The 115,445-nt window shown below is 34.9% G+C and overlaps 9 protein-coding genes across 14 annotated transcripts in view; 3 read left to right on the forward strand and 6 right to left on the reverse strand.

Moving 5' to 3' along the window:
- Positions 1-24,842, reverse strand: part of LOC110816861 (ARM repeat superfamily protein) — a 56,557-nt gene extending 31,715 nt beyond the window's left edge. For both annotated transcript variants that reach the window (XM_088219177.1, XM_088219178.1), the window contains exons 1-14: positions 24,529-24,842; positions 23,820-23,987; positions 23,638-23,727; positions 21,279-21,415; positions 21,108-21,198; positions 20,879-20,961; positions 20,646-20,752; positions 18,950-19,102; positions 18,195-18,259; positions 9,162-9,249; positions 8,987-9,065; positions 8,795-8,903; positions 4,252-4,311; positions 3,990-4,108 (exon numbers count right to left, since the gene is read on the reverse strand). In XM_088219177.1, the coding sequence (XP_088075303.1) occupies positions 3,990-4,108; positions 4,252-4,311; positions 8,795-8,903; positions 8,987-9,065; positions 9,162-9,249; positions 18,195-18,259; positions 18,950-19,102; positions 20,646-20,752; positions 20,879-20,961; positions 21,108-21,198; positions 21,279-21,415; positions 23,638-23,727; positions 23,820-23,987; positions 24,529-24,720 (1,541 nt within the window). In that variant the 5' untranslated portion in view covers positions 24,721-24,842. The remainder of the gene's footprint in view (positions 1-3,989; positions 4,109-4,251; positions 4,312-8,794; positions 8,904-8,986; positions 9,066-9,161; positions 9,250-18,194; positions 18,260-18,949; positions 19,103-20,645; positions 20,753-20,878; positions 20,962-21,107; positions 21,199-21,278; positions 21,416-23,637; positions 23,728-23,819; positions 23,988-24,528) is intronic.
- Positions 24,843-31,824: 6,982 nt separating this feature from the next.
- On the reverse strand, positions 31,825-35,326 carry ENODL18 (early nodulin-like protein 18). The gene is made up of 2 exons (XM_022055812.2): positions 34,966-35,326; positions 31,825-32,449 (listed from the first exon to the last, which is right to left on the reverse strand). Exons 1-2 carry the CDS (start codon positions 35,231-35,233, stop codon positions 31,950-31,952), a joined length of 768 nt encoding a protein of 255 aa, XP_021911504.1. The 5' UTR covers positions 35,234-35,326; the 3' UTR covers positions 31,825-31,949.
- A 5,121-nt stretch (positions 35,327-40,447) lies between these two features.
- On the reverse strand, positions 40,448-43,463 carry TUB6 (beta-6 tubulin). The gene is made up of 4 exons (XM_088219180.1): positions 43,323-43,463; positions 42,694-43,097; positions 42,073-42,342; positions 40,448-41,430 (listed from the first exon to the last, which is right to left on the reverse strand). The coding sequence occupies exons 2-4, from the start codon at positions 43,085-43,087 to the stop codon at positions 40,754-40,756; spliced, it is 1,341 nt and encodes a 446-aa protein (XP_088075306.1). The 5' UTR covers positions 43,088-43,097; positions 43,323-43,463; the 3' UTR covers positions 40,448-40,753.
- Positions 43,464-52,322: 8,859 nt separating this feature from the next.
- On the forward strand, positions 52,323-55,001 carry LOC110816903 (pentatricopeptide repeat-containing protein At5g27110-like). The gene has a single exon (XM_022045251.2). The coding sequence runs from the start codon at positions 52,447-52,449 to the stop codon at positions 54,970-54,972; it is 2,526 nt and encodes an 841-aa protein (XP_021900943.2). The 5' UTR covers positions 52,323-52,446; the 3' UTR covers positions 54,973-55,001.
- Positions 55,002-55,108: 107 nt separating this feature from the next.
- On the reverse strand, positions 55,109-58,693 carry LOC110817016 (transferring glycosyl group transferase). 3 transcript variants are annotated; one of them, XR_015818894.1, is made up of 4 exons: positions 57,970-58,693; positions 56,978-57,141; positions 55,576-56,890; positions 55,109-55,492 (listed from the first exon to the last, which is right to left on the reverse strand). XR_015818894.1 is itself a non-coding variant. In XM_022045406.2 (3 exons), the coding sequence occupies exons 1-3, from the start codon at positions 58,592-58,594 to the stop codon at positions 55,811-55,813; spliced, it is 1,869 nt and encodes a 622-aa protein (XP_021901098.2). In that variant the 5' UTR covers positions 58,595-58,693; the 3' UTR covers positions 55,109-55,810. The 3 variants fall into 3 exon arrangements, 1 of the variants encoding a protein (XP_021901098.2); XR_015818893.1 differs by having other exon boundaries at positions 55,109-55,499; XM_022045406.2 differs by having other exon boundaries at positions 55,109-56,890.
- A 1,879-nt stretch (positions 58,694-60,572) lies between these two features.
- Positions 60,573-74,292, forward strand: SCAB1 (plectin-like protein). 3 transcript variants are annotated; one of them, XM_022045305.2, is made up of 14 exons: positions 60,575-60,832; positions 61,352-61,409; positions 61,558-61,855; positions 62,179-62,307; positions 65,883-65,975; positions 67,133-67,273; positions 67,681-67,749; positions 68,782-68,865; positions 69,615-69,795; positions 71,816-71,932; positions 72,087-72,145; positions 73,081-73,215; positions 73,624-73,773; positions 73,896-74,292. In XM_022045305.2, the coding sequence occupies exons 3-14, from the start codon at positions 61,574-61,576 to the stop codon at positions 73,938-73,940; spliced, it is 1,485 nt and encodes a 494-aa protein (XP_021900997.1). In that variant the 5' UTR covers positions 60,575-60,832; positions 61,352-61,409; positions 61,558-61,573; the 3' UTR covers positions 73,941-74,292. The 3 variants fall into 3 exon arrangements, with proteins under 3 accessions (XP_088075307.1, XP_021900997.1, XP_021900996.1); XM_022045304.2 differs by lacking the exon at positions 61,352-61,409; XM_088219181.1 differs by lacking the exons at positions 61,352-61,409; positions 73,896-74,292 and having other exon boundaries at positions 60,573-60,832; positions 73,524-73,649.
- Positions 74,043-89,026, reverse strand: LOC110816929 (Tryptophan/tyrosine permease). Its single transcript, XM_022045299.2, has 14 exons — positions 88,600-89,026; positions 88,461-88,501; positions 87,588-87,680; positions 87,119-87,193; positions 86,543-86,592; positions 85,883-85,972; positions 85,723-85,779; positions 84,611-84,680; positions 79,144-79,245; positions 79,018-79,070; positions 78,300-78,447; positions 78,121-78,205; positions 76,111-76,239; positions 74,043-75,974 (listed from the first exon to the last, which is right to left on the reverse strand). Exons 1-14 carry the CDS (start codon positions 88,847-88,849, stop codon positions 75,793-75,795), a joined length of 1,425 nt encoding a protein of 474 aa, XP_021900991.2. The 5' UTR covers positions 88,850-89,026; the 3' UTR covers positions 74,043-75,792.
- Positions 89,027-89,647: 621 nt separating this feature from the next.
- On the forward strand, positions 89,648-97,212 carry CDPMEK (4-(cytidine 5'-phospho)-2-C-methyl-D-erithritol kinase). Its single transcript, XM_088219182.1, has 11 exons — positions 89,648-90,032; positions 90,151-90,246; positions 90,338-90,406; positions 90,500-90,604; positions 90,675-90,731; positions 90,827-91,027; positions 91,749-91,838; positions 91,918-92,017; positions 92,466-92,565; positions 95,468-95,553; positions 96,890-97,212. Exons 1-11 carry the CDS (start codon positions 89,853-89,855, stop codon positions 96,988-96,990), a joined length of 1,185 nt encoding a protein of 394 aa, XP_088075308.1. The 5' UTR covers positions 89,648-89,852; the 3' UTR covers positions 96,991-97,212.
- Positions 97,213-100,997: 3,785 nt separating this feature from the next.
- Positions 100,998-104,740, reverse strand: LOC110807379 (Ubiquitin-associated/translation elongation factor EF1B protein). The gene is made up of 2 exons (XM_088219183.1): positions 104,578-104,740; positions 100,998-103,191 (listed from the first exon to the last, which is right to left on the reverse strand). Exon 2 carries the CDS (start codon positions 103,166-103,168, stop codon positions 101,144-101,146), a length of 2,025 nt encoding a protein of 674 aa, XP_088075309.1. The 5' UTR covers positions 103,169-103,191; positions 104,578-104,740; the 3' UTR covers positions 100,998-101,143.
- Positions 104,741-115,445: the final 10,705 nt, after the last annotated feature.

Below are 115,445 nucleotides of genomic sequence, written 5' to 3' on the forward strand. Positions count from 1 at the left end.
TCGCACACAATCCAGCATAGATTGTGTGTCCAGGTTCCTGCCTTTAGACAGCTGCGTGCATTCGACCGACCCACTGTTCTGCGCCCTCCACCGCGTCGTTCCCGCCGTTCGGTGCCTAGAGGCGACTCATATAGACCTCCCGCGCGCCACCCCACTCCGAACGCGCACTGAACTGCACTGCATTGTTGGACAGACGTCCTCCGCCATGCCATTCCGGCTTTCCACACACAGGGACATCCAATCTCGCCATTCCGCCCGTCGGGCCACCCTGATATGGTTCATCCGCACCTACGCCGAGCTGTCTACGTCTGAGCTGCTGCCTAACCGCGCCTATCTGAGCCGAGTCGAGTTCAATCTGTTTTTCAAGTCAAGTTTGAGCCGAGTTCGAGCTTTTTTTTAGCCGGCTTTGAACTGTTTTTTAGTCAAGTCCAAGCCCTTTTTTAGCCGAATCCGAGCTGTTTTGAGCTGAGTCCTGACCTTTTTGAGCCCAACTCGAGCCGTTTTTTAGCCGAACCCGAACCGAGCAACTACCTCACAGATCTGGTTCCAATTTACAGTACTTTTTCGGTATTATTTGTTACTTATTAGAAGGTCTATTGTTCATTACTGAGAATTATTTTTCGTTGTTTTTAGTACTATAAAATAACATAAGTAAAAAAAATGATGGTTTCTTATTCGGATAACCTCTTATTACAAACCAGTCCTGCAATATTTGATGAAACTAATTATCTTATTAGGTCAAAATCTTATTTATTATTTATCAAAGTTCGAAAATTGTAGGGATAAATTGCAGGTGATATGAAGAAACCAAATGTCGGTAATATGCAACATAATAGATGAGACTCTGAAAACTCTTTGGTAATATCTTGCCTCATCAATTCCATACAACCTCATATAGCACGACTATATATGTTGCTCGATACTGCAGCGAAAATATGGAAAGTAACATCTCTCACATACTCACAAGTGGGTAATGATACCCAAATTTGTGAATTCCGGAATAAGACTCATAGTACAAAATAAGGAGAGATGATTATTTCTCAATATTTTTCAGAATTAGGTTGATTATAGCAAAAACTAGACTACTATAAAGACTTTCAAGCAGATTGTCCTGAAAATACAGTCAAATTTCAAAAATTGATAGAAAATGAATAGATTTATGATCTCTTAATTGGTCTGAACACCGAATATAATCAAATATAGGCCCAGATGCTTGGTAAGGATCATTTTCCCTCGTTACAACAAGCTTATTGTTATGTTTAGTAAAAAAAAAAAAAGTAAAAGAAATGTCATACTTCACATAACACCAGTTGAGAAGTTGAATTAATTGCTCAATATGACCAGTCCAAAAATCTACGGAAATGTGACTATTGTGGCAAGTCAAAACACACTGAGAAAACTTTTAGGCAGATTGTCCTGAAGATGCAGTCAAATTCCATAGATTGATAAAAAATAAATAGATTTATGATTTCTTAATTGGTCCAAACACCGAATATGATCAAATACAGATTCAGGTGCTTGGTAAGGATCATATTCCCAAGTTACAACAAGTTTATTGTTATGTTTAGTAAAAATAAAGTAAAAGGAATGTCATGCTTCACATAATACTAATTGAAAAAATTGGATTAGTTGCTTAACATGACCAGTCCAAAAATCTACGGAAGTATGACTATTGTGACAAATCAAAACACACTAAAAACACTTCCAGGCATATTGTCCTAGAGATGCAATCAAATTTCAGAAATTGATAAAAAATGAATAGATTTATGATTTCTTAATTGGTCTGAACACAGAATATGATCAGATACAGGCTCAAGTGTTTGGTAAGGATCCTCTTCCCACGTTACAACAAGCTTATTGTTATATTTAGTAAAAAAAATGTCATGTTTCACATAACACCAGCTGAAAAAGTTAGATTAGTTGCTTCGTATGACCAATCCAAAGATCTACAAAAGTGTAACTATCGTAACAAGTTAAAACACACTAAGGAAACTTGGTGGGAATTACATGGAAAACCAACTAGAAGTTGTTAGAGAAGGAATGGTGGACCTAGTAGAGATTAAGAAAATTTGATTGAGTCAAGTCAAACACTTGACACACCAACAGTTGGAGTCTTTTCAAATGAGGAGATTCAAACCCTAAAACGTATTCTGTCTCAATTTAAGTCTTCATCAGCTATAAGTGCAACAAATCTAATAAAACCAGGATCTTCGAACAAAGAAGATGATTGACACTCGTAAACTGCAGGATATTTCTTCAGAACTTGGTCTACAAGTTCAGCATGTGGGATATCCCTGCACCAACTTGGGGAGGTGTTGAGTATCATATCTTATTTAGTTAAGTATTTTAATTTATTACTTAATTAATTTGTATTATATAATTAAGATTTTATGAGAATAATTAGAATAAAAATTTTTCAATCAGTAGAAAAGAAATTCTATAAATACTCCAACTCTAACAAATTAAATGGTGATAAATAAAATTATTATTTTTTCTTCAAAAATCAACAGTAACTTATGACACCAGGCAGCAGTAAGACCAAACGGATTCCTAATCCTCTGTTATTTAGTGTATACTCTCATTTTCCCTCAACAATATATATTTTTTCATAAAAATAAAAAATACATATTTAGCCAAAAGAATCAAATTTTTATAATAGAAGTTCTTAATATCAAGCTCCCCATCAATCTCATCTAAATAAGTGGTCCCTGTAGACTCACATGCTTACCAAAGGAAATTTCTCATCACTCTCTCAATTCTCTCAACAACATATCCCGAATTTTTTAACAAAGAGAGATAATAAGGGAGAATATTAGACAAGAACATCTAAATATGAGCAAACCTCCCACCATGGGAAAGAAAAGAGCAATACTCCAGCAATCAAAACTCTTAGAGACTCTACTCACAAAGAATTCCAAAAAGAAACAACCTGAGGCTTACCCCAAAGAAGGACACCTAAATAAGTGGAAGTCCATTGTAAGAGGTTACACCCAACCAAATTAGCCAGACCTCTAATTCTCTGCTCCTCAACATTAAAGCTTGCAAGACCACTCTTCCTAAGGCTAATTCACATACTCAAGGTACTCCAGAAAACATGCAGAATGGAGCACCCTTGTAAAACTTCATATAGTCTTAACAGAGGAAAAATATTGTATCATCAGATAATGGAAATAGGAAACTTCCATCCTATCATGATCAACCCTAAGGCTCTTAAACTAGGGATGGAAATGGGGTAGCGAACCCTGTTACCCACCCCACTTCACCCAATGAGGTAGATAATGGAGAAAATATGAATGATGAAGTGGGGATGGGTAAAAAAGTTTTACCAACTCATGTGGTGAGGCGGGTATACAGGAGATCAATTAGCTTTTTCTCTTCCCTATTGGCAAAAATTCATGGCAATTTTACAGATATTCCTATTTCTGTATCGAAATTGTTTAATTATTTTTGTTGTTCTGCTTTCTGGTTTAGGAGGCTTTTGAAAGATACCATATCCTCTGTTTTTTGTACTTTTTCTACTTTCTCTAGAAAAAATATTTATTCTTTTAATCAAAAGAAATCTTTCTATGGGAGAGGAAGATAACATTAAGAAAGAACGAAAATAAAAATAGAAGAGAATAAGATATCCTTAAAAAATAAAAGAAAAGAAAGGAACAGAGGGGAAAAAGGGAAAAAATTAAAGGCTGCTTAAGAATTTATTATTCATATACGAAACATATCCTAATGAATTCCACTTGACTTGTGACATGAACCATGTCATCTACTTAAGAAATTTTGTTGCAAATTAATTTCTCTACTCAAAATCAATATAACATTATCTCTCTCAAAAAAATTGTTATCTTTTAGAAGGAAATGAAGCTTCATATAAAAGGTACCAATGGTTGCCACCCCAATACAAGAGAAGACAAAGCTCTGTTGCAGAATTCACAACAAATGTACACATCATGTATTAACTCTTATATTTATTTAAAAAAATCCATGGTTCCTACCTTATATCCAACCTTGAATCTGCTGCCCCAAGCATGCAAATAAATCGACTTGGGCAATGTTGTGCATCAAACAAAGATGTTGCCCATCTCACAGCACAAAAACGGACTTCACTTTCCTCCTACCAAGAGATTGGATTTCATTAAGTATTGAAAAATATATAGAATCAACTAGGAAAAGTCTCTATCTTGTTGTAACAAAACAAAGATGTAAGCAATAACAAAAACACAGGGTAATAACTTATAGAAGTTGAACAATCGATACCGCTTGAGAATTATTTAGTAGAAGTGTCTCCAACTCCTTCAGTACTGTAGTTGGTGCTCCCTGATTTTCAAATGATTTTTTTAAGAAAAAAATATTATTAAAAAGATTAAGAAAAGTAGTATCACAATGAGGGATCAGAGATCCTCCAATTAAGTGAAGAAAAAGAAAACAAATAATAGATGAAGAAAAACAAAATCAATACAGAATCACAGTCCAATCTCTTGCAAAACAGTAAGGAGATATCTATGAAACATCCATGTGCCTTAGTGCTTATTGGGCCAGACTTCTATATTTTTTCCACAAAGCAAAAATTTGGCCAAACGTCAATAATAGAAGTGTTCTTAATAAAAAACAGATTTTTTTTCAATTAAAAAAATATATTTATGTATTTATTCACATGCACCAAAGGGGTGCAAACCCATATAGTAAGAGTATTTTACATATCAATCAAAGTGTAGCACCCCAAGGTCCTTAAAAGAACGAAGAGGATGACCCTTAATAAAAAAACCTAGGGTTTGAAACCAGCTACCTTTAACTTTATCAAAATTGACCTATATGTCCCTGAAAACTCTCATGTTTCTTTCCTTCCACACCATGCAAAAAGTGGCCAGGGAAATAAGGCTCACATGTCTCCTCTAGCCTCTGATCCTTTTCCGTGCTGAAATTTCCTCCCTCACCGAACCAACCATCACCCAATTAATACCCAAAAGGCCATAAGCAAGGATCCATAGATCCATAATCTATAGCAAAAGGGCACAATAAAAGTTGTTGATGACATGACTTTGCATCCCTTCTGCACATATAACAACCATTCACTAAAGTTCTGCGCCTCTTGATCAGCTTGTCCTAGGTGAAGATGCAACTTTTGTCAACCTCCTAAGCAAAAAAAAGAATTCGGGGTGATGCATTGACCTTCCAAATTTAGCTGTAACGGAAGTCTCTTCCAATAATCTCTCTGTTAGTCAAGTGTTGTAAAAAGACCGTACAAGCAAATACCCTTTTTTAAAAAATAAATACAGAGAAAGACTTTTTAGTATTAAGACTCCAAAGTGGATTGTCTCTACTCTCATTGATCCTAACCATAAAAAAGGCAAGGAGTAATATCTCATACTCCCTGACTTCCCAATCATCGAGGTTCCTCATGACCTCCAGATACCACTCCCCAAACCCCATAGTGTGATGTAGGCATCCTATATCAAGGCAACTTTATTGCGAGCAACAGTGTATATATGAGGATTTTTGTGAGGAGCCCCCCCCACCAATCCAATTGTCATACCATAGCCAGATCCTATTCCCTGAACCAATCCTCCATCTAATGCAACTGCTAAAATATCTTCTTCCCATGCATCTTTTTTTCCATAATCCATTACCCTGAGGTTTAGACGTCAACCTAGTGAACCAACCTCTTTCCTCAGTACCATGATTCTCCTCAATTACCCTCCACCAAAGAATACTATCTTCCTTCATACGAATCTCCATAGTCATTTCCCCTAAAGAGCCTATGAACCTCCATTATAGATCTCAAGCTAGCCACTAAGGTGAAAAGGATTCTCCTTAGAATTACCCCATAAAAATCTGAACTATATGGACTCTACTTTCTTAGCCACACTCACGGGAATTGTCATGAGAGAAACATAGTAAATTGCGACATTGGTATAATAAGCGTGACTCTCACTCTTAGATAGAAAGTTCAACTTCCAACCAGTCAAATGTCGTTCGAATCGAGCAATCACCGGATCTCAAGTAGAAACTTCCTTGTATTTAGCACCCAGAGGTAGTCCCAAACATTTAGTAGGCATATTAACACTCTCATATCCAAGTACATTAGTTACATTGTTAGCATCCCGCCCCTTCCTAGTCTCACCAACTCAGACTTGGCAAGATTAATGTTGAGGCACAATACTGCTTGGAAGCTTAACAAAATGCATCTAATATTTAGCAAGAATCTTTCATTCAGCTCATAGAAAAGCAATGTGTCATCCACAAAAAATAAATGAGTAATCTCCTCCACACGCTCCCCATCACCGACCTTTAATCCCACAAACATTCCAAGTTCACGGCCCTCAAAATCATTCTTTTGAGAGCCTCCATAACAATGATAAACAAAAATGAGGACAAGGGATCTTCTTGCCTAAGACCTATGATGGCCCTAAAGAAAGACAATAGCCCATTCACCATAACTGTAAAGGAGATCATAGAGATACAACATCTTATCCACTTTCACCATTTGTCCCAAAAACTCATCCTCATCAACATGTAATCCAGAAATTACTAATTCATATGGTCATAGGTTTTTTCCATGTCAAGTTTATAAAGACCCCCTCTAAACTCTCATGCTTCAGTTCATCCATAATCTCAGTCGCAATTAAGGTTGCATCTAACATCTACCTATCTCCCACGCATGTTGACACTCTCCAACCACTTTCTTCGTCACCTTAGTCATTCTTCTAGCTAAAACTTTAACAATAAGTTTATACATACTTCCCACAAAACTGATAGGTTTGAAATCCTTAATGCTTATTGTTCCTGCAATCTTTAGAATAAGAACCATAAAAGTAGAATTTAAACCTTTAATGAACTGTCCTGTTTTATGGAAATCATTAAAGAGTTCAACAATATCATCCTTTATAAAATGTCAAAACCTCTTAACTTGCCTTACCCTCCACATGTCATTCCACCAATCTCTAATTGTCTCTTGAATCCCCCACAACTTTAAGCCACTTATCCAAAAATCTAAAAGGAGAAGGCCCCCATTTTATCCCATCAGAATCCAGGCAGATTGTGAAATGATCAAAGATGGTGTTCTACAATAGTACAAATTTTATTTTTAACTTTTGATAAAGGTGAAAATAAAAGCTAAAAAAACAAACTAAAATATGGGTTGACCATAGTAGAAAATTAGTACTTTTAATAAGACATCACTAATTTATTAATTTGATATTTTTAAATAAAAATATAATATTTATTATTATCAATTCCATAGCTCTTATCGATTATTTGGTTTAAAAATTATCACTTAATAATACTAATCTGAAATTAGTAGTTATATTGAATAAAATAGATAATTAAATTAACATAGGTATTTTTAAATTAACTTATATTTTTAAAATATTTAAGAATAAATAGTTACTGTTATTGTTATGCAATTTTTATTATTTTAACATTTATTACTAATTTTATAATTTAATCAATCAAACAATATATCATATTTTAAATTGAAAATACCTTCTACAAAAAGCTTCAAATTTTTTTAAAGGAAAAAATCTTAATAAATATTATATTGATTTCACCTTCGGATGATTTTTGTTAAAAGTTATTTTCACAATACTTTGACCAACTTACAGCACAAGCATCAACTGGGCCAAACAAACCATTCCTATAAAGAGGTCAAAAAAGTAATCATGTCCCTAAGAAGCGTTTGGAGTAACAAACCAGTCTCTAAAGAGTCTAACATTTCTCCTCAACAATAACACTCAATATACAAGCAAAAATAGCTCCTGGCGGAGGACCGTTTTCTTCCTTCTTACAGAAACCATGAAGAAAAGAAGAGATAAAATCCTCAAGAGATGAGGAAGAGATCATTCTACAGAAGGGTCTATTTATTAACCTATAACCTACCTTTTTTTTACTAAATCGTGAAGACAAAGTAGTATATGTAGTCCACATGTCAGAACCTCAAAAGTGTTTTAGCATATCACTTATACAGAAGAGCGCATTAGTTGGCTAATGATGCATGAAGTAAAAGATGTTACAGGTGTTATGTTTGTCATCACGGTTGGTGGGCAATAACAACTGTGATAGTTTATTCACAAAGCTTTTGTTTACAAGAATGGAGTAAGCAAGAAATTAGATGGACATTTAATAAAACTAATATAAAGGTAATAACATCAGTTCAATCATGCTATGTTAGAAACATTGTGATGCAAAACAAGAAAATCCTAATTGGAACAATTTTAATATTAAGAAAAATCTATATGATCACTTTTTTACATAGAAAAAAAGAAGTAATTTTAGAAATAATGTGGAGAATAAGACATCTTCCTTAAAATGTCAAAGTGAGAAAACCGAAACAATCGAAAGAATAATGAGATGATGGAAACAGCTTATAGGATCAAAATAATCACATCCCAATTCCAATGAACATCTGAAATAGCTACATCAAAATAATTTTTTTCTGAAATAATAGCTAGATCAAAATAATTCCTGTGCGTTTTGGCCCATAAGATGCTCAAAAACATTAACCTTACCCACAGCTCATAAAATGATTACGAACAGTCACAAAAAATTCTTTAGTTCCTTACAAGCCATATAACACGATCCTCCAAATGGTGCCCCTTGCCTGAGAGTTTTCACTACCTTCCAAACCCCCTCCCCTGAATACATTGAGCCCAACAGACGTATCTTTTTAAAATTACACAAACAGCTAAATGTAAGTTAACACTCGAAGTGAACCATAAGCTTTATAAAAAAAATTGCATATAACAAAAAAACGTATATAAAAGAATTTAAGAAAGAGAATTTTAAATGGAGCAAATTAGCATACCTTATAGGCAGAAGCAAGTAAATTAGTTGCCTCTTGAATAACAAAACGAAGAGATTGCGTCTCTAATTTCAGTGCATTGAAAAGCCGAATAGCCATGTCAATCTTGTCTCTGAGATAACAAAAAATACCCCATTGATAAGGAGAGAAAATGAGCATGAAGACTAGCATGAGATACTAAAGTTAGATGAATACCTGAAAAGTTGAGGAAGACGCTGTGCAAGTAATCCAATTGCTTGGAAAGAAAAAGTTTTGGTCTCTCTCGCAATAATATCTGAGAAAATAAAGTAAACAAGATCAATCAGCTAGTATTTATCACCCTGATCAAATAGCAATGAAGAGAGGAACTTCAAGAATCTTATCCTAGGACCTGACTCTAAGTTTGAAAATCCATCAAGTAATTTCAGAACCCCATTAAGGATAACAGGTCCCATAAGCTTCAGTTGATCAATTGTTGCCTGCAAATAAAAAATAAAATACAGAACAAGTTAGATGATAGAAATATATAGATGTATTATTTCAATATAAATATATATAAATTCTTAAAATTTTCTTTGCCATGTATAATTTAAGAGAAAATTTGATTAAAAAAAAAAGATGACTATGAGATTCAGCTGTCTTGAAGCACATTGAACATACCCCCAGAGGAAAGAGCATTACTCAACCTGTGAGCTTGGAGCAAATCCTTAACACTTTTTTAGTAGAAAAAGAAGTATTATTAGGATGAGAAAGAAAGTATATACGTGGAGAATAAGAAATCCTCCTCCAAACTCCAACTAGAAGAATCGCAAAACCAAAAAGAAAACACAAACCACAAAAGACCAAGCAAAGGCGTAAAGACTCCAAATCCCAAGTCATTACAAGATATTATCACTTCCAAATTCCAAAACGACTTAGAACAAAATATTGTAGAAAATAAATATTAGATGGTTAGAATTGAAGGGTAGAATTGTATTTTTATTTTCTGAACAGGTGGAATTGTCCACCACCACCAGAATTTGTTATTTTTGTTGCTTCCGTTTTTCATTCTGTTTTGGGGACCACATCCTAAATTTTGGTGTGTCATCTTAGCTGTTGGGTGCTTATAAAAGGCACATCCCCGCCTCTGTGTAGAGGACGCAAGAAAGAAGAGAAGAATTTCTCATTTTCAATCTCACTTAAATTTGCTTCCATTAAATTCTTCATAGTATCAGAGCCAATCTGATCCAGAATTCTCCTTCCGTTTGCGTCAGACGATTCAATGGCCACGGATGACCAAATTCATCACCCAAAGCTATCTCGAGCATGTATCTTCCTAACTCCACCAACTCTGAAATGATGGAGCAGCACTCATCATTCATCATCAGCCATCGCATTAATGGTGATAATTACTTCCAATGGTCGACATCTGTTCGGCTATTCATCCGAGGGAAAGGGCGTGATGAATTTCTTACCAAGGAAAATCCAGAACCACATTCAGATGACCCACGAGCTCGTGCTTGAAAAATCAACAACAGCATGGTGATGTCCTGATTGCTAAGCTCCATGATTCCCGAAATCAACGAAAACTTTCTGTTGTACGAATCAAGCCACGAAGTCTGGGAAACTGCCAGTGAGCTATACTCCAGCCGCGAGAACACATCAGTAATTTTCGAAATCCAATCCACCATTCATGAGCTGCGGCAAGGTGAGCTCACTGTAACCCAGTTTTATAATTTGCTAACCCGCAACTGGCAGCAGCTCGATGTCTTCGAGGATCATCAATGGTGTTGCCCAGAAGCTGCAAAAAGGTACAGAGAGATTATAGAACAAAAGAGAATTTTCAGGTTCCTCATAGGGCTCAACAAAAGCCTGGATGAAGTGCGGGGCTGCATTTTGAGCACGAAACCACTTATGGGTATTCGTGAAGTCTTTTCTGAAGTTCGGCGAGAAGAGAGCAGAAAGAAGTTGATGCTAGGAGATCCTCAGTCGACTCAGCTGAGTGAAAATGCTTCAGCTCTCACTTCTCGCGTTGCCGATTCCCTTGGAAAGAAAGGGCACCCGTTCTGCGATTTTTGCAAAAAACCAAAACACTTCCATGAGAAATGCTGGAAGCTCCACGAAAAACCTAGAGAGAAGAAGTTCCCTGAAGAAGCTCACGGTAATTGGGCGACTTCGAAAGAGCCATCTGTGCAACCCAAGAGTGCTCCCTTCAGTCCATAGCAAATGGAGGCGTTGATGAAGTTGTTTTCGTCAAAAGTGGGCACTGCCTCTACTTCCGTGGCCCAAAAAGGTAATTACTCATTTGGTTTATCAGCATGGTATAATAAAAAACAAATTTGGATTGTGGATTCTGGAGCATCTGACCATATGACAGGAAATCAGCATTTGCTTGGTGATTACAACAAATGTAAGGAAGATTATTTGATTAAAATAGCTAATGGATCAAGCTCTAGAGTGGCAAGAATTGGCTCCTCAAAAATATCATCTTACTTGGCAGTCAAATTGGTGTTTTATGTGCCTAATTTGGATTGCAATTTACTGTCCATAAGTAAACTGTGTAAAGATATGAATTGCGTGGTGAAATTTGACAACCATACTTGTGTATTTCAAGACTTGGCTTCGAGGAAAACGATTAGCAATGCTATGATGGATTCAGGTCTCTACTATCTTGCGGTTGATTCATCTTCCTCAAGTGAACAAGCTTGTAATGTTGTATGTGTTAATTCAATTCCTATAATCGCTCAAACAATGATCAATTAGTTATGTTATGGCACTACCAATTACGCCACCCGAATTTTTTGTACTTAAAGCAAATGTTTCCTGTTTTATTCAAGAATAAAAATTTACTTTTGTTTCAATGTGAAGTATGTCAGTTTTTAAAACATACTCGCAATTCATTTCCTAGTAAACCATATAAACTCACACACTCGTTTGCACTAATCCACAATGATATTTGGGAATCTTCATGAATAAAAACTATTACTGGGAAAAAATGGTTTGTATCTTTCATTGATGATCACACTAGAATTACCTGGGTTTTCCTTATGAGAGAAAAGTTTAAAGTGAGCCAAATATTCCAGAGATTTAATACTATAATTCAAAATCAGTTTCACACTTCAATCCAAGTATTGAAAACCGATAATGCCTGTGACTACTTTGAATCCACCCTCAGGGAATACTTTAAAAAACAAGGTATCATCCACCAAAACTCTTGTGTTTATACCCCACAACAAAAATGGCATAGCCGAGAGGAAAAATAGGCACATTCTTGAAGTTGTCAAATCTCTTATGTTTACAGCCCATATTCTTAAATTTTTATGGGGTGAAGTCATCCTTACTGCTACCTATTTGATCAATCGAATGCCTTCTCGAGTACTAAAGTTGAAACTCCTTATAAAACCCTCCTTTAGAGATTTTCAGAATCTCATCTCTTAAACACTATCTCATTAAAATTATTTGACTGCACTGCCTATGTTCACATTCACACTCACTTCAAGGGAAAATTTAATCCAATGGCTCTTCAATGTGTATTTGTTGGTTATTTCTCAAGTCAAAAAGGATACAAATATTTTTTCCTAGGAACTCATCGTTTTTACAATACTATAGATGTAACATTATGTGAAAACCAACCATTTTATCCCACAACTAACATTCAGGGGGAGAATTTCACTCAAAAGTATCAGTTATGGGATATAAGTCCTCTACCATTCCATACCTTGATACCATCTCCTCAAAATACAAATATCCAGAAAACCACTGAAAAATCAGAATCCATCATAGATACTAATGACACATTACCTGCAAAAAGTAAGCTACGTGTCTACATAAGAAAAAACAAAACTCAAGATAGTAGAATTCCTAAATCAACTACGCAAAGTCATGAGTCAACTCCTGAACCAAGCACTCATAATACTACAGGTAATGAAATTACTGACCCGTTAGTTAATATTGAAATTAATGCTGAACTTCCTGTGACTTTGAGGAAGGGTGTTCGTTCTTGTACCTTGCATCCCATACAAGACTATTCGTCATATGGCAAATTATCTCCTACCTACAAAGCCCTTGTCAGTAAGCTTGATAACAACATGATCCCAAGAACTATTCATGAGGCACTTAAGTTTTCAGAATGGAAAGTCGCAACCCAAGAAGAGCTCGCAGCACTTGAGATGGGAAGTTTATGACCTACCTTCAGGGAAAAAGGCTGTAGGATGCAAATGGATCTTTACCACAAAATACAATCCTAATGGAATTATAAGCCGTCATAAAGCTCGCCTTGTTGCCAAGGGCTTCACTCAATCATATGGGATTAACTATCAGGAAACTTTTGCTCTAATTGCAAAACACAACACTATACGTGTCCTATTCTCCTTGGCCGCTAGCTTTGATTGGCCGTTTCATCAACTGGACGTAAAGAATGTCTTCCTTAATGGATATCTAGAAGAAGATATTTACATGAAAGTTCCCCCTGGGCTTAGCATCAGGCCTGGGAAAGTATGCAGATTAAAAAAGACTCTCTATGGTCTTAAGCAATCTCCAAGGATATGGTTTGAGAAATTCTCAAGGGCAGTGAAACAAATGGGATACACTCAGTGTCAGTCTGATCACACATTGTTTGCCAAAAATAAATAAACAGGGAAGAAATATAATCCTAATTGTATATGTTGATGACATTATCTTAACAGGTGATGATGACGAAAAAATCTTGGAACTTAAAAGATTTCTGGCAAAAGAATTCAAGATCAAAAGCCTTGAATTATTTCGATATTTTCTGGGAATGAAAGTAGCTCGATCTAAGAAAGGTATTTCTGTCTAACAACGCAAATATATCTTAGATCTTTTGAAAGAAACATGTATGTTTGGGTATAAACCTGCAGGAACACCAACGGAGTCCAATGTCAAACTCAGTCTCAAAAATGATAACAAACCTGTTGATTAAGAGAGGTACCAGAGACTTGTTGGAAAACTTATCTATCTTGCTCATACTAGACCTAACATCAGCTTTGCTGTAAGCACTGTAAGTCAATTTATGGCTGAACTAACTGAAAAACATATGAGTGTTGTTTACCGAATTCTAAGATACCTAAAGATAACTCTTGGTCAAGGATTATTCTTCTAGAAAACAATAAACCGGGACATTGAGATCTTCGCTGATGCAGATTGGGCAGAATCAGTGACAGATAGAAGATCAACAACTGGCTACTGTACATATGTGTGGGGCAACCTAGTCACTTGGCGAATTAAGAAACAGTTAGTTGTATCTAGGAGTAATGCTGAAGCTGAATTAAGGTCTCCTACTCATGGAATATGTGAAGGTATATGGCTGAAGAAGATTCTATCTGAACTAAGCTTTAACGTTCCTTATCCTATGAATGGTGTGATAATCAATCAACCATCAGTATGGCCAAAGACCCAGTGCATCATGACAGAACTAAACATGTGGAAATTGATCGTCACTTCATTAAAGAGAAGATAGAAGACAAGACCATTAATCTACAATATATTTCTACTGATCTTTAGACTCCAGACATCCTTACAAAAGCACTACCAACAGTAAAATTTGATAACTTTGTATCCAATTTAGCTTTACTTAATATACATGTACAACCTAGATTGAGGGGGAGTGTAGAAAATAAATATTAGATGGTTAGAATTAAAAGGTAGAATTGTATTTTCATTTTCTGGACAGGTGGAAAAGTCCACCACCACCAAAATTTGTTATTTTTGTTGCTTCCGTCTTTCATTCTATTTTGGGGACCACACCTTAAATTTTGATGTGTCATCTTGGTTGCTGGGTGCTTATAAAAGACACATCTCCGCCTCTGTATAGAGAAAGCAAGAAAGAAGAGAAGAATTTCTCATTCTCAATCTCACTCAAATTTGCTTCCAGTAAATTCTTTAAATATTAATATGAATATAACGTTTATGGGATAGGGACGTCAAAAGATTTGCACGTAAAAATTGATTGAAGAGTCCAAGAACCAGATTCTACGCTCAGGCCCAATCACCAAAATTGAGGAGCTGAATCAAAAAGCTTCATATCAACAGCTTTACAATCATTAAGATTTCAAAAGAAAAACATATTCCATAGATGATAACTATAGAGTAATCAGAAAATAGATGAAATAGGAATATTATGAGTACAGAAAAAATTACATATCCAAAGGACAAGTAGCCAAAGGGACATTTATCAATCTAATAACCCTCCTAGGAGGAAAAAAACAAAAAAAAAAGTAAAAAACGAAAAAAAAAACATCACCTACCATCAAAGCAAGAAGACGAAGAGAGGATGCAAAAACGCTAGAAATAGCTTTCCACGGAAAAGGTGCTCCTTTCCAACAATCAAAAGACTTAGAAATCCTATTTGCCACTAGGTCCCAAATAAGAAGCTTATTGAGGAGTACCCCCAAGAGGGACAACTAAATAAGTGATAAGCCCCTAAGAAATCACACTTGGCATCTCCCCTTTAACCATTTGACTCCCTATGTTAGTACCCATTAAACCACACTTTCTAAGGTTAATGCGGAAACCTGAAATACTCTGAAAAAATTGCAAAACAGTACGGAAATTGCAAAGTTTCTCATAACCACTTGAAAGGAAGAGGATCATATTCTTAGCAAAACAGAGGTAGGAAACCACCATCCTCATGCCCCACACGTGTGTTCTCCAGAAGAGCTATCTTTGTGCCACAAGACATGACTAAACACATTCACCACATTCGTGAAGAAAAGGTTGTTTGAATTCATGCAACCCATAAAACTAGGGATAGATTTTGTCAGGAGCCTGCCCTGATTTGAAGAAATAAAGGAAAAGGAGAGGAAAGAAAAGAACTGAAGAAACACCGCAAAGCTGCAAAGAAGAAATTCAATAATCATTCATATTCTTTCTTGATATAGAACCCATTTGAACACCACCTTTTTATAGCAAAAAAGTAACTAATTGAAACTAATCTCCAACTAAGTAAAACAACCTAACTAATTATTTGTAACAAATTCTAACCACTATTAGTTGGGGTCCGACAATACCCTCCCTATGAAAGTCCCCACAGATGTTCATCATCACACGAAAAAAGTCATTCTTTGATTGAAATTTTCATTATTCAATCATTCTTAAATTAAAATACTTAGGCTCTATTACTCTTGGAGAAGTAAAGCAATTGATTCCAGAGAAAACGACCATCCTCCACAACAAAAATTTTAATCTCAAGCTGATTTTCAGACCAATTTTTTTTTATGAACTTTTCACAAACACCTTATACGCAGCAACCTTAGTAAGTGGAATTTCAACCAGCCGACCTTTGCTCTCAACTTGTGTGTAGTCCACCACCACTTTTTTTCCTCCTTAGATCTCCAGCTATTCACCACTTTACCACAAGAATAACTAAATTCTTCTCCATCACTCCAATTTTTCTCAACTTTTTCATGATCCCAATCATCTCCATAATTTTTACCATGCAACTTGGGTGAAAAAACAAGTAGATTTAAATGGAGGTAGAAAAGGAACCTGAAGGGAAGCTTGATTAGATTTTGGTAAAACAGAAGGGGAAGATGGTTGTTGGTTTTCGTTTCTGAGAGTATACCCAGTCCAAAGAGAGATCGATTGCTCCTTGTGGTTTCCCTGACGTGGAGGAACTCCATCTATTTCTCTCGCTATACAGAACGTTAATAGAGTTGAATTTGACGGTAATCCAAAAGAATATGTACCATAACTCTCCATAGATGGTCTGTCCTAGCAAGGATGAAGAACAACCAACGGTCGCTGTCAGTGGATTCACGATCGGTGAAGCAGTAACAATTGAGCAATTTTGCTTCCCTTTTTTGCAAAAAGAAACCAGCTGCTCCCCGTCATAGTTCTCTTCAAAAGAAGAGATATAAGAACTCTTTATAGGTGAAGTTTTTCTAAGCGAGGTTGAATACAAACTAACGGTGGAGTATGTCGTCAGGGAACTCATGGTCAACCAAGCTGATGTCGCTGGAGGGGAAAAACAATAGCTCGCTCGCAACATCATTTTCATCTCCTCGATTTTGTGGTCCAGTCAACTTTTGATCTCTTGTAGAGCAGCTTCCTGCTCCAATCAAAACTCTATCCAGCTTCTGGAACCCACAAACAGCAAAGCTGATTCAGACGGAGGGAAAAAACTGCAGCTCCGTTTGTAACATCCTCTTCAGCTCCTCGATTTTGTGGTCCTGCCAATGTAGGCTCTCTTTCTGCTCCAACTGAAACTTTGTCCACGTATCACTTTGGGAGTTTGATTTTACGTTCATGACGACACTTTTTTTTGTCTTTTTTTTAATTTAAAAGGATTAGAGCAGTACGAAAAACAGAGGAAGGAGAAAAGAGAGAAGTAGTAGAAGTGAAGGAGAGTAGAAAGAATACTGAGAATCAATGGCTCAGATACCATTTGTCAGGAACCTGTCCTGATTTATGAAAAAATAAAGGATAAAGAAAAGTAGAAAGAAGAGAACAAAAAAGCTGCAGAGAGAAAAATTCAATATTCATTCATATTTTTCCGTGATACAAAATCCATTTGATTACCACCGTTTATAGCAGAAAAGTAACAAATTGAAACTAATCTCTAACTAATTAAAACAACCTAACTAATTATTTGTAACAACTTCTAACCACTATTAGTTGGGGCCTAAAAAATTTCAACCTGAAACCTGATCATATAGCCTCGTCCAGTACCACTTTGATACAGTTTTTTTTCAAATTCAAGTTCAGGTTGATTGGGTTTTTGAAGAGTGTAGGGTTGAGTCGAATACAGTTTGGGTGGTTTTAGATCGGGGGTTAATGATTATTAACATGATCATAAAGGTACGTTTTAAGAAGATATGGACAGCTAAAACATTAAACAAAGCGTTGTGTGGTTTTTGAATATTATGGAAGCTAAGACTTGGCAGTGCATTTGTGCAACTTGTCTAAAGCTTATAGCAAAGTCGGTGCTAACCACCTCCTGAGGGTGGCTGGATTTCTGGTGAAGGTCGACAAATTTGCTAGTGTTTTTTCTGAGTACTCTCCTACAACTTTTTTTCTATGTTTTCTATTACTTTTGAATTTTAGAGTTTTTTAGTTTAGGAATTTTATATCATAATGAAAAAATTTTGGGTCTAATAACAAATTAATGTCGCACAGTTGAATAGATTTTTAAAAAATAGAAAAAAGAAAACAAAAGATCCAATACATAATCATGGAGATTAGCAACAATCATAATCACAAGATTGCCACTACTATTGCAACAGGTTGTAGATGCTCTGTTAAAAAGAGAGTATCAGTGGGGTTTAATCACCTTAACAGAACAAACAATTATAACCACATAAAAATAACATGTCTGTCCTAGAATCTTCATGTTCTGCATCAACTTATCATCCTATTGTATATTTCAGCAATGTAAACTATGAAAAGAAAAATCCAAGACAGAAGAGCACAGAAGATGCAGAGTTCTCACATGTTTAAATACCCAGACAGTAAATTCCATGCCCAACTGCTTCAACCTTGAGGTGCTACCACTTCCTATCAGGTTCAAAAATTAAGAAAATAAGAAATTGAATAAAAAAAAAATGAAGCTAGAAAACAAATACATAGTTTTCAATAATATTCTTTAAAAGAACAGGAAGTCTATTGCTATGCCATTTAGATATAAGGATTGATAATTAAAAAACAGCATCACAATCCCACTGGACTATAAAGACAATCTACAAATCCACCCAGCAAATATCCTTCTCTTGTAAAAGAAGAAATGATATTAGAAGGGAGGAAACAGTTATAATGTAAAGGCTAATATGCTACCCTCCAGGAGGTGGAAAAACCCAAAAACAAAGTAGACTATTAGTACAAAATAACAACTGAATCCTTTTGTAATGCCGCTAAAGACTTCCCCCTGAAGAAACCTTGTGACTTTAACCCAAAGGGAAGCGGAAGAAGAAAAGGAATATTCCCCCAAATATTTATTTATTTTTACAGTCTTCAAACTTTGAAGCACCACCCAACTTACCAACAGAAGCTGACCACTCATTAAGGTCTAAGATTGTAAGTCTGCCTGGCAGGGACAACAAGTTTAGTAGAAATTATTTTTCAAATTTATCTAACTGATCACCCATTTGTTACATGTAACTAGTACAATTGAACAAGACTTATCCTGTCTCACAAAAAAAAAGGTTATTCAGAAGAAGAAAAAAATCATTAAAATAGTATGTTTTGTACCATATATGCAGCCAAAAATGCACTGCAGAGTTGATGGAAAACTATTTGCTGCAGTGATAGACCGACAGAAAACAGACATCAGTTTTGCTTTCAATGCATTATTCACGGGAGTAACTGTAGATTCTGGAGGAAGATTTTCAGCTGCAGAAGAACCTGCAAAATTTGTTACTTTGTTAACATGTCATTATAAGTTCATCAAGGAGACATGAGGAAACTTGAATCCATTAAGGAGAAATTGAAAGTTCAGAATAAGGAAGTCTCTGTTAATATTAGGATCAAATGTCAGATCTGCTTAATGAGCAGAGTCTTTTAGATAGATTTGATTACGAGTATGGTCTCTAAGAGTACCAAATTGAGAGAGTAAATTCGATATACAAACATTTTGAGGAGACTACGGTTAAGGAGAATATTAGTTGGATATAAAAATTTGTGGTTTAAGTGAGAGATGGCTTCAGATTTCTATTTTGGGAGGAGCAATTGATGGGGCGACCGTCCTTTAGCTAACCAATTTGTCCGACCGTTTAATGCCTTCTCATGCCATAATGCACCTATCACTCAGTTTTTATGCCAAATTGATGGAATTGTAACCTGAACTTTCCATTTTTCCCGTAACCTAAATGATAGAGAGACAGATGAGGTGCTCACTGAGATTGTTAGAAACTTTGCAAATTTCGCAACAACCGAATGGTAGGCTATGGACTTTAGAATCCCCAGGCACATAACTTGCAAATATTTCTTTGATCATATTACCCAATACACCAACTGTTATCATAAACCCTTTAACCGAGGCATACTTGCAACCTAAAGTTCCTTCTGAGGTGAAGGTGTTTACGGAGGCTGCAGTTCTAAATCACACAATATTAATTAGTTCTTGCAGATTCGTAGACTCTTACTCCTAAAAAAGACAGGTCCATTAAGGTGTCAGATTTTTGTCCTATTAGTCTCATGAGCAGTGTTTATAAAATTATTAATAATGTCCTGTCCTTGGGTTTCTGTGACACAGAAAAAATGAGAAGGTCTCGTTCTTGAGTTGGATTAGAAAAAGCAGAGAAGACTTTCTCATCCTTGGGTGAGGGGAGAAGACTTCAACATGGTTTTGGTTCAACCATGGGCAGTCAAACACCTGTTCTAGGGAATTCTTTTACTGGATAGCAGAGCCAAGTTGGATGATGTACCCATATTGTGTATTCAATGGACTCGACCTAACATAAGAGGGTGGGTGACATTCTCTAGTACCCAACAGATTTTTGGTCTCCTGCTTCCAGGAGATGTTCCCTAGTACAAATCAGAATCAATTGCCCAGGGTTATATTATGCTCCAAAACATTCAACACATACGAAAAACTCAGCTGAAAGTATCTCCAGTTAATGGACTACTTTATAATGTGGTGGTCATAAGAGGAACGAAGAATAAGTATTTATAGGTTCCTTTTTATGGGGCTTTAGATCCTTTCATCCAAACATTAAAAGTAATTTATTTGAAATCCATCCTCTCCATAACTTAGATGATTTTCAGGGGTATTTTGACCGACTCTTTCAGAAACTTTTATTGTACATGGGCAACATCCACGGTGCCTTATGAGGAACATTCTTTTTTTTTGTCCTTTGAACTAACATTTAATTTGAAATTAAACAAGTTCATCATAAAAGAAATTAATAAAAATATTCTAACATGATAAATAAAAAGATTCACATACCATTGAAGAGTAAAAACAATCTGTTTATCAACTTTGAACTATCTAAATTTGTAATAGAAGTCTTCTTCTTTACAAGCTCCTCCCCTCTCTTGGCAACAGGTTCTTGACTTCAATGAATCAAATGTCAAAAGCAAGATCAGAGTCCACATCTCAAATTGATGAATGATATACCAAACCAATATTATAATAATAACAGACTGATATTCAAATAGTACAAGGAAAATTATAGGTACCTATCAACAGAAGCAGCCAAGTATAGAGGATAAACGAGTTCAGGAACCAGGTCCATAGCTTCAATAACATTCAAGATTCCTAACTGCTTAAACAAGATTTTAGTGATGTGCTAGGATCTTAGCATAGAAGACGAGGAGTCACGTGCAAGTGTCGCATTTGTTAATCTAGAGTGCTTGATGACAGTATGAAAATCCATTGAATAATCTCTAACAGCATGAGTTAACCAACCTTTCTCGTTAAAAGCACGTCAATTTTTAATGGAAGCTTCCCTGTAACACAGTTGGTCTGCATAATTGAAAGACCAGGTGGACATCCTCCGCTGAAATGAAAGCACGTCTTCTATAAATTTTTCAAGAACAATATTCCAAGACCATAATTTTCCAGGGATAATTTTCAAACCATTGATGTGGCGGTTGATACAAAAGTGTATGAAGCCAAAACTCAAGAAGCAGTTCAGTTTCCTGAGAACCATTCACTAATCTATACTTCGCAGCAACGTCATCATCAACTTGACTGGCATGGCATTCACCAATAACCTGAAATAAGACAATTGATCAAGACAAAAAGGCATTTAATATTAAAGAAAGATAAGAAATAGATAAAGCATAAATAGATGTTAAAAATTGATGGTCAAGACCCAAGATTCATCCATTTGTAGATACCTTACAAATTTTTCCGTATAAAAGATAATATAGAGATGCTAAATGGAACATGCATGTTCACCAAAGAAGACGGAAGAAAGGAATACAAAGAGCTCCTTTGTTTCAACAGGCCCACTATTTCCCTGACTTAAAAGTCACAAAGCAGAGATGGATGAAGCACATCAGGATTCTTTTTCCGCATAGCTATTATGTCTCAGTTTTGCGATCATGTTAATGGTTGACTAAGGCTAAAATATTGAACAAACCGAGCTGCTTGTTTCACAGATTTCTTCTCTTGTGATCTAGATAAATTAGGATTTACAGCTCTTTGGAGAAAATCCTACGATCTCTTAGAGTAAGGTACTCTAGAACTTTTTTAGGGAAATTCTTGGCTGCTTTGTTGAAACTGAGAGTGAAAGTAGAGGAGACGAAGATGTGTTCTTATATTCTTATGGACCGAAGATGTACCTATTTGGGGTCTGAACTCAAAGGATCTTTTCTCAATTAAGTTTTTTTTTTTTTTTTTTGAAATAAAAGTGTGGAGTTATATTGATTTTTTCTCAATGAAGTCATATAATGAGCATCTAACTAAAAAGAAGGAGCGTCATGTAATAAATTCCTACTGAAAAAGATTTGGAAAGTGAAGGCGACTCCTAGAGTGACTTTCTTCACATAGGAAGCAGTGTGGGAACGTGCCTTTACCTTGGACAAGTATCAAGAGGGCAAAAATTCTCGTAAATAGAATTCCTTTTATAGGAAAAGAAGTTTTATTAAGATAAGGAAGAAAGCATAACAAAGAGAATAGCATCTAAGTTATTCAAATGAAACAAAAGGAAATCAAAGCAAAAAATAGAAAAACAAAAGGAAAGCACCAAACAGAAAAGAAATCATGTGACTATAGCATCCCAGCTCCTATGAGGACAGTGAGGGAGATGCCAGAATATTTTCCATGACCCTTGACTCAAAGGGAAGCCAGAAAGGTGATCTTCCCCCGGATGAGGTTGTCCTACAAAGAACGGTTTTCAAATATTCTTGTGAATGGATGTTACTTGTGCATAGTGGTGCAGAAACATGTAATCACATCCTCTTTTGGTGTCCATTTAGGTGTGGAAAGGTATCCGACGTGAGAATGTGGAACGGTTTTCAAAACCTGACTCTAGTCTTTGGCATATAACTTATTGGAGTTGAGCTGAGTTATCACAGGCACAATGACATAGGAGATTTAGGTGTCAAAAGGTATCCAAAGTGAGAATCGCTCCATCAGGCTAATCCCCTTGGCTACTTTTCGGACTATTTGGAAAGAGATGAACAATAGAACTTTTGATGGCAGAGAATCTAAATTTGATATTCATGGTTACAAATTCTAAGCTTTTTTTACAATGAATTTTGTATTAGGGCGATGATGATCTTGGGGGACCTTAAAGATATTTTGTTAGAATTGTAAATATTTTTGTATACAGATTGCACCCTCCAATGCTACCTTTGAATATATCGAGTTTTTTCTTCTCAAAAAAAAAAAACTAATAAAATGCGAACAAATAGAAGATATTTGAAAAGATAAATATAATAATTTCAAAATCATTTCTTATAAATTTGCTCTCAGATGCTCTGTGGTGAATGAGCTGTGGTGCATGATTTATAACTTATTGGGTATTCATTGGGTCTATACGGGATCGGTGCTGGCTGAAGTCTGGGCTTGGAGAGGGATCCATTCGACAAAGAATATTATAAAGATTATCCCATTGACTATTTTTGGGTCTTTGGAAAGAGAAGAATTTAAGAGCCTTTGAGGGAGTAGAGGTAGATAGATATAAACTTAGAAATAGGTAGTTTAAATATTTTGCATTTTTTATATCGGAGCATGACATCATTAGAGATGAAGATTTTGGGAATGTCATCGATACCTTTACTTCACTGTAAATTCTTGTGTATATAGGTGGTGCTCCCTTTGGTGTCATTCTAATTTATACTAAACAAATTTGCTCTCATATTACAAAAGAAATTCTAATTCTGGACCTAAATACGGAATCTCAGATTACATAAGATGCTATATGGTTGTAAGACCTACAATTAGACAAATTAACAACAATCTTCTAAATATATAACATGAAGCACACCTTAGTGGCAATTCTCAAGATAATCTCTTGGTGTTGTTGAGGAAGCTTCGAAATGGTTGCCAGCAACATGGGTGCCATATTTTCCTTTTCCTATAAAAGAAGAAAGGATTAATTAGTAAATAAGATATGCAATTTTTACAAGGACAGCATTCTAAATTTCTGACGGAGATTAATAGACTGACCTTTATATTTACCCGTTCAAAGGCCATCTCAATATACACAATGCAAAAATTCCTAACCATGGGGGAAGCATTAGAATCAGTATATAGTTTCCATAAGTCTAGCAACGGCAAACAAATGTCAGCCTGGTGTTTCACTCTCTTGTTCACATGACTCAAGATCTCAAGAACCTGCCATTACAGGGTCACGAAATGGTAGAATGAACTGGGAGTTCAAAATTTCACAGAATTATCATTACACGATTAATATGTAGATGTTGAGATTAATGCAAGGTATTCAGCAAAGACAGATAATTAGCAAAATGTAAACTCGGAGAACAGTGACCATTTCCATACATGGCCTTCATCCTCTGAATCCTCGATTTATATAAGATACCAACACGAACTTCACAGTTAAAACTTCCAAATTCACAGATAAGTTCAGATACTATACTTCAAAGCACAAAGCATGAAACTACAGGAAGTCATGAATTCACAATACGCTGGACGAAAGTAAAATTTCAAATTCACAAGTCTTTAGCACACCACTGGATTCAGAAAACAACAAGAAAGTATTTACAGTTTACACTGCATCCAAGCTTACCATTACTTCATGCTACAAATAAGAATCGTCCCCCTGATCGTTGACTATGCACACATATATACACATACACACTAGTAAACAAACATAACGAAAAAAACAGATAGATAGACATAGAGAAAGGAGTATTACCTTGTTGCGGACGGAGGAGGAATTAGAAGAAAGAGAAGAAATGGTGAGAGGAAGGAGCTTGGAAAGCAAGGGTTCCAACTTGGAGTCATCGCAGAGAGCAAGTCTAGTTAGCATTCGATCGAGCAGTTCTTCTATCTCTGCATCAGATTTCTCTGCTAGTAAAGAGGATGTCGAAGATGACGATTCTGCCATTTCCTTCGCTGTTCCTTTTCTCGACTTCTCCTCCTTCGCTCGCTTCTGTAGTTGTCTTGCCTGAGAGGAAAAGAACCGAAGGGGCAGAACTGCTTTTATCTTGGAGTTGGAGGGGAAGAAAATTGAGAAGAATTTGGGTATTGAAATAAGAAATGATATTTTTTTAATATTAAATAAATTAAATTGGAGGAAAATGTAAAATTATTTGCTGATATAAATTAATTATTTGCTGATATAAATTAATGAATTGCTTAAAAATATATCGACGTAATTTAATTTTTAAATTAAAAATAATTTTAAACATTCTAAATAAATAAATAATATCATTGTCAAAATCTAAAGCCTATTAGATGTTTATATGATGTCAAAAATTCACATTCTATATATAAAAATATTTCCATTATATCTGTGTGATATTGTATATTAAGAATAAATTGAATTATTTTAAATAAATGATATTTTAAATAATAAAATTAAAAATGTAACACCCCAAATTATTATTATTTTTATTAATATTATTTTATTCTATTTTAATTTTTTTTGTAATTTTTAGATGAATATAATAATTTATTATGTAATAATATATATTTTTAATTTAGTTTAATTTAATTAAATATAAATAAAAATAATAATAATAATAATAAGGGATAAAAAAAATTTGGATTTAATTGAAAATAATTTTGGAAAAAAATATGTGAAATTTTGGATTCTGATGGTGTTTTTGAAAAGAAAATCGAAAATCGGGAGGTCAAAACGTAATTTAAAAAACTTGCGCCACGTCAGCAGCCCGGTCAGTAGTCCCGGCCAACCAGGACACGCCGTGTGGCAGAGACGCTGACGCGAGAGGCACGCGGAAGCGAGCCAAGCAGGTGATCCGCGTGCGTACGATCGGACGGTTGAAATCCGTTCCCGCGCGCACGGATGGCCCAGATTACATCGCGATAAACGGCCCAAATTCATTTCTTATTTACTCACGATTGGACGGGTTAGATTAAATCGCGATGGACGGCTCAAATTAAAAGTAGAAGGTTATAAATAATCTCATTCGCACCCAAACCCTAACCCTACACGCCAAAGCCTTTGCTGGAGAAGACAGCCCAGCCACCAGAGGAACCAACTGCCGCTACCCGTCGCCGTGCCAAAGCACTTTTCGGCCGCTAAACGAGGTAAAAATTCTCCCCTTTGCTCGGAATTCGATGCTGAACCCACATGTGGCCAAATCGAAGCCAAACCACCGGCCAATTGACCGAAAAACGCGGCTGAAGCCCAGTGGCGCCACCGCGGGTTTTCTCAGTTTTTGCCTCCGATGAGGTCCTTTCCGATTCCCGTTCGATGTAATTTTTCTACCATTGTGACCACCGTTCCTTCCTCTACAGGTTGACCGAAGCAAAACACCAAATCGCGACTTGAGCTGGAGGAGCCGCCGCACCAGAGAGCCCTGCTGCCGATAAATTTGGGATGACCCTCAGTGGGCCAAAAAAATACAGAAAATCGAGACTTACCGGCGACGGAGCTCTAGGGTGCGGCGGCTCATCCGGCGCGAGTCGCGATTTGACGTTTTGCTCCGGTCAATTGGCCAGTAGTTTGGCTCCAATTTGGCCACATGAGGGTTCAGCATCGAAATTCGAGCCAATGGAAGAAATTTTACCTCTTTTGGCGACCGAAAAGTGCTCCGGCACAGCAGCGGGTGGCGGTGGTCGGTTCCTCCGGTGGCTGGGCTGTCTTCTCCGGCGAGAGCTCTAACGGCTAGGGTTTGGGGTTGGGTGTGGATGAGATTATTTATAATATTCTCCTTTTAATCTGAGCCGTCTATCATGATTTAATCTAAACCGTCCGATCGCGATTAAATTAAAAATAAATTTGGGTCGTCCATCATGATGCGATCTGGGCCGTCCGTGCGTTATTTAATCTGGGTCGTCCGTGTAAACAGCCCCGGAAATTCATAATGGAATGTATATTAAAAATATCAAATGCGGAAACGAAGTCAAAAATTCGATTAACATCCCTTACACCAAAACCAAAAACGTGCTCACAAAATATAAAAAATCAAACTATCAAAAGGAGAAACTTGAAAGTAAAAGCTACGAATATGACTATGGAGTCTTTAGGCGTCCCCTTCGTCGTCGTCCTGCGGAACCGGCTCGGGAACGATGTCCTCTTGATCTGAAATGATTAAATAAGGAATGAGCTACACTAGCCCAGTAAGGACATCACGATATCTCACCGTCACGGAGGTAAAGGTGGGTAGAAAACACAAAAAGACCAATGGAGCATAATTTACAACAAATCCTTTTATTAATAATAAAACCTTTACCATTCACTTACCTCGATAGAATCCATAAAACAGTGTACGAAAGCAATAACATCATCATCATCATGAAATCATATATAAACTGTATAACATAATACTGATCAAGCTTTTCGTAATTCAATCGTTACACAACATATTTTCCTCATTTACCAGCCCACTAGTATCCATGGGGATCCATAGGGGTCCCGCTACCCGTTAACCCTTAACACTTGAAATCATTTTTCCAGGGCCGTCCCCATACCCCGTCCGGTATGGGCGCCAAAACACATAAGATCTCCATACCCCGTCCGGTATGGGAGACCACAATCCCGGTAGGGTTCCCTACGGACCCGGTCCGTCCACCATCTCCCAGGATATCTAGTCAGGCTGACCACATTATACAATTACCCATTTACATAATCTATCATTCTCTTTTCCCTCAGTCAGCATCATCAATCCACATACAAACAAGCAAAACAGTAATTTATGCCGAACAGACAATATACAGCATCAATATCCCAGTCATTCAATCCATAATCAATAAAACAGTACAATATGCACACGAAACTATAAAATAAAAACATCAAAACCTCATACTGCATTTAAAACTGTAAAACAGGTCAAATAACAGTTAACCGACAAACACACTAGACTCAGGCTCCATTAGCGACCTTAAGCAATTTCACACATTCGTTGATTCATGAAATACCATTTTATCATTTATTGAACTTTAAAACCGTGATAGGAAATAGGGTGAGGGGTCCTTACTCGTTTCGGAGTCCGAACACGGCTTCACAGTGCGCTTGCAGGCTGTCCCTAATTTTCCCTGAATTTTTTCCGGAGAACTGAAACGCACTACTGGTACCTGCACGTGTTCCAAAAAAATCCCAAATTAGGCCCAGGGCCCCTTTCGGCCAATATCGTAACTCCGGCACGGCGGCTCCGCCGTGCTCCGACGACGGCGCCGCCGCTTGCAGCGGCGGTTCGCCTCGGGTTGGCCGTTTTCGGCCGTTTCTGGCCAAATTCGGCCACACTCGCATTGGTTCCTGCGATAAAACAACCCTACGGACCTCGGGGGGCCGAAAAATTACGGAAAACCGAAGCTTACCGGCGGCGGTGCTCTCGGGTGCGGCGGCTCTCCGGTGAAGTTCGTGTTTTGGTGATTCGGCTCTGACCAACCTGTAGAGAAAAGAATGGTGATCACGGTGATATAAAAATTGCATTAAACGGAGACCGGGAAGGGCCTCATCGAAGGCAAAAATCGAGGAGGGGCGCGGCGGCGCCGCTGGCTTTCGATCGTGTTTTCCGGCCGTTTGGCCGGGATTTTGGCTCCGATTTGGCCACTGGAGAAATCAGCGTGGAAAAACGAGTCGGGAGTATGAAATTTACCTCGATCGGCGGTCGGAAATCCCTCCGGTGCGGCAGCGGGCGGCGACGGCCGGCTTCTGGTTCGTCTTCTCCGGCGAGGGCGGGCGGCTAGGGTTTGGGGTCTGGTGTGGGGGTCTTATTTATACCCTTTTGCCTTCTGATTTTCTTTTCAAAAACACCCCCTAATTCTGAATTTTCACCTATTTTTTCCAAAATTATTTTCAATTAAACTTCAAAAATAATTTTACCCATTTTTATCATTATTATTATTTTTATTTTCATTAAATTAAATTAAACTAAATTAAAATAATTACATTATTACTAAAATAAATAAATAAAAGAAAAATTAAAATAAAATAAAATTATAATTGTAGCACCCGGAAAGGAGGAGAAAAAAAAAAGGAAGCCACGTCAGCAGCCACGTCAGCAGGCCCGGTCAGCAGTCCCGGCCAACCGGGGCCTGCCACGTGGCAAGACCACGTCACTCCGAAGGGTAGCCACGTTGGCGATCCGCGTGGGTGAAATCCGACGGCCCAGATCAATCGCGCGATCGGACGGCCCAGATTCAATCAAAAACGAACGGCCCAGATTAAAACAAAATGGACGGCTGAGATCAAAAGGCAAGGGGTTATAAATAGAACCCCCACACCAGACCACAAACCCTAGCCGCCTGCCGCTCGCCGGAGAAGACGAACAAGAGGCCGACCGCCGCCACCCTCCGCCGCACCGGGGAAATTTCTGATCGCCGATCGAGGTAAATTTCATACCCCCGACTCGTTTTTCCACGCTGATTCCTCCTATGGCCAAATCGAAGCCGAAATCCCGGCCAAACGGCCGGAATACGCGGCCGAAGACCAGCGGCGCCGCCGCGCCCCCTCTCGGTTTTTGCCTCCGACAAGGCCCTTCCTGGCCTCCGTTCGATGCAATTTTTATATCACCGTGATCACCATTCTTTTCTCTACAGGTTGACCGGAGCCGAATCACTAAAACACGAACCTCGCCGGAGAGCCGCCGCACCCGAGAGCGCCGCCGCCGGTAAGCTCCGTTTTTCCGTAATTTTTTGGCCCCCCGAGGGCCCTAGGGTTGTTTTCTCACAAGGACCGATGCGAGTGTGGCCGAATTCGGCCGAAAACAGCCAACCCGAGGCGACTCGCCGTCGCTGGAGCACGCCGGAGTTGCGATTTGGGCCGAAAGAGGCCATGGGCCTAATTTGGGTTTTTTTTGGAACACGTGCAGGTACTGTTAGTGTGTTTCAGTTCCCCGGAAAAAATTTAGGGAAAATTAGGGACGGCCTGCAGGCGCACTGTGAATCGTATTCGGATCCCGAAAATAAGTAAGGACCCCTCACCCTATTTCCTATCACGGTATTAAAGTTCAAAATGATAAAACGGTATTTCTTGAATTAACGAATGTGTGAAATTGCTTAAGGTGGCTAATGGAGCCCGAGTCTAGTGTGATTGGTGATTTACTGTTATTTGGCCTGTTTACAGCTTTAAATGCAAAATGAGGTTTGATGTGTTCATTTTACAGATTTGTGTGCATATACTACGTTTTTATTAATCATGGGTTAAATGACTGAAAAACTGATACTGTATGTTGTCTGTTTGGCATGAATTACTGTTTTGCTTGTTTGTATGTGAATTGATGATGCTGACTAAGGAAAAGGAAAATGAAAGATTGTGTAGACTGATAATTGTATTATGGGGGTCAGCCTGACTAGATATCCTGGGAGATGGTGGACGGACCGGGTCCGTAGGAAACCCTACCGGGATTGTGGTCTCACATGCCGGACGGGGTATGGAGATCTTATGGTTTTGGCGCCCATACCGGACGGGGTATGGGGACGGCCCGTTTCACCCTCATACCGGACGGGGTATTGAGGTTTATGGTTTTGGCGCCCATACCGGACGGGGTATGGGGACGGCCCGTTTCACCCTCATACCGGACGGGGTATTGAGGTTCATGATTTTGGCGCCCATACCGGACGGGGTATGGGAACGGCCCTAAAAACTGATTATGAATATTAAAGGTTAACGGGTAGCGGAACCCCAATGGACCCCCACGGATACTAGTAGGCTGGTAAATGAGAAAAAGATATGTTGTACAATGATTGAATTACAAGAGGCGTGATAAGTGTTATGTTTTACAGCTTATATTATTTCATGATTATGATAATGTTATTGTTTTTCTTATATTGTTTTCATAAATTCCACCGAGGTAAGTGGATGGTAAAGGTTTTCATGTTAATAAACGAGTTTGTTGTAAATTATGCTCCATTGGTCTTTTTATGTTTTTCTACCCACCTTTACCTCCGTGACGGTGAGATATCGTGATGTTCTTACTGGGCTAGTGTAGCTCACTCCTTATTTAACCATTTCAGATCAGGAAGACATGGTTCCCGAGCCCGTTCCGCAGGAGGACGACGAAGGGGATGCCTAGAGACTCTGTAGTCATACTCATAGTTTTATTTTCGAGTTTCTCTCTTAGTTAGTTTAATCTTTTATATTTTAAGTACGTTTTTGGTTTTTCGTGTAAGGGATGTTAACTGAAATTTTGATCTCGCTTCCGCATTCGATATATTTAAATACTCATTTCATTTTAATATTTCCGGGGCCGTTACAATAATAATTCTAATAATAATAAAATTAGGGTGTTACACGACGTGGAGCGAGGAGAACTATTCAATGATTTTTCGTTTAGGCTGATTGCATGGACAAATCTGGATCGTCCATCGCGATTAATCTAATCCGTCCAAGCACGCCTTAAGAGGAACTGTATATGGGTCGTCCGTGCGCGCGGGATGTAATCTGGATCGTTGGATCACTAAGTACACAGATCATCCGCATGGTCTCCTTCATGGTGACGATATCAACGTGTTTGTCATGCGACGTGCTCTGGTTTGCGATACCTGCTGACTGAACCGTCTCACGTAGCCAAACTTCCCATTTTTGTGATTTTACCACATGTTTTCAAATTTTCTTTCAAAAACAACTCTTTTATTCTTAATTTCACCAATTTTTTTTAAAATTACTTTCAATTTCATCACTAATTCATTTTTTTTCAAAAAATTAATAAAATTTAAATTAAAATAAATATTTTAATTTTTTATATATATTTTGTAAATGAAAAAAATTATCTCGGGGCAAATTATGAGTACAGGTATTACATATATATACATTGTATATATTTTTGCATTTTAATTAATAATTTTTATTTATTTTCTTCATATATTTATTTTTTACCTCATAAAAAAAGTACATGTATGTTTTGATTTCATTTATGTAATATAAGTTTAACTCTTACTTAGTACAAGAAAATACATATTATATTTTACTAATATATATATATATTTGTATGTATAAAAAACATAACATACATAGTAATTAGGGATTATTGTCTCTTGTATAAATCACATAAATGTGAGGTATTTAAATAAATCACTCAACTCAACAAGAAAAATAATAAATTATTATGATTAAACATACAAACAAATCATGAATCAGATACACCAATTTGATTTTTTTAAATAATATATATATATTTATCTATATATCTATATACCATAAGTTGGCTAAAACAACCAAACAAGTCCTACCAAAATCAACAAACAATGCACAGTTATTCTAGTAATATCCAAAACACGTAAAGAAATAGAAGCAGCAGAATCATCCTGAACGACGTCGCTTTCATCTCGAGGATGATCGAAGTTAGAAGGCACAATGGTATCAGGCGCAGATTCATCGTCGTCTCCAGCCTGAGGACTGTACGGAGCCGGCGATTCTTCCGCCGGAGACTTTAAACTCTGCGGTAGGCCTTGGCCGTGAGTCACGTTTATCTTGAAACGCTGTCCGTACTCGCATTGTTCGCCGTCGTAGTAGCCGGAGAAGAAATAGTTCATGCCTTCCTTAACGAGAGGTACTGCCACCGTCACCGGTTGCGGCGAGATTGCAGACGGATCCGCCGCTAACCAGTCGATTGTGTCGTTTCCTAGGGCGTCGTAGTCGTCGCAGAGTTTGTAGGTGGTGAAGTTGTAGGTTTGAACTACAGAGTGGTTGTTGTCTGTGTTGAAGACTGCAGAATATATAACACATGTAAATTACTATACATACTTTTTTCTTTATCTTTTATTTTTATTTTAATTTCATTTTTTATTTTAATTTCATTTTTATCAAAAAATTTAAAAAATATTGATCATATTTTTAACCCGTTATACATATTCTACTTAATAAACCTAATTTCACAATTTCACCTAAAAAAAATATAATAATATATTTACCCAAATTTAACACAACTAAATTATTATAACATCATTCACGCAATAATAAATTAAATCATTAGTTTCATTAAATCAAACATTATAAATGAATTACTAATAATTTATAATACACTCATAAAATAATAAATTATATATTTTATAAACAAAAATCACATATTCTATATTAATTTAAATTAATACTAGTTGTTAATATCGTCATTAAATTAAATATTATAAATTTATAAAATAATAAATTATATATTTTTAATAAAAAATTTTATATTTTACATTATTTCGATTTAGATTTAATTACTTATAAGGTCACCGAATCAAACATTATAAATCAGTCACTATTAATTCATAATACATTCATAAATTAATAAATTTTACGTATTCAATAAAAAATCACATATTCTATATTGGTTCGGTTCGGGCTTGATCAAATTTATCAAACTCATTTTAACTCGATACAAATTATTTATTACAAAAACTAATAATAGAAATCAAAATATTAATAAAATAAAAAAACAAGTGACTCTACATATTAATCGGGCTCTCCCCCATTCGCTTTGATAACTCAGGCCCGATCCCGACCCCGACCCCGACCCCGACCCATCTAATGCCGGGTGACCGGCCCTAAAGAATTAGTCTTTCTACCCGCCCGCCCGCAATATCACTCGGGTCGGGTCGGGTCGAAATTTATTCTGAGAGTTGTAATTTTAAAAATTAAAAAGTTGGGAAGAATATTATGAAATTGGCAGGATTAATGTACTTTACAGTGCAGGGAGAGAATGAGAATTTTGTTTGTGATTTAAAATATATATATTATATATATATATATACTGCCGACAAAACAATGATGTAGTGCCAGCCGGGTATGAAGGGGAAGCAGGTGAAGGTTTGATCGTTTCATGTTACTTCTTCTCGAATTTGAGAAGAAAGCAGCTGCAGGATTATTTACTTTTATCATAACAAACCACATGGAGGAAGGAAGGAATCTTCTTCTTCCGAATATTTGAAAAAGAAAGTATGAAATTCCATTAAAAAAAAATAATATAAAGTTTTTTTTAATATTTTATGAACTAAAATAAAGTATTCCTAAATACCATATTTATAATTTAATTTAACAAACCTTATAACATTTTATTTGGCATATTTATTTTAATCTATTAATACTTGAATCATGTGATTTTTTTTTTTTACAAATTATTGGATTTTTTATTATTTTCTTTCGGAAATATCTAATTTTTTAAATACCACTTAAAAATTTAAAATTATATACAATAAATTATAAACAAAAAAATATTTATCTAAATATTATTAATTAAATTAAATTAAAATATTAATTTTTTTAAATAGATAATATTTCAAAAATTGATAGTCGGTCATGTTATCTTTCTGAATAGAAAACCAAAAAAATAATGTTACCACGTGTCAAGTTACTATAGGTTGACATAAAGATCCATGCACCTGTTTTTAAAAGCTTTTTCTCTCGCATTCAATGTTTCTTCCCCTATCTATTCCCTATTTTTGGCTTAGTTATAAAATAAAATAAAATAAAATAAATTAAATTCTATTAATTCTTTTATAATAAAGTATATATTAAATTTTTTAATTTATTTTATTTGAATATATCACAATTTATTAAAATAAATTTTAATTTAGTGATTATATTCATATTAATATTTATTGTAATTATCTATAAAAAAAATATATAGAGAAATTCTAAATTCACTAATAAATTTTGTTGGTTTATTATTATAATTAGGAAATAATTTAAGATCTTCAATGTACTTTATGTGAGGTTGATATATAAATTTGACCATTTCCTAAAATTGAACCATTGTACCTGAGATTTACACGAACACCCAAAGAGGAAACTAACCTAAATAAATACTAATTGGATTTGGATAAGAGGTTATATAACTAGCTAAAAAGAAATGGAAACTTAAAGAGGAAACTTAGAAGAGATAGAAAATAAAAGAGGAAACTCTTTTGATTTTAGTTTAAATTTAATTAATTTCTCTACGATATTTCAGTATTATGTAATTTAATTTTTTTAACTTTATATAAATTATTATTTTTTAAATAATATTTATCCGAAATTTAAAGTAATGAATTATAAAGATTTATAAAATTATAAATTTATTTATATGTAAAATTCTATAAATTTATATTTTCTGTAATTTAAATTTAAATTTATTGCAAAAATATATAATCTATCCAAACCAGGGAAAACGAAGGTGTAAATTCCCTAATTAATTAAAATTAATTAGCTATTAATTTGGTAAATAAATTCAAACGGAGAGAAAATCAAGGAGTGTTTGCTTACTGAGAAAATCTCCTAAGCTGAAGTGCTTTCCGTCGGCCCATTCCTGGTAATCCACGCCGGGCTTCTCTAGCGAATCGAACCATCCCAGGGAGTCGCCAACGGTGTAGTTTTTATAAGCTTTCACCGGCGAAATTGATCCGCAGAAACAGACGACGATGATAAGAAGAATAAGACGATGATGAAGACGACGACGATGGAGACTGGAGAAGAAGAAGAAGAAGAAGAAGAAGAAGAAGGAAGAGAAGGAGGAGTAGGTTTTCTGTTCCATCAGTGTTGGGATCTGTGATATTTGTGGATTTGATTTTTCTGATCAGTTTGTTTTTCAGTTTTCACTGCAAATGTTATGAGGATTTTATTGGGTGTGGATTTTATACACATGTGGTGCCAAAAGCAACTCTCTCTCTCTCTCTCTCTCTCTCTCTCTCTCTCTCTATATATATATATATATATATATATTTATATATATTATATGTTGGATGTATTTGTACAACCTTGTATAAATTTACTATAATGGAGCTAATATATATGTATATGTATATGTTTGTTCCTTACAAAAATATACAAGATTTATCCAAACTCAATCCAATTTGACTAATAATATATTAATAAATTAAATTTTAAATAAAATATTATAGATATAAATTATTTATTTAAAAAAATATATAATAAATTTATCAAAATTTAATACATTTTTATTTAATATTATATTAATAAAATAAATTAAATATTATAAATTAATTATTAAACTCATAATACATATTCTTATTGTTATGGGTTGTTCTGTCTAGCTTGATTACTAATAATATATTAATAAATTAAATTATTAATTAAATATTATAAATTAATTATTATCAGTTCATAATATATTTATAAAATGATAATTCATATATTTTATATAAAATTCAAATATTTTAATTTTAAATAAAATATAAAAGTTTTAATGAATTATTTGTTGATAGTATTGAGATCTCTCTTTTATTACCTTTTTTTTTTAGTATATGTAATTATTAAAGTAATTTATTAAAGTTTTTTTTTTTAAAGAAAACATATACATATACATATACATATATATATGTGTGTGTGTATGCATTCATGTGGAAAAATAATAGAAAGCAGCTCACATATCTTGTCAAGGTGGACCACATATGGTTTGGTATTATCAAACAAATTAATTTCATGTACACAAATAATGCACAACAAGGACCTTACACATCAATCTTATAGACATACAACTAATTAGATTTGACTTTTTTACAAAATCATTTTTTTTATATCACATAAAAACTTAAATTATTTTTAACCCAATCACTATATTTTTATATCAAAAAATTAGTTTTTACTACTATTTTGTGTAAATTATTTATTTATTACATTGCATTAAAAAATAAAATTACACTTTAATATTTTTCTCTCATTTTTTGTATTGTAAAAATCTGAAATCTTAAAGAAAATGAATTTATAATTTTAATGCAGAAGTGAATAATAGAGTTTGTATTTACATTCATTACACAATAATTTAAAATGTCAAATAAAATTACGAGAATGTTCATTCTAAATGTCAAACAGTAATTAAAAAAATAAATAAATAAACAAGTATCCTATGATAACTTTTAATAGCACTTGAAGGGAGTTCGAGTGGTGAATTACTTACAACCATCTTGCTGATCGGGATAGATTCTAATATTCTTGATATAAAATGGTTAATGAAATGGTGAGCTACACTACTTTAGTAAAATTATCACACTAATTACGAATACGAAAAATTGAATATTGGTAAAAATTAAAAAAATAACTAATGAAACTTTTGCTTTAATTATATACATTTAACATAAAGACGTTTGTTTGATACATACCTTAACGAGTTTTCTAAAAACAACCTATGAAAACTCATATTCATATCACTTTTCATTCTCATACATAAGAGAACAAATGACGATAATTTTCATTTTTTACTTGCTTACTGGTACATTTGGCAGTCCATAGGGATGTCCCCCCTACTAATGAATCCAATATCCAATTTTAACAATTAACCAGTCGTCCCCATACCCCATTCGATAATGGGCGTCAATCATTCCATCGCCTTGATACCCCATTCGGTATGAGGATGTACCACATCTCTCAAACCTTTCCGATATGAGATTTTAAGGCCCCGTCCGACTGAGATGACGTTTACGTTAGGGTTTTTTATGTACCGAACCCGTCCGCCAATTCCTTAGGTACCTAGTAAGTCTTTCATATAAAGATTCTCATCAAGCAAAATAATCAACAAATGCATACCAATATCTCATATTATATTTACAAATTAATTATACTACATTTATGCAGATGATATAACTAATCATAATAGGAGATCGAGTAATCAGATAACCGAATAAACCAGATAACCGATAAGGCCGTCAAAATTATAAATTTAAAACATACACGATACGATAACAAGCAAGTATGACAGTACATAAAAATAAACAGAAAATCAGGATAATTATGAACTAATCGGTTTCGATTCTACTAGTGACTTGTAATTATTTTTAGAGTTTCTTAAATTTTTACAAAACATAAAATTATACATCGTTAAACCTCAATTTACCATAACGGAGTATAGGGTGAGGGATCTTTACTCGGATCGGTGTTTTGAGACATTGTGTTGTCTACTACGTCTCCTAACGGGTATCGAATTTTTTAAATTTTTTATATGAAATTCAAAACACTCGTCACGTACCTAAAAATATCTTTAAAATAAAAAATTTATGTACAAAACTCTTTTCGGCCAATTTTGGGTTCCAGCACAGCGCCGTCGCTGGCTACGCCGTCCACGGCGGCGGTTCACCTTGGCCTGGCCGATTTTGTATGGTTTTGACCGATTTTAAACATATCCTTATAGAAAAATACGTTAAGAAATTTTGGTTGGCCGAAAAATCACAAAACAATGAACCTATCGGTGGCGATAGGGGGCCTCCGGGTGCGGCAGCTCCGCCGGTCCTCCTATATAGAAAAAGATGGTGAACACAATGAGCCGCGCTGGCTCCACTAGGCTTTATCCGTAATTTTCGGCTCACCCGTCGTCACTCTTACTCCGATTTGGCCATAAAGATGCTCGAAATCGAATTCAGAGCGGATATAGAAACATTTTACCTTTTTTTACAGTTGGTGGTGGCTTCAGTGCGGTGACAGCTGGCGATCGGCCTCATTCTTCGACATCTGGTTCTTCTTCTCCAGCGGGGGCTAGCAGCTAAGGTTTGGGTTCTCCTGTGACGTGAGGTATTTATACCCATTCTACATTGATCTTGGTCATTCATTGCGATTGATCTCGTCCGTCTGATTGCACATAAGGAGTGAATGAATCTGAATCGTTCACGCGCACGGGATCAAACCTGGGCCGTCAGATCACTGGGCACGCAGATTGCCTGCGTGGTGCTGAAGTCAGCGTATTTAACACGTGGCGTTGTCTGATTCGTCGAGGTTGCTGACTGGATCATCTATGTGGCCGAATTTTTTTTTTTATACTTTGACCCCGTATTTTTAATTTTTCTTTCAAAAATATCTCCGGACACAAATTTTCACATATTTTTTTAAAAATTATTTTCAATCATATTCATAATTTATTTTTCCTCAAAATTTTAATTAAATAAAAATAAAATAATTTAATAAAAAAAAATTATCCAGAACTGGTTTTTCGGATCCAGTTATTACGTGTATAGTTAGTAACTTTTTTAAAAGTTTTTTTTGAATTTCTAGGATAAAAGAATAAACAAAATAATTTCAGAGGTTAAGAAAAAAAGAAAATACATATAATTTAGAAATTATTAAAAAATACTGGCAAAAATAAAATACAGCTTTTTTTTATGTTTTAAAATATTATTTATTAGATTTTAAATTTAATATATGAACTTAGATGTATAAATTAATTGAACCCAATTAAAAAGTAATATATCATAATTAAAAATAAAGATGACGTAATAATTTAAAATATTACATGCTAATTTAGAATATATATCACAGAATATACAAATTTTTTTGGTAAAGAATCAAATTACGCTTCCATTACAAATATAATTAATTTAATTTGATATGAGCATATTTATTATTTAAATTTCAGATCTGTTTTAAAATTCCTACACGATTTTTTGATAAATTATAAATTTATTGGCTCAAATTATTTAGTTAAAATCGTAATTAAAAATTGATACAATAATAAAAAAAAATATTTTTAAATATATTTTTAATTATTAGTTACTCTCCTTTTTTTATTTAGATTTTTTTTTTTTGTTAATTGAGAAAATGTGGAGGCACATGTCGCCTGTCGGTGTGGGATCTTCGGCAGGTGCGGCGCATTGGCATGTCACCTATTCAATTAGTAATTTAATAATGTTCTTTTAAAATTTTGTATTGAACTCAACCCATATATGTATATGTATATATATATATATATTATAAAATATAAATTCATCAAAGCTTCTAAAAGAATTCATAGTTATGGCAGTACAATAAATTGTAATTATATTTTTATAAATATAATATTAATTATAATAAATATTATATTTACTAAAATGTTAATCTTAAAATTTTTAAATTATTTTATTTACGTTCTTAAAAATTGAAGGATAACGTATAAAGTAAATATACTATACATAGAGCGTTGGGGATTATATGTTATTTTATAAAACTTTAGAGGGATATTTGTTATTCAACATAATTTTATATGTTATTTTGTAAAAAAGTAAAGATAATGTTGATACAATATAAATTACATATAGTTAAATTAGTAAATTTGTCTTTAAATTTTAAAATTTATTACAAAATTGATAATAATTTAATAAATTAATATATTATAACAACTGAATTAATGGACGATCTTAAATGATTACGATACAATATTATATCTTAGAAAATTCAAACAAAATCATCATGTTTCGGATGCGTAATATAGATTTTTTTTTTCATCTTGTCTCGTAGGTTAAAGTACGCGAAGACGGTAGAAATATTTTCGAACGAATTTTCGCGCTTTTTCTAGCTTTCTCTTATAGGCTCGGATTTTTGTATCCAAATGGCAAAACCTACTAAGTCTTTTTTTAAAAAAAATAATTTGATTGATGGTTTATGCTATTATATAGAAAAAAAAATTAAATTTGCAATTTCTCCATCCAAAACCTACTTCCCCTTCTGTGCCTTGGCAGATGATAAATGCATGTTCTTCTGGAATACCAATCAATATCAATTGGTAATCTCCATGGATAGCCAATTATAAAAGCTTAACACATGGTAATAAGATGGATATAGGGGATAAAAAGTGAAAAGCAAAATATGTTGAGGATCAATTCAGTTAGTAAGGATATATAATCCCTATCTCGATCACTTAGCTTCCAGTTAGCCCGGATATATGATCCCTATCTTGATCAGTGGTTCGATTGGTATAGGTAACATTTTTTTATGAGTAAACTGTAAGTAGACCAAATCGAAAGGATGAACTTTGAAAAAAGAAATCATATGCATCAAATTGAATATAGCTCCAAATACTTTTATTAGAGATACGAATAATATTGCACAGCTCGATTATAGACATCAACAGAATAAGCAAAAGCGAAAGATTAACAAATTCAGTTTAGACCTAACATACAAGTAATGAAATTGAAAGGGAAACTGGCTATTTCTCCAACTCACTATTAAAGGGACTCCACCAAATAGCTTGTCACCAACAAACCATATAGAACAAATTCAAAGCGCTTAATGGAACAGCGGATAGGAATCACCATATAATGAAGAAACACGAGGGTTACAATTCTCTCACCGTTCATCAAGATTCAGCAATACCTTCTTCCTCGTCCTCGTACTCAAGCTCATCATCAACCACAGCATCCTGGTACTGCTGATACTCGGAAACAAGGTCGTTCATGTTGCTTTCAGCCTCGGTGAATTCCATCTCGTCCATGCCTTCACCAGTATACCAGTGCAGGAAAGCCTTCCTCCTGAACATAGCAGTGAATTGCTCGCTGACACGCCTAAACATCTCCTGAATAGAAGTTGAGTTACCTATGAAGGTTGATGCCATTGAAAGGCCCTTAGGAGCCATGTCACAAACACTGGACTTAACGTTATTTGGAATCCACTCCACAAAGTAGGAGGAGTTCTTGTTTTGAACATTGATCATTTGTTCATCCACTTCTTTGGTGCTCATCTTGCCCCTAAACATAGCTGAGGCTGTAAGGTAGCGACCATGGCGTGGATCTGCAGCACACATCATATTTTTGGCATCCCACATCTGTTGGGTGAGTTCAGGAACAGTAAGTGCACGGTACTGCTGAGACCCACGAGAGGTGAGAGGCGCAAATCCAACCATAAAGAAATGCAGGCGAGGGAAGGGAATGAGGTTGACTGCAAGTTTCCGAAGATCAGAGTTAAGTTGACCAGGGAACCTCAGGCAGCATGTGACCCCACTCATGGTTGCAGAGATAAGGTGATTCAGATCACCAACTGTCAATAATGGTCACCAAGTGAAGCAAATCAGCAAACAGTCATAAAAAGGAAATTGCAAACTATGTTTGAAGACTCCATGGACTTCTGAGAAATGGAAACAATAACGTATAAACTGACCATTGCAAAAAGGTCAAGCTTAATAACATGAAATTTCTTTGGGACTTACTCAAAACAGAACAATCCAGACAACGAAATAAAATCAAGCACACAATTGGGATTGTAAGCAGAACTGGGATTTTAAATTCCGTAAAATATTGTTTGGCAGAACTGAAACTATGGTATGGAAACAAGTACAATTAAACAAAAATGTGTAACTCAACGTCAAATCTTGCTCACAGCACATAGCTTATGTCCAACCAAAACAGATATTAGAATTTAACCCTGAAAACCAGCAATAATTTAGAGAACCCATTTCCACATGTTTATAGTCATATTATGATTTATATCCCCCAAAAAATATACAGGCAATAGTTAGACATGCAAAGAACAAATAATATCTCCACAAATCTGATTTTGAACTTAAATACAGTCCAAAGTGTACACCAACTAGCATGCATGTGAGTAGTTTAAATTCACAGGAAGTATTAAAAAACTATGATAAAGAACTAGTGTCTCCGTAGAAGTAGATAGAAGACTTACAGCTTGGAGTAGTTAACTTAAGAGTCCTGAAACAAATATCATATAAGGCCTCATTATCAAGCACCATGCACTCATCAGCATTCTCAACAAGTTGGTGAACTGAAAGGGTGGCATTATATGGCTCAACAACTGTGTCGGAAACCTTTGGTGATGGGAAAACAGAGAAAGTGAGCATCATTCTGTCAGGATACTCCTCCCTGATCTTAGATATCAGCAAAGTTCCCATTCCAGAGCCAGTTCCTCCACCAAGTGAATGGCACACTTGAAATCCTACGGAACAAAGAAGTATAATAATCAATCTAAAGATAACTGGCAAAAATAGCTATCATTACTGCCAAAAGGGCATTTCTATTCTTTGGCCTAAGTTGATTTCAGAAAGAGATGTATGGAGAAAAGAAAGCACAAACAACATTTGGTATCCATAATAACTCAACCACATATACACCCATGATTCCATGAACAAAACATCTGATTCAAAAAATTCATGATCCCCTAAGTTCCAGTGAATGGTAACAGTATAATGTTCAAACAACGCTTTGATTAGTCAATTTTTTTCAATCACAATAAAATGATGAGAATTAAAGAAAAAAAAAAAGAAGAAAGGAATTGGGATTTGCATACCTTGAAGACAGTCACAGTTCTCAGCCTCCTTTCGCACAACATCAAGAACTGCATCGATGAGTTCTGCTCCCTCAGTATAATGCCCCTTGGCCCAGTTATTACCAGCACCAGATTGGCCAAAAACGAAGTTGTCAGGCCTGAAGATTTGGCCATAAGGGCCTGTCCTCACACTGTCCATAGTCCCAGGCTCGAGATCCATAAGCACAGCACGAGGCACAAACCGTCCACAAGAAGCCTCGTTATAATACACATTCACTCGCTCCAATTGCAGATCGGAGTTCCCAGTGTATCTTCCCGTAGGGTCAATTCCATGCTCATCGCAAACTACTTCCCAGAACTTAGATCCGATCTGGTTCCCACATTGTCCACCTTGAACGTGAAGGATTTCCCTCATTTTCGTTTATCTGGAAGTGAAACACAGTGATCATAACCCAAATCAAAGGGATAAACAAAGAATTGGATGATAAATATAGTAGTCAAGTAGATTTAGGCATAAAAAACCTCACAAAAACTACAATCGCAAAGCAAGAAGAACATCAACCACGAAACTTCTATAGGCAATTGATTGATTTTCCTATCGTTTCTCTTAAACCAAACAGAGTAGACTCAGATCTGATAATCAAACTTACCGATAACGTAAGAAATCCGAAGATCGGAGGTGAAACTTTAGAGATCAGCAACTCTGCCGGCGATCGAGCACGTGAATTGCTCGATTGGCGGATAGAATGACTGAGAGAGTAAGTGAGTGAGTGAGTGGGTGAAGAGTCTCCGCTTTAAGGACGGGGTTTATATAACGGTTAGAGAGAGAGAGAGAGAGAGAGAGAGAGAGAGAGAGGGGTTTTTGAGATCGAACGGCTGGAACAATTTCCCTCCGTTTTCAGTTAACGGCGTTTGATGGTGGAGGTTTGAACGGTGCTAACGGCGTTTTTGTTGTTTGGATATTTTAGCTTTCGAAATATCGGACCTAAAATGCCATATTTCTTCCAAGCCAAAAGAAGTCATATAAAAAAATCGCAAAGTGTTCTGTTAAAAATTTTGGTTTTTTTAATATTTATTTAAAAATTTTATATTACAAAAAAGTTTATTATATATATTTTTTAAAAAAATAATCAATGCATTATCACTTAAGAAATCAATACACCAACACGGAGATCACATGAAACTCGTACAATGTCGTGAGCTACCACATTACACTGTCTTCGAACCCAATTTATAATTCATTGATACGACTGACTAAAATCGATTTGCAATCGTTAATAACGAATTGAAACTCAGAGTAGTCTTTCTCGTTCACCGTCAAAGCCACTCTTCACCAACTGTACATCTACTTTCATAATGTCCGGTCTGAAAAGATGAGAGAGTATGTATTGCAATGCATTGCAGCAGCCTAACAACTTTGTTAGGTAGGGGGACTGACACCCATTTAATCTGTTGGAAAAAAGCGTCAGCACTCTACCTGTAGAATTTTGAACAAATGCACTAAATCCCTCCTCAGACCCTAGTCAAATATTGTATTGTTCATGTTGCATTTCTAGACACCAGGTAGTGGTGCAGTCCATGCAGAGTTTGACGAAATGTTATACCCTTGCACGCTTGCTCTATCACGAATTTTCTGAGGGTGTCTCCATTTATCAAAAGACCGCCTCATAATGTAAATAGTCGTCTCATTTGCAAACACTTTTATACAAGTACTTATTTTAAAAAAATTATAGATATAATCATAATTATACTAAAATTTTAAGAATTTTTATATAATTTAATATATTTTAGTAATAAATACGAATAATAGGTCTTTACTTTTTTAATTATTTAAGAATAATTAATTTGAAATTATGATATTATTTTTAATTTTAAAAAAAATCCAGAAGTTTTGGAAAAACAAAAAAATATATATATATATACAATAGTCAATGCTACATTTTCAATTTAGCATTTGTATCTTCCTTGTAAGGTTTGGATTGCATTGATGAGTAGTTTTTTTTTTTAATGGTTTAGTATTTAGATTAATATTTTTGTTTTAAAAATTAATTAATTGTTAATATTCCTTAATTATGGGATCCTATGTATTTTTTTTTTAAATAATCTTTCTATGGCATGTTAGTTCTTGTAGGTATACCCAATATCAACATACTTAATTATCTTCTAATTTATATAATAATTTAATGTGTTAAATATATAGGAATTAAAAATAAATTAAATCTGAAACTAAAACATACTCATATCAAGTCAAAGTAATTGACTCTAAAAATGAACGCAAGTCTGAATTCATAACGAAAAAAATTTGTGCATAAATCTTCCAAATCAATATGTAATCTTTTAGAATTCTTACGTTCTCTCTGTTTCTGGTGATGGATAACATAATAGAAAAAAAAAATTATACAAGTGATTTGAGAATCATAACAGTCTATTTATATAATTAAGTTTTCGTTATTTCTAATTTTATCCATTATAAAATAACAAAATTATGTTTATGATTTTCGCACATAAAATAAAACTCACACTTTAATTTAATACATTAAGGTTCAAAATAATTTTAAGTGTAGCATATCACTTTAAATTAGTCCGATTAAATTTGATAACTTTTTATGCACAATAACCCACGTATAAGCCCATATGATTTATTAACACATAACATAATTCAATTATATTGTACAATTAATTAACAGTAATATTTAAAATTATAACAAATAATTAAATTAAAATTCAAAATTCAAAAAATATAAATCCGATCAAATTAAATTCTATTGTCTTAATCAAAATTTTTATTTTCTGTTTTATAATTACAAAAACAGATCTTACAAACAAAATTGTGAAGTGAAAGATGGGGCCATGTGAAATTGTGAGACATAGCATGTGAATTTGAGCACAAAGAGTTGGAGTATTATTGGTAAGGGACCACCTTGATAGCTCCCTCTACTTGTTTGCAAGACATGAAAATCAAAATCTTCCTTTTTTTTTATAACATTTATTTGTTTGATTTAATTCAACATCATTACAAGTTTGTATGATTATCAATGTTATATATCATATAATTAATTAAATATATAAATTAATGTTTTAAAAAACAAGATGAATTTCATTTTGATCCCTTATATTTTATATTTTTTTTCCATAATTTGCTATAATTTAGTTCAAATATTAATTAAACTTATTATCTTATAATATCAGAAGAGTTAAAATTCAAAGTAATTTATTAAAAAATAAAAATAAAAACAATTTACTTTTAAAATATATTAATATATTAAATACGCCGTATGGGTAGGTAGCTAGCTTCCAAACTACATCATTATGATAAGGCTCAAATTTATATTCACTCTCAAACATTAACATGTATGAATGAACATAAAGATACAAGATGTTAAAGAATATTAATTCCCTAAAGTAAATTTTGTTTGGTATAATAATTTAAGAATATATATTCTTATATAGTTTTAATCCATTTAGAATTAGAACTTTGATAGGCTGTATGAAAATTGTTTATATTTGAGTGAAATTATAACTTGATGTATTATCTTAAATGTTAATTTACAAATTAATTTTGTTATATTTTTAAATTTATTTATAACTTAATCTCGTACAAAAATAGGTTTTGAAATATTTTCTCAAATTATATTCAGAACAAACTCAATTTTCGTACGAAATTTATCTCTAAATCCAAATATATTTTAACAAACAACATGAGTTATCTACATAAAATAATAAAAATTGAGTTTATAAAAAATCCTAAATGAAATTGAACCTATAAACTCCAAATTCAATCTATTTTAAAAATACGTTATTCTGATTTCACGTTAAATTTTATATATCCGATTTTTTGTTATCTTAATATTTTACGTGATTTTTTAAGTAATTCAAACATAAATTTGCAAAAAAAAAAAAGTACATCATTTATAAAATTGTTTTGAAATATGATCTTATATATATATATATAATTATATTATTTTGGGTAAGTTGGAAATTTGGTGGTGGAATTATTTGTATTTAGATGAATGATTGTTATCACTCACCATTGAAAGGTCCTTTTTACTTTACACTACATTGCTTGTCAATAATTGAATTGAAATGATGTAACAACATCAAGAAATTTATTAATGAAGAAATTTTGCTTAGAATATGAGCAAAATATGTGACACTATATCTATCTTGATGACTTTGGATGGCTTATTTATTATTACTTATTAGATGAAAGGAGTTGGTATGGACAAAAGTTGATATTTATTAGAATTTAATTAATAATAAATTTTTATTATAATTTAATTCATAATTTTTTTAAAAGTTCGAAACAATTAATTTTTTTTTTATAAAAAATTTCATAATAGAAAAAATTAAAATTATTATATTATGTTTGAATGTTTTAAAAAGTAATTCAAATAATAACATTAATTAATTAAATTAATAATTATAATAGATTAATTTTTTTAATTTATTAATTTAATTGAATAATTAAAATTATTTTTTGAGTTATTTTTTTATCACATTTAAACATAAATAGATTATTTTAATTTTTTGTATTAAAAATAAAATGAAATTGGATGTCTTAACCTAATATAAACCAAATATAAAGTATCAAGGATCAAATTATAATAAAAAAAATTAAAATTATATTGCAATAAGTGCAAAATTTTAGAAAATAATTTGGTAATTTGTCCGTAGATTTATTATTAAAATTTGTGAATTTATTCAAAAAATAATATAGGTGTGAATTTTAAGATGTTTTTAATAAAAAAAAACTGAATTTATTATAAATATAACTTACATGTAAATTTTTAAACAAAATATGTAAAAATTACAAGTTTATTATGTAATGCTTATTCCCGAAATTTGGCCTGATATTAATTTTTAACATTTTAAATATAAAAAAAATTTATTTTTAAATTAATTTACTTTAATTTTTGTAATTTATAAAAAAATAGGTTAAAGATAAAATTAAAAATAATTTAAAAAAAAATAAGTAAAAATTTGGGTTCGCTGGGTGTTTTTGAAAAAAAATAAAAAATTGAGGGTCAGAATGCAACTAAGAAAAATTTTGTCACATAGGACCGTTTCGTTAGTAACTCCGACGAACCGGAGCATGCCGCATGGCAAGGCACGCTGACGTCGGTGTTATGTAGGATGCCACGCGGGTGATCCGCGTATCTCGTGATCAAACAACCTAGGATCGATCTCGCATGCGTGGACGACCCAGATTTTCTCTCCATTTAAATGCGATCGGACGGTCGAGATTAAATCGTAATGAACGGTTCAAATTCATTTATTCATTAAACGCAATCGGACGGTCAAAATCAAATCGCTATGAACGACCTAAATTCGCTTCCTCCTCAGATGCGATCGAAAGGTTGAGATCTGTAACACCCTTTTTTTTTTTTCTTAACGGTATACGATAAAGCACTCATACAACACAATACCGAAATCCATATTATTCCAACCATGCACAAGAGAAACTTGTCCACCTTCCTTGTTCCAAATCAATTGTACATACATCTCTACCTCTACAACACATAGTAATACAATATCAAACATTCCTAGATATTCAATATCCAGACTAAACCATCCTTTCAAACTACTTTAAATCACAAACAAAACTTGTGCCCTATGGCACTACCGACGGGGCTCCGTTACCAGCCGCTCGGATCCCAATTCCGTTCTTACTCCACCTGTGAATGATGAGAAGTGAGTTCACATAACTCAATACGATAAAAATCAAGTTGTAAGTGCAATATGCAGTGACAAGAATTCCCAGAAATGTCTATATGCATTTATCCTACCCAACCCCAAACAACTCATAACCCCCTCCCTACACTAATCATCAAGGTCCTATTCCAAGGAAATAGCACGACCAAACAACCACACCCACCCAACAATCATCCATTAACTCCCGTCACCAACATCGGAGACTCATACACTCTTCCCCCATCTCCCGACCTCACGATGCTACACACACACACACACAACCACCTTCATTCCACGTCACCAATATCGGCGACTCATACCCATATCTCCACCTCTCGACCTAATAGGCCACGCACACACACAAACACCATTATTCCGCGTCACCAACATCGGCGACTCATACTCACTCCTCCACCTCTCGACCTAAAGAGGCCACACACACACACGAATACCATCATCTCGCGTCACCAACATCGGCGACTTATACTCACTCCTCCAACTCTCGACCTAAAGAGGCCACACACACACACAAAAATACCATCATCTCGCTTCACCAACATCGGCGACTTATACTCACTCCTCCAACTCTCGACCTCGTTGGGCCATGCACACACACAAACATTTCCACCTCCCGTCACCACCATCCGTGACTCATACACCCTCCTACCCCTCTCGACCTTGCTAGGCCACACCCACACACATATCCCCTCGGCGACTCAACCCGCCCCCACCAACGGCCTCCAAATCTCCCATCCCAACCGCATGCTCCCATCTCCCCTTATACCATGCTAGTCCCAAGCGCTCTAACTTGCTAACTCCTACTGACCACATTACTCCTCTTCTCTCATCCAATCCCCCTCAAATCCTGTTTCCTAGTCCCCTCTGCCGTACCTTCCAGCCCCCTTCCCTCTCCTACTGCCCCCTACCCGCTACCTCCCCCATCCTCCTGCCTCCTCCCGTTTCCTATACACTTTTGCCTACCTAGGGCGATTAACCTCTCAGCTTGCACCGTTTCACGCCACACACACGCCCTCACCACCGTGCATTTCTGGGAAACACATCGCCGCCTATTAGCGGCTCCCTCCACATCCCCACCCACGCACACACCACGCACACACCTCTTCTGTCCTCTCGAGTTTTTATCCCACCCGCGCCCCCTAGATTGTCCTCTCACATCCTCCTCACTCTGTTCTACCCGCACCACCCCCATCCTTCCCCATGGTTCCCCACACGCCTCCAACACCGCCACACCTTCAATTCCTCCCCCGGTCACCTCCGTGAGCGCGCGGGACAACCCCACGCGTACGGCCTACCTTCACTGCTCCACCCCGTCGCGCCATTGCCGACGCCGCAACCTGCAACAAAATTCTCTACACACACACACCACACCAAACAGCTCAAATTTTCACCGTACCTCCCGTTTCCATCTTCCTTCTTCCTACCGGTCGCGTCGTCCGTCCACGGCCTCCTTCCCTCTCCCTTCTCGCTCCCCTCCGCCCCGACTCTCTCCTCTCTCCTTCTGGAACTTTCCTCTTCTTCTTCGTCTCCGCTGCCCTCCTTCCCTCCTTTTCTCTTTTTTCTCTTTTTCCTTTTCTTTCTTTTTTTCTTTTCTCTTTTTCTTCTCCCTTTCCCGACCTCCCTTTATACTCTGCCAACCTACCCCAAAACGACGTCGTTTTCCTTCATCCCAAAACGACGTCGTTTTTCTTTCTTTCAAAACGACGTCGTTTTTCCCCTCTCTAAAACGACGTCGTTTCCTACCTGATAGAAATTTATTTAATTATTATATTTTTATTTTTATTATTATTTTTTTTTTATTTTTTTTTATTTTTTCTTTCTAGTCTTTTTACTCTCTAGTCCTTACAAGATCAAACGCGATGAACGGTTCAGATTAACGTGAGGTGAATATAAATATTTCGCATCACACTGAACCCGAACCTTAGCCGCCAACCTCCCGTTGGAGAAGAAGAATCAGTCGCGGGAGAATAGAGCCGACCACCGATCGCCACCACACCGGAGCCACATCCGACTGCAAAAAAAATGTAAAAATTCTCCTACCCGCTTAGAATTTGATTCTGACCACCCCCGTGGACAAATAAGAGCAAAAAGGATGGCGGGTGAGCCAAAAATCACGGACGAAGCTCGGTGGAGCCGCGACGGCCAAAGTCCCAAACCCCTCCGACGAGCTCATTTTCTGATTCCCGTTTCACGTGATTTTTTTACCGTTATGTTCATCATTTTATTTTTTACAGGTTGATCGAATAAAACATCCCAACCGCGAAAGTTAGCTGGTGGAACCGCGGCGCCGGAAAAACCCCACCACCGGTAGGTTTTTGTTTTTTGATTTTTTCGGCCAACCGAGATCCCCTAACATATTTTTTCGTAATTAGATGTATAAAGCCAGCCGAAACTAGCCAAATCCGGCCGAAAATAGCCAGGCCGAGGTAAACTGCCGTCGCGGGCTGTGGTGCAATCGCCGAAGCACAGTATTGATGCCATTTCGGAATCCCAAAATTTGCCAGAAAGGATTTTAACACCAATTTTAGTTTTTTTGGGATATTTTTAGGTACGTGAAGCATGTTTTAATCTCCGTAAGAAAATTCAGAAAATCTAGAGATCGCTAATAGGCGCAGTAGAAAGTTTGGTGTTTCCGAAATAAATCGGGTAAGGATCATTCACTATTTTCTACGTTACGAGAAATTGAGACTTAATAATTAATAATTGTATATTTTTATAAAAAAATAGAGAATATTAAAAATAATTACAGCTTATTAGTGGAGCCGGAACCAGTTAATTCATGATCCTTTCGATTTCTTATTTATTTTACTGTATTGCCTATATTTGGTTACTATTATATTATGTGTAACTCAATTGATGATTTTTATGGTCTTTTTGGTTATTTAGTTATTTGTTTTCCCTGCATTATGTGTCAATATTTCGATTATTGGTTATTTGACTGTGTTAAACTATATAGTTGTTTAAGCGAACTATGAGTATAAAATGATATATGGTTATTGCGTGGTTAATTGTTATACTGATGGAAATCTGTATGGGAATGACTTACTAGGTACCCGGGAAAGGGCGGACGGGCTCGGTATATAGGGAACCTTACCGTAAACATATCTCAGTCGGACGGGACTAGGAAGTCCCTTAACCGTAAGGTTTGGAAGATATTGTTCACATTCATACCAGACAAGATATCAAGATGGTGGAATGTTTGGCGCCCATTATCAAACTGGGTATGAGGATGACCGGTTAATTATTTAATTAGATAGTGAGTTCACGAGTAGGAGGACATCTCTATGGACCTCCAAGGGTACCAGTAAGTATAAAATGTAAAATAATCGTTTCTTATTATCTTATATATAATAAATAATAGTGCATGAATATGAATTTTCATAAGTTATTGTTGTAAAGGACTTGTTACACTATATAGAATAAATGGTTTTCTTTATAATAAATGAATTTACATTAAATTAAGAGTTCTATTGATTGTTTTTCTGATTTTTACCAATCTTCATTTTTTCGTATCAGTGATTAGTGTAATATTGTTACTAGGCTAATGTAACTTACCCTTTCATTAACCATTTCAAATAAAGAGAACTAAGATCCAGATCTCGATCAACAAAAAGATTGTGAATAGTTCATCATTCGTACTCTTTTCAAGAGATAGTGAAGGTCATTCTACAATTGTTTAGTTATTTACCTTTTGTTTATTTTTTTATTTTTATTTATTTTTTTAAAATAGACATTTTCGTAATTTTATTGAGCATTCTAAAGTATTGTATAAGAAATGTAAACCCTAATTTTATTATTTCGTTTCCGCATTTAATTTATGACTTTATTTCCATTTAAATTCCAGATCTTTTCATATTCTTAATATAATTAAAAGAATGAAAATAAAATATAAATAAAATCAAACATATAAATCATGTTTAATCTCAAAATGTTAAGGCAAATATAAATCGTATACATAAAAATTTAGAAGAAAAATTTAATTTTGACCTCTGGTTAGTCAAACTCAGTAATTCACGCAGTACATACCATCTATGGAGTCTCTTCTCCTCTGATTCATATCTTTCAATGTTATTGTACCACCATGCACGTAAATGTAAAGCTCTGCATCATTTTCTACCCTTAACATTTTCTTCCAATTCAAAACTCTCACTAGATTCTCCTCTCATATCCCAAATCAAAGCTTTGTTTTCTCTGCAATCTTCTCTGCGTTTCTCTTCTCGGCGCACTCATCATCACGAGTCGCATAACTCCGATTTTAACTCCAACATCAATCTCATCTCACTCTGCTCCACTTCCTCTTCTCTCCTTCAAATCAAACAGTCCCATGGATTCGCCATTCTCAACGGCTTCCTCCCTACCAGTGTCTCCATCTCCGCTTCTCTCATCCTCAGCTACGCCACGTTCGGTAACTCTACAGCTTGTCGCGTCTTGTTCAAACAAGCCCTCCCGTATTGCTGCAACGCTTTCTTATGGAACACCTATATCCGGGCTTTGTCAGTTCTTCGGATTGACGATGAATTTGCTACGTATAATGGAATGGTTAGAATTGGAATTAGGCCTGATGATCATACGTTTGCTTTCCTTCTGAAGGCGTGTGCCGATTCTTTGGAGGTTCAGAAAGGTATGGAGATTCATGGAGGTGTGGTTAAGTTAGGATTTGAGTTTGATGTTTTTGTGGGAAATACCCTTTTGTCCTTCTACGGCCATTGCGGGGAGTTGAGACAGGCTCGGAAGGTGTTCGACGAAATGCGTGAAAGAGATGTTGTGTCTTGGAACACTCTTCTTGGAGTGTTTTCAGTACATGGATTCAGCTTGGAAGCGATTAATTTGTTTTCTGAAATGAATTTGAGATCTGGGTTTAGGCCAAATATGGTGACTCTGGTTAGTCTGTTGCCGGTTTGTGCAGAGCTTGAAGATGAGGTGATGGTGAGGCAAATTCATGGCTATTCTGTGAAAGTTGGTTTGGATCTTCTGTTGATTATTGGGAATTCGCTGGTTGATACATATGGGAAATGTAGGAACTCGAAGGCCTCCAAGCAAGTTTTTGAGGAAATGGCGGAGAGGAATGAGGTTTCTTGGAATACAATGATTAATTCCTTTGCTTACGTGAACTGCAATGAGGATGCCTTGGATATGTTTAGGATGATGATTAAAACAGGAATAAAACCGGATTCAGTCACCATTTCTAGCTTGGTTTCAGTATTGGCTGAATTAGAATGTTTAAATTTTGGGAAGGAGATTCATGGTTTTTGCTTAAGAATGGGTATTGAATCTGACATTTTTGTTGCAAACTCGTTAGTCGATATGTATGCAAAATCAGGTCAATTGAGAGGAGCATCAAATGTTTTTTGCAAGATGGGCATTAAGAATGTTGTTTCTTGGAATGCCATGGTTGCTAATTTTGCTCGAAATGGACTTGAGTTAGACGCTGTAGAACTAGTGAGAGAAATGCAAACTTGTGGAGAAATTCCTGATTCTGTTACCTTGACAAATCTCTTACCGGCTTGTGCTCGAGCAGGACTATTCTGTTCAGGAAAAGAAATTCATGCAAGGATAATACGGATGGGATCTGGAATAGATTTGTTTCTATCCAATGCTCTAATAGATATGTATGCAAAATGTGACTGTTTAAATTTAGCTCGTAGAGTATTTGATATTTCTCTCAGGGATAAAATATCTTATAATTCACTCATAATAAGTTATTCGCAAACTAATAATTGTGCAGAGTCCTTAATTTTATTCTCCAAAATGGGACTCATAGGTATGAAACACGATATGATAACTTTCGTAGGTGTCATTTCAGCCTGTGCAAATCTAGCCGCAATAAAGCAAGGGAAAGAGATCCATGCATTATCAATAAGGAAATATTTTCATACCCATCTCTTTGTTGCTAACTCACTTTTGGACTTTTATACCAAATGTGGACGAATACATCTTGCTACTAAAGTCTTCGACCGGATTGTGAACAAGGATGCAGCATCTTGGAACACTATGATTTTAGGTTATGGAATGCTAGGTGAGTTAGATATTGCAATTAATCTCTTCCAAGCCATGAAGGAGTATGGAGTGAAACCTGATTCTGTTACGTATATAGCGATGTTATCAGCTTGTAGTCATAAGGGGCTGGTTGAGAAGGGGAAACAATACTTCAAGGAAATGAAAGTTGAGAAGATTAAGCAAGCGCAGGTGCACTATGCCTGTATGATTGATCTCCTAGGCCGAGCTGGGCATATGGTAGAAGCCGTGGAGCTCATTAAGAGCATGCCCGTTGCACCTGGTGTTGATATATGGGGTGCATTGCTTGGTGCATGCCGGATTCATGGGAACATCGAACTGGGAAGTTGGGCAGCTGAGAATTTGTTCAAGTTGAAGCCTCAGAATTGTGGGTACTATGTGCTGGTTTCAAACATGTATGCAGAGGCAGGAGAATGGGATGAGGCAAGCAAGGTTAGAGAATTGATGAAGTCAAGAGGGACAAAGAAGAATCCTGGTTGCAGTTGGGTTCAGATCCGGGACCAGGTACATGCTTTTGTAAATGGAGAGAGGATGTTGAAATTGAATAGAGATGCTTGGTTAGCAGACATCTCTTAGATTTTGTTTAATTGACATGAGTTGATTTTGCTGTGCTTGTCATAAATGATTTTCTTTTGTAATTTTCACTTAATTTATCAGAAAATAATGACATTATCTTTATTTTCTAAAAAAGTTGAAGTAAAATTAAGATGCCTTAACACTAAAATTATAGATATATTTTAGACAGTTGATAATTATCACATGCAGAAAAATTCTCCTTTCTGTAACATTTTAAATTAGTCTACATTAAAACAAATACTCCCTTTTATCATAAGAAAACAAAAACTCCCATCAACCTCTAACAACTTAAAAGTAAAACCAGAAGATAGAATCAAATTACTCATCTGCAGATTGGGACATCCAAGAACGGCATGCCTTATGCTGGTAACCTTTATAAAGTGCCGATAGTTCTAACGTCCCAATAAACCTCTGATTAATTCTTATAGTAGCTGGCGATTCACCCTCCTCGAGTCATGACTTTTTTCTTGGATAGCCCTCAAGCACCCCGTAACGGATGAATGCCCACGCCACAATCCACCTAGGAACTGTATACCAAATTAGCATATGAAACATTTACTGCCTATCAGAAAGGGCTTGAAACTTAAATGAATCCACCAATACCTTGAGTATCTGCAATGGCGTAAATATCTAAGACATTCCCATCAAAATTCTGAGAAGGCCGGTCTCGATACTGCTAATTGCTTTAAGAGTGAAAATCTGCGTTTTATCCTCAATTGCCATCTTACTAGGATGGTATATGTAAATATGAGTATTGGTACAAATGATTTACAAGGACTGCTATAAACCAAAAAGAAGAATCTGAAGCAAAATTGTAATACCACTGTACCGGATCCTATCATTGATGACAAACAACAGCAGTGCAGGAGAAATCCCCATCTATAAGCCACATGTTTAGCTCTTTTAGTCTCTTTGCTATAATATCGGAACCTATCTCAGAAGACCAATAAAAAATCTTCTTCCCAGTCCCAGAGGAGGTCTGATTAATACTACTGGTACCAATATTAACAGCGAAGTTTGCCTCATCAATAATTCCGATTTTCACACCCATCTGCTCCAATAACTTTGGCACTACTTGCCCAAACTTTCTACTCTCTGTATTTGATGATACTTTATTCAACATGGTGACGAAATTGTTAAAAAAATCATCAGTCCAAATTTTCTGCATGGAAGATGAACTACGGCTAAAGAAAAGTTCCATGTTCTTCCCAATATAGACGTCTAAGGTGGGAGTGACAGCCTCAAGGAACACATCATTAGCGGCAAAAAGCATGTTACTATTCATAAACCACATATTGTACCTATAATCCATACACTTCTTAATAATATAAGCCTTCACCAAAATCTCCTTCATAAGCTCAGCATTGGAATCTCTAAACCTCGTCAATTTATAAACCTTGGCATCATTGACAAACTGGTCTACATCAATTACAGTGTGTCCCCTTCTTGCAAGGTCAAAGAGTAAGTCAGAATGGGGGCCAAAAAAGATATAATTCTGAGTATTAAGTCTCTCAAAGTGGCAGAGTATATTCCTTGTGACAATCTCTGACACGCCAAATAGACTCACAAACAGAACGGTCTCCTGTCTTTGCACAGACATAAGAACCGTCCCAAGTTCATCTAAATTCCTGACTACTCTTCCAGGATGAACTTCCCTGAAGCAGAAATCATACCATTTGAGATTATTCAATGGCTGCATCTCCAGAAAATTGAAATCGAGAGAAGTTTCATTCAATAATTGGGAGTCTGGCCCAATTGTTTTTCCATAGTTAACACCAGCATCCCTGTGAGAAACACTTAATGCTCTCTCATGCAGAAAATTCGTGTAAATATTAAAGTATCCACGAGAATGAATAAATTTAATAAACCAAGGGGTCCAAATCCTTTCTCCCATCTTTTTGTACCATCCTGTTGTCACCTGAATACAAGTTTCAAATTTATTTCCCAAAGATTAAATACACACACAAGAAAGATTAACGTAGTGAAATGAAATAAATTAAATTACCATGCCTTCAAGAAAAGGCTTCATTCCCTTTGCCTTGTGTTCATCATACCATAATCTGAACTCTTTCCAAGGTTTGGGGAAAAGAAGCTGGCCCCAAGTTCCAACTATTTGGTACAAGAAAAGCCTTGTCCCACTATCTAGCTGTATTTTATTCCCATGTTTACCTGTAGTTGGTAACTTAATGCATTATATGAAACCCAAAGAGGAGGAAATTGAAAAAGCATGATGAAATGTGTTTCTAGATAGTAGATTGAGCATTCCCATTCGCTTTCGATCATTCATTACAAGTGATTATTTACCATAGCATTAGTTATAGATTTTACTGGTCGAACTGGATGCCACTCTGATCCTGTTGATTAAATTTCGGCAGAACATATGGAGCATTTGTGTCTTTTTTATGCTCTCAGCTTAATGTACTTGCATAATAGGGATGTTCATGTATACATAATAGATTGAGTTATTCCAATCCTTAAGTGATGAGTAAAAGTTGACTATTTAACATGATGCATTGTGATCATAAAATCGCTAATAATAAATTTTCCACGCAAAGGGTTCCTATAATTCACAGATTAGCAACTGTGGTTCGTAGTATTATCCTGTAGACAAAAAAAAATTTCCGCAAGAAATCACGAAGTATCAATAACAGGACTGGTGACTGGATCAGCACAATAACAATGGCATCTGCCATCCACAATCTTTCCATTACCGTGATCTAAAACATTACGACTATGGAGCTCAATAAACGTAAATGGCCGATTTAGCTCCACTTCTAATGAACACTACACCTAAAGAATCTTCTTTGTTCTTTCTCTACATTTCCTGATACTCCTGAATATCTAGACACTGCGTAGTTCCATAATCGCTAAATAAAAGCAGATCGAACAAAACAAATCATCTACCTAATGTGATAACTTAAAGACCCCATTAACGAACTGAATGAGAAATGAGATAGTAGTAATTAAAATAATTATAGTAGTAGTAATTAAGGATACCTGGAACGAATCTTGGTCGCTGAAGAGAAGCTCCATAAATGGAGGGACTGAAATTAGAAGAATTATAGTAGTAATTACGGATCACGCTCTTAAGAAACTCGTAATAAAGAGGTGAAACTTGCAGGTCGTCTTCCACCACGAAGGCAAACTCATCTTCGGAGCTCGGCCACCATGCTTCTAGCCACTGCGCTTGCAATCCGGCATTGGAGGTCCGGTAATGCACCACCTTGTCCCCGAACTTCCATTCGAAGCGGTCCACGAATTCCAAGATCCTACGCGACTCCTCAAGCTGATCGTCTTTGGTGGACTGGTCGAGAACAAAATGATCAACGTAGACATGGAGGTGAACTCGATCGGCGCCGTAGCGGGCGGCGGCGAGAGAATGGAGGCAGCGAGAGAGGGAGTGTAAGCGGTTGAATGTGAGGACCTTGACGAGGAAAGTGAAGGTGGAGGGGACAGGATGGGGATTAAGAGGAAAGGTTTGGGAAATGGAGGATTGATCGAAATTAGAAGGCGTGAGGTTGAGAGAAGGAGAACTGGAGTAGAGGAAAAATAGGGCGCATAGGAATAGGAGGAAGACGAATAGAGGTAGCAAGTGCTTCTTCGGCGGACCTACCATCACCATGGAGTTTGCTCTATTACTGGTTTAGGTTAGGATCAGAATCTGGGAATGACGAGAGGAAGAAAGCATTTTGGGGATCAAGATTTACAGCGAGATGAAACACAGTTGATTCAGTTGGCAGAAACAAGATGAGAGTGATGACGCCAATAGTAGCCGGGCGGGCCGGTTCGGGTCGGAGCGGATCGGAGGGCTTGGGTTGGTATAGAATTGAGCATGGGCTGATTAGGCCCGAGCCTGATTAAATTTATTCGTCGAACTTGATCCGACACCGTTTCTATTTATGTTTATTTTTAATATATGGTTTATTAAGTAGTGAAATGTGACATGTATCAATATTGATTAATGTTGGTTTACTTTTAATATATGGTTTATATTTATATTTATTTTTTTAAATAAATAATATTATTTTTTTATTAGTATGTATTTATATATATATATATATATAGTTGTTACACACCATCACGTTTTTCCAATTAAATAATTATTTTTTTAATAAATAAAATTAGTAAAATAAGCATATTTTATTTGACTTGACTAATTAAATCAGTCCATTTCATGAGATTTTATCCTCACATACAACATAATTAAATGTGATTTATTTTTTTAGACTACGATATAAATATAATCTCGTTTTCGTAGGTGGCCAGGCTATCTAAGGAGAAAAATATAATAATATATATATATATATATATATATATATACATACACCCACATTTATATATATGGTCCCGGGCAGCTTGTGTCAGCTGATCTGATTCACATTTCATATTTTTCAGCCGCCCATTCCATCCTCCATATGTTTTTAATACTTCAATTCAACATTATTTTATATGTGTTCAATCTTATATATATATAAATATATATATACACACGCGCTCACACATTCATATAACAATCAAACAGGTTTAAATATTATAATTTTTGTATTTTATTTAAATTTTAAAAATTCAATTTTATTAAATATATACAACTTATTATTTTGTAGTTATATTATGTGTTAAGACTAATAATATTTAAGTTAATTTATTAATAAATTAATAAAAGTACAATATTTAACTTTAACATTATTATTACAATTAATCTATAACAAATTATTGGACCGACTTTTTTTATAAGAAAAATATATATAATATGGTTTTCTATTTACCTTCTAGATTAAGTTATAAAGTAGTCAACTTTTATTAAATCCACTTATATTATAATTTTATTTTAAAGGGATTCAAGACAATTCTCAATTATTTGACCCTTTTGAATTAATTGGTTGTATTTTACATAAAAATTTCAACTTTAGAATTGAAAAAAGTATATATATTTTTAAATTGGAAACTAATATATAGTTATGATGTTGTAATTTTGTATGTACTATAAAAATTTTAAATTTAATATTTTTATGCAATTTTCAAATGATAAATTCGAATTTAAAATTATTTAGATATTAAGTTGTATAATTATTATTACATTATACTCGTTCGTCTTTAATATGTGAGACGTATTAATATTTATTGATATATATTGTATCACGTTTTTACATATCAACATCTCAAATAGATATGATGATCGACAGTTTAATATTATTCTAAATAAGGTTATCATTATAGATTTGTTAATAAAAATTAAGAATATGTTACTTTAATTTAATAAAAAGATTACATAATTTATTTTATTTTTTTATAATTTAAAATAAATTTTCACTATTAATTTTAAAACAAATTTCATGAGAATCCAAACATGCCCTTAAGACGCAGATCTAGCAGAGTCGGAAGAGCAACACGTGGGACCAGTCAAGAAGTTTGAAGTTTAAAGCATAAGCATGCAGCATGACACCCTACAGTGGTATCAGAATCCAATTTTCAATATTATTTTTCTTTAAATAATTTTTTTTTAAAATCTTAATTAATTAATTAAAAAAAAATTAAATTAAATAAAAAAAATAAAAACCCCACTCAAATCACACAGGGCGGCTTTTTCTTTCTTTTTCCCCTTTAGCTTTTTAAAAGGCAAAACCAAACGCTAACAAACACTTCCTTTTCCATTTCCCAAATTCTTCTTCTTCTTCTTCCTCCTCCTCCTCCTCCTCCTCCTCTTCCTCCAGTTTATAATTTATCTGGTTTCCTCGGTTTAGCCATTTTTGGTCAATCCTGAAAGATTCAATTTAAGCTAAATCTTTTTCCTCGGATCCAAGAACTCACTCTTTGTTTGTTCCATTTTTTGGCGGGTGCTTTTCTGTGTTTTTCATGATCTGTAAGTCCCAATATTACCTATTCTTCTTCTTATTCTCCTTTTCTTCTTTTCTCTTCCGTATCTATTTTTTCTGAACTTCTTTTTAAGTGTTTTGTTTTCGACCGATTTGGAGTCTTCGTTCTGCGTGCGCTCTCACACTCTCTTTAAGTGTTCTCGTTTGGGAGTTCGTGTTTGATTGCAGGGTTTAGCTTCTGCTTGAGTTGTAAATAATCAATGTTTAAGAATTATCTTGTGTTTTTTTTTTTTCCTTCCTGTTTTCAGTGCTTCTCCTTCATTGATGGTACTGGAATTTCATATATTTTTCTCTTTTTGTGTTATTAATTGATTACTGTAGACTGTTCGGTTCCCGAGAAAAAAAAAGAGGAAAGCAATAACAGTGCGTAGAGTTTTGTCGTTTTGTTCGTACTGGTTGAATAGGGTGATTGTCTTTTGTTTTTGGCTCTTTTTTCCTCGATCGGAGTTGAATAATGGATTATCTTATCGGCTAACGTTTTGATTCTGTTATATATTTTTTTTAAGCTCTCTTGCATTTCCAAGCTACGGATAGGTAACTTTGTTGAGGAATAATTTTTTGGCTGTAAGTAATTTGGGTTGGTAAACATTTACCAACAGTTTTTCTTTAGGTTGAGAAGTCTTTTTCAGATTGATTATGCTATACTTCACAGAAAAAGGTGATTATACCGTTAATTCTTTATAACTTAGCAAATCATTATGGTGATGAACAGTTGGTAGAGTTGAATAATGACAAGGGTAAGCCGTGATTTTGGTAATACAATGCAAAAGGATGCTGTTCCTGCAGTATCAGCAGATGTGATATTTGCTTCTAGTCGGTTTCCAAATTATAAACTTGGAGCTAGCAATCAAATCCTGGATGGAAAAGATGATCCTAAAGTACTGTCTATGAAAGAGGTTGTTGCGCGTGAGACCGCACTGCTCTTGGAGCAGCAGAAACGTCTCTCCGTCCGTGACCTTGCGAGCAAATTCGAGAAGGGGTTGGCTGCTGCAGCTAAGTTATCTGAAGAGGTCAGATATATTCAAAGCTTTTTCATATGTTGATGTTGTTGTGTTTACTTTTTCTTTTTTAACTTGAGTTTATGCCCCCATTTGTGGTGGATCGGGACTTGATGTTTTGGAGAGAAACACTGAGAGTGATCTTATTGGTTTCATTTTGAAGAGTGTGGTGACCATTGTAATCACACTAGTTTGTGATATAAGTCCAGTCAACTAATGGTCTTATTTGTCATTATTCTGTATTGGGGGTTGTGCAGTTTAGCTTGCCTTTTAGCCATTTTTTTTTTAAGTTTCATTTCTTGAACTTTTCAAATGATCCACATTTGTTATTTCAGGCTAGACTCAGAGAGGCAGCCTCATTGGAGAAACATGTTCTTTTGAAGAAGCTTAGGGATGCATTGGAATCATTAAAAGGACGCGTGGCTGGTAGAAACAAGGATGATGTAGAGGAAGCTATTGCTATGGTTTGTTCTTTTAACCTATTTTGAGTGTCACATTTGTTTGTAAGGAAAGTCCACGAAATTGATTACTTGTAATGATACCATGTGTTATTTGTGGCATTATAGAAGCTTAGTTTAAAATGCATTATTTAAATAATAAGAGCATACTAACAAAAAATTTTTGGAGTAGAATTATTGTGATTTATAATATGAAAACATTGGACCTGGTTCATCCTTTATTCTCTAGCTGTTTCTCACCTAGGTGATCGCCCAATTCATCTGTGGTATGCTATCTGCATGCATAGATGAATAAGCTAAAACCTGAATTCTTTTTTTGCAGGTTCTGAGTTCCTTTCTACCTTTGCATTTTCAGAATTTTGTCCTGTTAGCTATCATTTTCATGTCCTCCTAGGCCATTAAAGGATCTATTTATTTTCCCAGTTTGGACAGCCTCATTTTATGGAACTAATGAATGCTCCTAATATTGGCGGAACTCTAGTGTATATGAAATGAAGGATATATAATACGGTAAAAGCATGGTTGTGGGAGGTAGTTTTTGGACAATTACTTGTTTGAATATGCTGTCACATAAAAGATAAAGTTCAGTGAAGACCTTAATCAGTTTGATGTGTGACCAAGAAAGCTTGAAGACAAAACTTAAAAGCAATTTTATTAAGAACCACAGTTGGAGATCTTGGATCTCGATAATCAAAACAGTACCTCAATATTTGAATAATAATCATAAATGGTCTCCCTAACAGCTAAAATTAGGATACCTTATTTAGAGACATTGAATACAATTAAAATAGGAATCTAGAAAATAAGATAATGACCAAAATGAAAGAACTAGGAGAATGCTTTGCAAAAAGTAAATAAATGTTCCTATTTCCCTTTATTGTAAAACTTTCCAAAATTATGAAAGGAAATTAAATCTTCATATTCCAGTTTACTAATATGCAGGGAAAAGTTTATCAATTGTATGGACCGAGAGGATAAGTCAACATCGGAAACTGTGATAACCTCACTAGAGAGTGGTTTGACTGGATGTTTTGACTCACTAGGAGAAGTCAACCAGATGTTAAAAGTACGTTAGCCAACCTCATTTATCACATGTCCTTTTTGACAATTCCAGTGAACTTTGTCAAGAGACTGGAATCAATTTAGTATAGCTTCCATTGAACGACTCTAAGAATAGGAAAAGATATCACTTGATGGCGTAGTATAAGATAAAAAAGCCAATGTCTCAAGGAGGTTTGGGGTTGATATCTTTGGTGGAAATGAATGTGGTCATACAGGGTAATTAGCTATTGAGACTCATGAAAGAAAATGGTATCTTATTGTGGAGGGTGATAGTTGCGAAGTTCGGTACCGTGGATAGATGATGCTTTGCCAAAGTATTGACTAGACTGCATAGGATGGGGATATGAAAAAAAATGAATAGGAATTAATTTCAATACTACATCAGGTGGATGGTTGACATTGGGGACAAAATCAACTTTTGGCAGGAAGCTCGGCTTAGACAGGGATGACTCAGAGATCAGTTTTCCTAGGTCTATGCTACTGTAAGACACAAGGATATCACGGTTTTTGAGTCATTCAAAAATAATGGGAGAAAGGGAGTGACATGTGGAAGTTATGAGAAACCTCAATGATTGATAAATTAATAATTATGAGACTCTCCTCAATGCACTCTCTTTCGCATCAACTAATGGGAGTAATGACCAACCAATTTGGAGTCTCAATACTAGAGGATCTTTCTCGGTCTAGTCTTTCTATGCTTATTTGATTAAGAATGATGCCACAGATTTAAACTAATTTGAAATGTTAATACTCCATTCAGAGTTATTTTCTTTACATGGAAAGTAGGTGTGGGTGTATCCTTACTATTGACAAGCTGATGAGGAAGGAAAAGAAATTTGGTGAATGGTTGTTATCTATGTAAGAAGGAGGCGAAATCTTGTAATCACATCCTTCTTTTGGTGTCCGTTTGCGTATTAGTTATGGACCATGCCTTATGGGTTACTAGAGATCAGTTGGGGGTGATTGGTTCGATAAGAGAAAAGATTTGGTCTGGAGAGGTATTAGTGGAGGGAAGAATTTTGAGTGCGAACAGTATCTTCACAGAATCTATAAGTTACAAAAGTGTGCAACGTGGAATTTCAACTAATTTAATTTTTTTTTTTCCATATATCCATATTAATAAAAAAATTAATACAAAATAATCTCATAGATCATCTTTTGTAACTGAATCATATACCTAGTAGAACGTAAGTGCAAGAACATGATTAACTTTGTTCATGCTTTAAATCCATAAAAAATTCCTCTTACTCCAAGCAAACTTTGTCTAAATTATTAACTTGCCAAAAAGTGAACACAGGACTAGAATTTGATCAAACTAACAGCAAAAAGTGAAAGAGCAAGCCCAAAAAAATCAAGAACCGGTGGGGAGGGAGGAGATCTTTTTTGTTGCAGTGATCCAGTGAGTTTCTGGCAAGTGAGGAGGATTCTGGTACGGTAGAAGCCAATAATTGGTGGGTAGGCCAGTCATCCACTTCTAAAATCTATGGAAGGGCAGTGTCGCCCATCTCCCTGCGGTGGTCAAGGATGGCGTTGCATTGACAGTTTCTGTCTTTTCTTCATCCTGATGCTGCTGGCAGCTAATTTAGGACCTTAGGGTTTCTTTCTGATAGTAAGGTTGTGGTAATAAAATTTAGGAAGCACGAAATATCGATTTTAGCCTCTGATACCAATTGATGTAGGACAAAAAGAGTTTGAAGACAAAACAAATAAACTTTATTAAGAACTATACTTGGAGATCTCAGATCTCAATAATCATAATATCTCAATAGTTGAATAATAGTTATGAATAGTCTCCCCTACAACTCAACTAGAGTACCTTATTTATAGATACCAAAATACAATTAAAAAGAAATCTAGAAACTAGGAATGGAGGAACTAGAAAAATACTTAGGAAAAGGAAATTAAATTTTCTTATTTCCATTTATTGTAAAACTTTCCAGAACTATAAAACAAAATTAAATCTTCGTATTCCTTTTAGTGTAAAAGAACATTTATTTTCCTTTATTGGTTTTGCATCATATCTCTTACTATTGAAATATGCCCACTTTTGAGTCTTCCTATTGTGCATCACAGATCCTATGTATTGAGTGCAGATTTGATTGAAAACTGGTTTTAGTGGGAAAAAATTTTGAATGTTGGCTGAATTTGTGCAAGTGAATATGAATATTTGCAAATATAAGTCACTTGTATCCTTCAATTATAAATATGTGCGTGGCTATATTTATGTTGTTCACAATTGCTTTGGAGGTGTTACCTAGTCAAACTGATACTCTGATGATCAAGTAGAAAGCTTCTTTTTCCTTTTGAATTTTATTATGATTTGGTTTTGCTTGGATATATTTGCATTTGAGATGGTGGAGAATACTCGAAACTTCAAAATTGCTGCTTGTATTTGACCCCTGCTCCACCCCTAAGGTTTATACGACTATTTTCGCAGTATTTTGGTGGAGTTATACCATCTTGTCTCTATAATCTCTTATAGAAGTAATTGATGTTTAAGAAGTTGTTATCTCCTCCAGGTGGAAGCTTTAGCAGTTCAGTTAACTCAAAGGGAAGGAGAGCTGATCCAGGAAAAAGCGGAAGTGAAGAAACTAGCAAGTTTTCTCAAGCAGGTAAAGCATGCATATGCCAGAAGCCAAGTAGTGTTTCTCTCTTTGTATGTATTTGTATTGCAAATTCCCGTTGCAATTATATTCTTCTAGAGTTCTTTTTATGTCGCTGTAGGTAGTAATGCAATGTTGGATAAATTAGGATAATCTACTTACCTTTAAATTAGGGGTTTAACCCTTAATATCACAATATCTCACCTAAGAGCGATTGCATCATAATATCAAAGTTGCTTCACACAATCACAGGAAAAATCTGCTGAAAATTATCTGATACAGCTGTCTTCTAATGAAAGAAATTACAAGAGTATTTATAGACTTTAATTCTAATTTAATTAGGACTAGAAGCTCTAATAGGAAATTGAAAAAATTTAAAAAATGAATAAAATCATAATACTAAAAATTATAATTACAAATTCCTAAATTACAAGGAAGTTAAAACTACTTTCTAAATTTGTTACTATTAGCATCTTTTGTGGTCCTTGGGGGTATCCTCAACTTGAGGATTTCAATCTCCACCTCTTTATTTGGCTTCCGGTGGAGCTAGGATCATAAGATGCTTTGCAGATTAGCTATTTTTGCTGGGTTATGGGTCCTTTTATTGGGGAGGAAGGAAGAATTTATAAGCGAAGGATTCTTTCATTTCATTGATTTGGGAGAGAGGATGGGGTTTTGGGTTTCTGTTGGGGCTCAAACACAGGGCTTAAATCATTTTATCAACATGTGTGTTCCTATTTAGGGGGGTTCTTTATCCACCCTACAAAGTAGAGTTGCTATCTTCTATCAATAGAGCTTTTACTTTGTTTCTTTCCCTTTTAGAGGATGGTATGTCGTCCTTTGTTTATAATCCTTCTTCTCATTATTGATTAGTTGCTAGTAGTGAATCAAAGGCGGGTTTGCTTTCCTGAAATCCAAATTTTCACATAAGAATGTTTAAAACTCAACAGTTCTTTTTTTGATTCTTTGTTTTTATAAAATTAACAGTTCTTTCAAGAAGATTTACTTTCTCTTTTCAAAATTTCTGCCTTTTGTTCTAGGGTTTGTTGTCACAAATTATTTCCGAAGTTTTTATTGAATCATTTAATTTGTCTCCTACATATCTTTGTCCAAATAAGGGCATGTCTCTTTTTGGTTTCCTGCTAAATGCTTATGTCCTTCAATAGGCCTCAGAAGATGCAAAAAAACTTGTTGATGAGGAAAGAGCTTTTGCTCGTGCTGAAATTGAGAATGCAAGGGCAGCAGTTCAGAGAGTGGAGGAGGCCCTTGAGGAACATGAACGAATGTCCCGGGCATCAGGGAAGCAGGTCTGTAGTATTTACATCTTCTACAATACCAGTTGTCTAGCTTCGGTAATCTGCATCATCTTTCTTGACTCTCGCCATTCTGATTATTGGACTTCTATATCTTTAAGCTGCAGAGTGCTAAATGCTTTCAATCTCATAGAGGATATATCTGCCTATTTCTTTATTGTATTTCCGTGATGGATAAGAGTGGGCAGATGATAGAAGTGTGCTGAGAGATGACACTTAATGGATTTAAAACTCGATGATTCACATGCAAAAGATTGTATTTCATCTTTGGGGCTTCTTGTGTTTGTTACATGCCAGTGCATTTGTTTATGTATTGTTACTTTTATTTTATTTTATTTTATTTATACATGCTTATCTCTATCCGTTTCTTTGCAATAAAAGGGTTTTCATTTGTTACTCAGGACTTGGAAGAATTAATGAAAGAAGTTCAAGAGGCTAGACGAATTAAGATGCTCCATCAGCCAAGCAAGGTTTGTATGCAATCTTTTGATTTGTTTTCCTTGTGAGTCTTTATGATATGTTCATGCTTATGTGTTCCTTTCGCAAAATAAAGTATTTATTACATTCAATTGTTAGCAAAGCATATAGTTTACCCAAGTTAGATAATGTTAAGAAGTATTTGCTGTACTAAACTCTATTCGTGGGGTGTTATTTTGATTGATTGAGATAAGGTTGAAATGGTTTATGAAGGGTGATGGAGCCGATAGCTTTGTTAAGTAGAGTTTGTCAATCAAAAGGGGACTATTGCGATATATTGGAACTTGCTGGTGTGGGTGATGCAGGAGTAGTATCAGAACTAACTTGTCTAGAGATGGTTTAGGAATTGAATAGAGTGAATTCAGGTGAGAAACAGAAGGCTAGATTGGGACTACAGGAAATTAGGGATTGAGTGAAGACATATGGAGTGAAGTCAACTGAACGAGATATGTTAGGTAGAATAACTAGAAGAACAAACACAAGAGAATGAGGTAGGTAAGGTAGAATAACTAGAAGAACAAACACAAGAGAACAAGGAATAAAATCCTAACACAAGAATCCTAGGGAAGCTTTGGAATCTGCTGGAAGTCTTAAACACTCTTTTAAAGATTTATTAAGCTATTATCTAAAAAAAGAGATTTATTAAGCTGAAGGCCAAGTGGCCAAACACTTTAGTCGCTTTGGCTCCATTCCAATGCTTACTCCTTTATACGCAATTTTCATATTTGCTTCTTGTAATAAAAAAATCATATTTGCTTGTGATGATCATATCCGAGAATGGTACATGTTAATTGTCTTAGATAATAATGATAATTTTGTTTGCAAAGATTTTCGGAACACTATTTATGGAATATATTCTCATTTTGTTTCACGTTTTTCCAGTGAATCGGCTGTGATATGAATTAAAAATGTTAATCTGTTATGTTCTTGGTTTTTCTTCATTTTGGTGTTTATTTGTCCTGTGGTTTTATTTATTGACATAAAGTCACAGTTGATAATAAGATGACTTGAATGTAATATTGAAGGTAATGGACATGGAACATGAACTTCAAGCATTGAGGATTCAACTAGCAGAGAAGTCCAGGCATTCTATTCAGCTTCAGAAAAAGGTTTGGTGCTTCTACTTAATACTGTTAGCTTATTTTTGATGCTAAGAGCTTTGATGACCTTTGCTAATGCTTATTCAGAAAGTTTTCATGATCGTCACTGTAGCTATGTTTTTTGTAGCTTATTTTTCTTTTGAAATTTGGGGAGTAGTTGTTTGTACTTTGCTTGAATTTGCACTTATTTGTCCATTAATATTTATTGCTTCAGTTTTCAATTTAAATTGCATATAAGAAGGTTGTTAGTATTCTGTATTTTGAGTATTATGTGCATTTCAGCTGTTCCAGATAATTACTTTTACTGATCTGAGAAAATTGCACTCTTCTAAATGCTTCCCCCAATTATAATGGGTGGTAGCATAGGGGATTCTTGGTGATTTTGCTTAGCTGTGTGAGTTTATTTATTTGAAAACTAAGGCATTTTATCATTGTTCATGGATGGGAGGTAATGCCATGCTGCTAATATTGATTTTGTGGTCCTTTCTAGAATTTATTGTGACTGTTCTTTTTTTTTTTTTGAATTAAACAGAGCAAAAAATTTTATTAACAACAGCACCAAGGGGGTCCCAATCCGTGTACAAAATATTTACACTAATAAGTCAATTAAATTCTCTAAATCCTCTATAGAGTCCAGACCGTGACCCAATAAGAATTTATTATGACTGTTGTTCTGCAATTCCATTAGAAGTATAGGAATGAGGCACCATTTATATTATTGGCTTGAACTATTTGATTTTCCTTTTATCTGTCTGCAGCTGGCAATGAGCAAGAGGGCCGAGGATAATATTTGCCTTTTATATGAGTTAGATGGTGCCGAAGCTTTAGGTTCATATTTGCAGATTAGACCTTGCTCTGATACTGCTCCTGAACTTTCTAACTGTTCAATTCAGTGGTATCGTATATCATCTGATGATGGCAAAAGGGAGCTAATATCAGGTATATGTATTTTGTTTTTTACATCATCTTTTAACATAGGAAGGGCTGTTTACAAGAAATTTTTTTTCTGGTTGTTGACATTATCTTGTGTGGTTTAGAAACGAGATGACTTTGGTTCTGGTGCTAGGTTCAAATTATGGCAAATGTTCTGTAGTCGGCCCAGTTATTTCTTATATTCTTCAAGGCATATTTTTTCATCTTCATCAATAATCTGAAATCCTCAATTATTTTTACTGATTTTATATTAGCCGCTGCTTAATAGTTGTAGGTACATTCCGGATTGGATGCCTTTTCATCCAGTATTTGGAAAAGAGTGTCTCTCTCTCTCTCTCTCTCTCTCTCTCTCTCTCTCGCTCCTTCCTTCTCTCTCTCGGAATATACAATTAATATATATAAAAATAAAAGAAGAGTTGGTCAGCAACTCGTCCTCATCCAACCTTCAAATCCCAACAACAAATCGTACATTTTAAAAACGTTCCTCTGTGTGTGTGTGTGTCTTCTTTGGGATGGGGTTTGGTGTGAGAATAATAGTTCTTCTGAACACACTGTTTCTTCCAATATCTTTAGATCATTGACTGCAGGCATCTTTATATTATTAGGTGCTTGCTGTTTGTACTGATGTTGTTGCCACAGGATGCTCCAATATAGATGTCAATCTCCAAATACTTGACTAGGATCATCATTCCATCACCGGACAACTCATTTCGGTATCCTACTATTTGTCCTATAGAACATTTCAAACATTGACCAAACGTTAAAGAAATTTCAATTTGAGTTGGAAATGTTTGTGATTTCACAAAATTCTTGATTTTTTTTAATTGTGGAGTCTTTTGGGAATTGCCTGAGTGATTGCTTTACTCTTGCCTTTTTCATGACAAAATCTTTTTCCGTACATGTTTTTGCTAAATAAAATGTTAGTAGCATTTTATTAATTTAAGGTATGGGATCCGAGTTGTTAACTAACAAACAAAGAATATGAAGCATGTACTTTTCATGTTATGTAATATTATGCTGATGGCAGTCAGTGCAAGGTGGCTTTATAATATTGGAATAAGTTTTCTCTCTTTAGCTGGATTTTTGCACCATTTTTTGGAGTGTTTTTCTTTGCATCTTTGAGGGTCTTTGTGCACAATAAAGAGAATACAGGGTTATGGGGTAGAGTGGTTTTTGTTGGGTGTTGGATTTAACATAATATCAGGATATGAACCACTGTTACCCCTGCGGGTGTTATTTGGAAAAGAATGATTTGTATAATTGTATGGCCTCTTTTCGGGCTAAGGTGCATGGGTATTTTGAGGATTCTCTCTTGATATAACCTTTTGCTATACCAAAAAAGAAAAAAGTGACGATGGTAATTGGGCCGAAAGATTAAGTAATGGAGCAAAAGTTAGACTTATTAGTTCCTTTTAGTGTGAACATTTCTGAAGATCCCTTGGATTTAAAGTCTAGAAGAGTTGTGCAAATAGTTGGTGGATGTACCTTTGTTTTCTCAAAACGGCACAATTTGAGCCAAGCATAAATGGTTCATTTTAAGAGAAAACGGCTATGGAGGTTGAATCTATTGGATGCAATTTGAATGTATTGGACACGGTTTGTTAAGCTTGGTTGTAATCTCATGGAAGTTTTTAAGATAACCTGCTAGTAACATTATTAACTATGGGTAGAGATGTCTTCCCAAAAGGAAGTCATATGGTAGAGCTCTTCTTGTCCCTCTCTCTCATTTGCTTCTTGAGTTTCATCTTTGTCGGGGGAGATCAAATAGGAAGTTGTCTTTTAGGTGGGGGCTTATAAATGAAAATAGTGCACCGGAGTGCAGTCAATCTAGTAATGATAATTTCTTGTGTGCTCAAATTATACTTCCAACTTGAGAAGGAAGTTTTGGGGAAAATATAAAAATGATTCTTGTTGAAATCAGGTTGCTTGCATAGACAGGTAGCAAGACTGACAGATCTTATTGATGGTACCTTTTGAAGATGTAAAGAAAACCTTTGCCTAAATCTGTTAATTTTCTGACCCTCAGGTGCTACAAAATCAGTTTATGCTCCGGAGCCTTTTGATGTTGGGCGAGCCCTGCAAGCTGAAATTATGTTGGATGGCCAACGGAATGTATTGAATACCACTGGAACCATAGATCCAGGTCTGCTTTTCTTCTTGTTTCCAAAGCAGTATTTACTTTCTATTCTTCTTTTCATCTACCACTTGTTAATTAGCGGGCAGTGTAGTCTCACTGTTTAATTTAGTGTAATGATGAAACGGGAAGATAATAAAGGTAATGCAATTCTTTCTAACAGCTGCTGGACTGGGAAGCTATGTGGAGGCGCTTGTGCGGAAACATGATGTTGAATTTAATGTATGTTTCCAGGATTTGAGCTCTTTTTTTCCCAAATAGCCATACATAATATTTCCACAAAAAAAAAAAAAAAGATAGCCATAAGTCAAGTTTGTCAGGCTAATTCCTTAAACAATTTTTATATAACATTTCCTGGCGCAAGCATCTTATGGTCAACTTTTGGATTAAATTTGATTTCTGGTCAACCAACTTACTTAGTTGAGGTTATATCTCAAAAAAAAATTACTCAGTTGAGGTTGTTATGTCCTCTCCTCTTAGTCAAGAGGCTGTGTGTCCTGGGTTCCGCATCACTGAGGGTTGAAAGCTTGCACCTGCAGAAAAGGTTCAGATTCTGGTTGACCAGTACTACTGGTCCAGCATCTTGTGGTCAACTTTTGGATTAGATTTGGATTCTGGTCAACCAACTTACTCAGTTGAGGTTATATTTCTAACAAAAAAAAAAAAAAAAAACTTACTCAGTTGACGTTGTTATATCCTCTGCTCGTTGTCAAGAGGCTGAGAGTTGAAAGCTTGCTCTTGCAGAAAAGGTTCAGGTTCTATTTGACTGGTAATACTGGTCCATTATCCTTTAGTCATTTCTGGCTAATTTATTGAGCTGAGTCTAAGATCAGGTGTAGATCTAAAGTCTGAGTCTTTACCGATTAAGTAGTTTGCAAAGATGTTGGAGATCAAGTGTAGACCTAAAATCTAGGTCTTCAGGATTAAGTAGTTTGCAAATATGTTGGGAGATCAAGTGTAAACCTAAAATCTAGGTCTTTAGGATTTTGTAGTTTGCAAATATGTTGGGAGGCTCTTTTATGCTGAGCTCTCTCGACATTTTTTGAATTCTTTCCTTGTCATGTATTCTCTTTATCTTTCCCCTTAGGAAGATACGGTATCTCCACTCTCTTTCCCGCTTAATATAATTCGCTTCTTTTCTTATTAAAAAATTGCAGGTAGTTGTCACCCAAATAGATGGAGTAGATCATCCCTCAGAATCTATTCATGTACTTCATGTGGGAAAGATGAGGATGAAGCTTTGCAAAGGAAAGATGACCATTGCTAAAGAATATTATTCCTCTTCGATGCAGGTACCTATTCAGTACGTTGCAGATAATTTGACATTTTGAGTTCAAGAATGTTTATCGCTTCTATGTCTCGTTCCTTCTCATCTTATCTTAGTTCATCTGTGCCTGTGATTGTACATGAATTCACCTAAGTTATTGTGAAACTGCAGAAGAATTTTAATGTTTTCTTGAAGGGCTTGTGGAGGTGTTGAACTAGAGATTGTATTACTAGTATATGACAATACTAGGATAGCATATGCAAATCTTCTCCACTCTAAGTCTCTATCTTTGTTAATAGTCTTTATATCCCTCTGTCTCTTCATTTATCTCAGGCAAAAACATGCTCCTTAGCTAGTTTCAGTATTTACCATCAGTATGAAGGAAGAGACTGTTGGGAGTAGGCCTTTTCTAACATTGTTTCACACTCTTTAGTTCTGTGGCGTTAGAGGAGGTGGGAATGCCGCAGCACAGGCATCATTTTGGCAACCAAAGAAAGGGCATTCTTATGTGTTAGCATTTGAATCAGAGCGAGACAGAAATGCGGCCATCATGCTTGCCCGTAGATTGGCTTTCGACTGCAATGTAAGTGTTTCCAGAGTATTTCTCTACTGTTTTTAATAAACTTTGTCGTTACGTACTCTTTTGTTATTTTTCGAGTTGGCATTTCTAAATTGATTTTAAAATGCAAATGCTTAAAATTTCAGATCATGCTTGCCGGGCCAGACGATAGAGCTCCTTTGGGAACTTAATAGACCTCTGCCGATTTCCAGTTACTAATTGTAATTATGTCTATGCTTCCTATATTAAGTTTGTAAGAGTAGGTCATGGCATTGTTTGATTGTGTTATGGTCTCCCCCACCTTTCTTTTTTTTTTTTTTTTCATTTTTCTCTTCTCCATGTTCAATATTGTCCCAACACCAAGGCATTGTTTTTTATCTGCCTTTTTGTCCTGAATGTAATATATCCAACTAATATATACATATGGAGAATTACTTAGAGATGTTTGGCAACCAAGAAACGGTTACTGTAGGCGTGGAATGATTTCTTATAGGTGATGATTGCTATAAAAGATATTCCCCACTGAGATGTGGCATGATTCTCCGTGCTGTGTTAAGATGATATAACAACACTGACGATTTGTATTTTGCACTTTAGTTAAAACTTTTTTAGTGCTTGTGTGTTGATCCATATTGCTATAAAAGAAAAAAGTACCTTCTGTCTGTTTTATGTAATACAAAGTTAAACATGGTTGTCATCAGGATTGCTGATATTGGATGGCATCTATGAACGTCTCTTGCCGGAGTACCATCGACCTCCGAATTTGAAATTACAGCTTATATGCCTGTATTAGCCGAAATTTACGAGAACATTTTGTAATTTAGTACCTCGAAGTAGATAAAGAGCATAGAATTACCCTTTAAATTAATTTTGGACCCTAGAAAACTACACATAATTAGGATAACATTTCCTGCAAGTATAAAATGTCCACAACTTATGGACCAAGTATGTGGGATAGATACCTAAATCCTAAACCTGGATCATAAACCTGAACTTGGATAACTGTTTGACCGAAGAGTTGTCCGCAGTCAATCAACTCTTCACAGATTAAAAAAAAATGCTCAACTCCAATTCATTACCAGAAGAATGAATCCATTATCAGAAAACTGTTTTACAAATTTAGTTGTGGGTATTTCCAATAATACAAGTAATAGTTGTGGCCTAAGGCGTGTAGAGTAATTTCATGAATAAAAGCCTAAATTCTAATTAAATGGTCCAAAAGTCAGAAAATTATTTGACCAATAATCTTTTTCAGTTAAACTGAAGCTTTTAATACTTAGTCTAAGAAGCTCAAATTAGTTTGTTAGACTTAAAAGACTGAATTAATCCCATGGGATTAATTCGATGGCATAACCAACACTTGCCCTAAAACCCAAAACGATGACCCTAGAAAGAAGAAAGACCCAGATGGCCGCAACTAATCAGCCCAAATATAGCGCAAACAGCAGAACTAAAAACATTAGGATATCAAAAGCATCATATATGGGATTTGTCTCCATCACAAAGGGTAATTAATCAACAAAGCCAGAAGAATTGTTTCATTATTAGCTCTTTACCCACAACAGAGATGAATATTCGTAGGACTCAACTGTCAAATTCATGGCTTCACTATCAAAAACATATCAAAGACAGATAACAGTCACATGCCAAAATGATGGCTTCACCACAGCAAGGTATTGGCTATAGGAAATGTGGGACCTATATCCACAGGTACCTAGAAGATGTAATAAAACAGTGGGGATATAAAGGACATATCTTTCGGGAGAGGGAGATTACAGGGGAGTGGTGGAGAGAGATTAGACAGAACAAAAAATAAGGTTATTTTAACACTATTGCTGTTTGGTCAAAGATGTGGACATATTGACCGCAATTAACTTTTATTATATATATGTAATAAGAATCAGAATCTATACAAATGAAGCAGTATACTGTGGGGGTCGCTATCTGATAGGCCAAAGAATTTTGTCCAAGTTTTCTTATCAAGGGTATTCTTCAGGGATTATAAAAACACCAAACAAGAAAGGTGGCATGTGCATTTGGTGGTTATGAGTATCCAATTTTCTCCAGCAATTCCGAAAGAATGACATACCCTGCCCCTCCAATCACGAGACAAAGGGTAAATCTTCCTCCAGGAACCAGCTGCGGCAGTTGTGCAGATGAGGATGAATTAGAGTACCTATCTGACCATGACATTGCTGCGGGAATAACTCCGAATAGCACCAACACTGTCAAGAGCATATGAAATGAGACACAGCCTTGCCATGTCAATCTCAATTTGAAGGATTTAGATTAGTGGTGACAAAACCAAAGGATGAACAAAACCAATTTATAAGAACCCCAGTAAGGAATAGACTAAAATACCTCCATATGTTCCTGCAAAGTCCAAAGCCTTGAAGAATATTTCTGGGTCTAGCAGCGATAGTATCAATGGCGGAATCAAAGTCAAGAGGTAAGGAAGAGGCCTGTTTTCGCCAGCTGGGAGTTTCAGTACTGAATAAAATTTGCAGAAGTAAGTAAATGAGGGAGAGAAATCTTAAAAGGAATGAAGTATTGTCCTACTTTTGATTGGATTACTAGCTGTCATAGAAGCACTAATTATTCCTTAATTACAACTAATAAGTAAATAACAAAATAATGAAAGACAACAATAAGGTATAATCTTTTTCTATATAGTTAATGTCCTACATATATGTTTGATATATTAGCCATTATCCTATGTTAATTAGAACTGCGTGGGAGCCTAAATTCAAGGATTGGGTTTAGTTTTCTCTGGGGCTTCAGGGGGTTTACTGGTGATGGTAGATAAAAGCTTTGTAACTACGGTGGATAATGTGGGGGCTCATTTCTCTTTTCCAGTCTTGCTTTACATAAGGGTAAAGCAAATTGGTGACTTACCTGTGTGTATGGCCTAAAAGAATAAGGTTAAGGTCTTTACCTGTTATGTTTTCCTATTGGTGCGTAGAGTAGGGGAAATTATTCAATCTCCTTATTAGTCTATTTCTTCCATATTCTTAATGTCCTACATAAAACATGTTCACTTATAGTCCCAGGTATCATTTCTTCAACATAATAACAAGAACTATATCACTTAATTCTTTTAGCACTAACAAAACTTTCTAGATCCTAATAAATTCAAAAACTACTAAAGCTAATTACAGTTTTGTAAATAGCATAAATAATATAAAAACATTAAATAATCATGGTAATTACAATAATATTTTATAGTCCTAAAAATAGTTAATTGTAATTTTTTTTTTCTTCAATTAAAATAGTTAATCGTAATTACAGTAATACTTGCACTCATGTTTTTGAAACGGCAAACATCTAAAAGAGTAAAAGTGGGACAAGTACTTGATAACTTGAATCTTGTGGTAATAATCATCTCCATGAGAAGAGGAGGACGAATTAACATCTTAAAGACAAAAGCAATATAAGAAAGACTTTGCTCCACCTGATCAGTATGGACAGAAAAAGTGATCATCATTTGGGTTCGAGTTTTATGAGTGCGATGGGATAAACTTCCAGCTTTCTGCCTTTAAAGAATGAGAAATATTAACTAAATAGAATTGTGTCCATTTTGATTTTTCTAACTGAAGTTTCATAAAGTTTCAAGTATCTTGTATGGATCTAACATTTTTGACTAAAAATTAGTCAATGAATGGAGAAAGCAAAAAAAAAGCTCCCCTGTTTGGATAAATATAATAACACCCTTTATTAATATAATGACAAGTTAACTGTAACTACAAGATAGAAAATTGTCCTTAAAAATTTCTAAATCATTTTCTTTCCCTTTCTCTTCTCTCAATTTGGAGGGGAATAAATGTGGTGTAAGTCATACTTAATATTCAGTTAGCAGTATCTATCCTAAATGTTGTGAACATCTCGTGAATTTACTCCAATATTAACAAAAAAAAATACATCCACAAGCACCATTTTCCCCCACTAAATATAAGGATGAAGATGCGGATAATCAGTTATTTTCATAAATCCTTAGGAACCAACAGTAGTATTCATGGCAGATTATAATTAAGTAGATTACACGATACACAAAAATTTGATACTAGAATTCTAGCGAAAGAAAAGTCAGTAGTTCATTATTACCCAGCAACACACGTAATCTACTTGATCATAAAAAGTAGTAGTTCATTTTATTTAGTAGTTATAATGAAGATAGTAGCTCATTGTCACATTCTTCATTGTTTATCATATTATTAAGCCTTGAAGCAAGTTATATGTCTTAGACAGGTAGACAATGAAACAGAGAATGTATAGTAATTAGTGATTGGAACATATCACAATATTAACATGAGAGTTTGTAAATGTATATTATATGTGATTGTAGATCAATGGAGTTGAAGGATGCACACTCACAATCAGCAAGGAAGTCTGAAAGGCCCAAGACAAATCCAATATAGGATGTTGCAATGGCAAGAAAGGAGAATACTTCAACTATTGGCTGCAGGTAGTTAGGGAGAAAAAGAGATGTAAGCTATTTCATTCAGCATTTTAAATAGCATTTCAATTTGTTGGGAAGAAAAATGAAAACTTACTCCAACAATTCCGTTGGTCGATCTCAATTGTTCTAATGGGTCAATGACCTTAGTGGCCATTTCAACATCTTGAATGGATCCAAGAATAACAGCATTCCAGACTAAGAACAAACCAAGTGGTATAGCTGTACCAAGAATGATTGCAGTCCTGGAAAAGGACCAGCTGGTTATGCACAGCATATTAAACATCCCTAAGGTATTATAACAATATGACAAGATGCTACATTATATTTTATCTTACTATACAATGAATTGAAATTAAGTGACAGAGTTAATGCCGACGGTACTGCTAAATATATATAATACAAATAATAGGTTAAGTAATTTAGTTTACTTTTGTGTAATTGGTTACTAAATTCAACCATTTTCGTACTGTATGAAGCTAGAGGTTCTAGGCTCATACCTTGGGAAACTCATCCAACTTCTACTGTTTTCTCAGTTGTTCCTTTGCATGCATTTCTTTCTCTTTCTCTCTCTCTTTCTCATCCCAGCCCTCAATATTTTCTATCTACAAGCTAGAAACTGGTTTAATCTTCTCTCTATCTTCACTTTCTGTGTTTTCCTTAGACTCTTAAAGCAATTTATTTGCATGTGACAATGAGGATATTGCTACACAGTAAATTTTGTTACACAAAATTATGAAATAAACAACAAACTATTACATCTAGAAACAATTTATGGAATATCTGGAAAAGATGTGCTTGATAAGATATCTCACCTTACTTTTGACAGGTCTCCTTCAAGATTAGTACAAAGAACAGGCACTACATTCTGGAAAAATAAAAAGAGGAGAGATTAATACTGCTTCACTTATGTTGAACAAATGCTGGCGGATGGATGTTACCTGGTAAACAAATGAGAGAGCAATAATAGGTATACTCATAGGAACAGCTTCAAAGTTAGCTTTTAAGAGAGCTTCCCATTGTAGGTTTCCACTTGCAGCTGCCTAAGAAAGAGCAACCGATTTCTCTTTATTTTTATGAGGACAAAGTATGACTTGTCAGCTGTCAACATTTAGAATAGACTCAGTTCTGCATAAGAAAGAAAATGAAAGTATAGACACAATTAAAAAAACTGTTCCAACAACAATTATCCATGTCAAGGTTCTTCGATATATTTAGTCTATAAGGATTATTCCAATTATTCAAGTATTGGGGTTTCCGCAAAACTTAGGATGAACTTTCCACCAGAAGCAAAATGTGAAGATGAATTGAAATATAATATGTATATATATGAGCTAATTCTGCTCTTGGAATGATCAAATTTTAGAAAAAATAATCTGGCACACATGAAACTTTTTACCAACTCCCGGACTTAAAGAAATGCCAATTCAGATCAAGTTTGCCATGGCAAAAACATATAATGGCCATGTTTGCTAAGACAGAACAAGAGCGTAATACTAAAATGATTATGCAATATAATCATTTCCTTATGTTATAATGTTTGGTTAAACAAATGTACATAACTATCAATTATGTGAGAAAAACCTATAAGGAAAATAGTTTACCATTCTCTTATAAAATATATATATATAGAAAATATTCCTATTTCTCAAATACTCACCCTTGAGGTGAAGCTTACATTATTTGAAGTTTGTTACAGATGAACTAAAGTAAATAGAAAACTTTAACTAACTTAAAAACTTGTAGCTTGACAAACCCTACAAATTGCTAGCAACCAAAATTTGAGTTCCACGAATCCTCTCTCCAGATAAGTTGAGCCAACAATTGCTTCTCATCGAATAGTGATGAGCTCAACCAAACTCTAGCTCACAACTTTTTGTGAAATAACTAATCCTCACTTGTAGGACAACTAGTCCTCACTTTCCCCAGCAAAAACTCTAGGGAAACAACAATTCTTATGGGATAACTAGTCCTTGCTCCCCCTAGAAAAGGCTCTAGAACAAAAATTATACCAATGGGACAACTCGTCCTCACTCCTCCAGAGAAAAAGCTCTAAGGTTCAACCATAATAGAGGGACAATTAGTCCTTCTCTTCGCTCCCCCTGAGCCAACAAGCTCGAAGGGGTCATAACAACTTCTCATACTTTTTCTTTTGTAAGAACTAGCTGAAAATAAACTTATCACTAACTTGAACCACGTAATACCCACTTAACATGAGCATCAAAAGAACAGAATAGCTACACTCGAAGTAAGAACCATTGACATTGATAAGTAGTCTAAGCACAATAACACAACTTTAACAAAGCAACACAGTTTCTAGTGATACTACCACAACACGTCCTTTCTCCCCAATAACTTCATTGTACCATAATCACTTCGGTAGAAAGGGGAAGGAATGCAATACACCAATGCAATCTCCAAGAAGCATTTCAAAATCTCCTGAAGGGATGACCAAACACCACAAATGAGCCACAGATCTCTCAATGGACGGCCAAAACAACAAACGCACCCCAGAACAGATAGACCACCTCACAAGTGGTGACATGTCAGATTCGATCGCCAAAGGTGACAGCAAGGAGTGCAAGAGATATTGGGTAGCAGTTGAACATGTGGTAAAGAAGTCACCTAATGCTGACAATTCAAATTCTGAAGTGGACATGCTGAAAAAATACCCCACAAAAAGCCAACTCGATCTTTCTCTCTCCTGGGGTTTTGCACACCAAGGTTTTATTACAGACCTGTAATATGTCTTTCCTTTTCAAATTTAAAGAAAAAAGGGAACAAAAGAAGCGTTTTCTTTCTTTTAAAAGGGAAAAATCCAATTAACTATCTAAAGAAGCAAAAAAAAAAAATTGGTTGGCAAGAAAATGATTAAAAAAGAACATATCTGGATATCTTTTTATAGAAAAAGAAGTTCTATAAGATAGATAGGAGGAATGAACAACTGAGTACTACTTGTCCTCCCACTCGAAGAAAAGAGGAGAGACAAAATAAAAATAAACGAATAATCCTTAGAGTGTCCATGCATCTAAACCCAAAGAGACACCAAAAAAGTTATAATTTCTGAAAGGAGCAAAAAAGATTAAAATAATCCTTAAAGATCCTCTTGTTTCTCTCCAGTCACAACACCACTACCTAGCAAAATGAGCCCCTCATTGTAACATTTTTATTAGTTGCTTTCGGAAGGTTCCTGCTCCCACTACGGTTAAGATTTTTGTTTGAACTGTGTTTTGAATAAGCTCACTAATGACTTGCTCCAAACTTGCTAGCTAAAATCACATTTTTATACTAAGGACGTGCTTGAAGTGCTTCATAGTGGCTCACTCTCACAATAACCCTTTTTTATATTATTTATATGAGTTGGAGATTTTGTACTCATTTATTTAAAATTTTAGAAGTTTTCCTAAGTTTTCCATTTTCATCTTGAGGGGTTTGTTTCTTCTTCTCTTTAGGTGTTGGTAGGTGGGCACAAAAAAAATTGTAGGTAAAAGTGCCTAAAGAGTCCAGACCAAATATTCTCAGACAAAAAGTGACAAAATTGAGGATAGCTAAGTAAAAAAATCATATCAACAACTTCATGATCATTAATATTTCTAAATAAAAACATATTTTATGAGCACTGACCAACAGAGTAACCAAGAGAAGAATGAGAAATTGTTTTTTTACCTTCCTCTTCATGATAGATAGCTAAGAATTGCTAGGAATGGTGAACAAAATAGTAGGAATCCTACAAAACTTCTATTAATTGTTGCTCTGATATAACACTAGAAGAATAGTAACCTTGTTATCATGTTGAAGAAATATACATGTATCTACAGAGATAACTATGAATAAGGAAGGAAATACATAGAATAAAATCTAACTAAATAGGACATTGATTATAGAACCTACCTACATAGGACATTAAATATATAGGAAAGATTACAAGGAAAATAGCTTACTATTGTCTAATGCACTATGTAGGAAATATTGCTATTATAAAAAAAAGTAAGCAACTTTGCATTACTATTTTTAGGTTACTTGAGTTATTTTGTAACATTTATTCTTTTGAAATAAAAATTTAAGTATTGTATTGAAGTAATGGGGCACCCTCCATGTACAAAAAATTTACAAGTTGTTTAGCATATCAACAATGAAACCAAGATCTTCAAAACAGTCAATGTTGTGCTCCAATATAATAGAACCAAGATAATGGAGTCAATTGTCAATGATTATGCTAAATTCTACTTTTTTGTCTTCAAAAGCCTTGTTGTTTCTTTCCTTCCATGTAACCCAGAAAGTGATGAGAGGAATGAGTTTGAAAGATTTCTTTTTGCTGGAGACGTCTTCCCAAGCAAGGAGGTCAGATGAAATAGACTCATTTCTAGCCCAAGACAGACCCAGGAGACTGAGAGCCACTGACCACAGCTTGTGAACCATATTACATTCAAGCAGAAGATGATTGCAAAATTCTAAAATGTTCTTGCAGAGAAAACATCTATTGACAATAGGAATCCCTTTCTTCATGAGATTGTCCAATGTGATAATGCGACCTTTTGCAGCCTCCCAAGCGAAAAAGGAAATTCTGGGAGTGGCCCCTGCTTTCCAGATAATATTACAAGCAAACAAATGTCCACTGTTGCTAGAATTTCTGGCCAGCAGGTTGTAGAATGATTTGACAGTAAAGTGAGCATTCTTCGTGATTTCCCATCTCAATTTATCCTCCTGATTTGAGAGTTTAATGCTCGACAAGGTCTACAAAAGACTTTCAAATTCCTCGATCTCTCAGTCTTGGAAATTCCTGTTAACAATGATACTCCAATGGTTGGGGGAGTTGGGATCAATAACATCTTTGACCAGCATATTTTTGTCACTAGAAATAGCATGAATAAGAGGGTATTTTGCGGAGATTGACTGTACCATACCATCTGCCAGACCAGAAATGGATTTTCTGGCGATTGCCGACACGCCATCTGGAATTCTGGAGGATGAGAGTGTTAAGCTGCCAAATAGTTTTCCGGAGGCTAATTCGATAAATACCATTCTTGATTTTAGACATATCGCCATGTCCACCATTGAACCATTTGCACAAGATAACCGGTTATTATTTTATAACATAAAAACCAAAAAAATTCATCACATGAGATATAGAAAAGAATAATTGCTACATCATCTTATTGACTAAATATCTGGGGCATTGCATGTCAAGCACAGCCCAATTAGGGGAAAATCATAAGCTAGACACAGTTTATGGCAACACTAAGCATGATCTTGTCTGGGGCATGAGTATGAGATTGACACCAACCAAACCATTGTCTCAACGCTAGCCTGACCCATCTGGGCAAGGTCCAAGGGCCAAATCCCTGCCCAAGTGGGATCTAAGGCTCAACACCCTAACCAGACATAGCGCAAGGCTTGAGCCTTTCGATAAGATGTGCAACTCAAACCGAATTCATTACCTAAAAATATGGACCCAGGTCCAAATTAGGGAGTATGGTCCTATACCCAACCCGTTCGAGGGCATAATCTAAACCTTGATATTGGTTATCTGCAGTAATGTGGTGCCTAAGTCCAATCATTAATTTAGGGCCTGGCCCAAATAAAGTTGTGAATCTAAGTCAAAGCAATCTAGAGGCTACAAACACTAGCCAACTCAATCAAGTGAGCAAAGTTAGGCCTAACTCGACCAACAATAACCTAGATGAAGGTCCAGGCCCAATTCCAATCTGACTGAAGAACTTGGGTCCTCTCCTACTTGAAAAGTCCTGTAGGTTTGAGATCCATATCTATGAACTGAACCCCAAGTTAGGGTGCAATCCTCTAACAACCTATCAGGAGAATGGTCCATAGCTCAATATAACCTCAAGAGGGTCCTAGAAAAGGTCCATCAACTCGTGTTATGGTCTTGATTATCACTTGGCTACACATAAGTAAAAAAGAGAGAAATTTTACAACTAATAAATTATTAGTTAACAAACTCTAACTTTAAATAGTTGGAACAATATAATAGTTTCGTGATTACATCGTATTTGAGATTACAATTTATTTTGTTCAAGTCATTACAAATTTATTTTCATTCAATGGATGATTAGGGACTAACAAAGATGACCTTAGTTGTAACAATGTGCTAATATTGGTTCTAAGTTAGTGACTATTTCTTTGTATATAACTTTACACTTGAGTCATGGGCTCAATATTAGCACATTATTACAACTATCATGGGCTCAATAAGTCAATAGTTTGTTGTGTCTCCTTGGAGACAACAATCCAGGTTCAATCCCATTGAAATATTACAGCCCTCCAAGGAACCAAAAGGGTCAGTGAACCTTGTTCAAGGCACTTAAGGAAGATTTTGGTTAAAAAAAATTAATTGCAACTCAATAAGATTAGTTCAGTGATCAAACATATAGAGAATGAATTTAGAGGTACCACAAGTGCTGTGAAAGAACCAATTATTCCAAGTACTAGGACTCCATTAGCAGCCCCAATGAAACGCTGGCTACAATAACAGATAAGTAATAGTCAGTTATTTATTCAATCAAAAGACACAACCATGCCCACATCAAGTGCAAACTCTATGAAAATGGCTCGATATAGATTGTCTATCCATTATTGATTAATTTCAATGCATTTGACTCATATTTTGTACCATTGAGAAGAAACCCCAGTTTAGAACTTTCACAAAGCTTCTGTGTGACAGGACGGGCATTAGTCAATCATTTGACTACAAGATTCTTGTTAAGTAATTGATTTTGAGCAATTATCTCAAAAGTTTAAACTGAAAGGAGAAGAAAAATATTCATTAGTCATACTAAAATATTTCCTTACACATAAGACACTATGCTAAAAGCATAAAGGCCCACTACAGTTTGTGATGAAATTTACTTCACAGAAATTAGACAATTGCCAAGATCTGAATTTTAATCCTCTGTTCTTTGATATGATAGGAAGCATAAGTTGAAGCTTGAAAATTACTTTCACCCTGCAACAGCAGGCTCTTGAAATTAATACAGCTAGGTTCCAGTTAGAAGAGAAGCATATGTCATGTGATAGTTTCTGGAATAAGGCACTTAGGACATGTTAGTAACCTCTCCATCCAAAACAATGTTTGCTTTCTTGAGCACAAGTCTCTTTGTTGTCAACTGTTCCATTCACGTCCTTTTACCAACTACGCATTTTGGAGGACCAACTCCAAAGATTCCTCTTTAACATTCCAGTTTTGAATGGATGATTGTTCTCTTCTATAGGGAAATTAAATAAATAAATAAAAAGGAAGATGATATAAGGTCATTTTTTCCTCAAAGATGACATAAAAACAGATATCAGAATCAACTGCCTTCGTCTGAATGCAAATGTATACTAAAGTAAACAAGATTCATTGTTCGATCAGAAAGCATGGAATTTTTTGGAGTGTGGAGATGATATATTTCTTTATGTGATTTAGTGGATAATTAAAAAAAAAAAAGAATCTTAAATACTACTTGAAATTCAGAATAACTGCCTTGGTGGGCAACCATTGAACAATTAGAAAAATGTCTAACCTTCCAAAGTAGCATATGCTTCCCAAAACCAAAGAGAATAATGTTGCACTTTCCCATCTGCAATCATAATGCTGTACGTCAACAAATAACATAAATATAAATCTACTCAACATATAATCAATAAAAGTAACATTCAGGCAACTAGTATTCGTATCCATACAATGGAATGCCGAGAAAACTGGTCAGAATATCTGAAGAACGAGCCACATAGGCAACAAGAAGAGCGTAATGAATGAATATGTAGGACCAACTGCAAGATAGATCGACAATTAAACAATGACTATGGCAATGCATTGCTCATGATATGAATGACTAATAGCTAAAAGAAATTGATAAGCATTTACAAACTCTTCCATAATGTTAAGAAACCTAAAATCATAGAAATGGCTTCAAACCAAATTACCTCACCTAACCCTTAAAATATTCCTTTTATTTAAAGTATCTGCAATTTTTTTTAATGGAGAAAGAAGATAATATTAAGAATGATAATACAGACAGAAGAGGACAAGGTACGTAGGTAGTACTTCAGTAGCATCAATCAGCAACTCTACAATGAATATCTTTTGTAAATGATGAAGCAAATAGCTTTAGAAATTTACAGAGTCACATGTACTCAACTATTTGGACCACCACATATTTAAATTCAATTAGCATTAACTATAAACATGAAAATTTGATAGGGACAGTTCAGCAGAGAACATTTTAACCATGTATAAATAGTCAAGCTTGGAATAATGTTAATATAGCACACTAACAGTGCAGAGCAAGAATAAAAATGACTACTAATTACTAATCAAAAGCAAGGAGCAAATTCCCCTACCAAGCAATTTGAACTCCAACTTTTCCAAGGGTTCGCATGGCCATTGAAACCTGGGAACGAACATAGGGAAATAAATATATCAAATACAATATAATTTGAGTCAAGACTTCCACAAATGTACTGTTGTATCATGGATTCTAATCCATAGAGTAGAAATAAGAATAAAATTTGCTCCTGTTATAAGACAAATCTAAACTATGACATATAACATAAGCAATGAGCATCCCAAACAGAGTGGATCTGTAGTATGTAAATTTATATGTACCTTCATCTAAATAACTGTAGGAAGATAAATATGGATTTACATGGTGTACACCAAGCTGGGAAAGATAGATACTTGCACTCTAAAATGACAGTTATTCTCAGGCTTTCACAATGTCAGTGTTCTATTCTCAAAATCACCCTGAAGCATTTTGACCATTACATGAAATGCCTACCTTTGGGAAATTAGTTTCTATACTTACCATGGAGTTAGAGTGCACATAACAGCTGGAAATAATTTCAGCAAAGATATTGTAATATTAAATCAAATGTCTAGTTGGAGACACTGAAAAGATAAAGCTTTACTGAAAGTACCAGGGACACGCCACCAGAACCCAATTCACACATTGTGTTCACATTCACTTCAGCAATCAGAAGCCCTGTCACAACCTGCAGTATGCGTGCTTTTATATAGATTTCATTCTTTCATAGTCAAATGAATGAATAATTGGATCATGAATGTACATGTAAATATAGATAAACATGTAGAGAATGAGAGCAGGAAGATGAAAGATAAAAACAGAAATAGCATATGATTTCAAATTTTTTACTTGTAAACTAATGAGACTAAAAAATTGTAAATAGTCATACAATAGGCTTTATGGATTCAACAAACTAACAACAGATCTCATTGTAAGTAAGATAATGATAACAACAGCTCTCCTATACAGCGACTTATATAATTATAGATGTATAACAAGTTAATCTGAAACAGAAAATAGAAAAGGCTTTAAAATGCTGAAGTGCTGGAGAAGTAAGTAAACTCAGAAAGACAAGTGGGTACCATATACATCCAACAAGCAGTGCAAGCAACTGCAGAGGCTAAAAATCCAGTTTCTTGTGTTACAGCAGGAATGGCAAGGATCCCAGCCCCTACCTACAGAACTCAACAGCAACGAATAAGTAGATTGTCAATAATATAAACATCAACATAATGAAATGCTTAATGGCAAAGGAAATGGGCACCCAAGGATTTAATTGAAAAAAAAGAAGTATTTTTTTATTTTATTTTCAATTAAAAAGATTCACTTCCTAACGGATTTCTTATACATAAAATAAAATTATAAATCAATAAACTCTTAAATATTTGGAAAAAATTCATCTGAATTACTATGCTTGAGAATTTTAATTGAGTGTAAAAATCTTTTTAAATTACATTAAGTTGATTAGGATTTGAAAGATATTGAATAAATTTTATTCAAAATTAAATCCATTGTTTCAAGTAATCCCTATATTTGGGACAAATATATAAATTTTAAGGAATTCTTCTGTAAATCCACACTTAGTTTAACTAGAACATGTGAGAATACTTCTTAAAATAAAAAAAAAGAATAAAATCATCTAGAATTTTATATGAAAATGTAATGATAAATTCCAAATTCCATTAATTGTAATAGAATTTATAATGCACTATCTAAATTATACATAAAATTCCATAAGACTTCAATTTTATTGACATTCAAATACAATTTACTTTTTTGGTTTGATCTAATTGTTGATTTGAAATGAATTTCACATTATATTTTATTTATGCAAAACGTAGCCTAAATATAAAAATCAGAATTTGCACACTCTAACAGGAATCCACATATATATATAACGTGAGGTCCACAATTATGCGGGAGCACACAATATACAATGCATTTTCCTTCCTTACCGTAGTTCCTGCAACCAAGAAAATCGAACCAGACAAACTTCCTGGAAAAAAGAAAAAAAACGAAAGAGCGAAGAAAAAGGATATGAATACGGTTTCAACTATAAATTACAAAAGGATGAAAGGACGTGGAAGTAATTACCAGGTTCTCTCTTCATAGTAGCCTGATTGAGGTTGGAAAACAGCCTCTCGAATTCAAGCCGCTGAGGCTCGTCAGTAGATTGCTTCTGAGAGAAGCACTTGAAAGTTCTGGTTCCTCGAATTCCATGTCGGAGTGATTTCGGAAAAACAGAGGGTTTCTGAGGACGAATAAGAGGAATGTTGGAGAATTTTTGGCTCCTTGACAGCGGAAAAGGAGTTGGAAACGGAAACCAAGGGCTACATACTGACATTTTCTTATATATAATATGCCTATATGTACTGCCTTCTCCACTGTCCCTCTTCCTTCCCTCTTGGGCCTCTTCCGCTTCAGCTGGCAGAGAACTGTGACCAGCACTTTTCAAGGAATGATGGAGGGATATGTGGGTTTTGTTAGTGGATAATGTGGGCCATGTATGATCGATGCTGGAATATGGATTTCACCAAAAGTGTTAGTTTATACTTTTAAATAAAATAATTAAAAAGGTCAAAAAATTCTATAATTCCATTTTAAGGAAAGAAAATTAAGGTGCAATTTTGAAATAGAGAAACATATATATATATATATATATGAATTTATGATTTTACATAATAAAAAAAGAAAAAAGAAAAGAAACTAAAGGAAAAAATGAAAAAATAAATTAATTACAGAAAATTAAAAAAAAACAAAAAAAGGAAAAATATTAATTAATTAATTAATTATGTAATTTGAAAATTTTAAATTTTATTTAAACTGTCAATTATAATAATTTCTTTGAAAAATAAGATAATTTTTTTTTAAAAAATAATTTAATATTTTTACTGATTTAATTATTAAAAAAATATATCGATTAGAGATGACAACGAGATAAATTCGGAATAAATTTAACATAATGTTATATACTTAAAACATTAAAAAAAAATCTATTAACTCTTCCTGGATTTAGGGTAGCTTCAGTTTCATATATTATATATAAATATTTATTTATCTATATTAATAAAAATATTTATATTTATAAATAATTATATATTTTTATTTTATATAAATAAAAAATAAAAGCTACATATGCCCTGGATACCGTGCGCTTCCGATTCAAAGTAGGATTCGGAATGAACACTACAGACCAGTGAGAGTATCTGTGTCGGTTCCGCTGCCAGACTAAGCGACATTCGAGGGCACGGTGGAATCATCATAAATTTAGTAGCAGCGAATCTGTCGTCTTCTTAAATTTTCTTGGAGGTACTTGTCATGCGATTGAGAATCTAGCTACGAACACCATGGCTATCGCTTCCTCTCATTTACTTTGCAGTCAAAACTTGTTCTGGCCTTCCTTCAAAAGCAGTATCGCTTCATTTAGTCCGTTCGGATCTTCTTCTTCTTCTTCTTGTTCGTTATCTTTTCGGAAACTTCAATCTCAGAGAACCCCGATCGTCAAGGCAGGCAGCAAACAGATAGAGGTTTGTATTGCGCGGTTGTTGCTCTAATTTCCATCAATTTGTTTTGTATTTTCAGTTGCGCAGAGGATTTGGTTCTTTTGAAATTTAATTTGTGGTTTCTTGGTGGCGGTGGTAGTAGATAGTGTATGATCCTGATGAGAGGATAAACAGGTTAGCGGACGAAGTAGATAGGGATGCTCCTCTTTTAAGGCTTACTCTCTTCTCGCCCTGCAAGGTACTTATAATCTCTTGCTATGAGTTCAAAAAACATATATACTGGTTTTTAGGGTTTTTAATTGATTAGTATATTTTTCCTGGTGGTTCAGATTAATGTTTTCTTGAGAATAACCAATAAGAGGGAAGATGGCTATCATGATTTGGCGTCTCTCTTTCATGTTAAGTTCATCGTTATAATTGTTCTTTTCAATTCTATAATTGAACTATTGAGATATGCAGGCATTGTTAACAGTTTTACTCTGTGCATCCAGGTAATTAGCCTAGGAGATATCATTAAGTTCTCTTTGTCACCGTCTAAAAGCAAGGATCGCTTGTCAACCAATGTTTCTGGAGTTCCTCTTGATGATAGAAATTTGGTCAGGCATCTTGTGGTCTTGTTTCTTTTATTTTTTTGATTTCGAGTATCTTTTGACTTCTTGTTTGCAGATTATTAAGGCCCTCAACCTCTACAGAGAAAAGACTGGTAGTGACAACTTCTTCTGGGTAAGAGATGATGTAGATTGAGTTGATATTGTGATAGTTTACTTGAAGATTTAGTCATAATGAAATTGTAACTATGTATATATTCTCTCCTGCAGATCCATCTTGATAAGAAGGTGCCTGCTGGGGCAGGTCTTGGTGGCGGAAGCAGTAATGCTGCAACTGCACTTTGGGCTGCAAACCAGTTCAATGGTTGTGTTGCCACGGAGAAGGAGCTCCAGGAGTGGTCAAGTGAGATCGGTTCAGATATTCCTTTCTTTTTCTCTCATGGAGCTGCATACTGTACTGGTCGAGGTGAGGTATGTCCTTCTTATACCTAATTAGAATTTAGAGATGCTAATCCTTTTTATTTGCTTATCTTGCATGATGGATGTGAAGGTGGTACTGCAAATTATATATTGGTTGTATCTTATCAACCATGCTCGGTGAAACCTATGGTGGATACTGCTTGAATTTTGTTCCCTTGTGTAAAACAACCATGACTTTTCTTTCACTGACTTGAAAACTGGAGCTATGATTTTGAAATTTTGGATTCAGAATTTAGTTGACTCAGTATTTGGCACAATTACTTTATGGCTTCATTCAATGAAATTCAATATTTTTTTAGGAACTATATGGATGTTCATTAAACTTCAGTTGAGAGATGGATTTTTCCTCTTTTGTTGAAATTTTCCCAGTAATTATCTGCATGGAGATCTGGAAACTTCATTCTAAAAATCACTTTAAACAACATGTTTAACTATTCTATGTGAACGTGTACATTGATACAGCTGCTGTGACAGTAGCAATATTCCTTTTCTTGAGCATATTAGTCTGTCCTACGTAAACTTTGAGTGATCTTAAATGCTGTAATTTTTTACTCAGTCATCAACCTATCTTGGTTGCCTTAAATTTGAGCATTCCTCAAAGGCACACCCTTACCACCACCCGTAGATAAATAATTGAAAATGCAACTCACACAGACAATTCTAATTTTTTGCATTCCCGCTTCAACTTTTTTTTCTTCTTGATATTGCCCAGGTTGTTCAAGATCTTCCTCCTCTGTCTGTGGAAATCCCAATGGTTCTAATAAAGCCTCAGGAAGCATGTCCCACAGCTGAAGTTTACAAGGTACTATGGTTCTAAGTGGAGAACAAATCTCATGCTTGCTTACAATTTTTTAGTGATGAAAGAAGTTTGCATTTTTCAGCATCTTCAACTAGATCAAACGAGCAAGGTTGATCCTTTCACACTGCTACAGAAGATCTCAATGAGCGGAATCTCACAAGATGTTTGCATTAATGATCTAGGTATGGAATTCATGAAGCACACAGTTGTAACCCTCTCTTTACCTGCTCTCTTCCCACCCCTCCAAAAAAAAAAGGAAATTTTGTATTTTTCTCCTCTGTTTTGGTTAACTTGCCTTGCACCTGCAGTACTACTGAGGATTTGTAGATAAATATCAGATTAGGCTTCTGCCCATACTAATAATTAGTAACAATTTCTGGATACGCTTTTTGATTGTGAAACATTAGATCACTTCTATCACAGACTTTATGCATCAAAATAATTCCTGTACTTCATAGTTCAACCTCGTGGATAGTATTTCAGTATTGATCTGTGCCTAGTTGGTCTAGAACTTTGTAGGCGTTCCTGTCACTTTTTGTAGGTAAGAACTGGGTTACAGCAGTTATGGAACTGAGACAACCATTTTTCTCAAGTGATTCATTGCTTCCATGATTATATATGTATTTGCAGAACCTCCTGCATTTCAAGTTCTCCCTTCTCTTAGGAGATTAAAACAGCGTGTACTGGCAGCAGGACGTGGGGAATATGATGCTGTTTTCATGTCTGGGAGGTAAAAATGTTAGAAAAATTATTTAACTTTAATTCAGTTGCTTCATGTTCAGATGGAAAATTTTTGTAATTGCTCTATTACTGAATCGTATTTGGTTCACTTCCAAGATTCTTTTCAATAGTCTCAGAATCTTGGCTTGTATTTTTGTTTTAATTTTCTGCGATTCTAGAGTCCAAAAGGGAACTCAAATATAAAAGGAAATACAGCATTTTTAGACCAATTACTTGTAGAATTCAGGCTCAGTGATTCCACATGCGGTGAAATTAGGAGAACTGGTGTTTCTGAAAACAAATTATGATGACAGAATTGTTCTGATGGGATATAAATTGATCTTTACTAGGACCCAATTATTGTGATGGTGGTATTTGAATCAATTGAATCTTAAGTGCCATCACTCTAAGATTCTGTGAATTGTTGATTGTGTGTCTTCCGAGTCTATTTTAGAGCTTGCAGCTTCAGAAAGTAATTAGATTCTTGTTCTAAATGCTTTTTTTTTTGCTTTTACCTATTTTGAGTGGATATGTATCATTTATTCTTGGATTCTCTCTCTTTGTATATACATATATAAGGTCTTGTTTTCTTGGATACGTATCATTTATTCTTGGATTCTCTCTCTTCGTATATATATAAGGTCTTGTTTTCTTTCTTGTATATTGTGTTTGCCAAAATTCAAAAGTGCCGTTTCTTTTAGCGAAAATGATACATGACACGTGAGTCAGGAAGGAAAAGCCTAATTCTTTAATATCATTTTTCTGAAAGCTTTCTTTTTCTTCTGGTTAAATATGTGAGACATCTTTTCCGCCAGTTCAATCAACTTGGAGAAGAATGGGCTATGTTTTTTCGTTACAAAAGTCATTCCTTGTTGAAAGATTTCCCTGTATTTGATGGCATATCTGGGCACATCTTTTTGTTAAGTGACAACAGTATATGTCTATGATTTGTGCTGTTAAGGTTGGGGATCATTCGAATTTTGTCTTCTTTTGAATTTTATCTTCATTCAGTATTTGATCCAGGTGGCTATGGCTTTGTTGTCTTCTATGCCTTGGCTTAAGAGCTACTTTTTGCAGTCTCTTCTTTTCAGTTCCTTCAACCTCCTCCTATAGGGCTTGAACTGCATAAATTTTGTTCATGTTGAATATGATATTTTATTATTTTAGTTTATTATTTAATTAGTTAAAAAAAAATCTTCATGGTGTCAAAGTAAAAATAAAGATATTTTAGGGTTTTTAATTTCAAAATTTCTTTCAAAACTCTAAAATATTCTCACCATCCAGCCAAACAGAGTCCTAACCTTACCGGCGGCTTGCCGCCCTGTTCCGGTGAGCGTCTCCAGCCTACCCAATCTCGCTGCTCTGGCCTCACTCGGCTATTTGCGCTGCTTCCTCGCGCACAGCCTCTGATTTGCAATATTTTCTTCTCTTTCGCGCACGCCCGACCTGACCATAAGCCATTCTGTCGCTTCTGGTTTGCGCAATGGCTGCAGCCCTTTGTTCAGTTCCTTCGTGCGCAGTTTGCGAACGGCGTCTGGCTCTCTCGCACGCAGCAACTGGTTCGTGTACGACCTCTGATTTGATCTCTGCCTCTTCGGCGCAGCTTCTGATCCACGATTTTCGTTGTTTCTGCTTTCTGGCTTCAGCTTCCTGGTGTATCTGCGTCTGCGTCTGACCAGAAGGTAACCGACGCGTTTGCTTCTGCTTTCCGGCTTCAACTTCCTGGTGCATCTGTGTCTCTGTCTGACCAGAAGATACTGGTTCCAGAGGCTTCCTAGTTGCCAATCAGCTTGCTTTGGCTCTGCCTTCCACCAGATCGGGGAGAACAGAAGGTCTGATCTGGTTGTTTTCTGGTTTCGCGAATTGGATCCATATCTGCACAGCCACTGATGGGCGACGCCGCGGAAGAAGAACATCAGAGTCACGACAAGTCAGTTCTGTCCAGAGAAGGAGCCGAGCCCGAGCCGTTTTTGAGCCGAGTTTGAACCGTTTTTGAGCCATTTTAAAGCCGAATTTAAACTTTTTTTGAGGTGCAGAGGAGTGAAAAAGGCCGCGTCATTCCGCTTTTCTGTGGAAGTTCAGAGATCATTCCGGAGAAGATGAGCTTAAGCTGAGTTGCTACTTGAGCCAAGTGAGTCCAAGCCGTTTGAGCCAACTTCAAGCTGTTTTAAGCCGATTTCGAGTCGTTTTGAGCCGAGTCGAGCCATTTTGAGTCGAGTCGAGCACTTTTGAGTCGAGCCGTTTTAAGACGAGTCGAGCCGTTTTGAGTCAAGCCGCTTTGACCAGCCTTTTTTGGTCGTTTTTTTTTGGCTCCTTTGTACGTGGCCGCCTTTGATTTTGCAACTAGACATTCTTCACATGCGAGCTATTTTAACCAGCCTTTTTTTTCATTTTTATAGTTCTTCTACGCGTGTCCGCCTTTAGTTTCGCGATTCGGCACAGGTCCGCCTCTTTTGTGTGCAAGTCGCTCCGACCAGCTTTTTTCAAGTTCTTTTTCAGGTTTGCAACTTGATATGCAAGTTGGGCATGTGTGATTTTCCTGCACTAACTTGAGGGGGGTGTTGAATATGATATGTTATTATTTTAGTTTATTATTTAATTAGTTAAGATAATGTCATTAAAATTTTACTAAAATAGGAATCTCATATAATTAGAATTTTAGTAAAATAGTTATTTTCTAATTAATAGGTTAAAATTTTTATAAATACTATAAATGTAACAATATAAAAAATGAGAAATAAAATTATTTTTTTTTCTTCAAAAATCAGCAGTTCCAAAATTTGAATGTTTTACTATTTATGACAGCTTAAATTTTGCTCTGAATTTTTTCTGGATATTAATGTTGGCAGATTTGATGTTTTATCACCTTGCTGCAAGCTCATTTCTGTCATTTTGGAATATATTTGTTGCAGCGGAAGCACCATTGTGGGAGTTGGTTCCCCAGACCCTCCGCAATTTTTATATGATGATGATGAGTACAGTGATGTCTTCTTGTCAGGTAAGCGTTTTACCTGATTGCTAGCTTCTAAATTGTGGTCCTAACATGTTACCTCATATTAGTAGTAAACCTTGTCAATGAAGAGATTGTGGAGACAGTTAATTTAAGCAGTCAATGAGCTCATATCCTCATAAATTTAGTTTATTCTAGGTCTATAAAATCCTTGTATTGGATTTGTCTCTTGTTTCTTCCAGTTCCTAGCTATCAGTGGACTGAAGATTCAACTTATAGATTTTGATTCTGAACAGCGATACGAAACAAAATGTTTTTAGTATCAATAGACTTACATCTAAAGTAGTATCTTAGAAACATTTGAAAAGTTAGAGAAGTTGGATATTTCCATAACTTTAGGGGGCTTAAGAGTTGATTATATGTTTTGTTTCTTTATGTTGAGAAGAAAAAGAAGATTAGTATTAAGAGGCACTAAAGGGGTGCCTCCCATGTTCAAGAATATACAGAGCAGAATGTTCCATGGGTCTCAACTGAAATAACAGTGGTCTCTCCATGATCAACTTCATGGAGGACAGAATAACCCTTTAAACAAAATACACAATGAACCATCAGTTTTATTAGTTGCAAAATTAGATACAGTGGCATTGAAAACACAATCAAAGTTTTCAAGAAGTTCTTGAACTTTTTGAGCAGCCACATTATAGCTGCTTTTTTCATTATGTCGATGCTATAAAATAGTATTTTGGAAATTAATTGTTTTCCCTTAGAAAATGAAAAAATCAAAACAATGGTATTCTTTCTTTATATTCTTTCCATTATCCGTGTAGAACAACATCAAGCAACTTGGTCACCTATAAGGATAGATAACTGGAGCAAAAAGATATTGCATTTATGCTGATGGCTGATTTTGAAATATCACTTACTGAATGCTGTTTACGTATAAATTGATTGTGATGTCTCCTCATGGCATTATACACTTGGGTGTTACTGGAAGGGTGCCCCTGTAACTTTTGGTTTTTACTGCATTTCTTCGAGACTTCAAGAAGTCCTTTTTCTTTTTGTTTTCCTATGTTATTGGGCTTCATGTTTTCAATCATTAGATGTTAAGGTTAGAAAGTGTTTTAATAAACTTCTTGTTGAAACTGAGAGGGAGAATAGTTGAAAAAATCCTTCATGAGTATGAATCTGTTCTTGATTGTGAGAATGGTTGAAAATATTCTTCATGAGTGTGAATCTGTTCTTGATTTTATTGAACTTCAATAGCTAAAGTTCCTCTTGAGATTTATGATGGCTGGAAAAAAAAAAAACTCTTACAACAATTTTTCAGTTCCCCACCTCGACAAGAGATTAGTACAATTGACATTGGATTTCTTTCTAAATTCAGAAGCAAGGTTTATTACGCGAGAGGCAAATCAGTGGTATAGAGAATCTGCTTCAACTGCTGCTCAAAGTGAACTTACCGACTCTGCACAGACAATTGCATGATTTATCCTTCTGTAAGATCAAATAAATTTATTTTGTATATTCACTGATGTCCAACTTTAGGCTATTCCTTTTGGGACAGGAAAAAAAAATTAATCAGAAGATTACTTCAGTTGCGAGTGCCTTTCAGAGAGGAGGTATTTGATTCTTCTGTTGATACTATTAGTGGTATATAAGTAATAAATGGGAGTAAGCAGGTTCTCCACCCCCTCCCCTTTTGTTGCATTAGTATGTATCCTCAAGATCGCAAACCGCGTTTTGGCCTCTGGTCTCCAGAAAATCTGCACAAATCTTATGTCTCTGTTGATTGGATTATTTTACATTGAGATTATAAGTTATGATGATTTATTTTGAATGTCACCATTGTTAGATTATTCTGTGTATTTCTTTTTCCTTTGGTTTTATGAGATACACTGGGGGACCGAGACTTTGCTTGTGGAAGAGAGCATAATTCAACCTCACATTCTTGTAGAAAAATGATTTTATTGACAAAACACTTGTTATTTACTCTTATATCTCTCTCTTGTGAAACTGTTTCCTTGGTAGTCTTGCGCTTTAATGTGCAATTGAAAATTTTGGAAGGCATTCTAAGGACTAGCTGCAAATGCTCAGAGCTTTCCAATTTGGTATGAACTTTATTGACCCTATTACTTCATATCTATTTGCTATATGTTTTGATGAAATTGAATGACTAGTGTATTAGAAAGTGTATGCATTAATAAGCTCTCAAGACATTGTTAATCTAGATCAATAATTCTTAGGTACACCGAAACTAGGTTGTAATTTATGTTGAACTGCACAAGATCTAGTTCTGTAACTTCTACTTTGTTTATCATTAGATTGTTTGATAAATTAAACTGCAGTAGATGTTTGGCATAGATATACCTGGATTTATCATTATTTTTTGAATAACAATTGTAAAATAAAATTATATCTTTTAACTGTTTATGGCCAACTTACAAATACATTAATAACTTTTACGAAAATTACTCCTGTGGGAAGTTTCTTATAGGGTGATGTCTGCAGGTATATCTATCTATTATTAAACTATGAAGATGCATCACTTTATGATACCTATAGTGAGGCAATACAAGTAGTTGCAGGAATTCAAAGTATAAACTTAGATAAATTATATTCTGGAATAAAAAGTTGGATTTTTTTTTTTAACCAAATACCTCCCCCGGCCCCCTAAAAGACATCTGAATATCAATGAAGTGGAGAGCCAGACCCTGAACCAATAAGAATTTTATGACCTTGTTTCTCCATTCCTAATTTATCATACCAAAATTCCTACCTTCTGTGACTATCCTAAAAGCCAACAACATGTATCTCATCAAACTAGATAAAAGTAACTAGACAAATTTAATTTATTTGCCTTATGCTCCTCCTGTGAGTCGATGATGGCCTCCTACCGTGAATACCCTAAAAGTCCATAATATGTATGTCATCCAAATAGCAAAATAACTGGATCAGCCTAGTCTGTTAGTGTTACACTTAACTATCACAATAAGAGACTCGCTAGGAATATCGGGTTCATTCGCGTGTTAGAACTGAATGCTTTAGGTGATGTATTAAGAAAGACAAGAGGTCATTGGTGTTTTCTAGTTTCCCATGGTGGGAAGGTAGCTTAGAGAAGGGAGAGAATAGAAAGAGAAAAAAGAGAAGGGAAGCTTTTTTTTTTTTAATGGTCAGTGTAATTGTTTAACAAATTTTTAATTTTATTTCTGTTTTAATTCCAAAGTGTTGTGGTTTTTTTTATGTTAGTTTTTCTAAAGTTGAGTTTTTTAAGAGTAAATATAAAGTTTATAAAAATAATTAATTATATTTTTGTATAATTTTAATATTGAGTAATGCTTTTATAGAATATGGTAAATTCTAGTTCTATATTTATATTTTTAGTCGTTATCTATTTATATAATATATTTTTTTAGTATATCTGAAGGTGTTTTTATACTTTTTCGCTTCGTTTTATCTTCCAAACTTAAACTTTTCAACTTGTTCTTTTCAAGGTAGAATTCTTTTTCTTTTTAATTTCATAATTATTTAATTAGCAAGAGAAACATATTTAATTGATCTCTTAAAAAAAGAAAGACTAAAATTATTATATATATATATATATATTTTAAATGTAAGAACTGAGTTATTATTCTTAAAATGATTTAAAAAAAATTCAGTTAAAAATTCAGTTAAATCTATATCACGATCATAATTTCGACCAAATGTTTAAAACATTTCAAGTTGGAAGAATGTGGTAAAACAACCTCTATCTTATGAAACACGTAGCTATTTCAGTATATTCTGTCTCAAACATACTTTTTTATGCTATTTTTTTAAGATGATGTACTAATAAAACTTTTAAAATATTGAATTAAAAGTTTACAAACGAATAACATAGTAGTTTGATGGTTAATACTCTTGAATTTTACTTAAAAGTCACTGAGTTAAAATTTTATTGACCATAAAAGTTTTGTGATTAAAACTCCTAAATTGTACTTGAAAGTCACAAGTTCAAAGTTCATTAAGTACATAATAATAATTTAACTTATAGTACTTGATTTAGTGTTAAAAATCTAATTTTAGGTGGTTTGTTATATTATTTAATATTTAATTCAATGAAATTAAGAATTCAACTAACTAATGTATTAATGCAGTAACCAAATAGAATTTAAGTCTTAGTGAATTTATTATATTTTTGAGTGAAATGAATTTTATAATGATAAAATTCTTGTAAATAAAATAGTCAAACCTTTAATATTTGATTTATAAAACTAAGAAGTTAACTAGTTAATATGTTGATAGGATTGTAATGATCAAATAAAGTTTAAGTCTTAATAGACCTTTTATATTTATAAGTGAAATAAACATTTTATAGCGATAAATTCTTATAGGTAGAGTAGTCAAATCTTTAATATTTGATTCGACTGAACTAAAAACTCAATGAAATAATATGTTGATAGGATTACAGTGACTAAATATGATTGAGTCTCAACAAATATATTATATTTTTAAGTGAAATAAAATATTTTATAGCAACTAAATTTTTGTAGATACTTTAGGTGGTTAACTATAATATTTAATATTTGATTCAATAGAATAAAAAACTTAGTAAGCTAATTGGTTGATAGAATTGTAATGATCAAATAGGAGTTCAGTTTTAGCGGTCATATTATATTTTTAAATGAAACAAACATTGTATAGCGATAATATTTTTATACTCAGTGTAACCAAAATACTGATATTAGATTCAATAGAATTAAGAACTTAACTAATCAATTGTTAAATTTAAGTGAACTTATTATATTTTTAAATATAAAAAATATTTTATAATGAATAAATTTTTATAGTTAAGTAGTCCAACCTTCACCTAATTTTTTTTTTTATCATTAAAAAGCTAGAGGATTATAAAATTGCACTAGTTTTGTAGGGCAGATTTTTTTGTACTTTCATGCTTCATGGTCCCAGATCAGGAAGCAAGCCAATTCATCTCATTTTAATTTAAATAATTGAAACATTTACAAACCATATCTGTTAACAAATAGGCTTTCTCTCTCTTCCTCTCTCTCTCTCTCTCTCTCTCTCTCTCTCTCTCTCACACGGCAAAAAGCATAGTTTTTTATATACTTACATTTCATGGCCGTATAGACTTTTTAGTCTTTACCACTTAAACCACCTCTTAAAGACAATAATGTATAAGCTACGAGTTATAACAAGCATATCATATCACTTATTGAGTTAGTTTATCCCCAATTCCATGATCTCCTTGGGATTTAAAGGAACTTTTTCTTTTTTGAAACTTCCTTAGAATTTAAAGAAATTCAAAAAGAAGAAAGTTATATGCCAGATGAAATCTCTTAATTGGGTTTTAATCTCTTAACAACCCTAATCCATTTAAACCAACTAGATATTATATGTATTAACCATTTGTCAAAAGGAGTTTGTGCCCTAAGCAAGTCTAGGCAACCCTTGAAGGAAAAGAGAGGAGGAAGAAGAAGAAGAAGGAAGAAAAGAACTGAACTCTTAAAAAGGCTTTTTCTCACTAATAAAGATTTTCACCAACAATTAACAGAGCAGACCATCAAGGGGAACCAACAAGCATAAAATCCAAGCACATTTGTCTTCTTTCCATTTTTATTCATCATCTGAGTCTTTCCCCTTCCTACAGAGAAGGAGAAGAAACAAACTGTCTAGGTAAGCTAAAAAGATCTTTTCCTTCGAACGGTGAGGTCCATTCCCGGGAACCAACAACAGATGATGATGACGACGACGACGACGACGATTCAGCAGTAGTCACTCCACCGTCCTGCAATCCCACAAGGGGAATGCCTCCTGCATTAAGGGGAGCTGACCTCATGGCAGGTTTTGCACCCAATCCATTAATGTTGGAATCACACATGGTGGTGTTTTTCACAGTTGGCGCTGATCCTAACCATAATCCGGTAGGCCTGGAGGAATTTAAGCTTCGATCCAAGCTCCAATCTATCTTACCAGGGGAAGCTAGGTTTCGGTCCAAACTCCAATCTATGCTGGTATAATCCAACTGTGTCATTGAGCCACCAGTACTCCAGTCAACAGGGGAAGAAGCTCCGGATGAGCCAGTTGAACCGAGGCCAGAGAAGAGTCCAAGGGAGGATGCAGCAGCAAGTGTTGGAGCTACATTGTTTCGACTCCATTGACCATTTCCTCGGCTTGTTCCTGGTGACTCCCCTGGAGTGCTGTTAGGAGCAAAGTGCTGGTGTTGATAATGCATCTGCTGGTAGTATGAGGTCAAATTATTTGGACTTAGGCTTCTACTGCTAGGAATATGAGGCATAAATCCATTAGACTTCATAATCTCAACATTATTTGTAGGGTACCAACTGGTGGTTGTTCCAGGAGAAGATGAACTTATGCTTGTGACCGGAATTTGCTTTGTATTTACAGGTTGAGCTCGCTGCATCATAATAACTGGTTCCCTAACTGATGGCTGCTGAAGGTTCTTAAATTCACTCCCAAGAGCTACATAACGGGTTTCTGCCTTCGCTGGTGGAGGTGCTGCCTGCAAAGGTGATGCCAAAGAATATGAAACAGAGGGATCTGAGCCAACTGGCCACCTTTTATCAGCCAGCACAGGAGTTTGTTGTTGAGGTTTCACCCATTCCAACTTCGGCTGGATTTTCTTCAATGGTTGCACACCTTTATTAACAGGTTCTGAAGATGGTCCTACTGTAGCAGCTGTCTTTGCATAATTGAAATCCTTTTCATCCTTTCTTTGCTGTAGTGCAGGGGATTGATTAGATTTTGGTAGTGACCTCACCGCTGAGTTCTGATTAGACGCTGCTATCAATGACTTACCATTAGTGGCGGTTGGAGGATCACCGGTTTCTTCTGGTTTAGGTGGAGCAGAAGGTGGGTCTTGTCTTGATGCTCTTAAATTTTCTGCTGCCTTCTCAAGATCACCTTCTGCAGCAACAACAGCTCTTTCAACCTCCTGCTTTGTATACTTGTACCTTATTTCCATATCAGCAATCCGAGCAAGCTCTTCTGATATGTCGATTTTCAAGTTTCCACCACCAAGGGTTGAATCCCGATGCTTGTCAGCTTCTTCATTCCCTTCAAACAACCATGCTACAGATTCCTCTACTTTTCCTTCATTCAATATAAGAGCCATTGTGGCCCGCTCTTGAGAAAACCCCATTGCCACAAGTTGTTGTGCAAGTGCTTCAAGTTTTCTTGACATTAAGTAACCACTGCATCGTTCATGCAACTCCTGTGCTCGCCTCTCTTTCTGGCGCTGGTGCTTTCTTTCATTCTTTTGACGGATTTTCTCCCGCTTGTCATTATCTGCACCAGGTATAGTTTCCTGCCGGACAGGAATACCAGATGATTTCTCTTTATGATCTTCGGACTCACCAGACCAGCTACCATTATTTGAAACAGCATCATACTCAACCCCAGCTCCAAGTGAACTCCCAATATGCTCCTCTGTCTCATCTATGTTCCGGAAACGACCATTACTCTGAAGAGGTGTAGCAGAGGAAGTTGGTGCAGATTCAAGGGTATGAAATGTTCCCAACAGAGGATTATATGCACTTGCAGGGAGGCCACTACTAGCATTAGCAGATCCTGAAGGCTTCGAAGAAGCCTTCTGGGAATCCTTGACTGCTTTTTTGTCCTTGGATTTAGATCTGGATGCTGGAGACATCTCCTTAATGCACAGGTATGTCCCTGCAAATTTCAAAACAAATACTGAACTGGTATACGAAAAGGTTCACCACTAAGTCCTCACAAATAACACAACCTAATATACCTGCTCTGACGTCATGCGATTAAATGATGACGAAGACACAATAAACTACAAATGCAAGATGCAACGGAAGAGAGATGAATTCGCTATAGATCAAAACAGTTATTGACAATATTCTCCTGTAACACGCTCAATCCACATTTCACACGAAATTATTCAACAGTACCTATTTAAGGCAATTAAATAGAAAAGAATCTTTGCATGAAGATTTTTTCTACGTTTCATGCAGCAACGTAACTACAAATTCCTTTAGGAAGGAACACGTGTACTCCCGCCAAAAATTTCACATTTAAGAACAAGCCAAATATAGATTGTGACTGAAAATAAAAATTAAATACCACCAGGAAATTCTACTTGCAAACCTAGAATCTTTAACAATCCTGATATGAGTTTGACACTTTACGCCATTAATGGAAGGGGGAGTAAGTGACGACGTTAAGAAGTTATGGCATCACAGAGCCTGTATATACACATTCAGTCTGTCTGAGACACAGCAACCTTGTATGAAACACGTCTATATAAATGTTTCATCCAATGGATTACCTTATTCCTGAAATTTTCGTTTGTGGGATTCATAATGGTTATGAAATTTTCACAGAACAATAACTCTTTCTGAGTACCTCACAGCACAAGAAAACAAGGAGACAAAACTGAAGCCACAACAATTTCCCAAGTACGACTGATATCCATGGCTAAATGGTCGAAATGCAGCCCAGGTATGTAGAAGATAAGAAAATTTATGTCACAATTATACAAGCAGCGAAGAATATTGCTTGGCAAATTCAATGGTTAATTAAATCAAACAACTGAAATTCATTTTACAGCGAGCCAACGATCAATGATTGGCTGACGCTGTGTTCTCATTTCGTTCATCCTTCGGGCAAAGGTTCAATAGACGAAAAATCAATCAGTCAAATCAAGGACAACCATGGCAAGGCGTAAATCACAAAATGCAATACAATTCTCGTCAATTTGTTTTTCTATATCAACGATCAAACAATCAAACAAATCCAAATTGCGCATAAAGGAGAGAGATCCGCATTCTCAGATGGCAAAATCCCCGAAAATTCACCACCAAAACCAAATCGCAGTTCCCCTACGGTCCCAACCAGACACCGAATATGCACAAAAAAGAACACCAACTCAAATCTCTAACCATTCCTCAATTATCGACGAACGCGATTTCATCAACGAATCATCACGAACGCGAAACCGAGGACAAAAGGCAAAGGTTTTCCAATTCCTACCGACGCCACATAGAAGAGCGACGGAGGGAGGGAGGGAGGGAAATAGAAAGAGATACCAACCTGTTCCTCGGATGCACAGAGATGAAGATGCGGTTGATTGATTATTAGAGGACCGAGATTGCACGGACGATTGTCGAGAGGTCGATGGTGAGAGAGAGAGAGAGAGAGAGAGAGAGAGAGAGAGAGAGTGATGAGGGAAAGGCAGAGAGAGAGAGAGAGAGAGAGAGAGAGAGAGAGAGAGATAGGTATTTCGAGGCCCAAACTGAATCGATTGGAATTAGGGTTTTGTTTGAATAGAAAAAGAGGAGAAAAAAATAAATAAATATTATTTAATACTAAAATTATTATTTAAAATAAAATTTAAAAAAAAAAAAAAACTTTTTCAATAACAGAATGTCATATATGGCATCCTCGTCTCTCTTCTCTTCCTTGCCTTTCTCCCTTTCTTTTTTATTTTTTATTTTTCACTATTTTTTTTTTCTGTTTTGACTTTTAATTTTCTGTGATTTTGGTGTTATTATTGTTGGCTTTAGTTGTCTTTTTTTTTTATATTATTATATAATTATTTTTATTTAATTTTCCAACTCATAAAAATTGGCAACTCCATGTCCACCTGAAAAAAAAAAATAAAATAAAATTTATTAGAGAAAAAAGATTTAAAATAAAAATTTTAAAAATTTATAAAAAAATTATTTTCTACTAAGCAAAACATAAAAAATAATGTATAGTTATATAGCATATATGTATAATTCTTCGTATATGAAATAAGCCCTAAAAGATTATTTTGGTAATAGAGTTAATTTATAAAATAAATTAAATGATAATTAACCAAAATTATCAAATTTATTAATGGGTCAAAAATATATTTTATTAGAATTAATTGAGTCAAAAATTTTTTACATTATGAGAAATATGTTCAAAATTATTAAAAATTTTATAGTGAAAATTATATATATATATATATTTATTTATTTATAATCAATTCTAAATGTAGAGTTAAATTTACTTTTTATGTGGTAATATTTTTATAAAGTAATATAAAAGATGAATAGAATTCATTATATTTTTGTATGATTTAAAAATGAGGGTATTTTTTTTATAGAAGATACTACGTGGGAGTAATATTTTTGCCATTTGTTATTTTATTAAAATTTTAATGAAAATCACAATAACTAATAAATTCTAATTGTTTTGAACTTTCTATTTTTGAAATGAAATATTTACGGAATCCCTACGAATAAGATAAAACTTTATTTCATAGTATTTATATTAGATTTCTCTTTCTTATTTTTAAATAATTCCCTTAAAAGACTTAGATGATCCATGATTTATGTTTCGTTTTTTGTTTTTTTTAAGAAATAGATCGATCCATTCTGATTTTTTTCCTTTTCCATCGATTCTTTTCCGATCGAGATGTATGGATTTATGTGTCTGTATAGATTTTGTTCATGAATTAACGGAAATGTGTAAAATCTCTATTTGCATCTATCATTCTGTGAGTCTATTTTATTTTAGGTACGACATACCCACTCTTTTTAATAATATTCACTAATTTAAAACTTAAAATTATGATTTTAGATGAATACATACAAATTATAAAAAATATTTTTTAGTGAATAAAAATATCAAATCTTCGTGTATGTATATATAATAGTGGGATAAGGATAAAGGAGGAGTCTTTTATCCCATTGCCATTATTAAATTTAAGTGTTGAATTATATGATTAATTATGATTATCAATGAAAAATTAATTAATATTAATATTAATTAATTAAGTTTTTGAATTAATTAGTGTGATATTAATTAATTAAGTTTTTGAATTAATTAGTGTGATGTGATTCAAAGAAGTGGAACGAAATGCTAAAAATCACAAGTCTAATAGACCAAGAAAAATAATTATTTTACTATTTTGTTATTTATCTTCTATGTAATTAAGTATTTCAATTTTGAAGGGTTATGGTATTTTTACTCAAAATTTTCTCATGCATTTGCTTTGAAAAATACTTTTATTTGGAAAAATTTTCTTTTAATTCAATTGTAAATTTGTTTCGAACAATAATATTTGGATAAAATGGAAACATTGAAACTTATTATTTCAAAATTTTCTAAATATGAAATGTTTATTTGAACCCATTTAATGTTTTCTAATGAAAAGTTATTTTTGAAGAAATGGTATTGAATGAATTTATAAAAGGGGATAAAATTTTATCTGAGTAAAAATATTTTTCTTATAGCAATGTATTGCATAATGTCGTTGGAGTAAAAACACATTTAAAAATACATAAATTGATGGTTTGATATCTCAATATGTCATACAGTATGTGATCTGATGCTTCAATGTACTGTACAATATACTTCAGCAAGAACATATTCAAAAATACATAGAGAAGTAACAATTATTGCCTCAATATGTTATGTTGAAAAATCAATAGATGCCACTTCTCAGGTTGGGTAAAAGTGAAAACTTTTACAGCTGTAGAAATAGGAATAATAGCACCAGAAATAATATTGTTTTTATAAAGTAGAGATCTAAAAATATGTTCACGATACCATCAATATTTATTGGAGGAGCAACAATAAATATGATAATAAATACAAAAGTTATGGTCAATAAGGTAGGGATCATCAAAACACAAAACCATCCAATATAAAGACGGTTTTCAATGCTAGATATCTAGTTACAGAAGCGACCCCCTTGTTTGCCTAAATATGTTGCATTGTATCTTGACATATAAATATATTAAGAAAGATAGAGAATAATACTTTAATGTTTTAATATGTTGCACACTATATTGCGATAGATTATTTAAATATTTCAATTTGTTACAAAGTATATCGCTATAGAAACGTATTCAGAAATACACAAATAGATACTTTGATATTTTAATATATTGCACAATATGTCGTGATAAAAGCACATTATGAAAAATGCAGAAAGTAAGATCTAAATTTGAACGTTATGTGCAATGTGTAGCATAATGTGTCACATCTACATCATATTACTAAAAATTTAAGGGTACAAGTTTTTAGTTTAAACTGTTTAGATTTGAAACTCCCTTTATGTCTAATGGATACCTTTTAATTTGTCGTTGTAACTACATTCATTTTTCATCATTTAATTCAATTTTTAAAGATTATTTAGAAGAATTAAGTGAAAATTTTCATCTTTTTTCCGGCTATTTTTCAAGTTTCAAATGTGCTTCTCCTTGCTTAGCTATTCTAAGATAAAATATTCATCGAGATAATCTTTTAAACATTTTTTTGGATTCTTAAATATATTTTATATGCTTATTTTTTAACGAGAAGGTTTAGAAAAATTTAAATAAAAATAATAAATTTTTTAGCAAAATTTAAAATCCCCAAAAAAGAGTTTTTTCTGGCATATACACTGTTATAGAGGAATTTTGTTTGAGATAATTTTCTACGAATTGTTTGGGCTTTTATGTATTGTTTCTTTACTTATTTTTAACAAATTTGTTGCGAAATTGAATAGTAAAAGTTTTATCTTTCTTGAGCATTAATTGAACACTTATTTGTGTTTCATCTTGTAGATCACTATTTAAGAGAGAAATATGAACTTTCATCTTTCATTTACTTGGATATTTTACGAAGGGGTGTGAGATCCTTTTAGTAGTTGAGTATTCGAAAGAAACACTCAAATAATGAAGCTCGACACCAAAATTGACAAGTTTTATAAAAAGATGTGTAAGAGGTCCTCTTGTTAATCGAGTTTTTTTGGTGAAAATACTAGTATAATGGAGCTTAACACGAAGTAAACAAGTATTTATAAGAGTTTGTAAAGAATATCAGAAACTCACAAGTATATTAATTTAAAGAGATAAGCTAAGTACAAGTTGTAGTTAGACCTCTATAAATTTGAGTTTGCATCCTCTCTCTACTATTCTTGTATTTCTTTTTTATTATAACTTCATTAATTATTTGAGATTGACAATGTTAGTTAAATATTTCTCACTTGAAACTTTAGTATTTGCTAACTTAATAAATTATTTGAATTTATATTTTTACCAACACACTAATTATCTGAGAATTTATTTACTTATAAAGTATTGTTAGAAATTTATATAAAAGATTAAAATTTTGAGAAAACCACTTTATCTCTCTTCGGTTTCATTATATTTGAAGTAACAAGAAAGTTATGAAATTGCCAATTGAAATAGTAACCCAAATTTTTTTTGAATGAAATTTTATTTGAAACGTTACTATATATTCATACTTTATTGAAATATGGTAATGAATCTCTCTAAGAACAAGAATTATGATTCAAACTTAACATTCCTTAATGAAAAAAAAATTTATAGTAATAGCTCTCATAAAAATAGTCATGTTGGTCGTAACAATGTTGTACTATTGGCTTACAACTTGTTATTTCCACAAAGACACAAACACCATATGTAACACTCCAAATTTGTGATGTAACCATTTAAATTCGAATTAACACAAAACACCTTTGTTTCGTTTAATTTCGTCAATTTCCTCTCATCTACCTCTTTTTATTTTATTTTCTATCATCGAACAAGTAAATAAAAATTTAGTTATTGTCAAATTACACAGAAATAATTAAAGGGTTAATTTTGGACCTTTTCGAAAGTAAATTAAGAAGCCTAGGCACAATTGTCAAGAAAGGGGGGGGAGGGGAATATATGAAAAGAAATTCGGAAGGAAGGGATCAATTCGCAAAAAGGGGAAGAAATGGCCCATATGGATGCCCAGTTAGCGACACGACGAATCGCCGCACGCCACGTGGCGACCATGTCAACATGGGTTCCACATGGGAAGCCACACTAGTGATTCGCATGCCAGATCGATCGGACAGTTCGGGGCCCTTCCCATATGCGTGAATGGCCTAGACTGACTTCCTAAACAGGTTCGATCAAACGTCCCAACTCCAAGTCTCCCAGATCGAATGGCCCGGATGAGTTTCCTGAATAGGCCAGATTGGACGGCCTTCGTTGCTCCACATGGCCCTGCACGAACGACCTAGATTTAAGAAGGAGAGGTATTTAAACCTCTTTTGGCCAGCTCCTCAAACCCTAGCCACCAAGTTGACAGGGGAAGAAGAAATAGGGGGCGCCGGAGGGAGCTCAGATGCTGGTGGAGCTAGTTGCACCCTTGTGCCAGAGGCCAAATCAATGTCGGTAAGGTTGAACTTCCTTTTTTTATTCCGTAAAATACTCCATAACCACGATTTAAACAAATTTCCACTAGGAACTGGCCAAAATCGTTTTGGCTGAGAGGGAGAAGCGCTAGAGGAGGACCAGGTGGCGGAGCTTGACGGCGCCACCGCGCCAAAACCCCAACCCAACCCCCAATAAGTCTTTTTGCCTTTTTTTCCATCCTTTGCGTATTTTCATGCCATTTTAATGTATGTTTTCAAATTTTATCAGAAAAATTCAAGAAATCCAACAATTGAGAACCGTCGTGAATCGTAGTGAAAAAGATGGTGTCTTGGACATCGACCCAGAGTAAGAATCCTTCAACTTTTTTTCTGTTCTGGTTAAATCAAAGTTAATAGATAATAAACAGTGATTTTAAACTATTCTGTGAACCCTTGATAATTAAATACAAGTTGCTGATGGAGCCGGTTAAACGATTGTCTGTATTTGCCACTAGTTTTACTATGTGCTACCTATTCGTTATTTTTGTCTAGATTCTTATCTTATGGTGTTTATTATTTTATTTTCATTTTATTATTGGTTTTCTTTCTTATTTATTTGCTAATTTACTTGCTTTGTAGTCCTCTATTCCCTTTCTGTTGGCCTAACATATTTTCATCCATATCTCGCCATGTCTATCTTGAACTCATGCGTAAGTTGTGCATCTTGGATCGTTGTATTTATTTCATTTTGTTTTCACTCCATGTTGTTTATTTATTCTTTTCTGTTTATTTATCATATAATGCCTGGTTAATTTAGCCCTGACCTATTTACTTCATTTTGTTGTTCATGTTATTGCATACAGAGGATCTTATCTTATCATGACATTTTACTTCGTTTTCATTTATGTTTTCTTTATTTCTTAACGGGTTTGGAAACATAAATTTTATATTCTATTATTAATTAAAGTACAGGTCTCATGTGGGTTAAATACAATGAAAAATATGTATGCATAAATCAATAAAAAGTGCCTACTGGGTATTATGGGAGATAGTGTACGGATTTGGTACCATACGGTGAACCCTACTGTGGACGTATCTTCAGTCGTAAGGGACTAGAAAGTCCCATACCGGACGAAGTTGAGAGCAATTAATTTTGCTCATATCGGATGGGGTATTGAGACAGTTTTTAAATTGTGGTGCCCATTACCGGAAGGGTTTTGGGGACATATGATGTAATGAAATAAATATTTGGATTCCACGTGTAGTGGGGATCCCTATTGGCTCCCAGCGATGCCGGTAGGGAAATGGAATGATATGATGAGAATGGATATAGTAAGTAACTTGATTTCAGATAAAGGGTTAAGAACCTAATATTACATGTCATAAAATGTACACTTGTTATTTCTAAATTGTCATATTAAGTTCATTTTGGTGTGATATGTTTAGAGGACAACTAGTTGAGAAAGGAAACACTAACATTTTTGGTAAAACAATTAAGGGGTGCATTAGTATTCGGATTTCATTTCAGTTATGCTTCATTGGTCATTTTAAATTTTATACAATCTTTTAATTTTCTGTGTCAGTGGTAAGACGTTGATATTCTTACTGAGCTAGTGTAACTCATCCCATTCTTATTAACCATTTCACATCAGAATGACCGAGACTCGGATCTTAAACAGCAAGAGATCAGCTAAACAATTACCTATTTCCGTTTCGTTAATTTCGAATAGAGGTTAATAATATTTACTTGTTAGTGTTTTTTTTTCTCATTTCAAGTTCTAAAGCATTCTCATAGCCCCAATTTGAGTGTTTTAAGTAAACGTGCAATGAATGTAATATTCGAACCGTTAATTCTTCTGCTCAATAAAAGAATTCCGTATTATTATAATTACTATTATTATGATCAGGGCAAAACACTTGAAATTCCTACTAGGAGTTTTGAATTTTTATAGTTAATATCAGAGCTGTGTTCCTCAGAACCATTCATTGTACATAGGGTTAAAATAAATTTAATGTAACCCGAATCTCAACCATTGTCATGTAATGTAGGTAAGAAAACATGAGAAGAGGAAGACCCTTGCTAAATAGAGCAGCCTGGGAGGGATCACTTTGAGAGGACATTGATCGGCTTTTCGAGATGTTTGAGAGACTAATTTTTGCCTAGCAGGTTAGGGAGGAGAGAAGGGAGTTGTTTGATCCCCCTTCACCCCTATCATAATATTAGCCACCTCTACATCGAGAGGATCCAATATCCCCACGGTATAATCCAACTCCTCCATAGTACCATCTGGCACCACTGCAGTACAATCCAGTGCCTCCATCGTACAACTCAATGCCGCCACAGGGCCACCCGATTCATCTCCAGCATAATCAAGTTCCCTTCCAGTAGGATCCAGCTCTGCCTACGATGGACCCGGGTTACATTGAGAGGTATAAGAGACTTAACCCATCTACTTTTACAAGGGCATCAACTTTTGAGGAAGTTATGTATTAGTTAGCAGAGACAGAGAAGACATTTACGATATTTGGGGTGATTCTCGAACAAAAGGTTGTCTTTGCCATATATATGCTAGTGGATGAGGCAAGGCATTGGTGGCAACTCAAGTAGGCTACTCTACCTACTCCAGTCATCTGGGAACAATTTTTGATAGCCTTCAATGCTAAATACCTTCCAGAACATCTCCGATATTTAAAAAAAATGGAGTTTGCATAACTAGTCCAATGAGATTTGTTAGTATCAGAGTATGCTTGGAAATTCCTGGAGTTAGATTGATACTCCCCTAAAAGTATGACAGACGAAGGCAGAAAAACAAGAAGGTTTGAATGGGGTCTTCATTATGAGATCAGACAACAACTGTATGTGTTTGAGTTTCGCATTTATTTAGCAGTCTTGGCCAAGGCACAACTGATCGAGAGGAATATTCGTATTTTTTCCTCAGCAATGGACAACTCCAGCCCCCTGATTTCACATCGCAGACAAACACCTACTGCATTGAACCAGTAGAGTAAGAGACCAAAACACGCACCTCAGGCTCCTCCCCAGGCCCCGATAGCAAGATGTGGTGAGATTTACTAGCACTGTGATAAAGATCATGGAAACTGACATTGTTATCATCTCAATAATACCTATCGTATACACAAGAGTGCCTAACATTACGTGAGAGCATGTATGAAGAATCAGGATCAGGCCAGGCTCGGAGTCTAGGGCGGAGTCTACATGCTCACCTAGCAGGATGCTGAAGCTAACCCAAATGTGATTTATGGTATGTATACTATCTGCAAACATCTTGCACATGTTTTGATTGACACTGACACTTCGCATTCTTTTGTTTGACATATCTTTACTTAATATTTTAATGTACTACATAAACATCTTGATTCTGTATTGTTGGTGTCTATACTTGGGAACGAAACATTATTGAAAAATGTTATATACAAATTTTGCATCCTAAAAATAGCAGGTAGGGAACTGAGCATAGATCTAATAGCACTAGATACAAGAGCTTTTGATGTCATCCTAAGGATGAATTAGTTAGCAGCATATCATGTTATAGTTGACTGTTATCACAAGAGGCTTGTATTCAACATTCCTAATAAAAAATCTTTCACTAATTAATAAAATCTTAAATATTGTTAGTACATGGTGGTAGTATATTGAATTCAATCAAATGCCATTAATCTAACCATTCATTTTTGTGATAGGCAAACCCAAGGAAGAAATTTGCATATAAGATATTTCTATTGTTCATAACTTCCCGAACGTATTCCCTGATGAACTATCAGGGCTGCCAATAGATCGAGAAGTAGAATTCATCATTGATCTTTAGCGTGGCACTCAACCCATCTCGATTGCCCCATATCGAATGAGTCGTGTTGAAATAGAGGAACTGAAAAAAATATATCAAAGAGCTACAGGATAATGGTTTCATTTGACACAATATATCTTCTCAGGGTGCCGGAGTTACGTTTGTAAGAAAGAGCGATGAGACTTTGAGATTGTGCATACACTATAGAGAATTGAACAAAGTTATAATTAAGAACAAGTACCCCCTCTTCCGGATTGATAACCTTTTCGATCAGTTACAGGATACTCAAATTTTTTCTAAGATTGACTTGCGTTCAGGATACCATCAGGTGAAGATCAAAGTAGAAGACATCCCTAAAACGACCTTCAGGACCCGATATGGATATTTTGAGTTCCTTGTTATACTGTTTGGATTGACTAATACACCCACAATCTTTATAAATTTGATGAATAGGAGCTTAAGGCCATTGTTGGATCAATTTGTTATAGTTTTTATTGATGATATCCTAGTTTACTTTAAGAATAGGGAATAACACACTCAACATTTGACCCAAGTCTTACAGACTCTTAGGAAAAAGAAACTATATGCAAAGTTGAGTAAATATAGATTTTGGCTTGAGCAAACTTTCTTTATATGACACATAATATTGAAAGAAGGGGTATCAGTGAACCCCGACAGGATTGAGGCAATGACGGGTTGAAAAACAACTTATTACGGTCAAGAAAGTTAGGAGTTTCCTGGGTATGACAAGTTATTACTGTAGATTTGTGGAAGGATTCTCAAGCATAGCATTCCCTCTGACACGACTCACCAATAAAAATGTCAAGTTTGAGTGGAATGAGACATGTGAAAGGAGCTTTACAGAACTCAAAGGGCGATTGACCACCGCACTAGTGTTGGCTCTACCAAATGGAATAAGTGGGTACACAGTATACAGTGACGCATCCTACCAGAGCTTGAGTTGTATTTTGATAAAACATGGAAAGGTCATAGTTTATGGGTCCAAGAAATTGAAAAACATGAAAAAAATTACCTCACTCACGATTAGGAACTTGCCACAATCATACACGTTTTGAAAACTTGGCACCATTACTTGTATGGAGAGATGTTTGACATCTATACAGATCATAAGAGGCTAAAGTACATATTCAGCTAGAAAGATCTTAACATGCGTTAGAGGCATTGGATAGAACTTATCAAGGATTATGATTATAAGATCTTGTACCACCCAGACATGGGTAATGTGGTGGTCGATGCTCTCAGGAGGAAGAGTGCAGGTATATTAGTTTATATGATCATATCCGAATACAAAATGATAAAGGCCACACATCGAATACAACTTTAAGACTTAGAACGAGCCTCATGTCTATCTCACTCAGCAGTTCGACCCATGTTAATCCAGAGGATAAAGGAGGCTCAGCTAGCTGATTCCACTCTAGTAGTCCGCAGGAAGGAGACATAACAAGGTTTGAATCCAGAGTTATGGGTTTCTACAGATAGGTTGTTCAAGTTTCAAGATAGTTTGTGTGTTCCTAGTGATAGCAGTTTGAAGAGAGACATCATGACAGAGGCTCACATTTTGAAGTTCACCATGCACCTAGGAAGTACCAAGATATACCAAAGCATACGACCCTAATTTTGGTGGAGCGAGATGAAAAGGGATGTTGATGATTTCGTCTTTAAGTGTCTCACACATCAATAGGTTAAGATAGAGCATCAATGCCCATGCAAACTATTTTGGCCGCTACTGATCCCAAAATGGAAATGAGAACATATCATCATGAATTTTGTAACGAGATTATCTAAGGCACATTCTGGTCATGATATGATTTGGGTAATAGTTGATCGACTCACTAAGTCCTCTCACTTTTTAGCCATTAGAGTAACAGACTATTTTGACAAGTTAGCTAGAATTTACATTTGATAGATAGTCAGACTGCATGGGATTTCAATAACAGTGGTATCAGACAGAGACCCCAAGTTTACTTCTAAGTTTTGAACTAATT

The sequence above is a fragment of the Carica papaya genome, chromosome 5 (assembly GCF_054855325.1).
Source record: "Carica papaya isolate Zhongbai chromosome 5, ASM5485532v1, whole genome shotgun sequence".
NCBI lineage: Eukaryota > Viridiplantae > Streptophyta > Magnoliopsida > Brassicales > Caricaceae > Carica > Carica papaya.

Coding starts and splice junctions, on each gene's coding strand:
- ENODL18 (XM_022055812.2), bottom strand. CDS start 35,233: ATGGAACAGAAAACCTACTCCTCCTTCTCTTCCTTCTTCTTCTTCTTC. Junction 32,450..34,965: donor CAGCTTAGGAGATTTTCTCA/GTAAGCAAACAC, acceptor TATATTCTGCAG/TCTTCAACACAGACAACAAC.
- TUB6 (XM_088219180.1), bottom strand. CDS start 43,087: ATGAGGGAAATCCTTCACGTTCAAGGTGGACAATGTGGGAACCAGATC. Junction 42,343..42,693: donor GAACTGTGACTGTCTTCAAG/GTATGCAAATCC, acceptor TTTGTTCCGTAG/GATTTCAAGTGTGCCATTCA. Junction 41,431..42,072: donor TAAGTTAACTACTCCAAGCT/GTAAGTCTTCTA, acceptor CATTATTGACAG/TTGGTGATCTGAATCACCTT.
- LOC110816903 (XM_022045251.2), top strand. CDS start 52,447: ATGTTATTGTACCACCATGCACGTAAATGTAAAGCTCTGCATCATTTT.
- LOC110817016 (XM_022045406.2), bottom strand. CDS start 58,594: ATGGTGATGGTAGGTCCGCCGAAGAAGCACTTGCTACCTCTATTCGTC. Junction 57,142..57,969: donor GCGACCAAGATTCGTTCCAG/GTATCCTTAATT, acceptor TACCAACTACAG/GTAAACATGGGAATAAAATA. Junction 56,891..56,977: donor AGCCTTTTCTTGAAGGCATG/GTAATTTAATTT, acceptor ACTTGTATTCAG/GTGACAACAGGATGGTACAA.
- SCAB1 (XM_022045305.2), top strand. CDS start 61,574: ATGACAAGGGTAAGCCGTGATTTTGGTAATACAATGCAAAAGGATGCT. Junction 61,856..62,178: donor CAGCTAAGTTATCTGAAGAG/GTCAGATATATT, acceptor TTGTTATTTCAG/GCTAGACTCAGAGAGGCAGC. Junction 73,774..73,895: donor GATTGGCTTTCGACTGCAAT/GTAAGTGTTTCC, acceptor TTAAAATTTCAG/ATCATGCTTGCCGGGCCAGA.
- LOC110816929 (XM_022045299.2), bottom strand. CDS start 88,849: ATGTCAGTATGTAGCCCTTGGTTTCCGTTTCCAACTCCTTTTCCGCTG. Junction 87,194..87,587: donor CTGCTTGTTGGATGTATATG/GTACCCACTTGT, acceptor CGCATACTGCAG/GTTGTGACAGGGCTTCTGAT. Junction 84,681..85,722: donor AGCATATGCTACTTTGGAAG/GTTAGACATTTT, acceptor CTGTTATTGTAG/CCAGCGTTTCATTGGGGCTG.
- CDPMEK (XM_088219182.1), top strand. CDS start 89,853: ATGGCTATCGCTTCCTCTCATTTACTTTGCAGTCAAAACTTGTTCTGG. Junction 90,605..90,674: donor CTCTTGATGATAGAAATTTG/GTCAGGCATCTT, acceptor TCTTGTTTGCAG/ATTATTAAGGCCCTCAACCT. Junction 91,839..91,917: donor CCACAGCTGAAGTTTACAAG/GTACTATGGTTC, acceptor TGCATTTTTCAG/CATCTTCAACTAGATCAAAC.
- LOC110807379 (XM_088219183.1), bottom strand. CDS start 103,168: ATGTCTCCAGCATCCAGATCTAAATCCAAGGACAAAAAAGCAGTCAAG.